Source organism: Periplaneta americana, chromosome 5, assembly GCF_040183065.1.
Source record: "Periplaneta americana isolate PAMFEO1 chromosome 5, P.americana_PAMFEO1_priV1, whole genome shotgun sequence".
In the NCBI taxonomy this organism is placed as follows: Eukaryota; Metazoa; Arthropoda; class Insecta; order Blattodea; family Blattidae; genus Periplaneta; species Periplaneta americana.
The window spans coordinates 184,987,128-185,109,930 of NC_091121.1; the positions used below are offsets into that span (position 1 = coordinate 184,987,128).

At 34.2% G+C, this 122,803-nt stretch overlaps 2 protein-coding genes across 3 annotated transcripts in view; both read right to left on the reverse strand.

Moving 5' to 3' along the window:
* The window catches only part of LOC138700323 (xanthine dehydrogenase-like), a 129,667-nt gene extending 102,796 nt beyond the window's left edge, over positions 1-26,871 (reverse strand). Inside the window, exons 1-3 of the mRNA XM_069826866.1 lie at positions 26,745-26,871; positions 6,276-6,333; positions 1,231-1,327 (exon numbers count right to left, since the gene is read on the reverse strand). Coding sequence (XP_069682967.1) covers positions 1,231-1,327; positions 6,276-6,333; positions 26,745-26,792 — 203 coding nt within the window. The 5' untranslated portion in view covers positions 26,793-26,871. The remainder of the gene's footprint in view (positions 1-1,230; positions 1,328-6,275; positions 6,334-26,744) is intronic.
* Positions 26,872-31,204: 4,333 nt separating this feature from the next.
* Positions 31,205-108,311, reverse strand: LOC138700325 (xanthine dehydrogenase-like). 2 transcript variants are annotated; one of them, XM_069826870.1, is made up of 28 exons: positions 108,151-108,311; positions 82,528-82,585; positions 78,024-78,120; positions 74,983-75,218; positions 72,995-73,272; positions 70,200-70,341; positions 64,022-64,189; positions 63,312-63,388; positions 62,618-62,711; positions 60,338-60,450; positions 59,194-59,378; positions 56,752-56,865; positions 56,479-56,623; positions 55,858-55,933; positions 54,302-54,525; positions 54,086-54,208; positions 51,819-52,043; positions 50,152-50,285; positions 49,749-49,923; positions 49,463-49,654; positions 45,355-45,500; positions 44,437-44,614; positions 42,634-42,762; positions 41,033-41,160; positions 40,264-40,378; positions 39,721-39,975; positions 35,815-35,982; positions 31,205-31,892 (listed from the first exon to the last, which is right to left on the reverse strand). In XM_069826870.1, the coding sequence occupies exons 1-28, from the start codon at positions 108,208-108,210 to the stop codon at positions 31,842-31,844; spliced, it is 4,086 nt and encodes a 1,361-aa protein (XP_069682971.1). In that variant the 5' UTR covers positions 108,211-108,311; the 3' UTR covers positions 31,205-31,841. The 2 variants fall into 2 exon arrangements, with proteins under 2 accessions (XP_069682971.1, XP_069682972.1); XM_069826871.1 differs by lacking the exon at positions 78,024-78,120 and having other exon boundaries at positions 108,151-108,292.
* Positions 108,312-122,803: the final 14,492 nt, after the last annotated feature.

Below are 122,803 nucleotides of genomic sequence, written 5' to 3' on the forward strand. Positions count from 1 at the left end.
CTTTTTTTTTTATTATTCAAAGGGAATATTTTCTCAACTTATTTTATAGATATAAACCTATTTATTTAGTAGCCTTACAGGTACTGAAACAATGGTTTCGTAAATCTAATAGGCCTATACCGTAAATACGTATTACTGAAGATAATGTATTACAAATTTTGAAAATATTCGAATGGAAAATGTTTATAAAAAATTGAAATAACAAACCAACTATTGTTACATCATAAACAAAAGATACGTGCCCATCTGTTGTAAAAATGTCAGCTCTATAGCTTCAGTAGATTTCGAGAAAATAATTTAATATTCTGATGATAGGAAGTTGCTCACAAATATCACCTTAAAAGCATAATGCGATAAGAGTTTTGTTATGCAATATTAGTTACACTTAAAACATACACAGTACCTGGGTAACTTTGCTTTGTACTGTAAAATTGTTTTGATTAGTTCATTGATTACTTTCGTAAGGCTAAAGATACCATCAATATAAATTCCAACTTATATCATACTCAATCTCTTTCTTTGGAATATCACTTTCTTTATGAATGATGTGTTTCATCCACTTAATACAGTATAATATTATACTACTGTTGAATTTAAGTGAATATTCCTTCTTAACTCTCTGTTATGTTATTAAGATTTAAAACACAAGTGCAATATTAAGAAATCAGTGTTAGTACTTTTATTTTACAGACAATACAGATAATATGAAACAGAAAGAAGCCATATGAAAATAATGACATAAAATTTCACGTTCCGTTTGAAGATTGTGCACCACTGTTTTCTTAATCCAACAGGCTGCTCATTTCTCTTTCCATACTTAGCGCTTGATGCCCGCGCACGACGTAAAGGTCAGAAAATGCGCTTGTTTTGACATCACTGCTCTAAACTCCACATTTCTCTGACTAGGGCTGCCAACACAGATTTTCACGTAACTAATTATAAAATATTAGATGGCGTCATAACCTACATGAAGTTACCCTTCATTCACTCTAGTTTCAGATCTTACATGGTTTAGCCCTAACCATTTGTTTTAGTAACCCTGTATTTTATTACTTAAATTGAATACATTTAATTATCTTCATACATGATGTAATACAATATAATAAGACAGAAAAAGTTGTATTTATCATTTGATATTATCTGTAGGTCTCTTTTATAGATATAACTTATTTCATTCTTTTCCATCATGTGTTGAAGTTGTTGACTTCATTAATCGTTTGTAAAGGATACACCGGTTTCTTTTCAAATCTGTCAAAACTGGATATCATGACAGTGCAGGCTCCACATCCTCCAACTCCACAGCCAAGTTTTGTTCCACATAATCGCACTGTGAATTCTGTTAAGGGTAGTAATGTAAGAAAACACTGCAAACAAAAGTATTACTCGACCAAGGCCAGTGGAGTCCTGCAGCCCGGAGCCATCGCGCTACTGCTCCTGCGTTCGTAATACCGCATCGCGATAGTTCACATTACGCCCGCGGCACCACTCGCCTTGGTCGAGTAATACCAGATATATCTGTCCATTCAGCATTGGCTTAGTATCGCTAAATCTTAAGCTTCTTTTGATATGAACACATTGAATGCAAAGAGTTTGTCCTGACTTAATTTACACTTCAGATATTTATTTATTTATTTATTTACTTATTTACTTATTTACATACTCACTCACTTATTTATTTATTTATTTACTTATTTATTTACTCACTCATTTATTTATTTATTTATTTACTTATTTATTTATTTATTTACTCACTCATTTATTTATTTATTTATTTATTTACTCACTCACTTTTTTATTTATTTATTTACTTACTCACTCACTCACTCACGTTTATATATATATATATATTTATTTATTTACTTGTTTATTTATTTATTTACTCACTCACTTATTTATTTATGTATTTATTTATTTACTTATTTACATACTCACTCATTTATTTATTTATTTATTTATTTATTTATTTATTTATTTACTCATTCACTCACTTTTTTATTTATTTATTTACTTACTCACTCACGTTTATATATATATATTTATTTACTTGTTTATTTATTTATTTACTCACTCACTTATTTATTTATGTATTTATTTATTTATTTACTTATTTACTTATTTACATACTCACTTATTTATTTATTTATTTACTTATTTATTTATTTACTCACTCACTCATTTATTTATTTATTTATTTATTTATTTATTTATTTATTTACTCACTCACTTTTTTATTTATTTATTTACTTACTCACGTTTATATATATATATTTATTTATTTACTTGTTTATTTATTTATTTACTCACTCACTTATTTATTTATGTATTTATTTATTTATTTACTTATTTACTTATTTACATACTCACTCACTTATTTATTTATTTATTCACTTATTTATTTATTTATTTACTCACTCACTCACTTTTTTATTTATTTATTTACTTACTCACTCACTCACGTTTATATATATATATATTTATTTATTTACTTGTTTATTTATTTATTTACTCACTCACTTATTTATTTATTTATTTATTTATTTATTTATTTATTTATTTATTTATTTATTTATTTACTTATTTATTTACATACTCACTCTATTTATTTATTTATTTATTTATTTATTTATTTCTATAACAGAGCAAAGCCCCAATTACAATAGACAGTACAGATATTTGTTAAAAAACATAGAATTGCATATAACATGAAGAAAGAGATAAAACAGAAACAAATGCAAGATACAAGTGTAATTACAAATTAAAAATTAAAAATGAAAAAAAAAAACAAACAAATAGATACCACCTAAATAAAAGACACAGATATAGATATAAATGAAAAATACCAAATAAAAATAAATTAAAAAAGAGTTAAGTAGGCCTATAGATATCATAGCCAAAAATGTAAAATGTAGCTATAATTGACAAATTACAGAGTAAATATAACACTATGTTAATAAATTCAATATACAGTAATATATAGTAGGCCTAATAGGCTTAATTTATTTATTTAAGAAATTTACTACTACAGAACACGTATTCCAATTAGTAATATAATTATGTAATATCTTATTCTTATTGGGTTATTTTACGACGCTGTATCAACATCTAGGTTATTTAGCGTCTGAATGATATGAAGGTGATAATGCCGGTGAAATGAATCCGGGGTCCAACACCGAAAGTTACCCAGCATTTGCTCGTATTGGGTTGAGGGAAAACCCCGGAAAAAACCTCAACCAGATAACTTGCCCCGACCGGGATTCGAACCCGGGCCACCTGGTATGTAATATCCAATATGTAATATCAGCAAGTATAAAGTTCCGAGGTGTTTATTAAGCAATGTCTTATAATTCTGAACCCTTTAAAATAAAAAAAAAATTGATGATGGATGTGAGTAAAAATTGTAAATAGAAAAACTGTTAAAATGAGCCCCCTTTTCCCCTGCACCATTTACTCTTAAAATGGATCGCAATGTAAACAAAACAAATTGTATCCCTCCGCCAGAAACCGGACCTGAACACACCAGACCAAAAATAAGTAACAGTAACTAAGTGAATTTAGACTCTGTGAGTACACTGTTTTGCGTTCAGGGTCACGTGGTTAATATGTATGCACATTAGGACCCAAACTAAGAGGGAACAGACTATACAGATCTGTGACGTAAGACCGTGATTCTAGGAAAAGTCGACCCAGTAAGTGAGCTGATGGCTTGTCAATAAGAGGGAAGAGAATCCCTCCTGAGCACATTCTGTAAGCTCTGTGGTGGGAAAATAGATAGCAGGCAGTGGCGGTGCGTCAATAAGAGCACAAGAGCACGTGAACACCTTGTTTCCATTAATGCACGACTAGTTTTATTATTTAATACCGTATTGACGTAGTGGGGATGTATAATATCAGAATCGAGTATTTTAAACTTCCCGCATCTTGCATAAACTTCTTATGTAAACTTGGCAACATGCGTTCACGTACAAGCCGTGCTTTTTTCGAGAAGGTTACAGGAATTTCACGCATGCGCGGGAGAAAATTGTCTTTCGCTGGCCGCTTATGACTCGTCACGAGCACAAAGCATTAAGTGAACAGTGAATATATCCTACAGATGTCAGGTGCATCGATGCCTATCGTTTACGTGCTATATCTCGAGAAAATTTAATAAGTCTGTATTTTAGCCTGCAGGTGTCAGCATCTCACTGTCGGAACGTTTACTTTATGTGGATGCGTGTACAGTGCTGCTACGAGAGTGTAGTTTGTGAATTACTATACTTCAGTGTCGGCATATAGCATAGTTTGGCTTTCAAAGACGTGCTGGCTGAATGTGATGGTGGTATGAATTTAAATATCTGTATGGTGGTGTATACTATTTAAGAATAATATTTACTGGCATGTATTTATAGCAATCAATCTATGCGAATGAGATTACAGTACTGGTATAGGCTATAGTGTATCAGTGTGTTGTGAATAAAAATACAGTATATTACTGAACACACGCTTTTGTAAATTGTTTTATGCATTAATTTTTAACAAACGTAAACAATGAACCCTGTTCAAGTAATTTTGAAGAGTAAAGAACTGGGTAAAATGGCTTTCCAGGAAAATTTTGAAATAAAAAGACTAGGTTTCATCATCATTATTATTATTATTATTATTATCATTATTATTATCATTATTATTATTATTATTATTATTATTATTATTATTATTATTATTATTATTATTATTATTATTATATGTTGTTTTGAATTTATATACGGGTTTTTCGACAGTGAAACATTGGAATCATGACATTTCATATTAGGCTAAAAACGTACGATTTCAAATTCTCTTCGATTTTGGAACACAAAATTGTAAAGACACATATATTTTATCACGAGCCGCCACTGATAGCAGGGATGTAAATTTTCCCCGAGAACTTCGGGCTTATTCTGTCATTCCATTTCACCATTGCTGCTGAATTAGTCTATACCTGTAATTCAGAAAAAACATTAACTAAAAAAAATGGTAATTTCAGTAAGTAATAAACTGCGCATAATTTTTAGTAAGCACATAATGAAACCCAACTCGAAAATACTGGCATCAACGGAAGGATTAAGTAGAGTTGTCATTGGAGATACAGTATTGAAAAACACTCTAAACGGTGATAAAGTTACATGAGTGTAATACAAGTGTGATAAGTTATCGGTACATATTAGCACCAGGATTTGAATTACAACTGATAGCGAATATTTCGTAATGATCAAGAACTACGTGGAGAATACACCACTTGAAATGTGACAGAGATTGTGTCAACTAAAAAAGTGATTAAACAAGAAAGATAAAATAATGTGGAAAACGAAAGAAGAGAAATAAATGGGCGAAGAAGGAAAAGGGAAAGAAAAGGACACGAAAATAAATATTAAACGTGAAATTGAAAGAGGAAAGGAAGGTTAGATGACTGAAATTAGTGATTGATTACAAAAATGAGTAAATAAAACGAATGAATGAGGGAAATCAAGAGAATGGGAGATACATAAGTAAAATAAGAAAAAAAGATACAGATAAAATAACGACATGAAAGAGAAAACAAAGGAAGAAATAAGGAGGGAAGATAAGGAAAGAATGATTACAGATTAAAGAAAGAAAGTAAAGGAAGAAAGCTTTTAAATGGAGAAAGAAAAAGGGAATTAATAAAGGTGGAAAGACAGACAACAAAAAAGAAAAATAGATAAAGAGAAACGCATACTACAAAATGAACGAGTAAATGAAAGTAAAGGAAAGAAAAGAACTATGAATAACAATGAAAGAAAGGGAAATGGAGTGAAAAACGATAAAAAAAATATGCGATCGCTTGTCCTTGTAAGGGAATTTGGAGCTGTGAGAAAGTATATCTATGTGAGCTACAAGCCAGTTGGATACTTGACTCACTCCAATTTTCAACGTTACGTTTGAAGGAATTTAAGAGAATTTTGAAAGGGAAAAGCTGAAAATGGACGTAACATAATAATAATCACAAAAAAAGGAAAATCAAGATAGAATATACAGAACGAACTAATTAAGAACGGAGGAGCATAAAAACAAAACAAAATAAAAATTAAATAATAATAAGACTAATATTTAAAAATAATTAATAATAATTATTATATATACTGAATTAGCCACCATACCCCATTATCTCCTGGCTTAGTTGCCTCATGAGTGGTCCCTTTATTGGTGTCACTTATGAGGTTGAAACCTGTCTTCGGATAAATGGCTAAACAGCAACATATACAGAATTATTCAATGTTTATGGATTGAAAGGCAAAGGATACACTTGTCCCTCAGATAATGCAGCAAGGTCCATTCTGGATCAATACAGGAATCTTCAACCTGTGAGAGAAAGAAGGAAATGTTCAAATCAACATAGGTTGAACTTCTCTCGGAGCCCCCACCTAATAAAGTTTTCGGCTTTCATACTTTATGCTCGTACACACAGACAAATATCCAAGTACAAATATAGAGTGTAACAGAACCTCACGGACAGACTTTGAGGAATAATAGATCACACAGACAGAATCATATTTTGTTAAGGAACATATGCTCGATGTCACGTCCTTCATGAGATACGCGTCTTTTTTAGAAGCACATTTCACATCCAGTATGTTGCATATCAACTGTTACACTTCTTTAGTTTGTTACTGACCTATGTGGTGCGTCTTCAGTCCCTCTTATGATCAAAGAAATCCAACACAGCTCTGCCATACTTGACAGAGTTTGGTGATGAATGCTGATAAAGTGTCAACAATGTAATGAGGTGCTGTACAGGGCGTGTAATTTTAACAGCTGTTGTAAATTGTCAGAACATACATTAAAAATAAAATTGAATTTCTGTAAAAAAAATAATACAGAAGATCTGACTTTTTGAATGAATAGCTTGTGCCATCGAGTATATGTTCCTTAACAAAAATAATCCTCTCTATATGTCCTAGCATTCCTCAAAATTTATCGGTTAGGTCCTGTTACACCCTGTATATTCCCATTAACATATACACACAATTCACCTTGGAAATTAAATATTTATTTTAATTACGTACAATTCTACAACTTTTTTTAATCTGTACATCAACTAACTTCAAAATACCAAATTTTTACAATTTGAACAGCATCAGAATGTTAATGCAACGAATGTTTGTAATTAATATCAGAATGACATGCATATGGATGTAAATTTTCGCGATATATTTTTGTTTCGAAAATTATTGCCGACCGTAGCATGGTCAAGGACAGACGTGCTCACGACGGGCATTTTGCACTTTGGGTGCCCGGTGCACTAGGCGTGCGGGCGATGGAAATCTGTTGCACATGCAGACAGACAGTGTCGCGCGCTCAAACCTAGCGTAACAAAACAGTTTGTAAAATGGATAGGTCTACTGATACGGTACCGGTATTCATTCATTCATTACTCAGATACTTATTTCGTTATCGGACGTATTTCTTTCTTTCTCTCTTTCTTTTTTATTTATTTATTTATTTATTTATTTATTTATTTATTTACCCGTATTTGTTTCTTTCTTTCTTCCTTCTTCCTTTCCTTTCTATCTCTTTCTTTTTTATTTATTTATTTACTTTTTATTTACCGGTATTTGTTCCTTTCTTTCTTTTTTATTTATTTATTTACTTTTTATTTACCGGTATTTGCTCCTTTCTTTCTTTTTTATTTATTTATTTATTTACCGGTACTTGTTTCTTTCTTTCTTCTTCCTTTTCCTTCTATTTCTTTCTTTTTTATTTATTAATTTACTTTTTATTTGCCGGTATTTGTTCCTTCCTTTCTTTCTTTTTTATTTATTTATTTATTTACCGGTACTTGTTTCTTTCTTTCTTCTTCCTTTTCTTTCTATCTCTTTCTTTTTTATTTATTTATTTACCGGTATTTGTTCCTTTCTTTCTTTTTTATTTATTTATTTACTTTTTATTTACCGGTACTTGTTTCTTTCTTTCTTCTTCCTTTTCTTTCTATCTCTTTCTTTTTTATTTATTTATTTACTTTTATTTACCGGTATTTGTTCCTTTCTTTCTTTTTTATTTATTTATTTATTTTTTATTTACCGGTATTTGTTCCTTTCTTTCTTTTTTATTTATTTATTTACCGGTATTTGTTTCTTTCTTTCTTCTTCCTTTTCTTTCTCTTTCTTTTTTATTTATTTATTTACTTTTTATTTACCGGTATTTGTTCCTTTCTTTCTTTTTTATTTATTTATTTACTTTTTATTTACCGGTATTTGTTCCTTTCTTTCTTATTTATTTATTTATTTACCGGTATTTGTTTCTTTCTTTCTTCTTCCTTTTCTATCTCTTTCTTTTTTATTTATTTATTTATTTATTTACTTTTTATTTACCGGTATTTGTTCCTTTCTTTCTTTCTTATTTATTTATTTATTTACCGGTATTTGTTTCTTTCTTTCTTCTTCCTTTTCTTTCTCTCTCTTTCTTTTTTATTTATTTATTTACTTTTTATTTACCGGTATTTGTTCCTTTCTTTCTTTTTTTATTTATTTATTTAATTATTTATTTATTTATTTACCGGTATTTGTTTCTTTCTTACTTTATTTATTTATTTATTTATTTATTTATTTATTTATTTATTTATTTATTTATTTTCTTCTTTACTCATTTATTTACTTATTTCTTCCTTTCTTTCTCTACTTATTTATTATTTAATCTGGTAGAAATAAGGTCATCAGGCCTTCTCTTCCCCTCTACCAGGGATTACAACAGCTTTACAACTTATATGGCTTCATCTGTAAGCGTTTACGTAGCACTTTCCAAATATTCACGAGAGGCTTTCCGCAAAGACTTCCGAGGGCTACATTGAAACACTACCGCACACGCTCAACAATTCATTAGGAACTCCTGGACGCCCGGTCTTTTCTGTGGGCACAAACAACCAGTCGTGACAGATTGATGATGCCACTTCTTCATCACCTGACCGAAAAGAGCGCTGTATTTGCGTAGCACAATATCGAATTGTAAGACGCAATATGATTTTTCTGCACCACTAAACACGCTATTGTTGGATTGCTGCTCACAGCGCTGCTTGTGGTCAACCAGGGAAACTGTAATTAAAACAAGACAAAATCGGATGGACTATTCTTGCACATGTGATCTGATTCATCATAAATTGTCCGCCAGGCTGTGCGCTGTAAATTACTTAAAATGGGATTTACTTCAGAGACACGGTGTATAATGTACAGTATAAGTCACGAATTTTTATTGTCGAAAGCTGACGCTCCGAATCAACGCTAATCGGGCTGTTACTCGCCCATGACACTTTTCAAACGACGCCGTAATAAGCGAAACCTGTTTTCAGGCGTACACCCGTTATTATAGCCTATTGTAGCAGGTTTATAATGTTTCAGGAATTATGTTTTATTACTTGTTTCCACTTCTGTAATCCCCTTCTTTTCATTTCTCTCGTATTATTTCTAGACCATACCATTCCTTACATCTTAGTAATTACGTGTTAATACCTTCTTTTTCTCGTTCTCGCGTATTTTCTCATCTTTTTAATTACAATGAGCATTCCTCTATATAATTATTAATATATTTGCTTTTAATTACAACAAATATCCCGTTAGTCTATGCAGAGTCTCACAAAATCTTTCAAGGAACGAATCTCAGGCTCTTTGTTGAGAAGAGTCCGCTAACTGATTGACTAAAGTTAAAATTGTGTCATTGTTGCGGTGGAAAATGAGGTCAAAGTCCTGAAAGAGATAAGTAAAACCTTACAAGGACATAACAAATGTGCATAATGAAGTGAAACTGGTATAGTCGTAAGTTTCTTAATCAGAGGTATAGATTTACACTGTTGAACATAATGCAACTTAAGATCTGGTCTATCGAGTTTTTCCTTGTCATTTATTTGGATCATGTAACACTCGAAACCGCAAGGCAAACACGTGACCTCGATGTTACGTAAGGTCTTCGTGAAAAAGAAAAAAGTTTGTGTAGGTCTACATTAGCGAGATTGTTTTCAACAAATAAATATAATTCATTATTTACCTTAGTAGGTACATGATATTTTCTCTTTAGGGATATGAATTGTACTGCATTATGACATTAAAATACTGTGAATGGTGCTTTTTTTTGCTTGCTTGCTTTGTTTTGTTTTGCTTGGCTTGGCTTGGCTTGGCTTGGCTTGGCTTGGCTTGGCTTGGCTTGGCTTTTGGCTTGGCTTGGCTTTTGGCTTGGCTTGGCTTGGCTTGGCTTGGCTTGGCTTGGCTTGGCTTGGCTTGCTCCATTCGCTCGCTTTGTTTGCTTTGGCTAGCTTTGCTTGCCTACTTTGCTTTGCTTCGCTTTGTTTTGCTTGCTTGCTTTGCTTACTTTGCTTGTTAGCTTCCTTTTGCTTGTTCGCTTGCTTTGCTTGTTTCTTTTGCTTGCTTTTCTTTGCTTTGCTTGCTTGCTTGCTTTTTAATTAATTAATTAATTTATTTATTTATTTATTTATTTATTTATTTATTTATTTATTTATTTATTTATTTATTTATTTATTATCAGTCTATTTATATTAGCGTTAAGTCTAATTTAAATGAATATAGGACCCGTTCTGAAATCCATTATCTAAAAAGATCAACTCGCCTTTGGTAGCGCAGTTGGTATAGCGCTGGCCTTCTATGCTCGAGGTTGCGGGTTCGATCCCGGCCGAGGTCGATGGCATTTAAGTGTGCTTAAATGCGACAGACTCATTGTCAGTAGATTTACTGTCATGTAAAAGAACTCCTGCGGGACAAAAAATTCTGGCACACCGGCGACGCTGATATAACCTCTGCAGTTGCGAGCGTCGTTAAATAATCCATATTTAATCAACTCACTTTCTTGCTACAAGCAGTTTTAAATTAACCGAAACCAAAAGGTGGTTTAATGTTATAGCTGTTGTCATGTTTAATCAACTTCCACATGAAACGCATACTACAACTTACCTCAAGTTTAAAAGGATATTATTATAGTAAAATTGACATAGGCCTATATTCGTTTTGTTGTAAAAGCGAATTCTTTAATTCCAACAATTATAATTTTAACTTTATCTATATTTTTATACCATCTAAAATTTGTCGTCATTATTTTATATTTATTCTGTTTTCGTGTATCATTAACATCGTATATACTGTCTATAGCATTCTTTTTCTACTGGCTAAATAAATAAATTCAATATTAGGATTTAAGAGCTTGGAGCTTCGGGTCCTGGGATTTATCAGGTAGACACCTGGCTCTCTCAGGGCTCGGGTAGGATGGCCCGCCTGTCAGCACCGGATTCAAGAATGCCATCCAAGCTACCAGCTGGTCAGGAATCATCATCGTACAGTGATTCAGTGTGAGCCTAAGTGAATTAGATCCATTCTGGGTCAAGTCATTAAAAATCTAGCCAGGCAGCTAGTCATCTTTTGAAACTGTACATCACTTCGCCCTTTCGACGTAGGCTATAACATTATACGAGTATCATTAATATTCAAATGACATAATTCAGAAAAAATGGAAATAGCCTATCCTATGAAAAACTTTCCAAACACTGTTGTTGTCATCATCATCATCATCATTATCATCAGTAGGCTTCGTATCCCAGCTACCGAAAGACTGAAGTTAAAGACACATTGGGTATATAGTACGCCGAACACAGGTGATGCAAGGGATAAGGCTATAAACAAACAGGTCGTCGCTGCGTGTTCGTGGAGTACAGTCAACTCCCGACATTCTGAAGCTATACTAATAAACACATGCTTGAGCCGTGATGTTCATTTTCGTCGTGATCTTTGCAGTGAATAATAACGTGCATTCGTAAGTTACGGAACTTGAACATATGCGGATGTCACTTGAAATGATTTTATATTGCAAGAAATTCTTTCAATAGCACATGACGTTATTGGTGCATGATGTAGTACAAGATATTCCTATTGTCTGATTTTTTTTTTTTTTTTTTTTTTTTTGTGTTTCATTAGAATATTGCATATGTCGCTCCTTACTGAAAACCTACTAATTTTCTATGTACTTTTCTAAAAATTCCCTAAAATATAGACTATGTAATTTATTAATTGGGATGTTGGCACTGAACATTATCGTAGGCTACACAAATCCATGCTAAACGTGGAGTTAATATCTTCATAATTTTCAGATTTGTATGGTTCTGGTTCTTTTGGATTAAGTTCAACACGCATTCTGTGCCTTTTGGTATTGCAATGTCCTTCAGTGCACTGTTTTTGTCACTTCTAAGTTTATTTTAAACAATGTAGCCTATATGTAATGTTGTCTATATTTGAAGTGAAAATATTATAGTCCCGTCGCTCTAATTTCCGGCAGCCAATCGCGTTGCAGGTCGGCTACATTTAAACGTGTGCGTCTTGTGATTCGCTGAGGAAGACGTTATTCATTTTTAAGACTCGATAAATACTTAATATAATCGCCCGCCATTTTGGCTCTTTCACTGGCGTTCGCAGAAAGCACACGAGGACGTTATTTGCCGCTCAATTATTTGCTGAATTACATTGCGTTTGATTTATTATCAGAGGAGCTACGACATGATAATGTTTAACGGTGCGGCAAATAGATCCCTCGTCTGGTAGCTCGGCAACGAAAGAACAAAAAAGGCGAACAACAACTACCTACCTAGACTTTATAGAGCCTTCACTTCCTAAGACGTAAGCAAAGAGGAGGAGTCACGCCGGGAATAACAGCGACCCGAATATAGTTCAAATTTTTTTCAACTATGCCCTGCAATATTACATGCTTGAGTGTCTTACCCAAGGCATTTTACCTCTACAACGAACCTTCAATCAGCCACAAAAATGTAGTTATTTAAATAACACGACTAGTAAGAACAGTGATCGATAAGACTACTCACTATGACTGCGTCCCGGCTTTGGCTTATTATAGCGAGAAGCCAGACCGTGCAAAACTATTTTGTATACGAACGTACCTGTACCTGCGCTGTGACGTCACATATACTTCGAATCAGGCAACTTCATTCCAGCTTATAGGTAGCTGAATTACGAAGCCTAATCATCAGCATCATCTTCTTGTTTCCGCAGTGGCACAAGCGATAGCATTTCTAGTTACTCTCCAGCGAACCCAAGTTCGGCTTCCGGGAGGGAAGTGGTGATTTATCTCTCTCATAGTGAGTGGGTGTCAATCTCTTGTTTTGTGTTTGTCCTGTGTTAACTAACCACGTCTGTGGCTCAAGTGATAGAGAGCTGGTTGTGGTGATTTTCTAGTCTGCAGGTTGAATTTTCTTTTGCCAACTTCGTTTCGAATTTCGATACTGACAAATACTACAAATGGTAGTGATTTTGTAACTGTTGTGTTGGCAGCTGAGACAAAAGTTGTCGGTACTTAAGTTCCACGAAATTAAAATTGCACTAGATTCAGTGGCGGCTCGTGTGTATTGAATTCAGGGGGGCTGCATACAAAAATAAACCATGCAACTTATCTTATTTAAAGATTAGTTCCATACCCCTTGTCTTGTAGGTTGCAACCTTTTGAATCATCTTCTTATTAAAATCCGATATGTCGTTTAACATAGTCTTTACAATGGAAAGCATAGCTAATGCGGTCAGTCTCTCTTCTCTCATCGTATTTCTGAGATGGGATTTTACTCTCTTCAAACACGAAAAGCAAAGTTCTGATTCGGAAGTTGTCATTGGTATGGTAATAGCTATGCGTAGTAGTTCCACAACTTCTGAAAATGAGGCCTGCAAGTTCTCAGATAAAAGAAACTGCAAGAGCTTGACTGCGTCACTGATATTTCTGAATTCTTGTCTCTGATACAACACAGTGAGTTCCGTCTTCAGTTTGTCTTTATCGAACATTGGAAAAAGCTTCACACATACATTTAGGTCATTTTCAGGAAATGAGCTTTTGTAGCTTTCAAATTTTTCTTGACACAGAAGAGAAGATATTATCAGATGATCTATGAACTGGAATCGGGTGTTAGCTTATGTGATAATGAGGTCACACACTTCCTTGGCTGCCGCAACCCTTGTCTGAATCCCTTCGACCTTACGACGCTTTTTAGGGTTTTCATTTTCACAGATCTCGCTGCTCAACTGTGCACTGTTCCGTACTGTCTGTATGGCATTAACAAAACTTGATATACAGAGTCGGCCTCGGTAGCATAGTCGGATGCGGGTTCGATCCCGGCCCAGGTCGATGGCATTTAAGTGTGTTTAAATGAGACAGATTCGTGTCAGTGGATTTACTGGCATTAAATGAATCCTGCAGGATAAAATTCCGGCACACCGGCGATGCTGATATAACCCCTGCAGTTGCGAGTGTCGTTAGATAAACCATAATTTAATTTTTATATGCAGATTTGAACCTTAGAAATATCTAACTGGCGATGTTGTAGTTGGTTGTATAATATATATATATATATATATATATATATATATATATATATATATACATGATACATCAATAAATAAAAAAAATAACTGAGCCAGAAATTGAATTCAGGAACTTCAAGAGTATGCACCAGGACGCTTGCCTCATTTATGTTTAAGATTCCATTATGGTTTGAAAACATTCTAGCAATGGCGCCTTCTTCTCATGAACAACATTTACTGTTCTTATTTTAAATCCATCTTGTTGCCCCAGCTGATGGAATTGTCTTTGAAACACATTAATCTAATACAGACTGTGTGGAGATCGAGAGAAGAAAGCAGGGATACTGGATAAATTAGTAAAAAATATGCGAGCCTTTGTAGACTATTTTGTTTAGCGGCTCTTTCCATTATGAGATTCAACTGATGGGCACTTAATTTCACATTTCTCCTGAATTGTTAAGGCACTGAACTGAATAGACTGTAAATATTGTACAGAATTAAACATTGTCGCACTTGTTATACTCACAACATTAAAGAAAATGTATTTAAAACCCCGCGCTACTGACAAACTGCTGCAAATTCTGCAGCGCCTGGAAACTCTGGATCAAGAGGAGTCTCTGTATTCTTGGCGAGGGGCAGCAGGGGGAGGGGTAAAACTAACGCGCAAACCTTCCGAGACGAGACTGGCAGCTCCAGGGGAAGAAGTGGCTTCACCAATCCGTCCTTGTCTTTCGTTTCGCTCTGGCAGCACCAGGGGAGGAAGTGACTTCACAAACGATTGCGTGCATGTCAATGAAAGCGAAATTTAAAACAAATTCGAGCCGCTAAATAAAGACTGTACAATAAATGTATTTCACAACATAAAACGAGACAAGAGCCACAAATGTCTGGGGGTGCTGCAGCTCCGCAGCCCCCCTTCGAAAGCCGCCCCTGACTAGATTTCTGAATCGGTTACTGAAAGCTAGTTAAATTTGAACATGGTAATAATTAATTAATATCAGTATTATATTAATACATAATAGTTATTTTATGTGTTGCGTTGTGGTTACAATTCAAGATTATAGTCAGATAGGCCTAGGTGACATCTGATATTGCCTGACGCACAGCCACTGCGGTCGACGGCTTTGTTTTGTTAGTCTCGCTTACACAAGTCAATCAGCCAGCGTTTTGTGAACTCTGTGGGAGAGTCTCTATGTGAGATCAAACACCGTCCATTCAAGGTCAAAAGCTGTACGCAGTTCTTTATTTCACGACTCTTTTAAAGTACAGTCGAACCTCGATATCTCGAACCTCTATTACTCCAATTTTCGATAACTCGTAGTAATTTATATTTCTCGAACAAACTTCCTGTATACATATATTTTTTTCTCTTTAAGTCGAATTTCTATAACTGTAATATTCGGTATATCGAAGCTTAAATTATATCCTTGGCAATTACATAATTAATAAAGAATTGCATGCACTGTAATTACAGTACTTCTAAGATTTCAAATTAAAAATTATAATTCGCTCTGCACACTTAGCACATCCAACCAACAGCAGTTACTTGCTGCGCTCTAGCGTCGAAACTGGACAACAATGCTCCAAGTAAAACTCAATGCTAAGAAGGAGGAATGAGCAGGCAGATACGCAGCCATAAGATTTGATCCAGCAGGCAGTGAATAAAGGGAATAGAGAAAACTGACAGGCACACATTTTAAGAACGCTCAAATAGGCACCTTAAAATAATACCAAATTACAAACCCAGAGAACATTTGTGTCTGCCATTTGTGAGCTCTATTGAAGTTTTGAAAAGGCCAACAGGTTTAAACTCATAAATTAGATGATACAATATTAAATAAAGAAAGTAATAAATGACAAATTACTTACTTACTTACAAATGGCTTTTAAGGAACCCGAAGGTTCATTGCCGCCCTCACATAAGCCCGCCATCGGTCCCTATCCTGTGCAAGATTAAGCCAGTCTCTATCATCATACCCCACCTCCCTCAAATCCATTTTAATATTATCCTCCCATCTACGTCTCGGCCTCCCTAAAGGTCTTTTTCCCTCCGGTCTCCCAACTAACACTCTATATGCATTTCTGGATTCGCCCATACGTGCTACATGCCCTGCCCATCTCAAACGTCTGGATTTCAAGTTCCTAATTATGTCAGGTGAAGAATACAATGCGTGCAGTTCTGTGTTGTGTAACTTTCTCCATTCTCCTGTAACTTCATCCCGCTTAGCCCCAAATATTTTCCTAAGCACCTTATTCTCAAACACCCTTAACCTATGTTCCTCTCTCAGAGTGAGAGTCCAAGTTTCACAGCCATATAGAAGAACCGGTAATATAACTGTTTTATAAATTCTAACTTTCAGATTTTTGGACAGCAGACTGGATGATAAGAGCTTCTCAACCGAATAATAACACGCATTTCCCATATTTATTCTGCGTTTAATTTCCTCCCGAGTGTCATTTATATTTGTTACTGTTGCTCCAAGATATTTGAATTTTTCCACCTCTTCGAAGGATAAATCTCCAATATTTATATTTCCATTTCGTACAATATTCCCGTCACGAGACATAATCATATACTTTGTCTTTTCGGGATTTACTTCCAAACCGATCGCTTTACTTGCTTCAAGTAAAATTTCCGTGTTTTCCCTAACCGTTTGTGTATTTTCTCCTAACATATTCACGTCATCCGCATAGACAAGAAGCTGATGTAGCCCGTTCAATTCCAAACCCTGCCTGTTATCCTGAACTTTCCTAATGGCATATTCTAAAGCGAAGTTAAAAAGTAAAGGTGATAGTGCATCTCCCTGCTTTAGCCCGCAGTGAATTGGAAAAGGATCAGATAGAAACTGACCTATACGGACTCTGCTGTATGTTTCACTCAGACACATTTTAATTAATCGAACTAGTTTCTTAGGAATACCAAATTCAATAAGAATATCATATAATACTTCCCTCTTAACCGAGTCATATGCCTTTTTGAAATCTATGAATAACTGATGTACTGTACCCTTATACTCCCATTTTTTCTCCATTATCTGCCGAATACAAAAAATCTGATCAATAGTCGATCTATTACGCCGAAAACCACACTGATGATCCCCAATAATTTCATCTACGTACGGAGTTAATCTCCTCAAAAGAATATTGGACAAAATTTTGTACGACGTCAACAAAAGTGATATTCCTCGAAAGTTACCACAGTTGGTTTTGTCCCCCTTTTTAAAAATAGGTACAATTATGGACTCCTTCCATTGATCTGGTAAAATTTCCTTTTCCCAAATAGCAAGTACAAGTTTATAAATTTCGCTATATAATGCACTTCCACCCTCTTGTATTAATTCTGCTGGAATTTGATCGATACCTGGAGACTTGTACTTTTTCAGATTTTCTATCGCAATTTCGACTTCTGAAAGCGTGGGTTCGGGTATAAATGGCTCAGCAGTTTGTATTTCAATATCGTCCCGATCATTTCTATTTGGCCTATGTACATTTAGTAGTTGCGCAAAATAGTTTTTCCCTCTGTTTAGGATTGATGGAGAGTCTGCAAGCAAGTCACCATTCTCATCCTTGATCACGTTTATCCTTGGCTGATATCCGTTCTTAAATTCCTTTATACCCTTATATAAATCTCGAATGTTTTTATTCTTACTATTTGTTTCTACCTCATTCAGTTTTTCCTTCAAGTAACCTCTCTTTTTATTCCTAAGTGTACGACTTGCTTCCCATCTTTCATTGAAATAATTATCTCTCTTCTCCTCAACTGGATCCTGTAAGAATTTCAATTTTGCCTGTTTCCTTCTTTCTACTACCATGCAACAATCTTCATCAAACCACGGTTTCTTTTTCTTAGTTTCATAATAACCTATGCTCTGCTCAGCTGCAATTTTGATACTATCTCTGATATTTTCCCACACGCTATTAACATCTAATTCTTTCTCAACTTCGTCGGAACTTTCTAAAGTGGCAAACCTATTCGAAATTTCGACCTGATAATTTTGCTTAGCTTCCTCGTCCTTTAATTTCAAAATATTGAATTTAGTAATATTAACTTGTTGCTCTACTCGCTTGGCTACTGATAATCTTTCTCTTAATTCTCCAATCACCAAATAATGGTCAGAATTACGACAACAAGCCAGAAGATTATTTTACTGAAGACACGTAACCTCTTACAGTCAGGCCACAACAACAAACGAGAAGGCTGTCAGCCAACGTTTTAAAGACACGTAGCCGCTTACGGATGGACCACAACAGCGAGAAGGCCATCAAATCAGAATAAAATACGTCTGTATTGAATGATAATTGATAACACGTCCAGATAACGTACAACTGCTCGTAAGTGTTCCGTTATGTAAACAAACTACAAAAAAAAAAAAGAAAGTAAACATATGACGAACCTATCCTAAAAAAAACACACACGATACAATATCAGAGACACTCCATAACTACATGTAGCCTAAAGCAAGGAAGAAAAAGCAATTATTGATAAATTTAAAAACCAGTTAGTTTTTAGATATGTTAACTAGAAGATAATATAAACATGTATAGACAGAAATTAAAATTAAAATTGTTTTATTTAACGACGCTCGCAACTGCCGAGGTTATATCAGTGTCGCCGGTGTCCCGGAATTTTGTCCCGCAGGAGTTCTCTTACATGCCAGTAAATCTACTGACATGAGTCTGTCACATTTAAATGCCATCGACCTGGATCGGGATCGAACCAGCAACATCGGGCACAGAAGGCCAGCACTGTACCGATTGCGCCACCCAGGAAGACTGCATAGATAGATTTTATTTAAGTAGGTTATTTTACGACGCTGTATCAACATCTCAGGTTATTTAGCGTCTGAATGAAATGAAGGCGATAATGCCGGTGAAATGACTCCGGGGTCCAGCACCGAAAGTTACCCAGCATTTGCTCAAATTGGGTTGAGGGAAAACCCCAGAAAAAACCTCAACCAGGTAACTTGTCCCGACCGGGATTCGAACCCGGGCCACCTGGTTTCGCGGCTAGACGCGCTGAGCATAGATAGCTATTCCATTAGAAACAGATAAATGTATTCATGTGTTCGATGTTCACGTGTTGACTATGGTGTCGACTTATTACTCTGGAGATTCGAGTTCAAATCCCGGTGAGTCTACGTAGAATTTGTACGAGTAATTCAAGAGACATTGCTTCAACAAATGTTCTCAGGTTACCTGGTTTTCACTACTTCACTTCATTATTATTCTTTCAACTCGTGCAGTATTGGCGGTAAAATACTTCTCAATCGCAACTCTATGGAATACGTTGTACAGTGCAACCAGCGAATAGGGATTATAAAGAATGGACACTGAACGAATTTTCCTGTGTTTTGTTTCTTTGTGTGGCGGCGTTTAGTTCCACTTTCAAGTGCTAGAGGTTAGTGTAATCGAGCATATGCAAAGATAATAATAGAGAATAAAGTTGAGACACAGGATCCAAACATCGCCTACCTTATTGCATAATCCAGTAACGCTTTGCTTCAAATAAATTCAAGTTAACAGCTTTTCCTTATTTCTCAGTGACAAACTAGTTGTAATAATAATTTTTTATATTTCAGATATAATAAATTATAGTATAAAATAATATAATACATTATAAAATTATGTATCAAATTCGATTAATATTTATATATAATATAATATAGGGATATGGTTTTACTTCTCATAAGAGTTTCGTTTTTCCATTTTCAGTGCTATCAAATTATTACATATTTTAATTGTTGTTGGGGTCAACGTCTCAACTCTCATTATAAAGGAACTCTAGAGTCTAGACATTACAATTAATGACGGATTTATTATTTTATGGATCCAATTTATTTTATTTGGGTACATAATGTACCTAGATGTATTAATTATATGTGTTGTATTTTCGCTATGTCGACTGCTAGCTGGTGTGATGTCAGCGCCAACTCTAGGGAGAAAGCAGAATCTCACGCTCTAGCTGGCTTAAAGGTCATTGAAATCAGTCCGGCTACATCAAAGGTACCAACGCGAAGTGTCCATTCTTTATAATCCCTATTCGCTGGTGCAACTAACCATGAAATGCTGTTTCATGGAGAAAACAAGTGTGGGTTTTTTCAATTTTCTTCCTATTCTGGTGTTAGGCCTAAGGAAACTATTGAAGTCAAGCTTCTTTAAGCCGTGTATGAGTCGGACGTGACGAAACAAAATTCTGTGACGGATGTTTTAACCCTGGAATAGTAACATGGAGTCCACCAGACCCCACACACTGATTTCCTGGAATACTTCCTGTGTTATGTTGGCTACACTTTAAATCTTTTCAGTAGCTTTCCATTGTTGTTCCTGCTATCCAAATTATAATTTATACAGTTCAATCGTTGCACTTCTTAGTAGTGAAACGGTTTGTTTAGTGTATGGGGTGTCAATAAACCCCAAGTTACTATTTGTGTTTATATTGTGCTGGTGTATGGTATTTGAATTTTGAATGTTTTATAAGAGGTTTGTACATACAATATAATATTATTCTCTTGTAATTCTTGTGTAGTACATAGCGAATAATACTAGTTTTTTTTTCAAGCTTCTGGATAGTGAGGATAGAAGTTATATTATGTATGCCGCAAATAACTCTGTTTCGAAAATGAAGAGAAACGAGGACTTAGTTCAAACTGGATTACTTCTTGTACATGAGCATACATAGAAAAGGACGGGAATGTGCACACTACCCAAATCAATTCGCCTGCGAACTGCTAAAAGGTACAAAATATACATAGAGGAAATTCAAAGAACACATCATGATGCAGCCCAAAAGTCAAAATGCACCGTGTGTGACAGAAAGAAAGGCATAAAAACAAAAACATTCTGTGATAAATGCATGAAACACATGTACCTGAAGCATATGAAACATGTCTGCAGTAGCTGCTATGAAAACATGATTGTCATTGAAGTAGTTCATAATATTAGCCAGCGTTGCCAGCTCTGCGGCTTGACTGGATCGCATAATTGGTTCCAAATGGTCGTGCTTTTCATTAGAGGATCGTACACTACACTACATGGCCTATTTGGATTACCTTATCTAAATCCCTTCACCATATTTTAATTAAACGATTTTTTTAAATTCTTATAAGGAAATAATTGAGTCCTCTAGAGTCATAACTCACAACTAGTTATTGGTTGTTGTCAGCTTGCCGGTGATGATAAAACATCAATATTATTTTCTTTGTTTACTTTATACTATACTTTATAAAGTATACTCAATTAAAACAATTATATTTTGTGAGGGAGGATAGAAGTTATCCCTGGCAGGGTTGTAAATATGAATTTATGAGAGGGAGATAACTTTCCAACAGAGGGAGAAATCCCCCCCGATCCCCCCCCCCGTTAATTCGCACCCTGATCATAACCATAGCTTCAAAATACGAAACAGAAAAAGCTGCTGTAAATACAATAACATGTTCATTCCATTATCTCGTTTCCCTCGCGAATTCTATTCATTAGGCCTATTATTATTATTATTATTATTATTATTATTATTATTATTATTATTATTATTATAACACAATTGTTAAAAGTATTACCACAGTCTACTATACAGGGTGTATGTAAATTGGTGTCATATTTCGGGGATGTGTTCTTAACATCAAAACAATTAAAAAAGTGAATAAGAACATGGGTCTGAAAACCATTCGTTAGGGAGTTATTAAAGGATTTGTCCCTTCATTGACCGCTGATTGATGGTTTTTTGTTTCTTTGTATTTTGTAAAGCAAAGAAATCAGAAGAAAATGTATTCTGTGAGTGAACAGAGCGAAATGATTTGCATCATTTAATTCATGATGTGATTCTGGACGTCATCCAACGAATGTGTTTTAACACGATGCTGCTCCAGCTCATTTCAGTCTGATAGTTCGTAATTTTTTAATGATCGATTTCCCCAAAGATGTATTGGTCGAAGGGGATTCATTGCATGGCCTGCTCGATCGCCTGATTTGAATCCAATGGATTTCTTCGTCTGGGGACATTTAAAGTCCCTGATTTATGCGACTCCTGTACTTAATGTTGATATTCTGAGAGCGTATCCAAATGGATTTCACGAAATACGAAACACTCCAGGAATTTTCAACAGAGTACGCCAGAGCATGTAATGCAGGTTTAGGGGATACATCGAATCAGGAGGAAGCCACTTCGAGCAATTTTTGTAACATTAAATTTTGTCTTGTAACTCTGAAATAAATTATTTTGAGACCAATGTTCATATGAACTTTTTGTAATGTTTTGGTGTTAGGAACACGTCCCCGAAATATTTGACACCAATTTAGATACACCCTGTATACCGTCACGAAGCTTGAGTTTTGAGGGTGCTAGAAACAATATTTTGCATTGCCTGTAATGAGACTCTGGTAATGAGGCGATATTAGCGATCCTAGTGGTGAGCAACTATCTAATGTATGCATATTTACTACGTATTGAGCTTCGTGACTGTATATAATAGACTGTGGTATTACCACCCTTCATGGAGCAGAAATTTGGCCATTTAAGGAAACAAATAAAGCTAAATTACTGGCAACAGAAATGGATGTTCCGTGTCGAACTGCCAGAACCTCGAGAAGAGAAAAAATTGAAAATGAAGTTATTAGGTATGACATTGCTTACGGTTCAGCCACCCCAATGTAGGCTTATATTGTGTATATAATGATTCAAGGAGATTGTGCAATACTCTAGGATGTAATTTTTGACATTCTGACGAAAAAAGTTCATATATACATGTGTCCTATTTTGAATAGTTTCGGATAAAATCACGTTTCTTTCTTCCGTAACACGCATTCTTCTGAACTTATCTCTCTCTGGACGTCTGGAGCTATGTGTTACAGTACACCTGATAGCATCGACACAAAATCTCGTGACTTCAGGGTCAAGGTTAGAGATAGGGGTAAAGGCTCATTCACAATGAAAATTAAACATAACCGTAACATAAACACAGAAGTTTGCGTCCAGGCTACCAAATGGGATCATTCACAATGGTTCACATAAGCATTGACATAAACATTACCGTAAGATGTTAACATGAAAGTTTGAAAACTCCAAACTTTCATGCTTATGCTTACGTGATTTGCAAACAGAACATAATCGTGGAGCGCTGAAGTATACGACAGAATATGAGGAAATGGCGTCGTTGTTATGTTTCCATGGTTACCAAGTATGTATGCTGTTATGTTTATGTTCCCATCGTGAATGATGGTATGACTTTTTGATTTTACTGTAACGTTAAGTTAACGCTTACGTTATGTTTAATTTTCATTGTGAATATAAGCCTTAACACCGGTACAACGTATACCTAGCATCCGAACAACAGAAGTTGTTGCGGCGCGCGCAGTTCACACTAGGGCGGCTACGTGTATTGCTGCAGAAGGTGGGATCTTTGAAAACAGGATTTAATACAGATTTTTCAGATGCGTAATAACGTGGATGTTCTTTAATGAATTTATAATACACCCAGTACCATTGCTGTAAGTAATTTAAATGTTTAAACCTTCATAATATCTACGTTTATGTTTAACATTCAGGAAGGGCGTAACTCAGTCAATTTGAAAAATATGACATATGTTTGTATGTACTTTTTTCATCAAAATGATGCCAGAAATCACATTCTAGAGTAATGCACAATCTTCGTGAATAATTTTGTATATTATTATTATTATTATTATTATTATTATTATTATTATTATTACCACTATTACTATTATTATTACCACTATTACTATTATTATTATTATTACCACTATTAGTATTATTATTACCACTATTATTATTATTATTATTACCACTATTACTATTATTAGTATTATTACCACTATTAGTATTATTATTACCACTATTACTATTAGTATTATTATTACCACTATTATTATTATTATTATTACCACTATTACTATTATTATTATTATTATTATTATTATTACCACTATTACTATTATTATTATTATTATTATTATTATTATCATTACCACTATTAGTATTATTATTACCACTATTATTATTATTATTACCACTATTACTATTATTATTACCACTATTACTATTATTATTATTATTATTACCACTATTATTATTATTATTACCACTATTACTATTATTATTACCACTATTACTATTATTATTATTATTATTACCACTATTATTATTATTATTATTACCACTATTACTATTATTATTATTACCACTATTACTATTATTATTACCACTATTACTATTATTATTATTATTATTACCACTATTACTATTATTATTACCACTATTACTATTATTATTATTATTATTATTATTACCACTATTACTATTATTATTACCACTATTACTATTATTATTATTATTATTACCACTATTATTATTACTATTATTATTATTATTATTACCACTATTACTATTATTATTATTATTATTATTATTATTATTATTATTATTATTACCACTATTAGTAGGCTATTATTATTACCACTATTAGTATTATTATTACCACTATTACTATTATTATTATTATTATTATTATTACCACTATTACTATTATTATTATTATTATTATTATTATTACCACTATTACTATTATTATTACCACTATTACTATTATTATTATTATTATTACCACTATTATTATTACTATTATTATTATTATTACCACTATTACTATTATTATTACCATTATTACTATTATTATTATTATTATTACTATTATTATTATTATTATTATTATTATTATTATTATTATTATTACCACTATTACTATTATTATTATTATTATTATTATTATTATTATTACCACTATTACTATTATTATTACCACTATTACTATTATTATTACCACTATTACTATTATTATTACCACTATTACTATTATTATTATTATTACCACTATTATTATTACTATTATTATTATTATTACCACTATTACTATTATTATTACCATTATTACTATTATTATTATTACTATTATTATTATTACTATTATTATTATTATTATTATTACCACTATTACTATTATTATTACCACTATTACTATTATTATTATTATTATTATTATTATTATTATTATTATTATTATTATTATTATTATTACTACTAGCCGTACCCGTGCACTCCGCTACACCTGTTAGAAATAAATATAAAATAATTACATAGTTAAAATAGGACGTTTGATCCGGGGAACATTCATGTTTGATAGAAGGATAAATCGTTTAATATGTTACTTAATTTAAATTGTATTTAAATAATTAAAATGCGGTCATTTTGGTCCAGAGAGCAATCATTTGGTGCAATGACATTTCCTTTAACATGTTTCTTAATTGTTATTACATGCAACCATAGTTTAATGAACATTGACATATCATTTAGTTTTAATGTGTATACTTTATATTACTTGCTATATGTTTCAGAAGTTACTGTAATAACATTGTAGAATTATGTCCATCTAGAGAAACTACACTTTCCAATGGTGAAATAATAATTAAACAATTAATTAGCTTCCGATATTACTTCATACAAACACAGAAACATTCTCTTAGGCTATGTTTAATAGCTTTCGATTGTTGTTGTCCAAGGCCCCTTATAGACGAAGTCATTTGTTTTTATTTCAGTACAGCGCCTTAGATGGCGTTGTTATTGTAATTTTAAAACTCATTTATCTCATTAAATATCAGTCCTATCAAAATTTTGTATAGAATAAAACTTATGGGAAATTATTTAAAAAAAAACTTTTGTTATGTAATATTTTTCATGAAAATCAATAATAAGCGAGATATTTCTATGTTTTAAATTCAGGCCTCCTTATAACCCCCCTTTTAAATAAAGTATTTTGAATGCCATGTAGCCTAAAATCTAAGTTACAACGAACTTAATTTATATTCCAATTTTCATATAAATCGGTTCAGCCATTATCGCGTGAAAAGGTAACAAACATACAGACAGATATATACAAATAAAAATTTCAAAAAAGCGATTTTCGGTTTCAGGGTGGTTAATTATACATGTTAACAACAATTATTTTTGGAAAATCGAAAATTACCAGAAAAATTTCGGCTACAGATTTATTATTAGTATAGATTATTATTATTGTTACTACTACTATTATTATTATTATTATTATTATTATTATTATCATTATTATTATTATTATCATTATAAGAAATTGACACCCATTGGCATCTTCAGTTCACAAACTTTGACTTTTTTGTCAGACATCTACTATGAATACACCCCTGTATGTATGACAACACGCAGTACTTTCGGGCAATGCCCTCCGTTGGTGAAAACACGACATGCACTCATCATTTCTGTGATAAAATTTAGCAGCATCAGTTTTACAATTTAAGACATTCAGGTAATGAATTTATATTAAAATTGGGTTAACTTACAACATAACACAGATTCTCAAGTAATATGTAATACATAGCACTACTTACCTTTCTACCGTTGACATAAAACACGAGTGTGTTGTCGGTCCCGCCCATTGGTGTTGACGGCTACACAACAGCTGTTGCAGTGATCGACTGAATGAACTGCCGAGCGCTGCTATCTTGATTTAATACCCAAGGCCGTTTCGCGAACAGTGACGCAACGCAGTAGCGAAGGAGAACTGAATAGAGAAACACGAAGAGAAAGGAATGTCGCGTAAAGAGTTCGAAAGAAAATTAGCGAATCATTAATCAGTAGCGGCTCTTTACTTTAGTGATGTCATAATTGCGACAATAAGGGAATGTTGAAGATTGGAACGACCAAAACTGACATTTTTCACTTTTAATTCAGTTAAATTTGACACTTCTTCCTGAATATATATATAGTTTATTAAAGTTACTATTTCATCATCAACATCATCCTTCACGAATTAGGCCTCTGTAGATCTGTTTCGCAGTGGCGTAGCGTGAATGTAAGCTAAAAAGCTCAGCTTCCCTAGTTAATAACTCCATAATAAACTGCAGTTTATGAACATAAATATTTATTAATTTTAATACAATTTATAAGTACGCCTTAAATGTTGTGTTGCGGCAGTTCAGGATGATTTGTGATGCAGCAGTAAACATGAAGCCTGCACACACCAGCTTCCAATCCCCTCCACAGACTCGTTTCTTTCACACATTCTTCTATGTAACGCACCCCGCAGATTTTCCATCCCTTTCTAACTAAACTACCCTGGTCGCAAGGCTCGCAAGAAGCTAGCTTTAGCATTGGAAAGAATTAGCTTCCGAGTTATCCCTTTCGCGAGTTGTGTTCAGTTGAAGTGTTAGTGTGCACTGTGGCTGATATAATAAATAATGAGTGAAATCACAGTTCCTGACACTAATTTATGTAGTAAAAAATAATCTTCTGATAGATTTTAACGTCGATTTTTTACTTGGTTATTTAACGATGCTGCATCAACTACGAGGTTATTTAGCGTCGATGGGATTGGTGATAGCAAGATGGTATTTGGCGAGATGAGGCCCGAGGATTCGCCATAGATTATCTGACATTTGCCTTACGTTTGGGGAAAACCTCGGAAGAAACCCAACCAGGTAATCAGCCCAAGCGGGAATCGAACCCGCGCCCGAACGCAACTCCGCATCGGCAGGCAAGTGCCTTAGCCGACAGAGCTACGCCGGTGGCTTTTAACGTTGATTGATGTAATTTTACTAACAGTGTATCTATTGACCGTTAATATTGTGTTTTTTCTAAATATGACAGGGAGTGAGCTAGTGTTAAATTATATGTACTGTATGTGTCTATAGAGATATGTGTAAACCATCAAATCATATTTCACTACCATTTGAGGTGATGCCTTATTGGTGTTACTTACGAGGTTCCAACCAATCTTCGGACTGCTCACTTGACATCGACTACTATTTATTTTAAGACGCAATACGTTTCCTCGTACATGAAAGACAACTTGAGTTAGCTTCTCCTTCTCAAACTTTCATGCTATGCCACTGCTGTTTCGGCCCCATCTAGCAGTCTTCTTAAAGGTCTTCCTGGTCAACGATGTCCTCTAGGTTTATACTGCATCATAATTTTTGGGATTCATTCTTGAATTTGCCATTCTTCTTGCATGATCTAGCCAATTGAATTTGTATCTGCTGATTTTTTTTTCTACTGACTCTACTTCTAATTGTTATAAAATTTCTTCATTCCTTTTTCGGTCTAAAAGAGTATATCCTGCTGTCCTCCTCAAAAATTTCATTTCCGTTGCTTTGATTCTGTTCATGTCTTTTTTTCTTTAATGTCCAAATCTCGCTTCCGTATAAAAGGGAGGGTAATGCTAGTGTATTATATATTTTTATTCTTGTAGATTTTTGTACTAATTTAGCTTTTAATGTATTGTTTATTATTCCTAGAATTTGTGTAAATTTCGTAATTTTCTTGTTCACATCTTTTTCATTTTGATAAGATATTTCACAACCCAGAGAGTTGAAATTTTGTACTTGTTCGAGGCATGGTTATTGTGTATTATCTTACTTCTGACTAGGTCTTGTCCTAAAAATGCCATTACTTTTGATTTTTGTGCTGAAATTTCCATCCCAAAACCTTTTAATATTTTATTTAATGTATATAATCCTCTTTGTAAATTATCCTCTGAATTGGAAATTATGACTTGATCATCGGCATAGAGTAAGGTATTTAATGTTAGAACACTGGTTATTTTGATTCCTGATGTGTAGGGTTGGTTCCATTTTAAAATAATTTTCATTTAAGCTTATATAAATATTAAATAAAGTTGGTGATAGTGGAAAACCTTGTCGAACTCCATTATTAACTAATTTTCTTTCGGATATACAGTTATTTATTATTTACGCCCTTTAAATGTTATGTTTTGAAGCAAGTTAAACTACACAGTACCGTATCAATAATAAAATTGATCTTTATCGGCGTTTTTCTCAAAAAGTTTTGCAATTTTCACAAGTCCTTTTTTTTTCTCTCAAAAAATACAAGTCTAATTTGATTAAAATTTTACACACATGCTTATCATACTGCTTTAAACCAAGTAACGAACAATCAATTTGATATGTCTTAAGACTCATTCATACTGCATGTTGAAAGTTAAATATTCTAAAAACGTATTTTGCTTTTTGATTGGAAATGTTGAATATTACAAATATCTTTTTTTTATATGATGACAATGAAGATGTAGAATTTTCTGTTCCTCAGATTGTAACATGTATCTCCTAATAAGTGTGAAAAAATATTCAGACTTCTGCCTGTGATAATTTTCGAGAAAAGATGCATTAAAACCAGTGTTTTGAGTTGCCAAAAAAAACTCAAAGATCCCGTCAATATATCCAGTCAGAATGAAATTCATGTGGAATATGCAAGACACATGTATACAAATTTTTGGAAACTTAGGTAATTATTGGTTTTTGTAGTTTCCAAGATAAAAAAATTATAACTTGTTAGTTTTCGTCAGTTCAGTCTTGAACCTCCCCTTAATAGGCAGAAAATAGGAAAGACTGGAGAATGCTGGGTTTGTAATGAAAGACCTGTCCTTGGGCAGAACACTACGAATGAATACAGAATGTTACTTATGATGTGATTTGGGAACTTCTGAAATAACTTAGAGCAATTTCAATAACTTTTTTTTTTCAATTAAAGCCTGCAGATACACCTGATTAAAACCATCATATTTAATCTGACTGCCCTGTTCTAAAGCGAAAATGTAACGGCATCATAGTGTTTACATAAAAAAAAGCATTTTCTATGACGGTATATTAAACTACAAAGAAATATTACTGTACATACTCGTACATCTTGATTACACAACTTTTAACACTATATGTACTTCATATTTCGAAAAAATTACTGATTTAAGAGTAAGGTATCTAATTACGAAATAATGTTAGGACTAGGGCCTACTATCTACTGGCCGCCATTGGATCTGTAGAGGCATGTATTATTATTAACATTTCTAAAAAGCTTCATAATGATTTTTACTTGTGCATAGTTAAGGCTTTTGACAGTTTTATTACGGAGTAATTTGCATTTAATCTGTTATATATGCTAAAATTTTAGTGTAGCCCTCAGAGATCGCTCAAAAACAGGGCTAGACAAAAAAAAAATGGCAAAGTTACACAATCAGTAATAAATACCGTACTAAGGTAGAAATAAGTCAATTATAACTACCGGTAATAAAACTGTAGGCCTAATTATTATAAAATGCTATAACAATATACAAAACGATTACAATCAGATGAGTTTACAGTTGTAAAATAATTGTACAGAGTAAAATAAAAAATTTATAATGAAAGGGCGAGATTAATACCAGAATTTTTTAATGATAATATAAATTAGCTGAAAGTGTTATTTTAAATTACAACTATAACCGAAAAAGTGTAAAAATGTTCAATTAGCCTATACATCTTGATTACACAACTTTTAACACTGTATCACTTCGGAATATGTATGATATGAACTTTCTTGTGTTAAATTTTAACGTACCTTGTTAACATGTTTCGACCTATTTTGGGTCATGTTCAGAACTGGTCGTTGTTGGTCTTGGCGCCTCTTGAAATATACAGACACACGAAAACACACCCCAACGATATTCTCAACACACAACTCAATTTCAAAACACATACACTCTTTGACTCTACACTACGAACGCACCCACACAGGAAACAAGAGGCGCCAAGACCAACAACGACCAGTTCCGAAGATGACCGAAAGTAGGTCGAAACATGTTAACAAGGTACGTTAAAATTTAACACAAGAAAGTTCATATCATACATATTCCGAAATGTTCAATTAACTAAAAAAAGTCAAGAACTCCTACTTATGAATGTCTAATGTAGGCTATAGGTAGGTTAATACCATTCTGAAATGAATAAAATGGAAGATGATAAAGACTCAGATTTTAGAGGAAAAGGGATTTGATGGTGAAAAAGAAGAACTAAAAAAATGAGCTAAAAATTATATTTTTATGTTACATTTTCATAAAATAGGTATTATTATAAAAATGTAGGTACTTTTACAATTAATAAATTTCGAAATCCTAAATAAGGCAAGAAAATGAATTAGAATATACTCATATTTTTGTAACAAATTATAAAAAAGACATACTGGTACATTTTAATTTGAAAAATTAAAATATGCTACAATAATATGTAAATTCATCATGTTATGCACTTTAATGTTCACTTTAACTTGTTCATAAAATAAATTTATATAACAGTCCTCAAAAATTGTGGATAAAATAATGAATATTGAATGTATTCATACAAAATATGTAATGAAATCAAAATGGAGTCACTTTATTGTAAATATAAATTTATTCTTTCTATTAAGGTATGCAACATGAAATTCCTCATCCTTTTTTGTTTCATAATTACATTTTAAAACATTACTAACCACGTTTCGGTAAAATCATATTTGTTGAAGAAATAAAATACTGAAAATTGATATAAAACTTTTCTTTTTGTTTTATTGATATCAATAGATCGTCTCTTCTCTCTGATTGATGATGTGGCAACACGTCACCTCTATTCATTTCAGACCCCTTATCTGCAACTTCTAATATCTCTGCAATCGACGATCCTTCAAGGTACTATGTTCCACGGTATGTATGTACTTGGGTCTGGCTCAGGGAACTGTAAAAAGTAAATACGGTATGCAAATATCATGTTTCAATGTTCTAAACATAAATATAAAATGACGAATATATGTACAAAAGAGTTCCGTTTTTTAACAACAGAAATTTCTGCAATTTAAAGCAAACACATAATGAAAACCACATTTATTACTTATACCATTATATAGTTAAGTATTTGTGGTAATGAGCTAGCGGATTCCTTAGCAAAAAAAAAGGTACAATGATCCAACAAATTACAAATTCATGTTTATCATTTCAGTCCTCAAAACTAGAATAATTAAGAAAATCATCCAACAAGAAACACATGAAAAAAATTAATATCTGAGGGTCTAAATAAGCAATGGAATATTTTATTAAACAATAAAAATTTAATTCTAGAATGTCCACGAATGAAAGCTGTCACTCTTTTTTGATTATATATGGGGCATGATTGTTTGGCTGCCCATCTATATAAAATAAGTATTTTTCCTAATTGTTTGCTTTATAAGGATATGACACACCTCAAGAACTGTAAAAATTTTACAGCTACAGATCTGTCATTACGATAATGGGAAGTGGAAGAACTTCAATATGCCGTGAAGTATTAAATAAACATTTTGTAGAAGTATGTAGGTCTACTGATACCAAATGAATGTTACTAAGATATGTAGTACAGACCTGACACAGTCAAGAATTTGTACTGTCAGGTAACAAATAATCGTCAGAAATACACTTTTGGATATTCCACCGTGTCCTGGAACTTAACATTTCCAATGTTTTGGAACTATGCATAGTTCCATTATCAGGTATATCACGAGGCTGAGCTGTTGGAAGAGGACAGACACAACGAGAACAACAGAGTATGTGACCCGTCTGATTAGTAGTGTGTGTTTACTTATTAATCATTCAAAGTTCGAGTACATTTTCAATAAATGTTTAATTTTTTATTGAAAATTTTGTTACCGGTATGTAATTTGTTTTAATCCAGGAATTTATCAAAATGGAAGTTTTCAAATTAGCCAAAACGTGTTTTCACTTGAACTATTAACCTATCGGTAATATGTTAATTTTATTACTTTGCATGTTAACATTGCTCGGGATGATCCTTCTGTCATATTGTAGATAAAATTTTGCTTACATTCATTCACTCTGTCTTAATTTCTCAGATTTTTTAGATTACGTATGGTTAATTTAATTTCATGGTTGGCAGATATCTACATCAGATCTGGAGTTTGATTACAGAATCTTGTATAAATGTTCAGAAGCCAAATATTCTGTTGAACAAACCTACCAGCAACAGAAAAAGTCAGATAGGACTTTTAAGTCTCTTAAACAATCCTGTAACACAATTAATGTATTCACAGTCCCATTTTGTTTGTTTTCAACAATGTATCCTCTTTCAACTCTTTTAAATTGAATTTTGGTGATGCCTACGTAGAAAGGCAAAGGGATTCTGTAGGCTGTAGGGGAGTTTGGGAGCAGCCCACAGGGGGGTCTTAGACATGAACACCATAGGTAGTATAATGGGCCCACCCAAGCGGCCTACGTGCGAGGACATTCTGCAGCTCATGCCCTTTCCCTCAAGGGGACCAATAGATAGATAGGACACATCCAATGTTTAATCAGTTTCAATAGATATGAATTCACAAGTATAAATTTCTTTTATAACTTATTAATAGGCCTGTACCACTTGAATTACACTCTGTAATTTCAATTTCAGTATTAATGGAAATTCCTTTAAATCTTGAGGTTGCTTCCAGATTCTTTCTCATGAACTGTTCATCTTGTGCAAGCAGTTTCAGCATTTCCTTTATTTTCTGAATCATTACTGTTGTCATTCCCAAAGCAGGGAAGTTCTAGTTTTCCTTTGAAACGTACTACTCCAATAATAATCTGCCAACAAACCATATAGGCTACTGTGAGGTACAAACTCATTATGCTTTACAGTTAAGAGGCGTGCTGCTTATGATAAGGTGTGCTCAATTCTACATTTGCCTAGAAGATGGAAGTGTTCAATACTCTAGCTTTTCTAAATGTCATGTTTACACACTAATTCCACAGTCGCGAAGCTCAATATGTAGTAAAAATGCAAACATGGGTAGTTGCCCACCACTAGGATCGCTGCTATCGCCTCATCATCGCAGATCTCTCTCCTAGCAGCCGACAAAATATGTTATACTTTCGTTGTCGTGTTCTTTTGGAAAAATTAACACCTTCCTTCCATTATTGAAATATTTAATGCATAAAGTTAATTTATTATTTTAATGAAGTATATTAAATTCCACCATAAACTCGAAGATACTTGCAAGAAATAAGTTAATATAATTTTTGTTTGTGCAAAACGAACTGAAATTTACTATAATAGCTTCACTCATTCAAGATTATAGTGATAATTAACTATGAAACCAATAAATATTAATTTGCATTTCTCTTTACAACAATAATAATGGAAATATGAATTAATGGAGTAACTTACGTGTACCGGTACTTGTAGTGTAGGCTTACGTAGTTAACAAAGTGGGATGAGGTTAAGCAATAATAATCACACCAGAATTGGAAATAAAACGTGATCAATAAATTTTATTGTGACAGTCTTTTTCTACGTCTCTAGTAAAGCAAGAAATAAAAATAACAACAAAATTAACAGCTATAATTAAAAACATATTCTTTGAAGAAAAAAGTAGGCCTAAGCAATAATAATCCCACCAGAATTGAAAATAAAACGTGATCAATAAATTTCATTAGAACAAACTTCATTTTTCTACGTCTTTAGTAAAATAGCACATAAAAATAATAACAAAATTAATAGCTACAATTAAAAATATATCCTCTGAAAAAAAAAAAAAGTAGACCTAACCTTTATTTCTCTGGAAATTTAGCAGCCTAAGTGACAGAACTTTAACCGGTATCTAATGTCCTTTCGGTTAGACTGAAACATTTCATTGTGAAATTTAAGGATATAATGTATTCTAACAGTCACAAAGAACTTCAAAATTAAGAGTTTTGTTTCTGCACAGCATTCTTGTGGAAATCCAGGAACCTTTCTGAATCTTTCGGATATCGGAAAAAGGATAACTCTGCCCTCTTTCTCTTACTGTTGCTACAATTTATGGCACTACAAACGTCTCCTCCTTGTCCCATATTATTATTCCAATTATTATATTTTAGCAATTAACATTCTCATTATAACCAATAACGAACATTTCACAAGCATCAATGTGAAAAACGCAACGAGCTAGCACTCGATAGAAATACGACACAGTCCAAAGTCGACCATGGACAGTCTATTGTTTCTAGTTGCTAACCGCTTGGAGCGCTTTATCACGAGATTTGCAAAAAAACACCTCAAGCTTCGCGACTGTATATAGTAGACTGTGCTAATTCTATAAACATTTTTAAGAAAAAACTTATGCTACTTTTAAGATATTTACTTTCACCGTCATATAAAATGCACATTCATCAATACTTAGACTTTAAACTTCGTTACTTTTGCTGTGACACATGGCTATTACGTAGGGCCTATCTACATACCTTTGCAACTAAACAAACTTTTCATTAGGTTTCCATCTCTCTGTACAGTATCCATATGTATTTGCAGTCGTTTGTCTAATTTAATTTGACAGATCACCAAATCATTACTTTCATCCGTACTAAAGTATTTGTGAAAGAAAAACGAGAGAAAACAAAAGAGTAACCATTTGTTTTCTTCGTAGGTAGTGCAAACTCAAACTGAGTCCAGATTCAAGATGGCCGTAATCTCTTTCTGCTCACTTTTGTCAATATGGTTGTGGCCGTGTAGAAAAGATCATGGCCTAGCTAGCAAGAGCGAGAAAGTAAGAGCCTTGTGTTTGGCAGACTTCGTTACTGGAATGCAAGAGGGTCCGTGATAAAAAAGAGACACCTGTCATTTGCAAATAACGTTTTCATACAAGCTACATTACCTTTTCAGCGATTTCATCAGCACACGCCATTCTGATTCTAGCTGCAGTGGCCGGTGAATCAAGTCTGAATGATCCCTTTATTCCTCTCTCTGCTCTGGCACTTGCGATGGCTTCTTTAATTGCAAAGAATATTGAAGAAGCCAGGAAAAGTGGTGGTTCACCAACAGCCTATGTGAAACAGAATGTATTACACATTTTTTCAGTTAATTAAAACTTAAATGGCAACATGTATTAAAATTTAGACAGATAAAAGGGCTTTAAAGTAAACGGCATGTCAGTTACTACTTTTCCATATAGAATTCACATTTCCATGTACTTAAACACTGTTTATGCTCGACCATGCCGAAATGTACTAATTATACATCTGGTAGCAGTCCTTTAATGCATGTCATTAAAGTACACCTACTCATTAAAGTACAGGTCTTCAGCCAATGATAACTCAGCTTACATGTGTTCAGCCAATGACAAGTCAGCTTTGTACCGTTATAAAACCGCAAGTATCGATTATTCTCGGATATGCAATCGAAAGAAAATTAGCAAAAAGTCACGGAGGCTGGAAATCCAATACTGTCGCAGAAGGTTATGTTCTGTTACTATAATAATCAGCGTTAATTGTAAATAATATTCAAATAAATTCAATTTGTCATCTCGTTTTTCAATGTCGAATTCAATAATCAAGGTTATATCAAGTTTAATGGGACTACGTCAAGGTCAATGACATTGTTCCTCGAAAAAAATCAATACTTTCGCGTCTGCGCACATCTCACAATTCACGACCTAGAACAAGGTCACTTCCGATCTTGTCAGTTACAAATAAAATGTATACATCTGAATACCGGTAATTTCAAGTTAGAAATATGGTCGAGCATAAAAAGTCGTATGAAACTCGCCTATAATGGTAATTAAGAAGCTCGTATGAAAATTATGAAACTCGCTTGTGCTTGTTTCATAAATATCCATACTCGATTCTTAATTACTATCATTATAGGCTCGTTGCATAATGTACTATTACACACCTGGAAAATGAAAACATGACAAGAATTGAATGTGCACAACATTACAAAGTGTACATCTTATAAAGTAGCTGCAGTATATAATATAAACTTTAAATATTGTCACCTTGTAAAATAATCTTATTCATCTCTGTTTTAATTGCAATTCTCTACGGTTCTATTTCCCCTCGCTACTGTAGCTACATCCTGGGAATAGCGCAACATGGAAAAGTATGCATAGGACTGAATGTGTGGAAAAAAGTGGAATTAAAATGTGGCATAGCACACAAACTTATCCACTTCTTTGAACCCATACTATATTTGTATTTGCCTGGAGGTAGGAAAATTGTTTAGACATAAGACCAAAGATGTAGGAGCACTTTTGATACAGACTTTCGAGCTCAGGTTTAAGACTCTAAAGGCAGATCAGAGGGCAGTGGGACATGTCTGCTGTCTGTATCATGCTGAGGCTTGAGCCTGCGATGGCCGACAACAGGAAGCGAAGGCGAAGGAAATTTGAAAAGAAAGGCGTAAGTTGTATTTAGAGGAGAAACTGATGTTGGGAGGAAATGGATTTGAGTACACTCCCAGAAAAGTTCAGGCTCTCCATTGTTTCATCAGAAGACAGAAAGAGTGACGAATCTGGAGAAGTACAGCAGACGATCTCTGACTCATTTGGATCGTGGATTTCCATAATTGGGCTTATGTGTTAAAGGCTATTTATTTGACACTAGTTGGCTCTATTAGGTTGTGAAATACAGATGTTCGCGCTTGTAGAGGCTTCTGGTAGGAATAGGACATTCTTTATCTGTTCTGTTTAGAATATTGTTCACTTCTACTCCAAAATATCTGAGAACTCGCTTTGAATATCTTACAACGTTACGGAATCAACATCAGGCCTTATTATCCATTCCTCGTCACCGCATCTCTTTCTATTCATCCTCTTTCACAGTGTCAGTTTGTCGCCTATGGAACTCCTTACCTCGTCATGTCAGGGATTGCCGAACGGTTAATCAATTTAAATTAAGAATTACATACTTTTACATGAAATTGATTTGTGAGTGTTAGCCGATTTTTATAGGTTATTCTGTGTGTATATAAATTGTCATTTAGGCCTATCATAAAGTAGAATTAGGATATGGATTGTAAATAACTTAATTATGTATCATGTTCAGTTAATATTTCATTATAGCCTGTGTAAGCTTGTTAATGTGCATGAAAATGATTTTTATATTTAAGTAGGACTTTACTGTTTTTGTCAATGTTTCATTACGTATTTCACTTTCACTTCTGGTAATGTGGAAGAGAAGGCCTTATGGCCTTAACTCTACCAGAATAAATAAATAAATAAAAATAAATTTCGACAAGGAATGGAAGAGATGTTTACTATATGTGCTAGAAACAACTGATGAGTTTTTGTAGATAGACAGAGAAAGTCATTATTGTTCTCGAAAGTTTTGATTGCAGAAATTTCGATAAGGAAAGGCAAACTGTTTATAAATATGCAAATCTAGTCTTTCAGGTAAGGTTCCCTGTAAAGCAGATTTGAATAATTTCAAGGGAAAAATTGTTCCGGGGCCGGGTATCGATCCCGGGACCTCTGGTTGAACGTACCAGCGCTCTTTCCAACTGAGCTACCCGGGAATCCACCTGACACCGTCTCAACTTTTCCCTTTATATCCACACAACTCGCGTGGGCTGACGAAACGCCAGAGACCCACATCGAGTGCACACAATCTCTGTGTGACTTGGAATTGTGGTTTTCTGTTAACGTACACAGTGACGTATATATTATGCAAATCTAGTCTTTCAGGTAAGGTTCCCTGTAAAGCAGATTTGAATAATTTCAAGGGAAAAATTGTTCCGGGGCCAGGTATCGATCCCGGCACCTCTGGTTGAACGTACCAGCGCTCTTTCCAACTGAGCTACCTGGGAACTCCACCTGACACCGTCTCAACTTTTCCCTTTATATCCACACAACTCGCGTGGGCTGACGAAACGCCAGAGACCCACATCGAGTGCACACAATCTCTGTGTGACTTGGAATTGTGGTTTTCTGTTAACGTACACAGTGACGTATATATTATGCAAATCTAATCTTCCAGGTGAAGCTCCCTGTAAAGCAGATTTGAATAATTTCAAGGGAAAAATTGTTCCGGGGCCGGGTATCGATCCCGGGACCTCTGGTTGAACGTACCAGCTCTCTACCACTGAGCTACCCGGGAACTCCGCCCGACACCATCTCAACTTTTCCCTTTATATCCACACAACTCGCGTGGGCTGACGAAACGCCAGAGACCCACATCGAGTTCACACAATCTCTGTGTGACTTAGAATTGTGGTTTTCTGTTAACGTACACAGTGACGTATATATTATGCAAATCTAGTCTTTCAGGTAAAGCTCCCTGTAAAGCAGCTTTGAATAATTTCAAGGGAAAAATTGTTCCGGGGCCGGGTAGCTCAGTTGGAAAGAGCGCTGGTACGTTCAACCAGAGGTCCCGGGATCGATACCCGGCCCCGGAACAATTTTTCCCTTGAAATTGTTTATAAATAATTGGGATGAGTCAATTTGCCTCCGACAGACGTGATAACATGAAAATGGCTACTGGTGACTCTTAAACTATTACGATATTTGTGTTTTTCCTGCTTACCTTCTTTCTTTGTGTCTTTGTTTCATTTATTTAATTACATTATTTGTTTTCTTATTTTATTTTTTCGCCTTCTTTCTTCGTTGTTACATTAATTTATTATTTATTTGCTTCTTTTTTATTTGTTGAATTCCATATTTGTTTATTTATCTGCTTGTTCACTTATTTAATATTTCCTTTTCAAACAACTTACCATAATTTTTGTTTCCATAGAAATACTTCAACAATAAAAGCGAACAATTTATTGTTTCGCATTGTGTACCTACCTTTGAAGAATAAACTGCATGCTTATTCGGTGCCTCCTTCAGTAATGAGACATTGAACTCTACGGGAATATCTGCAAATCCTGGAATCTTGTACACACCAGGTCCTCGAGCATAAACAGTGCCTGTGGGGGAGTACACCATCTCTTCTAAAGTGAACAGGCCATATCCTTGCATAAAGCCTCCTTCAACTTGCCCCACATCTATTGCTGGATTCAAACTGTCTCCTAAGTCCATCACGATGTCAGTCCTTAACACCTGAAATTTTTAATTTTTATCTCATGAAAACAGAGTCGCCAGTATGAAAGGATAATTCCAAGCCTTTGGCGAGAGACGAACTCGATAGCTCAGTGGTAGAGCGCCTGACCGGAGAACAGGAAGTCGCAGGTTCAATTCCCGCTCGAGGTTGTGAAATTTTTCTTTCATACCATGGCATGATTGTGACTATAATAGTATTTAAATTCATTCCCCGTAATAGTTAATGTATTGTAAATTAGTCTATTAGCAGAAGAAACATTACAGTCTGTATTAGCAGTGTTACATTACCTGGTGATCCCCTGTAAGGCAGTCTACCTCCACTTCTGAACAAGCGGCTCCAAAAGTGAAGTATTTGAAAGGTATCCCTTCATTTTTTTCTATATCATAGCCAATGCCTGGGGTTCTGAAAATACAATTGAAGAGTGTGATTACAGTCCATTTGGCCATTTTTATTATTTATACGTAATAGTGATTCTTTGTCATGATTTCCAGAACAATTTTAGGGTATACAGGAAAGGTCGTAAAGTTGTTGTTGTTTTCTAATGCCAGGCGTTTGACAATAAAGTCATTTGACCTGTTGCACTCCAATATTTTTCAAAGATATTATCATGGTCAGCCACTGAAGCACAGATTTTGAGGTGTTCCGAATCCATTTCTTGGTTTGAGTTGCACAATGGGCAGTTAGGGGACTGATATATTCCAATTCTATGCAGGTGTTTGGCCAAACAGTCATGGCCTGTTGCCAATCTAAATGCCGCTACAGACGATTTTCGTGGTAAATCGGGAATTAACTGTGGATTATGATTCAGAGAGTTCCATTTTTTCCCTTGAGACTGTGTTATCAAATTTTGTTTGTTGAAGTCTAAGTATGTAGATTTAATAAATCTTTTCACAGAGTAATACGTAGATTTAGTAACAGGTCTGTAAGTAGCAGTGCTGCCCTTCTTTGCTAAAGCAATATAACAATATAAAAATACCGGTAGTTAAAAAGTAAATAACATTATGAATGATATTTGGGATTACGGTATTGCAATGCTCTTCTTATTGTAGTTCTTACTTATAAAATCCTGTTGTAGACAGACTGACACGGTCGCAGTAAGCTGCTCTCACCCATTCCGCCCAAGTCCCCTTTGGGTTGGCTGCTTTGTACGGCTCCAATCTTTTTCGGAGAATTTCACAGGCATCCTAATGCACAGGAAGGAAATGATACTAGTATTTGAAATAAATAAAAAATGTCATTCTTCAATAATATTATAACATTCAGGTTGCTTCAATCATATCATGACTTAGGTAACCTTATGGCATGTTGTGAAACAGCACAAAACAAAGTTTTAAAACACTGAAGTAAAACTCAAAGAAGTTAGAAAAATTGTAATCGTGTTTGTACCGTACTTTATAATGCATATAGTCTTTGTAAAGACATTCTTAAGATCTACGGCAAGATAATATTCAGCAATATCTACAAAGACTTTGCAATCACTAGCGAAATCTTTTTAATGTCTAGGAAGATCCTGTAGTTTAAGTTTTACGTTCTACAGTTCGTACTTCTCACATATGGTAGGAATATTTAAAAGAAGAAAATAAACACTGCCTTCTACAAAACATCTTTCTACGTACAGCTCATGAAAATACTGTCTCATAAGCGCAATTAATTTAGAATCTATAAATAGTAGGCTTATCTATATATATAATTTGAAGTGGTAATAAAATTATCGGAAAAAGGCTGAACGGATTGTAATGAGTGGCCCCTCATTTTGAAGCTTGGCATCTAAAATTTTTCAGAAAAATAGTAGTTTTCAGTGAAATGCTAATTTTCCTACACAATTTTCCTATTTTCCAAAATTCATCTGTCGTCAATTTTGAGAACTAGCTAAACTAGCTAATTGCATTTCAGAATAAAACAAAACACATACTACAGTAAACAATATTACACGAAGGCCATGATCTGCAAGAATGCTGACATATTTAGAGCTCAAATTAAATTGGTTATTCGATTCGATTCTGTGGTGTGTAATTTTATGGGTACAGCTGTGTATTGGATATTAAAAACTACAAAACTTGAGGTAGTTTGATGACATTATTACCATTAGAAATGAAATATTATTGTAGTTAATGCCATGATGTGACTATTTTTCATTAATTATACATATTAATGCTATATTGATGATATGAAAGTGAAACTTTTGGGGTTATGTAAGTAGCTGTAGAGAATATCTTAAATTAGATTTTGATTTCCATATTTTACTGAGTGGCGGCTGTATAGTATATATAGTATATGTTACTGAAAGCTATAAAACTTACGTAAGATAATAATATTATTAAAAATCAAATATTTTTATAGTTATTAATCCAGTGGGGTTGGGTCTTTTTCATATATTTAATGGCAGTGTGGTGTAGATATTTACATGCGTGGTTCTCTTCAGTATTGGCTCAAGAGAGAGTATGTTTCAATATAATGGAAGCAAATAACTTTCAAAATATCTGGTATTCTTCATTGAAAATAAATCTGAAAAATGTTTATTTGAACGTCTAATGAACTTAGTTTACAGCATTTGCTGCATAAGCCACTAGTTTAGACTATAATTAGGGAAACTATTTTAACATAAATTAACAGTCCAAGTAAATTAGATGATAATTTCAAAATATTTCTTTAATTACCATGACAGCCATCCCATTCAAGTCAGAACCGCAACTAGCCGCAGTTGCTGAAGTATTTGGTACCTTATCAGTTGATGTCTCGGCAATATGAATGAGGTCGGCAGATATATCAAGAGCTCTGCTAGCTACCTGCAAAAAAATTACTGTTAGTGATGGAATCTTTCCAAAATTTAAGCTACAGTGAAATGTTAGAAAAGCATTAATTACAGTATTTAAAAAAAAATCAAATCTTACGTTTATACAAATTTATAGGCGAAATTAAAAAGGAATTGGAAAAGTTTTTAGAAAAAATACTTCTGCAGTACCTAATATATATTCTCATTTTAAAATATTAGCATAAAGTGACATGTACGTGTAAGACAATGAAAAATTGTTTATTGTAAGTTAATTTGTTTTAGAAGAAATTTATAATACAGTATAACCTTTTGAAAAATAAAACAAAATTATGTTATGTGGAAGCAAGAAAAATAAACTTTTAAGAAAAAGTAGTGTTTCAAACATACACAAACAAGTGGTGAGCATGATTTCGTTTCACACAACATCGTATATCTTTCAAGAAGTATGCACAAACATTCAGCCATGCGTGTTTTTAGTTCAATAATACACAGTTTTCTATTTCTTACATTGCCTATATAGTAGAGTTTTGTTTACCCTCTAGAAGAGAACAAAAATTGTTGTTGTTTGTTGTTTGTTGTTTTCTAATGCCAGGCGTTTGACAATAAAGTCATTTGACCTCTTGCACTCCAATATTTTTCAAAGATATTATCATGGTCAGCCACTGAAGCACAGATTTTGAGGTGTTTCGAATCCATTTCTTGGTTTGAGTTGCACAATGGGCAGTTAGGGGACTGATATATTCCAATTCTATACAGGTGTTTGGCCAAACAATCATGGCCTGTTGCCAATCTAAATACAGCTACAGACGATTTTCGTGGTAAATCGGGAATTAATTGTGGATTATGATGCAGAGTTTTCCATTTTTTTCATTGTGGTTATGTTATCAAATTTTGTTTGTTGAAGTCTAAGTATGTAGATTTAATAAATCTTTTCACAGAGTAATACGTAGATTTAGTAACAGGTCTGTAAGTAGCAGTGCTGCCCTTCTTTGCTAAAGCATCCGCATTCTCCTTTCCCAGGATTCCACAGTGGGATGGTATCCATTGGAATACAATTCTTTTATTGAGTGATATTAATTGAGAGAGCATTTTAGTTATTTCTGCTGTTTGAGATGAAGCTGTGTGTTTAGAGACTATTGATAGAATAGCTGCTTTGGAGTCTGACAATCTAACTGCATTCTTAAATTTATTGATGTGGCATAGAAGATTCCTGAGACTTTCACTTATTGCAAATATTATCTTCAGCCTTCAGAGTAAAGATGTTACTAGAAGATGACAGTCAACAAATTGCGGGATTTTTAAATACTGGTAAAAGGCATGGGTCAAATCTCCCCTATGGTTAAAACTTTCTAGACTCCCCTACTATAAAGATATACTGGTAGTGAACAGTCACAAATAACAGACATGTTTGGTAATGTGTTCAAAATAGAGGCAAATACAGTACCGGTAACCATAAAACAGCATCTCTCTTGAAGAGTTTCATTTTAACTCTGATAAATATTACAAATGAAGCAGAAATAAATACAAGTAATATTAATATACCGATATTTAACAACCTAAATTGAGTTGCTAGTAAACAACCCATTCTTCTTAGCATCCTTTAGTGAAAGATAGAGAAGAAATCTTGAAACATTTATAATGGACGGAACTAAAGTTTCATGTTACATAATCTGCAACAAATACTCACTTGAATCATCTTAGTGTGAAGTCCCTGTCCCATTTCTGTGCCTCCATGACTAACAAGAACTGATCCATCATCATATATATGCACCAAAGCACCACTTTGGTTAAGAAATAGTAAAGTATAAGATATACCAAATTTGGTTGGCACAACACTTAGTCCTCGCTTCTTCCATCTGTTTTGTCTGTAAATTTAAAAGAATTACTCCCATATAAGGTGTGTTTACACCCAGTGCAGATTTTCTGCAGAGAGCAGAAATATAGGAGATTAAGTGTTTTGTTATTTAATAATGATTCGTGCAGTCCATAATGTTCGTACCTAATTTAACATAATCATATACAAAAAGCATCATCATTCACAATTCAAGTATTAGACTCTAGTCGATCCGCTATAGTCTCCCACCATTTTTTCAAGGTAGTCCCAAATTCCTGAGACTCTGTGGTGCATATAATAGAATCTGTTTAGGTATTCTGGTGAAGGACATTTTTCCAGGTATGATTTTCAATTTTGACGGTATACATGCAACAATATGTACAAATAATAGACATTCTGAGATTATTATAGAATATTTTCAAGCAGAGAAAGTGATACTTTGACAATAAAACATTCACCTACTAAAAATTCTTCTTATGGAAAAAAAAAGTGAACTATTGTAAAGTTGTCAAACATCAAACTTAAGTAAATTAATAATGAAAATGGTTACACATAAACACATACACATTAGTTGAATGTTTGGAAACGTTTGTGACTATACTTCCAGAATTATTAAGGTTCCTTTTTTTTTTAAGTTATAATAGGTCTCCATATAGAGATGTTAAAAGTAAATATCCGTTTACATTTGATATTTGTAAAAGGATTAATACCGGTATACAAATATATTTACTATTAGCACATTCTTGTGCAAATTTATGTACCTGTACTTACCTGTTGAATTCCTCAACTTCCTTCTTTCTACGTAAGTAATCTGCTCTTTCAAGGCATTCATCCCAGCATCTCTTCAATGTGCAGTGTTCTAGAGGCTGATTAAAGTGTGTCGTGTCGCCTTCTTTGTATAAATTCAGTGAGGCGATCTGGAAGTAAAAATAGAAGAAGTTGAACCCAGATTTTCAACCTTAAGAGTGCACTGTGGGCCAGAATCTCAATCTAGCTGGATAAAATTTTATTCTTCAAAGTCACTGAAGTTGGTGTTTCTATCCTGTAAACACAAACCAGACGTCTGCACTTCAGAAATTCGCAATGCAGAAAGGGACTCGGAAAGATTAACAACATTAACTTTGATGATTGATAAACACCGGAGTGGTCAGCACCCAGTTGTGAGTTGGAGTGATGCAAGGAAGGATCGTTCTGTGTTGTGCCTAAACAAAATACTTTTTAAATTCCACTTGGTATGTACTTTTGGTTTATATAAAGTTTAATTAATTTATTCCATATTAATACTGTAAATAATAATGTTCGAATTTACTCAATTGAAAATTAAATTTTCAGCCATGGAGTTCATTTTTATACTAAGATATACAAAAACAAAAATCGGCACTTACTCACACGGAATTTTTTGGCCAAAATACGAAACAACATTTGGGCTTTAAATTCCATATTGCGGTTTAACTGCAAACACGCGCCTTTTTTCCAAAATATGTTTTCTTAAGTGACTCCCAGTAAAAGTGGCCTTCGGTGACTCGTAAAGCATTATTTGAATTAATGCTCGAGATGAGGCACTCTTAAAATCATATATGGATAGGCCTATGTTTTGGCTAGATTATAAATAGGAGAGTGTTCACGAGGGTTTTTTTAAGGAATTAAGAAATCTATTTGTTTTTTTTATGAATGATTTTAAGAAACGATGGATGTTGTGTGGGACGAAAAAAAGAAAGGTTTCTAGTGAAATATTTAGAATGGTTGAAGACTAAAGTAAAGTTTCCTCAATAGAAACCCAATGGTATAGCTAAAAAACCTTGCATCTTGCTAATCAGAGAAATGGAGAAACATTTCAGTCACGAGCGTAAGTTCTTTTTCAGAAAATTTCTTTGTGAGCAAAAGGGTAGTAATTTGTTCGTTTTGAGACCTGTCTCATATAAAATTTTTTGAACTGTCCAACACCGATAACTAATGGCAATGGATCTCGTAATGTTACACCACTGGGTTCCTATTGAAAAAACTTCGCTTCAGGCTTCAACCACTCCGAATATTTCGCCCTGCACAACTTCTACCATTTCTTAAAATCATAACAAATAGATTTCCTAATTGCTTTAAAAACCCTCTGTGAACACTCTATTTATAATCTAGTCAAAACATACCCATATAATGATTCCGAAGAGCTTTCTTCTGGAGCACTAATTCAAACAACTCTTTACATGTCACCAAAGGCTGCTTTTGCTGGCTGTCACTTAAAATAAAATAAAAAATAATTTGAAAAAAATACGCGCGTTTGCAGATAAACAGCAATATGGAATTTAAAGCCAAAATGTTTTGTATTTTGGTCACAAAAATTCCGTGTGAGTAAGTGTCGATTTTTTTAAATCTCGGTATAAAAATGAAATCCATGACCAAAAGTTTAATTTTCAATTCAGTAATTTCGAACATTATTATTACAGTATTAATATGAGATAAATTAATTAAACTTTATACAAACCAAAAGTACATACTTTTGGGCAGACTTTCCACGTCGAATTTTTTAAATATTTCGCTTAAGTACAACACAGAACAATCTTCCCTTGCATCGCTCCAATTCACAACTGGGTAGCCTACTGACCACTCGAGTATTTATCAACCATCAACTTCTGCTATGTATTTACTGTTGTTAATCCTTCCTAATCCCTTTCTGCATTGGGTATTTCTGAAGTGTAGACATCTCGTTTGTGTTTACAGTGTAGAAACACCAACTTCAGTGACTGTGAAGAATAGGTATAATTTTTTTCAGCCAGATTGAGATACACTGTGGAGTATAACAATTCAATTAAGAATAATCATTATAAGAATTGTGACTGCTGCAAAATGTTCTGCAGTACTGACGCACTTTACAGCCTACACACTATAGCAATATAATATAGACCTGTGTTATAATATAAATTACATGGGAGATAAATACATAAGGCCCAGTGGTGGCTCCTGCGTATTTCTTAAGAGGAGGAAAGAAGTTAACAGCACGAAATGACACCTTCTTGAATGAAACATGCTACAAATTAGCCTACATGCATACATGTAAGACTAGGTAGTGTTTCGACAATATTTTGGACTGTTCTGTAGAAGATGAAGATGATGATGTTTGTCATTATCACGATAGTTTGTTTTTCTTATATTTCTTTCCCTGACCAGCCTCATGGTCTAGTGGTCAGAGCTTCTGGCTATAGTTCATGAGGTCTCGGGTTCGATTCCCGGTTAGAGCACAGGAATTTTTCCTTAAAGGGGATTATTCCTGTGTTCGTCCATGGTCTGAAATTTAGGTTAAGTTTAGATTTAAGACCTCTCCTGGCACCACATTATCATAATCATCCTATCACATCATCGGGGTAATGTAACTCCGCCTTCCAGGTGCCCCAACCTCAGAAGTGGGTTACAATTAAGCCACGGCCAGGAGAGAAGCCCAGAAATGTCGAAAAGACAACCTGGTGGGATTGGATAAAAAAAAAAAAGGTAGTGTTGGGGTTGGCCTTCCCTTCTGTATAGCAATAATCTGTTCTTGTAAACTGAGTTTCCTAAATTTTCTAAATATATTATGTTTTCACTTCCATTCATGGTTGAATAATTGCACAAATTAACAATTACAAGGAAATCACAACCTCGCAGCATTTTTCGAGCACAGTACGGCAACACACGTGTTGGAAGAGACTGGCTACTAACACGTAACCGGAACAGTTTTAAGGAAATGGGGAAATAATCTGAGGAAAGCGAGAACACTGCACCCACTCACGTGGTCTGTATTGCCGCATGTACATTTTACAAGTTCAGTATCACATGCTTTTGAAGAATGTCAGTTCTTGTAAAGTCATACTACCATTATTGTTCAAAGCTGCCGGTGGCCGATTATTTTTTATGTTAAAAATGATGTAGTTTGGAGTACTTTCAATTTCAAATATATTTGTACCAAAACTGACAACTTGGCTGTTGCCCTGTCTAGTACACAATGAATGGAAGTGAATGTCAGAGGGCAAAAGATCTGCGATACTAACGTAAAACTACTTCCTCTTTATTTTATATAAACCCGACTTTAACTTTCAAATATCCTTGAAGTTTCAAACCATGAATAGTAGCTTATATAAAGTACAATGAATAATATTCTTGATTTATAATTAAAAAAAAGTTTACATGGTGTCTTTCATAGCTTTGCCTTGAAACTGTTTTTATTGTGCCTCCTCCTAGATGTGTTATAGTCTGGTTGAATGCAACATCGTTAGATGGCACCGGTAGCGAGCTTGCTGCACGACCAGTCGGTTTCTATTTCCTGCCCAATGCACTGATTCAGAGGAGGATCTCCTCCCTATCCGTTCATTTACTTGGTTCAAAACTCTGCTCCTTTCTCTGGCCGCTAGCGCGCTGTTGTCTATGTGTGTTAACTGCGGTAAAGGAGGAAAGGATTGACTTTCCTCCACACAGACAATCTCGCATCTTTCTCACAGTTTTCTACAGCACATGAGTGCGCGTCGTTTAAAACTCGATCAACCGAGGTTTTCTTATAGCTGAGAACTTAAAAATTATCGAATCTTCCTCCAATTTCAAGGCACATATTTTATTTGGTATTTATTTTCAAAAGAAGAAAAATGTGAGGAGGACGTTCCTCCCTTCCCTCCCCTGAGGAACCCCCACTGATAAGGCCTCATATCTTAGACAGCTGTTCCAAAGGAACAGGGATTTCATTGCAGACAAATCCTTTGAGAGGAAATATTTTTTTAAAACTTCAATTCCACCATCGTTCCATTGTCACTGCATCATCTACTCACCATTTCTGAATAGTTTCTTGTTGAAATTGAATGTTATGTGAAGAATGAACCAATTACTGCTTCACATTTAAAACAATATATTTTAATACTATACTTACTTCCAGAGGATCCTTGTTTAAGAATGAAGCAATTTCTCTTATCATATTTTCAGCGAAAAACATTCCCTGTGGTCCACCAAAACCTCTAAACGCAGTATTGGAAGGCAGATTTGTCTTGCACACATAACCTTTGACTCTAGCATTAGGAATGTAATATGCATTTTCATAGTGGAACATTGCCCTCTCTAGAACCTGTAATGAAGTAAAGAAGATACGAAAGGTGTTATTTTTATGCTATATAATTTCAGTAAAGAAATGTAAAAATGAAATGTGCAGCTTAACTCACAGCTCCTGACAGATCCAAGGTGTGACCACCATTGTTGTATATGTCTATATCACAAGCTGTGATTTTTCCTTCCTTTGTAAATGCTACTTTGTATTTGCCAAGGAATGGATGACGTGTTCCTGAAATCATCATATCTTCATCTCTGTCTAACATGCATCGAACTGGTCGGTTCAACCTAGAAATATATTCATTGTTTGTATTATTGATTATTTTGTTACGAATACATAAATTTATAATAAAATACAGTGAAGTTATTTCACAATCGCCATCGATGTTGTTATCGTAGTCGTTTTCACCATCATCATCATCATCATCATCGTCCATTAAATTGGATCTCTTTGTATAGTACTATAAATGACTGTACATATTTCTCCTCCATTCTGAATGGGAAGTAAGAACTTACTTGTATGCTGCCACTGCAACAGGAACAGAAGAGACCAACATTCGTGATTCCTTACCACCAAAACCTCCACCCATTCGTTTCACTCGACATACTACACGATTGCTTTTAATACCAAGAACTTCGGCTGTTACTTTCTGTAAATAAAGAGTTTACCAGACGTTAACATCTTCAAGAAATAAGAATGTTTCTTCTCATAAATGAGGGTTAAATTCCACGAAACTACGCACTGGAATTAAAAACATAATTTTATAACATATAGTAGGGTAATTTATCAAATATTTCCTTTACATAATATTAAAGACAATAATTACTCTTACTGTGCATTTATAGTTGTGAAATAATGTTCCATAAAGTTATACTTAAGGGGTTAGGTACAGCTTACAGCAGTAAAATTTTAGAAATATTCAACATTTTTTTCCTCCATTACTATGTCTTAGTATGAAAATTAGTATGTGTAAAACACTGTCCTTCTGCTATATGAAAAACATATTTTTAGGATTTAAAAAATTATGTACATTTTCTTTTTATATCTTTGAAAAATATTGAAGTGCAAGAGTCAAATGACTTTATTGTCAATTGCCTGGCATTAGAAAACAACAACAACATTTTCTTTTTTTTTCAAAATTCATTTCACTGTGCAGTGATGAAGGGTTTCCCACATAACTCAAAAACTGTACAACATTTTGTGATGAAATTCTTTGTGTGTATTTATGTATATCATATCTACGATGCAAGATCGCTTCTCTACCTTTGATAGATTGTATGATAAAAAATAAGCTTAAATTCATTTTAAAAAATGGTCAAATATCACTATTTTCTTCTAACACAAAATAAAAAGAATATTATTTATTAAGGAATGTAGTTGAAAGAGCATGATATTGTAAACATGAGTTTCAGCAATAAAATAAGACAGACCGAAAATGAAAAAAAGTTAACAAGTTTATGAGTTATGAGGGAAACGCTTCATCACTGCACAGTGAATTGCCACCATTTTGAATTTTAAAAAATAAATATAAATAATTTTTTTTAATCGTAAAAATATTTTTTTTCATATAGGAGAAGGATAGTGTTTTACACATACCAATTTTCATTATTGTACAAGATACAGTAATGGAGGGAAAAAATGTTGAATATTTCAAAAAAATTTACTGCTGTAAGCTGTACCTAACCCCTTAAACCCTTACATTCGGAATATAAACTTTATATTGCTTTCACGTGTTAAATACTATGTTATTATATTACAATATACCGGGTGAGTAAAAAGTATAGAACAATGCTTGTAACTTTCTTATTTCTAATTTTATGAAGAAACTATCTATACAAAAGTTGTACAGTATCAAAGAAGGAATATTTTGAACATGTTTTCAAATACTATGATTTTCATTTATAAAGGGTGTGCCAAGGAGTCTTTTTTTTAATAGCACCATGTACTCATTTCCCCATTTTTGGGCTCTTCAGGTCTCAACACGTACAAAATCTTTTTTTTTTTTTTTTTTTGCCATTTATAAACTATTGTTTTGTAAAAACGACCTCTTTTGATGATAATGTGTATCTTCACATTTAACTTAACCAATATCTTACTTTCCTACCTCCAACTGATAGAACTTTGCAACATACTCACTTCATATCAAATTTACGTACATAAGAGAACTGTTTGGAGTTGATACCTGTGTCTCGGTTGGATTCTGTGTGGAACAAAATAGTTCCATCTCATCATCTTCACCCTTTGGAACAGCAATTGTGCAATGCGTTTCCAAGTAAAAATGTTCCTGTCCACTCATTCGTGCCTCTCCTGATATAATATGGTCGGCATTTTCAAATGCTGCGTCCACATCACCTTTACATATCTGTTTCGGACAGCCGGGAAAAAATGAGTTCTTCTCTATAGCATCCTGAAATTAATAATATCAATTCCACGTCAAGATTATATTTAAGTCAAATACTTAACATTTAACGTACCTACAAGTAAACTGAATATGATTTTAATTGAGAAAGAAGTTTATATAAATATTTTCCTATTCATAATGTCTATAAATAATGATTTTTTTCCCCCAGTAACAATAAACATGAAATACTTCCAATGGTACTTCCACATATGTAGCTTCATTTTCAGTGCCAATTAAGACTTTTATTAATTTGAATTCTCTACAAACTGCGAACTCAAAAAATGTCAAATTTGTGCACACTTGCAATAGAAATACAAAAGAAACTTTATGCGATTTAAAAGCGAAAGTGCACTTCTTTTTCCTTCTTTCATTTTGTTTCACCAATGTCTTTGTGCATGTAAACCTAGATAAGTTTGTTTAAAATACCAGTTTTTCCAACGCAACGTTGTTCACAACTGCCAGAAAAATAAAGATTATTTACAAACTTGTGAGCAATATAATTCTCAGAACTTTTCCATGCAACCTTGGTTTATATTAATTTAGGCTCTATCAAATGGTAGATGTTCAACGAATGTTAGGTATCGTACCAGTGAATAGGCCTATTATTTAAATATAAAAGATAGAATAACAAGACTGGTGAAAATAACCTGAAATATTGATCTACACTCTCATTTAACAATGCACAGTGAGATCTCCTGGCTAATTTCTCAATTTAAATTTTTTTTTTAATGTAGATAATCCTACTGATACCTATTAATACTTACTTACTTACTTACTTATTGGCTTTTAAGGAACCCGGAGGTTCATTGCCGCCCTCACATAAGCCCGCCATTGATCCCTATCCTGAGCAAGATTAATCCAGTCTCTACCATCATATCCCACCTCCCTCAAATCCATTTTAATATTATCCTCCCATCTACGTATCGGCCGCCCTAAAGGTCTTTTTCCCTCCGGCCTCCCAACTAACACTCTATATGCATTTCTGGATTCGCCCATACGTGCTACATGCCCTGCCCATCTCAAACGTCTGGATTTAATGTTCCTAATTATGTCAGGTGAAGAATACAATGCGTGCAGTTCTGTGTTGTGTAGCTTTCTCCATTCTTCTCCTGTAACTTCATCCCTCTTAGCCCCAAATATTTTCCTAAGCACCTTATTCTCAAACACTCTTAACCTACGTTCCTCTCTCAAAGTGAGAGTCCAAGTTTCACAACCATACAGAACAACCGGTAATATAACTGTTTTATAAATTCTAACTTTCTGATTTTTTGACAGCAGACTGGATGATAAAAGCTTCTCAACCGAATAATAACAGGCATTTCCCATATTTATTCTGTGTTTAATTTTCTCCCGAGTATCATTTATATTTGTTACTGTTGCTCCCAGATATTTGAACTTCTCCACCTCTTCAAAAGATAAATTTCCAATTTTTATATTTCCATTTCGTACAATATTCTGGTCACGAGACATAATCATATACTTTGTCTTTTCGGGATTTACTTCCAAACCTATCTCTTTACTTGCTTCCAGTAAAATTCCCGTGTTTTCCCTAATCGTTTATGGATTTTCTCCTAACATATTCACGTCATCCGCATAGACAAGCAGCTGATGTAACCTGTTCAATTCCAAACCCTCTCTGTCCTACCTTTAATTACCGGTACTGATACAAATTGAGATTTTAGACAGTTATCTGCATTGACCAAAAAAAAAAAATATATGTTTCCATTAAAAATTCTCCAAAATGCTAAAAGAAAATTTATGAGTGCTTTAAATGCAAACTTAGTAAATTTGGAGTAGGTCTATTAAAGTACTAAAAATCAACAACTGTGTAACTACATTTCATGATTGCAAGTTATTAAGGCATTTTGCTGCAGAATACAAGACATCTTCTGATCATTGTGCAAAGTGAGTGCTTAATACAATGCAAGAAGGGACACACAATCAGTCTTTAGAATAGCGAACTACTTATAAACCATTTAATCAAGACAGACTTTGGACAAATAGCAACTAATTTACTGACAGTTTAAATGCTAAAATGTACCCTTTACCTCAATTGTGATTATAATAGGCTCCAAGTCCTTGTACTGTACTTGGACTAGTTTGGCTGCTCTTTGGGCAATTATCTGGTTGTCAGCTACAACAGCTCCAATCACCTGACCTTGAGTTGTGACCTATAATGTTGATAAGAATAATAATAAAACCAAACGTCAGTGAATCGAAATACCGGTATTTTATATCACATTTAAAGATGAGTTTTGACTAACTTTGTCTGCAGCAAAGACTTGGTCATCGTGTATGATGCCATGGAAATTTCGGAACTGTGGCGCTGGTAAATCTTTGGCTGAGAAGAATGCGTGGACACCCTCCATGGCTAGAGCCCCACTAGCATCAATGGATGTAATTTCAGCATGGGCTTTCGTACTCAACACCAGAGCCAGATAGAGCTCGTTCTCGAAGTGAGGCATGTCGTCACAGTACACAGCTTCTCCTAGAGAACAAATAAATTGATTAGCAGTTGTAACTTGACCATTGAAACCATAAGCACTGACTCTATTGCGCAGAGGGACCTGGACTCCGAAAAGTATAAAAGCTAGATCACTCCAAGTGTTTACTATATTGTTAATTTGTTATTATTGCTATTATTATTATTATTAATATTATTATTAATATTATTATTATTAATATTAATATTATTATCATTAATATTATTATTATTAATATTATTATTAATATTAATATTATTATTATTACTATTATTATTATTATTATTATTATTATTATTATTATTATTATTATTATTATTATTATAAATAGGTCAGTTTCTGTCAGATGCATTTCCAATTCACTGCTGGCTAAAGCAAGGAGATGCACTATCACCTTTACTTTTTAACTTTGCTCTAGAGTATGCCATTAGGAAAGTCCAGGATAACAGAGAGGGTTTGGAATTGAACGGGTTACATCAGCTGCTTGTCTATGCGGATGACGTGAATATGTTAGGAGAAAATCCACAAACGATTAGGCAAAACACGGAAATTCTACTTGGAGCAAGTGAAGAGATAGGTTTGGAAGTAAATCCCGAAAAGACAAAATATATGATTATGTCTCGTGACGAGAATATTGTACGAAATGGAAATATAAAAATTGGAAATTTATCTTTTGAAGAGGTGGAGAAGTTCAAATATCTGAGAGCAACAGTAACAAATATAAATGATACTCGGGAGGAAATTAAACACAGAATAAATATGGGAAATGAGTGTTATTATTCAGTTGAGAAACTTTTATCATCCAGTCTGCTGTCGAAAAATATGAAAGTTAGAATTTATAAAACAATTAAATTACCAGTTGTTCTTTATGGTTGTGAAACTTGGACTCTCACTTTGAGAGAGGAACAGAGATTAAGGGTGTTTGAGAATAAGGTGCTTAGGAAAATATTTGGGACTAAGAGGGATGGAGTTACAGGAGAATGGAGAAAGTTACACAACGCAGAACTGCAGGGCATGTAGCACGTATGGGCGAATCCAGAAATGCATATAGAGTGTTAGTTGGGAGGCCGGGCCGGAAGGAAAAAGACCTTTAAGGAGGCCGAGACGTAGATGGGAAGATAATATTAAAATGGATTTGAGGGAGGTGGGATATAATGATAGAGAATGGATTAATCTTGCTCAGGATAGGGACCGATGGCGGGCTTATGTGAGGGCGGCAATGAACCTGCGGGCTCCTTGAAAGCCAGTAAGTAAGTATTATTATTATTATTATTATTATTATTATTATTATTATTATTATTATTATTATTATTATTATTTGTAGGTAAATATCATACCTGTTGCTTGCTTAAATGCTGATTTATGTACAATTGGTCTTCCGACAAGATCTGTTTGCTTCTGATCAGGAGAAACCTGAAAGTTCAGACACAAATCTTCAAAAAGTTGGGTAAAAAGACTTTTAAACTAATCTTACATGTAATTATAATTACACTGAAATGCGTATATTCACTTAAATGATCTTCTCACTCAGTAGTTTTAATTATTATAAAAATAGAATGCGTTCATGTTCAGTGGTAATGGACGCTCGTATGTTACTGTGAACCTTAAAGCATTACTGGATCGCTACTATCGCCTCATTACAGACAATGCGAAATAGTACTGGCACAGTCAATTGTTCCTAGTACCCTCACAACTCAAGCTTCGTGACTGTATATACTAGACTGTGATGATATGTTGTCACACTTGCCCATTCTGTAGCCTAACATTAAGTAGATGGCGTGCGTTGTTAAATTCGCAACAGTGAAAGACTTTCTGGAATTGTAACAAAAATTAAGCAATTGCTCTCGTTCAAAGGCAAGTTGCCCCACTTAATATAAAACAACTGATAAAGGCCTTAATGTAACATTACAAGATTTGTGTAATATAACTCAGGCAGAAGAATTTAAGTTAATCTTTACCACTTGGAAATACTGTGAGCTCTTTGGTAGCTTTGCGTGGAATCCACTTGGTGCACTCTGATAGGTGTCCGGAAGTTTCTCTACTCCAGATACCATCTTCTGCTCCAGTTGATTGGTAATAGCAAGGTATGTCTTGAAAAATAAACTGGAAAAAACAAAGCAAAATTCATAATTCGCTTAATGTTAAGTATAAATTTCATTCTTAAATGCTTAACATTTCTACTTAATCTTAATTTGTTATTGAAACTACCGTCATCATTGTCAACATCATACCTTAACGTGAGAGATCTTCTATATTGGATCATGCCTCCAGGAGCACTTGGGTTTAAAGGCAGATCTTCGATTAGACATGAATATGCTTCTTCAAGAGTTTCTTTGCTCCACGGTCTGAAAATAAAAATGATGAAAAGTAAATGACAAAAGTGTTCCCCATTCTTCTTATTTCAAAAACTTTAAATAAAAATGATGACGAGTAAATATCAAAAGCGTTTTCCAGTCTCCTTCTTCCACCGTCTGAATGTAAAAGTGATGAAAAGCAGATGTCAAAAGCTTCTTCTAATCTCTTTGTCCTACGATCTGAAAATAAGAATGCTGAATATCAGTTCTCAAATGTTTTTTACACCCTCTTTATTTCACACTCTGAAAATTAAAATGTTAAAAATTAGGTGTTGAATGTTTTTTCCGTTTTCCTTGTTTCCGAGGTTTTCCCCAACCAAAAGGCAAATGCCTGGTAATCTTTTGGTGAATCCTCGGACCTCACCTCATCTCACTACATCTCGCCAAAATATTGTAAAAAAAATTGCAGAAAATTGTAAAAAAATTTGTAGAAAATTACTAAATTGTAAAACTGTAAAAATTGTAAAATATTGTAAAAATTGGTAAAAATTGTAATTGTAATATTGTAAAATTTTGACTTGTTCCACATCTTAAAGCTTTATTGCTCATGTAAGATCTATGGAATATAATAAATGAATGAATGGTTTGAAAATAAAAATGATACAAATTACATACTAATATCATTTATCATTATCATCATCGTCATATCAACCATAGGCCTTATAATTAATTAGAGATGAACAAAACTAACTGTCGCTCTCGCTCGCTGTGTTCGTAGCATTTGTCTTTCGAGTCTCGTCTCGTAACTCTGTGTGCTTCGAGTCTCGCTCATCATTCTCGAAATAGCATTTGGTCGGCGTGGAAAGATTTCGTAACTTTGAATAACATACATCATTGAAATAAATAACATTATGAATGTTTGAATGAGACAAAAGACAAACCAGACCAGTATCTTAGTTACCAGTCAATATATCTGGTTCCATTATATATTACTTATAGTTATTTAAATAGAAAACAATTCTCAAATAAATTTGCATTTCTAAGAAACATAAAACATAACGTTAATATCTTTTTACTTGAGATTGCACACTTGATCTCAAACATATGAAAAGAAAATTCCTAGCCTTTTAATAAGGGCCTAGTAATTAAATAAAAGATTGGGGAACGAATTATTATACACTGAAAGGTAGAGATGACGTTTCAAATAGGCTACTTGATTGTTTATACAACAGTTGCCAAAGTAGATAAAAGTTCAGTCAGGTATGAAAAACTATGGCGATTCAAGGCTGCTTGACGTTCGGGACTTCGGGAGTGATCAATCTCGATGTCTCGAAACACTCACAAGCAGTCTTTACGTCAACGACGTGACGTATACAACATTGTCGTGCGGGTTTTCGGCTTTGCGGGCGCTGTTAGTCTTGCTTTCTCGATCGTTGTTCATCTCCAATAATAATTGTAACATAACCTGATGATTTACATGTCAATTCCAAGTCAGGAATTCGAACGGTTAGTTCCTCCATCGAACGTTGACTTAGGAATATCGTAAATTTACTATAGAGTAAGTGAAATGCAATACAGTAGTCCTAGTGCTTTCTGAAGTGATAAGAATAATTACTGCATATTATGAACGGGAATATCACAAAAACTAATCTCAACATCGTATTCTATTTCGATCTCTGGGATTTGAATTCGAACCTTCGGCTGAAAGTACGTCGTTATCAAAATGACACGATTATTAAAGAACAGTTTTTATGAATTAATAATTACATATAATAATAAATTTTCAGTCAAATACACTTTTCAATTTGTGAGGTCAGATAATCTGTTACATCACAATATTTAGTACGAAGTCACTAATATTTTCGACTTTAAAAAGTCATCTTCAGGTGCATGAGATGCAAACAATATTTAAAAATAGGTGATAAGTTGATCTAGCAATTAATAACATGGTAAGTATTGCACGTTCTGGCATTTACAATTGTATGAATTTTGTGCCTCTTGAGGTAAACTGTACATGGTAAAGCTGAACACTGATGCTAGATTTTCGTATGTATATAAGACAAGGAGAAGGCACAGCATGATATTAACCTTATACAATTAATAATTATATATAATAATAAATTTTCAGTCAAAAAAAAAAAGTTTTTATGAAGTTTTGTGTTACAAGAGTTAAGTGACGTACTTTCAGCCAATACCTATTGAGGCTATTTGTGTGTATCGAAGATTTTTTATAACTTTACCAGGGTTTACTTAGGACCGATTTTTGGGGCTCTTCGAACTGACATTAGACGTCACATATTCTATGACGCTTTACAGCTATGTACACTGTGGTCAGCTTCAATATTGCATACATTTCAGATAAGAAAAACTCGTACTTACTTTCCACTTAGTTTTGCCTTCGTTTTCATAGCTAGCACAGTTGTAGGTGCCATTCCTCCAAATGCCAGACTTACGTCCTTTATCGTGTTAGTGCCTGGGTTGAATTCCACGTTGGCAGCCAAGTTGACAATGGCAATATCATCATCTCTTCTTTTGGCTTGTTTGTAGGCATAAAAGTACTGGTCCTTCAAACCGAAACAAAGCAATAAAATTACACCAATATTAGTTGAATAATGTTAGTGGTATTCATATGTTTCTTTGAAAATATCATTAATAATATCCCCTCTTTATTCACTGAGTAATTTTGGCACCCTCTTCTACTCATTCTGTTCCAACAGAACTAAACCTCGAATATATTACCTTAGTTTTAATCCATCCGCAAACTCACGGTGTTTCGCCGAATTAAAGCTTACGTAGTTATTTATGGATTTCAAAAAGGCTTATGACTCGGTTAGGAGAGAAGTATTATATGATATTCTTATTGAATTTGGTATTCCCAAGAAACTAGTTCGATTAATTAAAATGTGTCTCAGTGAAACATACAGCAGAGTCCGTATAGGTCAGTTTCTGTCAGATGCGTTTCCAATTCACTGCGGGCTAAAGCAAGGAGATGCACTATCACCTTTACTTTTTAACTTTGCTCTAGAGTATGCGATTAGGAAAGTCCAGGATAACAGAGAGGGTTTGGAATTGAACGGGTTACATCAGCTGCTTGTCTATGCGGATGACGTGAATATGTTAGGAGAAAATCCACAAACGATTAGGGAAAACACGGGAATTTTACTGGAAGCAAGTAAAGAGATAGGTTTGGAAGTAAATCCCGAAAGGACAAAGTATATGATTATGTCTCGTGACAAGACTATTGTACGAAATGGAAATATAAAAATTGGAAATTTATCTTTTGAAGAGGTGGAGAAGTTCAAATATCTTGGAGCAACAGTAACAAATATAAATGACACTCGGGAGGAAATTAAACACAGAATAAATATGGGAAATGCCTGTTATTATTCGGTTGAGAAGCTTTTATCATCTAGTCTGCTGTCAAAAAATCTGAAAGTTAGAATTTATAAAACAGTTATATTACCGGTTGTTCTGTATGGTCAAGTCATAGGTTGAAATGTAGTGTAGTAGGCCTACTTCATACCTCTTTAGTATAAGGAATAGTAATTGCAACCAAGACTTCATCAGGTTTTACAACTGTTCTCCGATATCCAGTGAAAAAGTTGTGATCCATTTTGACGCATCTTTTGCCATTATCTGCAAAATAAAAATATTAGGTAGTTAATTTTTAACATTACCGTATTAAAATGTTTAAGACAAATGTTTATATATAGGCCTATATTTTCATATATGAGGCTTCGCCGTTTTTGTGGGTTATTTTACGATGCCGTATCAACATCTCAGGTCATTTAGCGTCTGAATGAAATGAAAGTTATAATGCTGGTGAAATGAGTCCGGGGTCCAGCATCGATAATTACCCAACATTTGCTCGTATTGGGTTAAGAAGTAAGTTATACTCCATGTTGAATCTTTCGTACATTACTTTTAACACTTGAATATAAATAATTGATTAAATGGCGATCTTACTCGTGTTAATTGTGTAAGCACACATACTTACACAACACATCTAACCACCCCATACAACACAAACATGCTGCATTCAGGACAATGGTACACAGATTACTCAACATACCCATGAGCCAACAACACTACAATGAAGAAGTGAACACAATCAAATACATAGCACAAGAAAACGGATACAATCCAAACATAATAGACAACATCATAAGGAAGACAAAACAAAAACTCAAGAAACACAAAAACACGCAAAACACAACACAAACACAAGAACACAAGAAATACATCACACTAACATACGAAAACAAAAACACTCACAAGATCGCATCCTCATTCAGAAAACAGAAATAGGCCTACAACATAGCATACAGAACAGAAAACACACTACAAAGACATCTCAACACAAACAAATAAATACAACCACACAGGCGTATACAAACTCACATGCAATAGTTGCGACAGTTTCTACATTGGACAGACAGGCAGATCATTCCAAACTCGATACAAAGAACACATTAAAGCAATAACCAGAGGACACAATACATCTACATATGCCGAACACATAACTAATGCTAACCACACATACAATAACATAACTACAGACATGGAAATCGTACACATACAACCCAAAAACCAAAAACTCAACACACTAGAACAATATGAAATATACAGACACACACGAAAACACACCCTGATCAAATTCTCAACACACAGATCAATTTCAGAACACACACACTATTTGACACAACATTTCAACACTTTTCAACAATCGAACGCACCCACACAACAGGCAAGGAAGTTCGAGATCTAGTAGGTTCTGAGGATGGTGTGAAGGAGCACCGAAACAGCTGTAAGCCGCACATGCTTAACACGAGTAAGATCGCCATTTAATCAATTATTTAAGTTATACTGTATATTGTACTTTCTGACTTTCTAAATCTGTAACATTAAATTAATCGGGTTTTATACTTGTTTTTTTGAAAGATGGGACATGACAGGAGCGTTGCGATCGGAAAACAACTGAATATCACATAGCGTGGTAGGCCTGTTGCTATGGTAACAAAGGTTGAGTTGCCAAACTTGCAGTTTCCACGTGGCGAGTGCTTAATAGCTCTCTTGGCGACATTTATTGTGCACACAATGTTAGCATTGGTAAGTTTCGTCTTTGATTCTCTGTCGATTTTTGTATTGTTTTCTTACCTTCGTGTCAATTGTCAATGAATGTTTTAACGTCAGCCATCTTAACGAAAATTGCTAGCTATCATCGGCTGGCAGCGTGGTAGTTCATATTGGCAACATGGCACTGTAGTTCCGAGCTCGGCCGCTTAACTGTCATGTCCCATCTTTAAAAAAAAAAACAAGTAGGGGCCTATAGTTGAAATGTCATTCACTATACGTACGTACGTCAACAGCATAGACTTACTAAATAACCGCGTCAACAGCGTCGATTTTCAAAGCGTACTGCGCGACTCAACTGTTATCTGGCGTTGAACTGAATCCTAGCAAGCTGTGTGCGCGATGGGAGTTACAGTCTGTGCTTAAATCCGTGCATACAGAAGCGTTTCCCAAGAAAACAATACTTTTCCCATTAGACATTTAGAAAAAAAGAGTATTGGTTCCTATTTTCTTTATGCATATTTGATGTGGTTTATTATGCCCTGGTCTTCGAAGACGGCATTTAGTAGTCACTCTGTGTACGTGCGTGCGTATTAACATTTTTTTTGTGGGTAGAGTTTAGAAGTCTATTCTTTCATAACTATGAAATAAAGATTATCGGCGATATTATTCAAAATGTCACTCCTTACTTCTATGTACTCCTGCTGTTGGAAGGAAGTATTTACCCTACCTTTGCTATGCAGTTCTAGCCGACAGCCAGCAGCGTTGAAGATTGGGTTCAGGTCAGAGATTGGACTCGCTGTCATGATGTTCCCACCTACGGCCTGTAAATTATATAAGACGCAAAATGAGATAGCAGCTTTAGACTATAATAATAATAATAATAATAATAATAATAATAATAATAATAATAATAATAATAATAGTAATAATAATAATAATAATAATAATAATCAGATGCATTAAAGGGGCCTCCCATCACACATTATACTCAAAAAAAGATCAGCGGAAATAATGGTTCGATTAGCGTTTTTGATATTCGATAGGCATTAAATGCTACCAAATTAAAAATTTAAATAAAAAATTTAAACAATTTGTTACTAGTGATGTGATTTTAATCAGTTTGTATTATATTTTTGGTCCAGGGAAAAATATATTTTACTATCACTGCCGTTATTTCCATTTTGAAGTAGGCTACAAGTCAACAATATAAAACTGACTGTTAATAATTTAGAAGTTGGCAACATATTTTATATCGATTATAACAACAATACATATCGATAGTAGCATTCATACTATTCAACCAATAAGGAGATTGGCCCCTATAATGCATCTGTGCCAATAATAATAATAATAATAATAATAATAATAATAATAATAATAATAATAATAATAATAATAATACGTATAAAAATCCTACTTACGCCAACATTTCTAATTTGTTTGCCAGCAAACCAGTGTAACATGCTTACAATGGCTGTAAAAATTCTGGTCTTGTACTCTGAAATAAAAATATGCAATATGAGTATATAATTTTCATTACATAACCAGGATGTAAATCATGTAAGATGACCAAGACATTGCTATTTCTTATAGGGAGGAGTAATTCTGATCTCATTGTTTATTTATTGTGCTATATTCCAGCTAGACGCATTGCCAATTCACTACATAAGCTTCGCTGAGTAACCAGATTTCGAGCCGGCAATCCCGCTTCTCCCTAGACCAGCCTCCTTCCCGCGATCAGAGAATGCCATGAAATGATGATAAATGGAGATCGTACGGAATGCTGTTGATGCCTAAAGGCTGGGCCACAATAAACCAGGAACGGAAACGACAACGAGAACGGAAAAATGGTTAACGAGAAGCTTGCCAGAGCCCGCGAACGGGAACGTGAGAGTTGGCGAAGTTTTAACTTTGCATATAGCTGTTTTTCTGACAAAATAATCTCTAAATACTTTCTTCCCGTCAGTCTCTGTCCCTAATTGTTAATGTGATGACATGTAAGTGACACTTTTACAAATACATTACAATGTTACAGAACGTTTTCTGGGTAGACTAATCCAGAGAAACGGTCACCAGATTTCAATGTACAGATCAAGAGACAATATTACTATAACCGCGGATATATTTATACCTGGTTGTGATTCTATTTCCTTCCTTAAAGCTTGTTGCAAGTCATCCAACGTGACTGCTGCTCCAACCCGCAGACCCTCTGTCTCTGCATACACAGAGTTTAGTTCAGGAATTTGGTTTGGCTGGATGAGAACTGGATAAACCATATTTTTAAATTTCACTTCCACACCTGAAAGTATAGAGGACATAGTATCATCGACATGCAGTAATACAGAGTGTTTCACGACTATTTACCGTCCTTTACGGAGCTTATTTCCGAAGAGATTCTGAGCAAAAAATGTCATATAAACATTTGTCCTAATCTCAGTATTTTCAGTCACACTAATTTGAAGTTGTTAGTAAAATACCTTTTTTACTTACTTTTAATGGTAAAAGAATATTACAAATAGAGAATGAACTATTCAGAAGTATCATTGCTTTAATTGGCTACTGTTCTGTATGTATTTATTAACACTAAAATTGGGTATATAATTGGAAATATAAAAATTGGAAATTTATCTTTTGAAGAGGTGGAGAAGTTCATATATCTTGGAGCAACAGTAACAAATATAAATGACACTCGGGAGGAAATTAAACGCAGAATACATATGGGAAATGCCTATTATTATTCGGTTGAGAAGCTTTTGCCATCCAGTCTGCTGTCAAAAAATCTGAAAGTAAGAATTTATAAAACAGTTATATTACCGGTTGTTCTGTATGGTTGTGAAACTTGGACTCTCACTTTGAGAGCGGAACATAGGTTAAGGGTATTTGAGAATAAGGTGCTTAGGAAAATATTTGGGGCTAAGAGGGATGAAGTTACAGGAGAATGGAGAAAGTTACACAACACAGAACTGCACGCATTGTATTCTTCACCTGACATAATTAGGAACATAAAATCCAGACGTTTGATATGGGCAGGGCATGTAGCACGTATGGGCGAATCCAGAAATGCATATAGAATGTTAGTTGGGAGACCGGAGGGAGAAAGACCTTTGGGGAGGCCGAGACGTAGATGGGAGGATAATATTAAAATGGATTTGAGGGAGGTGGGATATGATAGAGAATGGATTAATCTTGCTCAGGATAGGGACCAATGGCGGGCTTATGTGAGGGCGGCAATGAACCTCCGGGTTCCTTAAAAGCCAGTAAGTAAGTACAATTGGGTATCCACCCGGTGGCAGTGATATATAATATATAATAATACCATTACAATAATACAATAATTACAGCAATAAAAAAATAAAATAAGCTTACTTCTAACTATAAATAAATAGATGCAATAAACCTAGGACTATAAATAGAAACTATTCTATAATAACGCCTACAATACGCAAAAGTAAACCTAACTTATAAGTACTTCTATTTCACCCAACTATTACCAATTTAAGTAATTACATATCAACTTACTTATATATTATCTTAATTAATTACATGACACAACTTAGTTAAACTGAAGCTAAAACTGTGTTGTTAATTGATTTTTACAGATTTTGTTTCTTAATTTTTAATTAAAAATGACATCATTCTTACGCACTTATCATAACAATTGTTATAAATCATACGACTTCAGGAACTTGAGTCTTTACAGTTTAATTATGCATCCTAATGTACAGTCTTGAAGAATTTACAAGAGTGGCGTGATTTGTAACAATTGTGAAATAAATGCGTAAGAAAAATGTAATTTTGTAGTTGAAAATTGAAAAAAAAAAAAAAAAAAAAAAAAAAAATCTGTACGAAGGAACTGTGTAACTCTCAACACATTTTTAGCTTCACAATATTAGCTAATTAAAGAAATGATACTCCTAAATAGTTCACTCTTTATCTGTAATATTCTTTTACTCTTAAAACTAAAGAATAATGGTATTTTACAAACAAATTCAAATTAGTGTAATTCTGAAAATACTGAGATTGACATTTTTTGCTCAGAATGTCTTCGGAAAAAAGCTCCGTAAGTGACGGTAAGTCCTCGTGAATCACCCTGTATATAAAGTAATCCAACAAACCTGTTGGATGTATTTGCCTTCAAAACCATGCAGAATTCAACAAAATTACTTTTAATCATACCACAATATAAAAAAAATATGAATGCTGAAATAGATGAGGTAACGTTGACGATTAAACATAGGAAATTGGAAGTCAGTCATTTTACTTTTTTTTTAATGTAAAGGTAATTTTGTTCTTAATTGCTTGTAATAAAACAAAAAGCTTTGTGTAACATAATAGAAAATCAAATATATCCAGTACAACAAAAATTAAAATTAATTTATTTTCAGGAAAAATGTTTCCCACAAAATATATTGCTCATTCTCTAATCTTAATGTTTTCCATGCACACACAGTGAAACTAAATGTTAATTAAACATTTCGCATTAGAAACTAATTTTCTTATAACGTGTATCTCAGTTTAACGTTGTCCGCCCGCGTGGCAACTTTCGTGTGCATAGCAACAGTAAACATATCGGCCACGCGCCGTATTGCGTTTACGCTGGTAATAATATGTTAATGTATAGTGCATACATTTTATCTTTCCACGCTCGCGGATGCGGCAGCGCACAGCGCATGTGCACACGCGCGAGCGCGGAAAAATAAAATGTATATTACATATAAACTTATTCAATTTAAACACGAACATGCTAAAACTGCCCACCTTCCTTTTCTAAACGTTTTTGGCACGTTTTCCGTCACTTATTCATGTTTTCTTCGGGAAATAGAGGCAATTTCCTCACTAGAGTGCGCGATTTTGTACTGCACACTTTATTTTTAATGAACCGCAAAAACTAAAATCATAGCGGCTAAGGTATAGGGACCCAGGGGACCACAGATTGCCACTAATGACTTTGTTCTTGATCACTTCATCAATCTCTTGTAGGAAAACGTTCGCTTCAAGAGCGTTGCTGGAATTTTGTTTTAAAAAATAGGTAATTTCGTTCTGTTTCAGTCAACTTTTGAAAAAATGTTTTTTTTTTTTTTTTGTAGGTTACTTTACAACGCTTTATCAACAGCTTAGGTTATTTAGCGTCTGAATGAGATGAAGATAATAATGCCGGTGAAATGAGTCCGGGGTCCAGCACCGAAAGTTACCCAGCATTTGCTCATATTGAGTTGACGGAAAACCCTGGAAAAAACCTCAATCAGGTAACTTGCCCCGACCGGGAATCGAACCCGGGCCACCTGGTTTTGCGGCCAGACGCGCTAACCGTTACTCCACAGGTGTGGACTTGAAAAATGGGGGTAAAATGAAGTTCAGATATCTATTTGCCTTAATTTTGTCTTGAGAAAATGACCTGAGAGTGCTTTCCCTGTTCTCAAACCATACCTCAGCTCGAACCCGGACCACCTGCGTGACAGGCTGAAGGTCTGATCACTCAGCCGCCATACGGATCATAGGCTACTACCACAGTCTAGTATATACAGTCACGAAGCTCAATACGTAGTAAATATGCATCCATAGATAGTTGCTAACCACTAGGATCGCTAATATCGTCTCATTACAGACAATGCGAAGTGGTACCTGCACAGTCTATTATTCCTAGCACCCTCACAACTCAAGCTTCGTGACTGTATATACTAGACTGTGCACTACTATGCTATTACAGGTCTGGATGGAAGCGGTAAGTGGAGTAAACTCTTCTTCGTCACTGAAGAAATTCTCTAGAGGCTTAGAAAACTTTTATTCATACGAAATCGGAGACAAAGCAAAATACTTTTATTTATGAAAATTGCCTCCGGAAATATTTATCATTTTTATTCGCACTGCACATTTTAAACAATTCTTAGAAATTAGACATCATGAAAGAAGATATCCTAAAAACTATGGGGAAAATGGCAAGATCAACAATGGACGCACAAAGCATTGTAACACTTTCATACAGCCGGAAAAATATTGCTAGGCGTGTTTATTTTTCACAGAATTCAACAAGGAAAGTATGTAATTTCACGCGAAGTAGGCCTAATTGTGACTTTTAACTGTTAATGTATTTTATCTTGTCTCAGTGTTTACTTTAAGAATCAGCACTTTCAGATTACGATAATAAAATAAATCGTCAAAAATCCGTATCTCTGTAGCATGTAAGTATTATCACATCTAATTCGTTTACAAGTCGCACTTACCACATACAAGGAATTTACACTGCTCTGCTTTATTACGTACGATAAATGAAGTCTGTGATTATAATACTGGGCTAATTCGTAGGACAGGTTTGTTTCCTCGCTCTCAACATTCTACACCTCAGTTCATTTTTTTCGAGGGTTTCCATACGTATTCTAGCAAGATTAATTGTAGATTCATATTTGAGTTCTACGAGTATATGATACGATACTAGACAGCCATTCCAGGCAAACTGGAAATTCCAATGAAAAAGTTTTTAGAAATATATGTGTATTGTTAGTGTAAGACATAGATAAGGCTGTAAATTTAAATACTCCAATGTTTTATTTTCAAAAGGAAAATATTTTACAAGTTTTATGGGCATTAAATAGGTAATAGGTACTTTTTGTTTCCCTAAAGTTTGCAGTACTTACTCATAGACAGATCAGCTGTATGTTTTTCAAGAAGCTATTGTTGGAGAAATATTTTGACAGTGTGCACAGCGAATAGGGATTATAAAGAATGGACACAGAGCGAATTTTCCTGAGTTTTGTTTTCTGTGTGCCGGCCTTTAGTTCCACTTTCAAGCGCTAGAGGTTGGTGTAATCGAGCACACGCTAAGATAATAGTTGAGTATAGAGTTGAAACACAGGATCCAAACATCGCCTACCTTATTGCATAATCCAGTAACGCTTTGCTTCAAATAAATTCAAGTTAACAGCTTTTCCTTATTTCTCAGTGACAAACTAGTTGTAATAATAATATTTTATATTTTAGATATAATAAATTATATTATAAAATAATATAATACATTATAAAATTAAGTATCACATTCGTTTAATATTTGTATATAATATAATATAGGTATATGGTTTTACTTCTCATAAGAGTTTTGTTTTTCCATTTTCAGCGCTATCAAAACATTACATATTTTAATTGTTGTTGGGGTCAACGTCTCAACTCTCATTATAAAGGAACTCTAGAGTCTAGACATTACAGTTAATGACGGATTTATTATTTTATGGATCCAATTTATTTTATTTGAGTACATAATGTACCTAGATGTATTAATTATGTGTGTTATATTTCCGCTGTGTCGACTGCTAGCTGGTGTGATGTCAGCGCCAACTCTAGGGAGAAAGCAGAATCTCACGCTTTAGCTGGCTTGAAGGTCATTGAAATCAGTCCGGCTACATCAAAGGTACCGACGCGAAGTGTCCATTCTTAATTACCTATACGCTGGCCTGCACTGTTAATTCCAGAGCTCCAGGATCAAGGAACTTTTTACTCTGTACTATATTCTTTCTGCCATTTATTTTCAGTAATTGAGTTAACAACAATTAGCAATCTTACAGTTCAACTGAATATTTTGACTTACAAATATCAGAGTTGTTTTGAAACTGGAGAAATGAAGACATTAACTCATCTCTAACATCTTTGACATGGAAGAAACAGCTATAAAATATTTACCGATTATGTTTTTGTGAACTAATTGAATGCCATGAGATTTGCATAGCTTTCACACGGACACTATGAGAATGAATCTCTTTTTTTCTTGCGGCAGAGACCTGAGTTTTACACCCACTTTTTTAATAAGGTGTGAAGTGAGTTCACAAATCTTGTAACATCCGTGACGGAACCTTTTCTTTATTTTCTGCAATAACAGTAAATTTTATTTAAACAATTTTTTCTGTAAATTGATACTGTTCTTCTAAATTGATTTTAATAATAAAAGTTGACAAAAGTAATTTCATTTCCAATATACGAGTTTGAAAACGGTAGTAAACATGTAACATCCGCGACAACTGGAATGGCTGTAGAGTGACACATCAAGGAAGTCTGGTAATGGGTGGTCAGCACGACTACGGACCTTTACTTGAGAAAACGCAATACAAAGCTTTGATAAAATGTATTACCTATGCAGGATTTTAATTCAGCGACGGTTACTTACCCTCAACGTCAAAGCTACCCTTAACTATGGCGTAGAAGCGCATACCGAACATCGTTACACTAACCTAAATTTAAAACTGTAGGCTAGCAAATAATTTAAATCGCCTCTATTGGCGATGAATTTGTACCTAGTAAAAATAAATATAATAACAGAAACTCACCAACTTCAGTGTTTCCAACAACAATTCGGGCATTATTATATTTCGATTTCAGATACAGCAAATCATCCAAATTGGTTGGTCGATACCATGTCGCCCTCTTTCCTCTGATGACTAGGAACTGGGAGTCATAATTGGAAGACATCTGTAAATCAAAATACAGGGTGTTAAAATAACTTTTACAACGTTTCAGGAATGATAGAGGAGGTAAAAACAAACATCTCTTTTAAGTGACAGAACTTTAGCAGATGCGCCGTTTTGCCGCTAGATGGCCTGAAGGAGTAGATGACTTCACTTCCGTCACAACACACACTGGTTAGTTCTGTTTGTGCACGACCATCTTGTAGGGCCTTGTCTGTTGCCTAACAATCTCCATGGTGATAATTATTTTGTTTTTCTACGCGACGTCCTACCAGAACTTTTAGAAAATATCTCATTGAACATCAGAGAACGAATATGGTTTCAGCATGACGGTGCCCCTCCACAATTTGATCGTCGTATCAGGAACCACCTAAATGCTACTTTCCCCGATCGCTGGATTGCCAGGGTTGGGCCGGTACCGTGGCCACCTCGATCACCGGACCTAACCCCACTGGATTTATTTTTGTAGGGAGACGGTTCATGTTCGCCGAGTCTCTGTACAACCTAAGTTTGCGTTACGTTTTTTCAATCGGTTCCCTTCATTTTCGGTGCCTTTCTCCTTTCCTATGCCTTTATGCTTTAGCTGCATAAAGATTCAGGCATATATGTATATTGTGAAGTTACGCATAGTAATCAGTACGGGTAATTTTTGTCGTTATTAATATGACTAAACATTCACAAAAATATACGTGTAAGTAAGTCAAACAAAATATCTTAAAAAAAACTCATATGTTCAAAGTACAGACTAGTATTGTGCGATGTTCAATATGAGAGAGGAAACCAAGACATTACAAACATCGTGTCATTTCATATGAAAAATTAGTCGCAAGATATGTGCTCAGATCCTTAAGCGGTCTAAAACATGAAGGGATGGGGAGAATTAATAATAATAATAATAATAATAATAATAATAATAATAATAATAATAACAATAATAATAATAATAATGCTTTATTTTTTCTGACAGAGTTAAGGCCGTAAGGCCTTCTCTTCCACTGAATCAGAGGTACAGCAAATAGCCCTATTTTCATAACATGATCGAAAAAACAAGACAGGTATCCTCATGTAGGACGAATGTCGGCAAATATCGAACTTCGCCATACTCGACAAAATGAACCGAACATATGAAAATTATACTATTGTTTTATGGAATTGTGGAATTTATTTTATATTATGCTGTTCATGTTATTCTACTTTCATCATCCGTATAGTCACACATCTATTGCTGCTGAGCAACTTTCATTTATTTGAATATTATGTGAATAATGTGATTTTATTATACCTTTCGTCTGTAATTGGTGTAGTAAATACTGCCATGCATTTTAAAAATATACTGTGATTTACTAATATGTATATTCCTGTTGATGTTTAAATAATTTTGTGCGAGATCGTGCGTATTTGCTTGCTTTCCGCACAAAACCAATACGCGGTAAGTGTGAAATACCACATTCAGTATTCCCAACGTAACACACATAACAATTTTCCTCTTCTTACCGCTTAAGCGTCATATTCATTTTACTGCTTTAGGTTTTTAACATATTATTTTTAAAGACGTTTAACATAGTAATAATTATAAATTGGAAACTTACCACTACAATTTCACCCAAATTGCACTGTTAATTATTGTTTTTAAATATTTGCAAAAATTAAGTAAACTCTACAACTCCACTAAAGTTACTGCATTTCGTGATGCATATAACATTAAGGAAGCCGTTTGTTTTAAGTTCGCATTTATAGACTGAGGGAAAAAAAAGACAGACGTATATTACGGCCTGCTGGAGTATAGTAAACACAGAAAACATTTTATAGGAACAATGTTGAAGATAGATATATTGTTTTCCAAAGTTGCCGTCATTGAACAGAAACCAAGATGGAGATTTCATTGCAAATAATTAGAAATTCGTCTTTCAGGTATGTAATAAACGATCTTCGCACAAAATAATGTACGATACACGAGCGGTATGTTTGTTTTCATGTTCTCGGAAATTAAAAAAGCTCAACTACGTTTCGCTTTTTCAATCTTTTCTTCGAAAATTAAAACGTCAACATACCACTCTTGTAACGTATATTACTATTGTAATACAAATTATCTGTAGGCCTACGTATAACTGTATAAAATTTCGCAATATTTATTCTAAATTCTTACGTAGTTCAAGGCATGAAGGGAGGGGAGAAAAAGAGAGGTCAACGAACTTGAAGGGGCAGGTTCGAACGAACATGACATATCTGTACCGCGAAGCGAGCCCGGTTCTACAGAGATTCTGAAAACTTGAACCGAATATAGCGCCTGTAATGCAAGACGCTAATAGGAAGACCCAGAATAAGATGGAAGACTGCTTTAAATTTCCTTATGTCGTAACAGGCCATAGACAGACAGATAATTTAATGTCATTCAGCACAAATGCAGCCCATAGACAACGTCAAAATATATAAATATATAATACATGGCCCCCTATAATACGAGTAGAATAGATCTAAACCTGTGTTGATGGTGGTGGTGGTGACGATGATGAAAATGATATTGTTGGTGGTACATTTTTCTCTTACAAAAGTTCAGTCTCAGATATTTCTAGACATACGTTCATGGACTCAAGAACAAAGTAAACAAATACGTATATAAAATTGAAATATCTCATATTATACAACATTAAACATACCCTGAGTTCTGAAGGAAAAATAGGTTCTTGTGTTGGATCGTATGGCGTATATTCAGTCTTGTTGAATAGTACTTCTTCGTCTGTACTGGAACAACCATTAGCAACTGTACCATTGGCCTTGTTCTTGCAACACTTGTCACCCATTGCACATCCATTGCCGTTGCTCAGGCCGTTGTTCAGATGGTTGTTATATAGAGCTTGGTTTTGTTCCCAGTCTTCTGTAAAACTCCGGAAGCCTTCAATAATCGGACGATAACCAGTACATCTGCAGAGGTTGCCTGCAATGATAATTCAAGTTCATTTACACGCAATAATGTAGTTTCCCTTTACAAGTAATACATTAAAGTAAATTTTGCAATATCTGGTCAACTTGTACTGTAATAAGCGGTTGACTTTCATTGTTGCTTGATATGCCAGGATCTGCTATCTGGTATTCGATTTCCCGCAGTTTTTGTGACGGTATACAGTAGCGTGCAAATTAATCCGAACAACGTAATTACTTATGCAAAAACACTCAAACGGGATTAAAAAAAAGGATCTAAGACATACCTCAGTAATCTATGTGGCCTCCCTTGTTCCTAATAACAGCTCTGAGACGATTTGGCATGGATTCCACTAATTTCCCACAAATATTCTTCATTTCTTCATCGCGAAACCATACACCAATGAGGGCAGAAATCATCTTCTTTGTAGAACAATCCATTTCTTGTATTCTTCTTTTGCAAATTGACCACAAGTTCTCAATGGGGTTGATGTCGGGTGAGTTGCCTGGCCAGGGGAGTACCTGAATATTCTTCTTGTTGAAGAATTCTGTAGTTTTTCGAGACGTATGGCATGGTGCCAGGTCTTGTTGGAACACACCTCTCCCATCCGGAAATGATTTTTGCAGCTGGGGTACGATTCTGGTTTCCAATAAGTGAATATATTTGTCAGAATTCATCATTCCCTTCATAGGTATTAATGCTTCAGGCCCATCATGTGTAAAACAACCCAAAAACAATACTTTAGGGGGGTATTTGGGTGCTTGTTGGAGATGAGCTGCTGTTACTTTTTCGGATCCTTTCCGTACGCAAGAAACACGGTGGCCGTGGACCTCGAAATGAGACTCATCGGAAAAAGTACATTCTTCCAGTCATTCACTGTCCAGTGTTGATGTAATTTTAACCACATTAAGCGTTTTTTGCACATAACAGAGGTTAGCAGTTGCTTCTTAATAGGCTTACGAGCCCTTCGTCCAGCTTCCAAAAGCCTACGCCGCACTTTTGTGACATGAATATTCGCCCCAGTGGTAGCCATTAACTCGCGGGTTAAGTCGACAGCAGTTAGTCTAGGATTTAATTTACTTTTCCTGACAATTAAACAATCATCTGCAGGTGAAGTCTTCCTTTTCCGGCCACAGTTTCCTTTTTTCTGGGGTGTGATGGATCCAGTCTCCCTGTATCGTTTTATGATCGAATTAACAGTAGCCAAACCGATGTGATATTCTGCAGCAATTTGCCTCTGTGTCATAGAAGAATGCTCTGCTAATGTTATAATTTTAGACCGTTTTCGTGGAGTTGTATCCATTTGTGAAGACGACAGAATGTACACAGGATTGCAGTATTAAGTCTTCAACAAAACTGGAATGCTTATAAGTACAAAATGACAGCAAAATGTCACATATTATAAAAAATAATAATAACGACAGACCTTCAATAATGGAATTACACGTACTACAGATATCAATTAAAGCGGTATGAGCAGCTGTGAGGCCAACAATGACGGAAATGTAAAAATATGTCGTGTTCGGATTAATTTGCACGCTACTGTAATAAACAGGTAAATTTTGTACAAATCGGTTACTTCGATTTTCAGCGATATTTTGACTATAATTGCCTTAGCATTATGTCATCGTATTTTACTAGTCGTACCAGTTTAAAATATATTTTGTTAGGCAAAGAATATTAATTTCCCTACTGAAGCCAGAGAGAAACAGAAACATAACTCACCTTGGAAAGCCACTTCCATGTCGTTCATTGTCGGTTTAGGTAAGTTTCTGAGTAGGGTGTACATGGACATCACGATTCCTGGCGTGCAGAATCCACACTGGGATCCATGAGCCTCCGCTATCCTCTTCTGAACAGGATGGACATGTGTTTTGGTACTGCCAATTCCTTCTACTGTTGTAACAGCTAGCCCGTGCATGGAAGCAATGGGCGCCAAGCAAGCGTTTACCGCCAGGTGACTTATTGTTAAGTTAACATGATCAGCAGTAGAGTCATTCCCAAGCAGTACTTACAGGTTCGTAAAACTTTCCAGCAAAATTAAGATAGTTTGCAAAATTAAATTTTATTTTCAATTCTTACATTTTACAATTGTGAGAATGTTTATTTAATATACAGTACTCAAGTGTTGTCATTATTATTATTATTATTATTATTATTATTATTATTATTATTATTATTATTACGGATGTGACGATGATACTAAGGATGATGATGATGATGATGACGACTGTCGAGAACAATACTGATAACAATGACGGTGATGATGGGAAAGAGGACGACGTCAATGATGATACAAACGATGAGATCCATAATAATTGTAATATGGTTTATATTCAGTCATTGTGTATTTGATTATATTTTAAAAAATAATTCCACACTTTTTATAAGTATCCTTCACCACGTAGGGTAAAAGTGATTCTTGAATACGCAAATCAAGATTTCAGGTATAACTTCCTGTAAAGATGTTTTGAATAATTTCGAGGGAAAAATTGTTCGGGGCCGGGCATCGAACCCCGGACCTTTGGTTTAACGTACCAACGCTCTGCCAAATTTACAGGGAGTTATACCTGAAATCTTGATTTGCATAATACACGTCACTGTTCGTTAACAGAAAACCACAATTTAAGTCACACGGAGTTAGTATGCACTCGAAGTTGGTTGCTTGACGGTTGTCAGCCCACTTTGAGGTCTGTGGATATAGAGAGAAAAATTGGGTCGGTGTCGGGTAGAGTTTCCGGGTAGCTCACTTGGTAGAGCGTTGGTACGTTAAACCAAAGGTCCCGGGTTCGATGCCCGGCCCCGGAATAATTTTTCCCTCGAAATTATTCATGATTCTTGAATATATTGTTTTAACCTCCATTTTTTTATTTATAAAACGTGGTAAACTTTTTACTTTCATTACTTTTTTCCGGTGTGACCCAGTTACAATTTTATTTATACAACAATTTGTAATATCTATTTGAATATGAGATTGGTAAGCAATTTTGAATTTTGAAGAATATTCTTATACGAGTAGTACAATAGTAGCCTATTGTAAAATTTTTGTTAATGTAGGCTACGTAATCTTTGTAATCTTTGCTTGCAATAACAAACAATCGTAGGCCTATTATAGTAATATTCTTTACAAGAGCGGTATGTTGACGTTTTCATGGTCGAGGAAAAGATTGAAAAAGCGAAACGTAGTTGAGCTTTTTTAATTTCCGAGAACATGAAAACAAACATACCGCTCGTGTATCAAACAATATTTTGTGCGAAGATCGTTTATTACATACCTGAAAGACGAATTTCTAATTAGTTGCAATGAAATCTCCATGTTGGTTTCTGTTTAATGACGGCAACTTCAGAACACCAAAATATCTTTCTTCAACATTGTTGCTATAAAATGTTTTCTGTGTTTACTATACTCCAGCAGGCCGTGATATACGTCTGTCTTTTTTTTTCCCCCCAGTCTATAAATGCGAACTTAAAATAAACGGTAACGTTATGTAATGACTTATTTTTCATTTTAATATTTTAACAATATTATTTATATAACATATTGCAGTAATAACATCCGCATCTGGAATCTTGTTATTTTTTCACGGCTTCCTTAATGTTACTTGTATCAGGAATGCAATAAGTTTCGTGGAGTAGTAGACTTTACTTAATTTTTGCGAATATTTAAAAACAATAATTAACATTGCAATTTAGGTGAAATTGCAGTGGTAAGTTTCCAATTTATAATTATCACTATGTTAAACGTGTCTAAAAATAATATGTTAAAAGCCTAAAGCAGTAAAATGAATGTCGCGCTTAAGCGGTAAGAAGAGGGAAATTATGTGTGTTACGTTGGGAATACTGAATGTGGTATTTCACACTTACCGCGTATTGGTTCTGTGCGGAAAACAAGCAAATACGCACGATCTCGCACAAAGAAAATTTCGTGCTATGTGGAATTATAATATTTTACATACTCTTGTAAGTTATTTTGTGCGGGATCTTGCGTATTTGCTTGTTTTCCGCACAGAACCAATACGCGGTAAGTGTGAAATACCACATTCAGTATTCCCAACGTAACACACATAACAATTTCCCTCTTCTTACCGCTTAAGCGCGACATTCATTTTACTGCTTTAGGCTTTTAACATATTATTTTTATAGACGTTTAACATAGTAATAATTATAAATTGGAAACTTATCACTGCAATTTCACCTAAATTGCACTGTTAATAATTGTTTTCAAATATTTGCAAAAATTAAGTAAAGTCTACTACTCCACGAAAGCTATTGTATTCCTGATACAAGTAACATTAAGGAAGCCGTGAAAAAATCAACAGGACTCCAGATGCCGATGTTATTACTGCAATATGTTATATAAATAATATTGTTAAAATATTAAAATGAAAAATAAATCATTACATAATCTTACCGTTTGTTTTAAGTTCGCATTTATAGACTGGGGGGAAAAAAAAGACAGACGTATATCACGGCCTGCTGGAGTATAGATATTTTTGTTTTCTAAAGTTGCCGTCATTAAACAGAAACCAAGATGGAGATTTCATTGCAAATAATTAGAAATTCGTCTTTCAGGTATGTAATAAACGATCTTCGCACAAAATAATGTACGATACACGAGCGGTATGTTTGTTTTCATGTTCTCGGAAATTAAAAGAGCTCAACTACGTTTCGCTTTTTCAGACTTTTCCTCGAACATGAAAACGTCAACATACCGCTCTTGTAACGCATATTACTATTACTTATCTAATAGCAATATTAAAGGATACATGACCTTTCCTTGGATGCGGTCATATTTGGACACCATAACTGTGCAGGCTCCACAGCCCCCTTCTCCACAGCCCAGCTTTGTGCCACAGAGGCGCACTAAATCCAGTTAAGGAAAACTTATTAGTTACTAAAAATTCTTACTTATTTCACCATACGCAACCTAATACTGAAAAACGAACATCTTTAATCCAAGATATTCAATCTTACAAACTCTAAACTTCTGGAATAATAATAGTTGTTTCAGTTTCAGCTGTATCAGTAGTTACGACATCAAACGACCGAGTCCATGAGTAGGCCTAGTATCAGAAGCGAAATAAAAAATCTTCACAGATAATTATATAACATACAAAATACATCATTCGGTAAATTGATTGGACATTTTAAGTAAAAGGCAAAGGAAAAAAAGAAGTTAGATTACTTTAGATATCGACACTTATTATCTTTGTGTATTTTAGATGGTTATTTAACGACGGTTATCAACAACTAGGTAATTTAGTGTCGATGAAATTGGTGATAGCAAGATGGTATTTAGCGAGATGAGGCCGAGGATTCGCCATAGATTATGTGACATTCGTCTTACGTTTGGGGAAAACCTCGGTAAAATCCAACCAGATAATCGCTCCAAGCAAGAATCGAACCCACCCACGAGCACAGCTTTGAACCGGCCTGCAAACGCTCTACCGCCTGAGCTACACCGGTGGCCTTTCACATGTTCAGCAGATTCATGTATGAAGATAATGTTGCACATGTAGGCCTAATACTGATAACTCGCAAATTATTCATAGCATGGATTAACAGTGGTCTACATACTTTGAAGTCAGTATTATGGCAGACTGCTGATAAAGGTTTAATGATTAGTGTGTTTTGTATTGATAGATTGCAAGTATTAAAAATCCTCGCTGGTATTCTTAGATATGCAATATAACACAGTGTGCAGCGTTCGTCTGCGAGCCTCTGTTATCAACTGTCATTCCCATCCTATCTCGTAGGTGTAAGTTTCGTTCAGACGTGGTCATTTAGTGCTGTTCTATAGAATCGTTGAAAACAACGCATTAATGACAGTTTAGAGCGCCGATTCAAACAGAAACTACGACAATAAATTACGGAAGACTATTATTATCCTGTGGGCGAACCCCTAGCGATAGTGAACCACTACGCTACTCCTAGCCAGGCGCATTCTTATCGTGTAGGCCTATGCCCACTGCTTATCTAGGCTTCATGCAAATTCGTACGTATGTGTATGTCTGTATCCATGTCACGTATGCAAGTATGAATGTATGTAATGTATGCATGTTATGTATGTATAAAAATTATGGGTTATTTAACGACGCTCGCAACTGCCGAGCTTATATCAGCGTCGCCGGCGTGCCGGAATTTTGTCCCGGAGGAGTTCTTTTACATGCCAGTAAATCTACTGACATGAGCCTGTCGCATTTAGCATTTAAGCACACTTAAATGTCATCGACCTGGGCCGGGATCGAACCCGCGACCTCGAGCACAGAAGACCAGTGCTATACCAACTGCGCTACCGAGGACGACCGATGTATGTATGTATGTATTATGTACGCATTTGTGTGCATGTAATGTATGCACCTATGTATCTATGTATGTATGCATGCATGTAATGCATGCATTTATGCACGTTTGCATATAATGTATGCATGTAATGTATGCAGGTATTATATGAAAGTATGAATGTAATGTATGCAGATAATATATGAAAGTATGAATGTAATGTATGCAGGTAATATATGAAAGTATGAATGTAATGTATGCAGGTAATATATGAAAGTATGAATGTAATGTATGCAGATAATATATGAAAGTATGAATGTAATGTATGCAGGTAATATATGAAAGTATGAATGTAATGTATGCAGGTAATATATGAAAGTATGAATGTAATGTATGCAGGTAATATATGAAAGTATGAATGTGATGTATGCAGTTAATGTATACAAGTATGAATGTAATGTATGCAGGTAATATATGAAAGTATGAATGTAATGTATGCAGTTAATGTATACAAGTATGAATGTAATGTATGCAGGTAATGTATACAAGTATGAATGTAATGTATGCAGTTAATGTATACAAGTATGAATGTAATGTATGCAGGTAATATATGAAAGTATGAATATAATGTATGCAGGTAATGTATACAAGTATGAATGTAATGCATGCAGTTAATGTATACAAATATGAATGTAATGTATGCAGGTAGTATATGAAAGTATGAATGTAATGTATGCAGGTAATGTATACAAGTATGAATGTAATGTATGCAGGTAATATATGAAAGTATGAATGTAATGTATGCAGGTAATGTATACAAGTATGAATGTAATGTATGCAGGTAATATATGAAAGTATTAATGTAATGTATGCAGGTAATGTATACAAGTATGAATGTAATGTATGCAGGTAATGTATACAAGTATGAATGTAATGTATGCAGGTAATGTATACAAGTATGAATGTAATGTATGCAGTTAATGTATACAAGTATGAATGTAATGTATGCAGGTAATATATGAAAGTATGAATGTAATGTATGCAGGTAATATATGAAAGTATGAATGTAATGTATGCAGGTAATATATGAAAGTATGAATGTAATGTATGCAGGTAATGTATACAAGTATGAATGTAATGTATGCAGGTAATATATGAAAGTATGAATGTAATGTATGCAGGTAATGTATACAAGTATGAATGTAATGTATGCAGTTAATGTATACAAGTATGAATGTAATGTATGCAGGTACTGTATACAATTATGAATGTAATGTATGCAGGTAATATATGAAAGTATGAATGTAATGTATGCAGGTAATGTATACAAGTATGAATGTAATGTATGCAGGTACTGTATACAATTATGAATGTAATGTATGCAGGTAATATATGAAAGTATGAATGTAATGTATGCAGGTAATGTATACAAGTATGAATGTAATGTATGCAGGTAATATATGAAAGTATGAATGTAATGTATGCAGGTAATGTATACAAGTATGAATGTAATGTATGCAGGTAATATATGAAAGTATGAATGTAATGTATGCAGGTAATATATGAAAGTATGAATGTAATGTATGCAGATAATATATGAAAGTATGAATGTAATGTATGCAGGTAATGTATACAAGTATGAATGTAATGTATGCAGTTAATGTATACAAGTATGAATGTAATGTATGCAGGTAATATATGAAAGTATGAATGTAATGTATGCAGGTAATTTATACAAGTATGAATGTAATGTATGCAGGTAATGTATACAAGTATGAATGTAATGTATGCAGGTAATATATGAAAGTATGAATGTAATGTATGCAGGTAATGTATACAAGTATGAATGTAATGTATGCAGTTAATGTATACAAGTATGAATGTAATGTATGCAGGTACTGTATACAATTATGAATGTAATGTATGCAGGTAATATATGAAAGTATGAATGTAATGTATGCAGGTAATGTATACAAGTATGAATGTAATGTATGCAGGTAATATATGAAAGTATGAATGTAATGTATGCAGGTAATGTATACAAGTATGAATGTAATGTATGCAGGTAATATATGAAAGTATGAATGTAATGTATGCAGGTAATATATGAAAGTATGAATGTAATGTATGCAGATAATATATGAAAGTATGAATGTAATGTATGCAGGTAATGTATACAAGTATGAATGTAATGTATGCAGTTAATGTATACAAGTATGAATGTAATGTATGCAGGTAATATATGAAAGTATGAATGTAATGTATGCAGGTAATGTATACAAGTATGAATGTAATGTATGCAGTTAATGTATACAAGTATGAATGTAATGTATGCAGGTACTGTATACAATTATGAATGTAATGTATGCAGGTAATATATGAAAGTATGAATGTAATGTATGCAGGTAATGTATACAAGTATGAATGTAATGTATGCAGGTAATATATGAAAGTATGAATGTAATGTATGCAGGTAATGTATACAAGTATGAATGTAATGTATGCAGGTAATATATGAAAGTATGAATGTAATGTATGCAGGTAATGTATACAAGTATGAATGTAATGTATGCAGGTAATGTATACAAGTATGAATGTAATGTATGCAGGTAATGTATACAAGTATGAATGTAATGTATGAAAGTATGAATATAATGTACGCATGTAATATATGTAGGCCTATGTATGCAAGTATGAATGTAATATATGCATGTAATGTAATGTATGTATGCATGCAATGCATACAAGTACAATATGTATGTATATATGTATGTATGTATGCACATATGTATGTATGCATGTATGCACATATGTATGTATGTATGTATGTATGCACGTATGTACGTATGTATATATGTATGTATGTATGTATGTATGTATGTATGCACGTATGTACGTATGTATGTATGTGTGAAAAATAAAAAGCTCCTCTGCCATACATGTTAGGTAATAACAAGAGTGTATATCTCTCTGCTCCATAAAGGATACACTTGTTCCTCAAGTAGTACAGTAGTGTCCATTCTGGATCCACGCTGTTGTCAACCACCTGCAACATTAAAAATTCAAGTCTGTAGAAAGCATGAAAATCACTCTTTCGATTAACCAATATAAATTTCTGTAAGTCATATCATAAGAATTCTAATTTTAACCCTCTTCTCGCAAATAAAATCTCATGAATCTTTGTTACATTTTATTCGATCTTGGTGTTAGGTTTACCTCGAAGGCGATGGAGTATCGAGTGATCCTTTTTAACATGGCTTCCTTTAGGAAGGGTTGTAAGCAGCAGCAGCAGTAGCAATGAGGAGCTAGGGCGGGTTAGAGAGACCCTTCAGCACATCGACTCGACAGTGGCCTATTGTGCACCCCGAATTATGGAATGAATGAGAATGATGTGTACCAGCCCACCGGCCACATAATACCCCTCGCCCGCTCACTCAATGGGCTCTCTATACCACCCGCCTTAAGTTCAAAGGACGTAAAGTCAGAAGTCTCGCGTTGTAGATTTATGGTAGTACAGATATTTCTCCCTGAATACGAAAACTCCAGGCAAAATATATCGACTGTTTCCGTTTATGTCCAAATATTATCTCTTAGGTTACAAGTTTCGCCTTATAAGTATCCAAACCTCGGAATGGAATTTCACCAATACCAAACTCTCAAAATCTAAGAAAGTACGAGTATCTGCATCTCGTGGAATAGCGGTAGAGTGCTCGCCTAATGATTCGAAAGTTGTGAGTTCGAGCCTTGTTCAAGTTATTTTATTTTGTCATCATTTTTAGTAGCGATATAAATAGTATTCAGGTTATGATTTGTATTCTGCTATCGTTCTTTAGCGATATAAATAATATTCAAGTTATCATTTATATTCTATTATCGTTTTTAGCGTTATAAATATTATTCAAGTTACCATTTCTGTTCTGTCATCGTTCTTTAGTGATATAAATAATATTCAAGTTATCATTTGTATTTTTAATCTCGTTCTTTAGCGGTATAAACAATATTCAAGTTATCATTTATATTCTGTTATCGTTCTTTAGGTATATAAATAATATTCAAGTTATCACTTATATTCTGTTATCGTTATTTAGCGAAACAAGTAATATTCAAGTTAGCATTTATATTCTGTTATCGTTTTTAGCTATATAAATAATATTCAAGTTATCACTTATATTCTGTTATCGTTCTTTAGCTATATAAATAATATTCAAGTTAACACTTATATTCTGTTATCGTTCTTTAGCTATATAAATAATATTCAAGTAATCATTTATATTCTGTTATCGTTCTTTAGCTATATAAATAATATTCAAGTTATCACTTATATTCTGTTATCGTTCTTTAGCTATATAAATAATATTCAAGTTATCATTTATATTCTGTTATCGTCCTTTAGCTATATAAATAATATTCAAGTTATCATTTATATTCTGTTATCGTTCTTTAGCTATATAAATAATATTCAAGTTATCACTTATATTCTGTTATCGTTCTTCAGCTATATAAATAATATTCAAGTTATCACTTATATTCTGTTATCGTCCTTTAGCTATATAAATAATATTCAAGTTATCACTTATATTCTGTTATCGTTCTTTAGCTATATAAATAATATTCAACTTATCACTTATATTCCGTTATCGTTTTAGCTATATAAATAATATTCAAGTTATCTCTTATATTCTGTTATCGTTCATTAGCTATATAAATAATATTCAACTTATCACTTATATTCTGTTATCGTTTTAGCTATATAAATAATATTCAAGTTATCACTTATATTCTGTTATCGTTCTTTAGCTATATAAATAATATTCAAGTTATCACTCATGTTCTGTTATCGTCCTTTAGCTATATAAATAATATTCAAGTTATCACTTATATTCTGTTATCGTTCTTTAGCTATATAAATAATATTCAAGTTATCATTTATATTCTGTTATCGTCCTTTAGCTATATAAATAATATTAAACTTATCACTTATATTCTGTTATCGTTTTAGCTATATAAATAATATTCAAGTTATCACTTATATTCTGTTATCGTTCATTAGCTATATAAATAATATTCAAGTTATCACTCATGTTCTGTTATCGTCCTTTAGCTATATAAATAATATTCAAGTTATCACTTATATTCTGTTATCGTTCTTTAGCTATATAAATAATATTCAACTTATCACTTATATTCCGTTATCGTTTTAGCTATATAAATAATATTCAAGTTATCTCTTATATTCTGTTATCGTTCATTAGCTATATAAATAATATTCAACTTATCACTTATATTCTGTTATCGTTTTAGCTATATAAATAATATTCAAGTTATCACTTATATTCTGTTATCGTTCTTTAGCTATATAAATAATATTCAAGTTATCACTCATGTTCTGTTATCGTCCTTTAGCTATATAAATAATATTCAAGTTATCACTTATATTCTGTTATCGTTCTTTAGCTATATAAATAATATTCAAGTTATCATTTATATTCTGTTATCGTCCTTTAGCTATATAAATAATATTCAAGTTATCACTTATATTCTGTTATCGTTCTTCAGCTATATAAATAATATTCAAGTTATCACTTATATTCTGTTATCGTTCTTTAGCTACATAAATAATATTCAAGTTATTTATTTTCTGTTATCGTGCTTTAGCTATGTAAATAATATTCAAGTTATCATTTATATTCTGTTATCGTTCTTTAGCTATATAAATAATATTCAAGTTACCACTTATATTCTGTTATCGTTCTTTAGCTATATAAATAATATATTGAAGTTATCATTTATATTCTGTTATCGTTCTTTAGCTATATAAATAATATTCAAGTTATCATTTATATTTTGTTATCGTTCTTTAGCTATATAAATAATATTCAAGTTATCATTTATATTCTGTTATCGTTCTTTAGCTATATAAATAATATTCAAGTTATCATTTATATTCTGTTATCGTTCTTTAGCTATATAAATAATATTCAAGTTATCATTTATATTCTGCTATCGTCCTTTAGCTATATAAATAACATTCAAGTTAGCATTTATATTCTGTTATCGTTCTTTAGCTATATAAATAATATTCAAGTTAGCATTTATATTCTGTTATCGTTCTTTAGCTATATAAATAATATTCAAGTTATCATTTATATTCTGTTATCGTTCATTAGCTATATAAATAATATTCAAGTTGTCATTTATATTCTGTTATCGTTCTTTAGCTATATAAATAATATTCAAGTTATCATTTATATTCTGTTATCGTTCTTTAGCTATATAAATATTATTCAAGTTATCATTTATATTCTGTTATCGTTCTTTAGCTATATAAATAATATTCAAGTTATCATTTATATTCTGCTATCGTCCTTTAGCTATATAAATAACATTCAAGTTAGCATTTATATTCTGTTATCGTTCTTTAGCTATATAAATAATATTCAAGTTATCATTTATATTCTGTTATCGTTCTTTAGCTATATAAATAATATTCAAGTTATCATTTATATTCTGTTATCGTTCATTAGCTATATAAATAATATTCAAGTTATCATTTATATTCTGTTATCGTTCTTTAACTATATAAATAATATTCAAGTTAGTTTTTATATTCTGTTATCTTCCTTTAGCGATATAAATAACATAATATCATTTGTGTTTCATTATCTTCTTGATAGTCAGTGTTAGATTTGTCAAGTTTACAGATATGGAGAATGATTTATCTGCCTCTTTCTCTCTACCATAAATTTAATACACCCACATCGAAGAGTAGAACATTTATATGTAGAAATAGTTGTTAGGAATGCCGGTTGTAATCATGCCATAACTCGTTCAGTTAGCAGATTCTTTTTATTCTCCTGCGGGGAGTACGAACCCATTACATGCAACCATTCCACAGAGCAACTGTCTATTTTCCTAACTTCCTTAGCTAAGCTCTTTGTCACTCACACCAGCTGACTACACCAAGGTCCGCTGCGCACCTAGATCACTTTGAAAGCGAACCCTCACACCCCTAGACTAGTCCCCACCATGCTTGAATCGGTCAATTGGAGGACTGTACTGGAGTTGGTTCCCAACTGTAAAAGCTGGTTCACAATAAACCGAGAACGGAAACGAAAACGAGAACGGAAATATTGTTAAAATATATTTAAATGTGAGTATTCACAATTAACGAGAAACTTACCGGAGCCCGGAAACGGGACCGTGAAACAATATTTCTATTCTCGTTCTCGTTTTCGTTTATTGTCAACCAGCCTTTAGTCGGTTCACGATCATTTTCGAGGGGTCACTCGAGTTGGTTTCCATGCTGTTTAAGGATCAATACACGAACTGGTTTCCAAGTAAACTACATTTTTCTTTCCATTTTTTGCAGAAAAAGGACTGTCTACTACTACAGCATCCCTTTGCATCCTAATATTAAAAATCAGAATCTCAAACTGCTGAAGCTATATTTATGAAAGTACCCTCTCTCTGTAGGGAATTTCACATGCTTCCTATTGGCACCACTGAAACATAGCGTCATACTTCCGTTGGCTTGAGTTCGTAAATGTGTGCCTTCTTTTCTTCAAGTTTCTTCAGAATATCATAGCTATGGCCGTTCGGAAAAATGTTTCAACGTCACGAATAGTGCCCAAGTAAGAAACTGTAATTTAAATGTGTATGCGTGTGACCGTTTTAGAAAAAACTACCGTCAAACCGTCTAGAGTCGACCGCGTTTTTTCGTATTTTTAACGCTACTTCACAGACAATGCGATCTACTATTTCACTGAAAATGTTATGTTATAGCGCACAACTCAGGGATTGTTTTGTGTTATTTTCACTTTATAAACTTCCACGGTCACTGAGGAAAACAAATTTTAAACGCCGGTCGACTCAACCCTGTACATGGTGTTAAGTCGACCACCACATTAAAAATACATGTAAATGAACGTTTGCTCTCATTCCGGTCGATATCGACCTCCTTTTGGATGCTTTTATTATTATTTACTTTATTATATTTTATTTTTTATTTATTTGGAATAGAAAAATGCGAACTTTAATACAGTTATTTTAATGTGCATATATTAAATAGGTTAAGGCTCATAAATTTAATAGGAAATATTTAATTAATTAGCAGACATAAAATTACGTCAAACTACACACAACATTATCACATTATTAATGTACTAATTAATAAAATAGCCCTGAAAAAATACAGAAAATACAATTTCCATCTCCTAATTAATACCATAACCCTTAAAATCAACACCAAATTTTACGAATTCCTTTTCCTCCATAGGAACAGAAGCACTTAGTTTTCTTTCTGCCTGAACATAGTCAATAAGACTCACATCCGCCACCTCCGGATATTTGAACTGGAATCCATCACAATTTCTAACAAAACGAAGTTCAGGTCCTTCTCCTGGAACCAGTTCCTCAATGCAACCGACATAAAATTTAATTGTCTTTTTAGTTGGGAACTTCACTAAAAGCTGAACCCCTGATTTAGGGTCATCGAAATTGTCATTATCATTGTTATCTTCCTCTTCAACCCACTCATCTGACGAATCTTCAGTGGAATGTCGTCCGTCTTCATCACTATCACTGGACTCCTGGTATCCTCTCTGTTTTCTTTTCTTGGTGGTTTTCTTGGCTTCTCTTTTTCTGGTCTCCTCAGTTGAGACAGGATGAGAGATTTCTTCATTTGACTGAGATCTTCCGCCTCCAGTAGGCCTACTAGTACAATATTTTTTCCTGGTTTAATTTCAGTTTTCCTTTTCCTTTTCTTGGCAGCTAATTATTTTTCATATCTCGTGCCCTGGAGCACTTTGATGACCCCTTCTCCCACCAGTGCCGGTGTGGACTGAGATTCTAGAGACTCTGTTAAACCAGATTATTAAGGACTCTTTGTGGTTGGAATGGATTAATTCCACAGGCCTGCATGGTCGACTCTGTACTGGAATGCAACTTCAACTTCTGACATCTCTCAATAATATGGAAAAGTATTTTTTGTTGTAATATGTTGTTAAGCTTAAAATTCTGATTACAGAAATATAGTTATTTTGTATTGCATTAGAGTTACACAAGGATAAATTGTTAAAAGTTAGAGTACTTTTTTGTTACTATTTTTGCTATTGGCAACAATGAATTTTACATAAGGACGCAAAATACGTTTGACACTACCTTGCGAGATTGAAAGGGGAAGTGTTATCAGTCAGCTGGAACTATATTTCATCTGCAAACTTTCCGGATAAATTGTCTCGTAGACATTGGGTACGGAAAATCCATCTAGTTGTTTTCTGAGAAAGGTTAATACAGAAGGGAACGAATAGATGGCACGCCAAGAGCTATTTATCTTTTTCCGTAGGCATTTTTATAAAAGCACGAAATTTAGATTTTTCAACATAATTTTCTCTATGTTTCGTATAATTAGCAAATAAAAAGGAGCAAACAACGCTCAAATGACTGTATCCAGTTGTACTTGTTTAAACAGAATAATCAGCGTGTTAAACCATAAACAACTTCTGGAACTGATGAAAGAGGTCAAAGATCAGATATCTTTTGAACAATGTAAATTGCGTCAGTACGTCGTTCAGTACTGGTGACATCTGGTGGCCAGCCTCCAATTTTCATGTTCAATTATTGACAGATGGCTTACCACTTGTGTTTTGGCTGAAGGTGTCAAGGATAAACTCTTCCTTTCTGTTGAAGGATGAAGAAGTGTACAACAGATAAGATAAAAGGATATTATGAAGTTTATGAAAAGTTGTTACGAAAAACATGGAATGTAGACTTAAAATTGAGCTGCGAGAGAATAGCTGTATTATTTTTCTCCGATGTTGTCAACTCTGTACGGAACTACGAAAGCCTACTTTATAATTACCTTAGAATGTTGCATGATTAAACATGATGATGATGATGATGATGATGATGATGATGATGATGATGATTTTCACCAAATCGAATCCTGGTTTTATGAAGTATGTAAATGTTAACCTCGCTTTCACCCTCGATACTTACCTGGGGTATTTTTCACCCCTAACCATATTTTATTGTTAATATCTACAACCACATACTCCGCAACATTCCAGTGAGGTAGATATCCTATCCTTGGTTATCTCAGTTTCCTTTACAATTAAAATTATTATTATTTCGTAATTACATAGTCGTGGACGGTCCCAGCTATAGAACACGTCTTTATTTTGTAATTTTTTTTGCAACAACCAAATTTCTTGGCTTAAAAATCGATAATGTGTTAAATTGGAAACATCATATTAAAGAAATTACCCCCAAACTAAATTCAGCTTGTTTTGCTATTAGATCTATGCAAAAGATAGTAAATATCAATACCTTAAAAACAATATACTTTGCATACTTCCACTCGGTAATGAGTTTTGGAATAATATTCTGGGGAAATTCCACAGATAGTAAGAGTGTATTCCTACTACAAAAAAGAATAATTAGAATAATAGTAGGTGCCAAATCTAGAGAATCGTGTAGGACTATTTTCAAAAAACTACAAATAATGCCCATGGCTTGTCAGTATATTTTTTCATTAATAATCTTCCTCGTATGTAATCGTGAAAACTTTGTAACTAATTCAACAGTTCATAGCATAAGTACACGTCAAAAATGACTTTCATACTGCATGGGCAAGTCTATCGTGCTATCTGAATGAGGCTTTTACCGGGTTTTCCTCAACCCGTTAAGAGCAAATGCTGGACCCTAACTCATCTCGCTAGCATTATCACCTTCATCTCACTCAGACGCTAGATAACCATAGCAGTTGATAAGCGTCGTAAAATAACCAACTACAGATGACAATAAATTCATGGAAATATTTCTTATGTCATTAATACATATTTCTGTGTATTGACGTCAACAACTAATGTGTTACAAAAGCATTACCATACGTCAATAATTTGAAAATTAGTTTTTTTTCCCCCTCTTCTCTTACAATGAGGCCGGTGCTCTATGCATACAGAAACTGTGTTGCATGAATATGTAAGAAGGTTATCAAAGGGAAATGCCAGTTTTAAGTTGTTTCTTGTTACTAGTTAACCTTACGACCTTCTGTAAATTTCAACATACTTAAGAGAAGTGATTAATTTCTAGCAACAAATTACATTCTGGATAGATCTCTCTCGCAGTCTTTGGGTATTTTTTGCCTGTTTCGTTATTTAAAAGACATTTCGGGCTACGACAGTGATGTCAACTGATGCCCATAGGAGCAAGCGCGCGCTTTAGAGCCCAGGAGAGCCTGAGCGCTTTACAGCGGAAAGGAAAGAGACAGACGAAAGAGGTGGTATATGCCTCTTAGTCGAGCTATATTCAGGGATGGCCAGCACTGATTCAATGGATAAAGGGAAGAGAACTTATTAAAACTGTATCCATGTTAATTTTTAGATTTGTCTGAGAAGTATAAGTGCATTATAAGAATGTAAGTTTTAATTTTAATGTTCATTTTTCACAAGTTTGTTTTTTTATTCAAAAGGAATATTTTCTCAACTTTTTTATAGAAACTTTAAATTTTCATATATGTTTCTTTAGTAGCCTTACAGGTACTAAAACAATGTTTTCGCAAATCTAATATATCGTAAATGCGTATTATTGGAGATAGTGTATTAAAATGTTTGAAAATATTCGTATAGAAAATGTTTGTAAGAAAATTAATTAACAAAGCAAATACTGTTACATCACAAACAAAACATATACCGGGTTTGAACCCCTTTTTGAACTTAAAAAAATACATATTTAGAATTGAATATTTTTTATTCATAATCATTTTCCCTTCTCTAATTCTTCACTGTCAGAGTAACAAAATCTACATCGACATAAGGCATAGCTCTCCTACCCCTCCTTCAATATAATCCCTATGCTTGATGCAGTGGCACGTTGGAATTATAACAATGCTATCCTTATTATAGAGAAATCTACCGCCTAGTACCGACCTTGTAATAAAATGAAGCTGACACAATATGAAATTTAACTTGTTCTGGAACATATTGAAAAGGCTGTTTTGACAGTTCTGCAGTGCAGATGTTATGTAAATATTGTGCATTGTCGATTTTAAATCCATTTTAAGAGCGATATTCACCCGTTCGTTGGTTTGAGTTCTGACTTTATTGTGAAACGTTCGTTTAACGTCTTATGCATTTGATAATTCATATTTTAATAATAATAATAATAATAATAATAATAATACACAACATTTTAAATACCGGTAATATAAATTCTAAATAATTATAATAATGAACCCCTCTTGACAAAATTCTCCGTAAGCCACTGTTAGTGGATATTGCAATGATTTAGTAGTTGCAGTACTTTATTCAATTACCCTTTCAACTGTAGAGGTTATTCACCGTTGAAATTCAACGTAGGCTTGAAATGGACGACAAATTTTACCTGAAGCTCTGTATCAGGGCTTTGTACATGCCGCACTTTACGTTAAGAGACTTTCGGCTTTACTTCCTTCCCAGAGGAAGACACGCTAAGGGTTTTATAAAACCAGCGTCTTCGATCGGGTTTGAACTCGCGAACCTCGGATCCGACCGCCAATGTGATAACAGCAAGACCACTTATGACGACATATTGTAATGATCCCCTGCTTCTTTAGTTGTATTATCGCGAAATAATTGTGAAAATTTGATACTTTATTCTAAACATAAAAGCTATTTTTCTAGGAATACTAGTGGCTTGTGCTGCAAACTAAGTTCATTAGACGTTCAAATAAAAATTTTCCAGATTTATTTTCAATGAAGAATGCCAGACATTTTGAAAGTTACTTGTTTCCATTATAATGAAACATACTCCCTCTGAATGGTTTTTTTTTTTATGCCAAATACTTTTTCTTGAACCTATCCACCTTCAGTTTTTGAGTTTCAACGCGAAAACTCAAGTAACAATGTCAGAACAATCAGTGGGTTTTTCATGTGGGTCTAAATAATAGCTAATTCAGGTCTTTGTGAATTGTATGCGAAAGTTAAAAAAAAGTCAGGTTTGCTATGCTTTCGAAAAATAGACATAGCATCTTGGTATAGCTGCTGCATGTAGAGCTTGAAATGTAGAGGGTGAAATCATTTTATCGAACTAAGAGATCTTGCTGAAATAATCGAGGGACTACAAAATTTTGTAGGCCTCTTATTTTATCAGTAAGTAATACCGTTTGGTCTTTCCTTAGGAACTGTAATTTTTGCGCTCTCTCGAGCCAATACTGAAGAGAATGACGCATATAAATATCTACACCACACCGCCATTATGTATATGAAAAAGACCCAACCTCACTTGATTAATAACTATAAAAATATTTCATTTTTAATAACAATATTATCTTACGTAAATTTCGTAGTTATATATTACATAGCCGTCACTCAGTAAAATATAGAAATGAAGATCTAATTTCATATATTCTCTACATCTACTTATATAACCCCAAAAGTTTCATTTTCCTATCATCAATATAGCATTAATATGTATAATTAATGAAAAATAGTCACATCATGACATTAACTATAACAATATTTAATTTCTAATGGTAATAATGTCATCAAACCACCTCAAGTTTTGCAGATTTTAATATCCAATACACAGCTGTACTCAGAAAATTACACACCACAGAATCAGACCTGTAAATTATTTTTTGTAAGCCTTGAAGTTTTTAATAACCAATTGATTTTTTTTTTTCGTTGTTGATAACTCTATAGCATCTACTAGATGCTTTATGGTTGTGCTAACAGATGGAGTTACTTGTCAACAATGTGACGCTGAAACGTGTGTTCAGGTTACTACCCAGCGACAGTCCTGATGTATTTTTATATTTGTGATGATTGGTTAATTAATATTAACCGGCACACTCACATTCATACAAAAACCAATTGAATTTGAACTCTAAATATGTCAGCAATCCTGCAGATCATGGCCTTCGTGTATTATTGTTTATTGTAGTGTGTTTGTGTTTTGTTTTATTTTGAAAAGCCATTATTTCTTAAAACTGACGACAGATGGATTTTGGAAAATAGGAAAATGATGTAGGAAAATAGATATTTCACTGAAAACTACTATTTTTCTGAAAAACTTTGGGTTCTAAGCTTCAAAATGAGGGGTCATTTATTAAAATCCGTTCAGCCGTTTTCCCGTAATTTCCATTACCAGTTCAAATTATATATATATACACACGAGATTATTTAGCATCGATGGGATTGGTGATAGCGAGATGATATTTGGCGATATGAAGCCGAGGATTCGCCATAGATTACCTGACATTTGCCTTATGGTTGGGAAACCTCGGAAAAAACCCAACCAGGTAATCAGCCCAAGCGGGAATCGCACCCGCGCCCGAACGCAACTCCGGATCAGAAGGCAGGCACCTTAGCCGACTGAGCTGGTGGCTAACAGCATAAAACATTGACAGATGCATAGCTTAGCTATGCTACGTATCTTTATGTAGAACTACGTGTGGGTAGCGGGAGAAATGAAAGAAGGAGAATACAAGAACAGGAGGACAAGGAAAACAAGGGGATACCTCAGTCTAATATATACAGTCACGAAGCTCAATACTTACTAAATATGCAAACGTAGATAGCTGCTCACCACCAGGATCGCTACTATCGCCTCATCACAGACTCTTTCCCTAGCAGACGATAAAATGTATTGTAGTTTTGATATCGTGTTCTTTTGAAAAAATTAACACCTTCCTTCCACTATTGAAATATGAATTACATAAAGTTTATATATTATTTTCATAAAATATATATTATATTCTATAAACTCACCTTCCTGGATCTTTCGGAATAAGGATAACTCTAACCTATTTTTCTTAGAATTTATAGTACTACAAACGCCTCCTTGTCCCATATTATTACTCAAATTATTGTATTTTAGCCATTCACAGTTATTACAACCGATAACGAACATTTCACAGTTTACACAACTTTTAACAGCAAAGCGAAATACGGCACAGTCAATGCGTTTTCGATCTAGACCAGGCCGTAATGTTTGTTCGTGTTTTCTATTTCAATGTATGTAGCTCAGTGAAATATATTATAACTTTATTGCGTATCATTGCTAAGCTTTATTTAGTGTAATGTGTCCATAAGTTCCGTTTACTTCTTGTTGCATAATATGTTGCAGAAATAATTACAAAACTGTGTTATTTTAATGTGAAGAGAATTTTACATGTTAACATAATCTGTTCGCGTCAACATTTCAAGTTTAGAATGGAAGCTATTTTGAGGTTTAATAAAAAAGAATTTATATTGTGATTTCAATTTAGCACATCTACCTTCCTTAATTTTAGACAAAACATTTACCATACTATTCCTATGAAATTAGTGTACGTACAATTGTGTTACTTCGTCTCTTAGGTAGTAGATAAATACAATAATTCAGTACTCAATTGTAATATTAAAATACAGACAAATTGAATGTGCGGAGTATCATACATGATATTATGCTTAATTATAATGTATAAATGCGAATTTAGGAATATAAGTTAAATAAAGTAAACATAACCTATAATTTTCATATTAATGGCAAGGCATTTGATATCACTAAAATTAGACAGAAAGGGGCAGCTGGTTCAGTAAACATAACCTATAATTTCAACATATCTAAATATTTGTGCGGTGCAACTGAAAATTATTGAATCGTGCATAAATGAAAGTACAAGAATTTCGCAATATTTAATCGCAATAAAGGCAGGTATTACACATACGAAGAACGTAATTTTCACACCAAAAATAATATTACACCTTAACTCGTAAGGAATTATGACTGAAGTGTCCCCTAATCATTGTTTTAAATTTTATTAACGGAATTACACCACATTTTAGAGAAATATATGTTACTCTTTATGCATTCCAACTAATTTATATGGTTGAAACGCCACCCTTCGTGATCGGGTTAAGCGAGTTACATGGTCTGCCTTACGGCCTGTATTAGATCACGATGGCAGTGACACCAGCGAATAGGGATTATAAAGAATGGACACTGAGCGAATTTTCCTGTGTTTTGTTTTTCTGTGCGCCAGCGGATGGTTCCACTTTCAAGCGCTAGAGGTAGTGTAATCGAGCATACGCTAACATAATAATTGAGAATAGAGTTGAGACACAGGATCCAAACATCGCCTACCTTATTGCATAATCCAGTAACGCTTTGCTTCAAATAAATTCAAGTTAACAGCTTTTCCTTATTTCTCAGTGACAAACTAGTTGTAATAATAATATTTTATATTTCAGATATAATAAATTATATTATAAAATAATATAATACATTATAAAATTAATCATCAAATTCGTTTAATATTTTTATAATATAATATAATATAATATAGGTATATGGTTTTACTTCTCGTGAGAGTTTTGTTTTTCCATTTTCAGCGCTATCAAATCATTACATATTTTAATTGTTGTTGGGGTCAACGTCTGAACTCTCATTATAAAGGAACTCTAGAGTCTTGACATTACAGTTAATGAAGGATTTATTATTTTATGGATCCAATTTATTTTATTTGAGTACATAATGTACCTAGATGTATTCATTATGTGTTATATTTCCGCTGTGTCGACTGCTAGCTGGTGTGATGTCAGCGCCAACTCTAGAGAGAAAGCAGAATCTGACGCTCTAGCTGGCTTGAAGGCCATTGAAATCGGTCCGGCTACATCAAAGGTACCGACGCGAAGTGTTCATTCTTTATAATCCCTATTCGCTGGTGACACAGTCTATTGTTCCCAGTACTCACAGCGCTCCAAGTGGCTAGCAACTATCGCGAGAAATGTAACTCGTTGGCAAAAAATCATCCCAAGCTTCGTGACTGTATATAGTAAACTGTGGGGATACCTCCCCCATACCTAGTGAAGAGAAATAAGTGATTTTACAAGTAAAACATGACTCTGTCTGTATGTTCTATAACTCTTCTCTTCTTATATTGCAACATTTTCGTTTTCTGCTCCGCATCCTCCATTCTTGCGAATATATTATAATTTAGTTTGTTATTCGCATGAAGTAATCGCTGAAGCAATTATTGCCTCATAAGTGATACGTCTTATCAGCAGGAAAAGTATTTAAATATTTAAGTCGTGATATGATAATGTAATGTTGTAAGGACTAGGTTACAGTTACGTCGAAGTTTATCAGTTTACCAGGTTTGTTTCTTGGTGGTTACGACTAAGTTCTAATTATTCTTATCGGAGTTTTATTTTTACATTTTTTCAACATAGCACTAGAAGGACACATTATAGTAATTAACGTGATGTGTAATGATCACACAGCGGATTTTCGGTCCCTTTACAGTGACAAGACTTCAGGTCACTTGGCATACGGGGGGAACGTAGTAATGAGTTCAATGACCTTCCTGCAACTCACGTACAGCACCGGGACCGAAAATCCGCTGTCTGCTGATAACCCTTAACCAGCGAATAGGGATTATAAAGAATGGACACTGAGCAAATTTTCCTGTTTTGTTTCTCTGTGCGCCGGCGTTTAGTTCCACTTTCAAGCGCTAGAGGTTAGTGTAATCGAGCATACGCTGAGATAATAGTTGAGTATAGAGTTGAGGCACAGGATCCAAACATCGCCTACCTTATTGCATAATCCAGTAACGCTTTGCTTCAAATAAATTCAAGTTAACAGCTTTTCTTTATTTCTCAGTGGCAAACTAGTTGTAATAATATTTTTTTTATATTTCAGATATAATAAATTATATTATAAAATAATATAATACATTATAAAATTAAGTATCGAATTCGTTTAATATTTGTATATAATATAATATAATATAGGGATATGGTTTTACTTCTCATAAGAGTTTTGTTTTTCCATTTTCAGTGCTATCAAATCATTACATATTTTAATTGTTGTTGGGGTCAACGTCTCAACTCTCATTACAAAGGAACTCTAGAGTCTAGACATTACAGTTAATGACGGATTTATTATTTTATGGATCCAATTTATTTTATTTGAGTACATAATGCACCTAGATGTATTAATTATGTGTTATATTTCTGCTATGTCGACTGTTAGCTAGTATGATGTCAGCGCCAACTCTAGGGAGAAAGCAGAATCTCACGCTCTAGCTGGCTTGAAGGTCATTGAAATCAGTCCGGCTACATCAAAGGTACCGACGCGAAGTGTCCATACTTTAATTACCTATACGCTGCCTTAACTTGGCAAAGCTTCATTTCTCACACTAGTTTATCAAACCTTGTCGGACCGTAAAGAAAACAACTACCGCAATGTCCATATTTTATATATTTTTAGAACATTATAGTATTGTGAAATTTTAATTTTCTTACCATTTTTTCTATTGTTCTATTAAAATTAAAGCATACTAGTAGCTTGTGCAGAAATGCTGCAAACTAAGTTCATTAGACGTTCAAATAAACATTTTTCAGATTTATTTTCAATGAAGAATACCAGACATTCTGAAAGTTATTTGCTTCCATAATAATGAAAGTTACTCTCTCTCGAGCCAATACTGAAGAGAACCACGCACATAAATATCTACACCACACCGCCATTAAATACATGAAAAAGACCCAACCCCACTTGATTAATAAGTATAAAAATATTTAATTTTTAATAATATTATTATCTTACGTAAGTTTTATAGCTTTCAGTAACATATAATATATAGCCGCCACTCAGTAAAATATAGAAATCAAAATCTAATTTAAGATATTCTCTACATCTACTTAAATAACGTTCACTTTCATATCACATATATTGTTAAAGGAGTCCGATCTATTGTAATCAATCTATTCTTTAACAAACTCCATGCACCTTCTACCCTCAACATTGTATAATATGTTTTGTACATTTTATTATCCTTGAGTCTTATTGCGTAAAACTGGGACAGCAAATTATTTAAATCCAAAATAGTATGTTCAATATTGTCAAGTGAGATGTATATAGCATTAATATGTATAATTAATGAAAAATAGTCACATCATGGCATTACCTACAATAATATTTCATTTCTAATGGTAATAATGTCATCAAACCACCTCAAGTTTTGTAGTTTTTAATATCCAATACACAGCTGTACCCAGAAAATTACACACCACAGAAACTTACCTGTAAATTATTTTTAGTAAGTTAAGTTTTTAATAACCAATTTAATTTGAGCTCTAAATATGTCAGCATTCTTGCAGATCATGGCCTTCGTGTAATATTGTTTACTGTAGTGTGTGTTTTGTTTATTCTGAAATGCAACACGGCCGACTTGATGCTCGCTTCGCTTCTCCTCAAAGAGTTTGCTTCTCCTTTACAAAAAAGCGAAGATATATCAAGTCGGCCGTGAATGCTATTAGCTAGTTCTCAAAACTGACGACAGATGAATTTTGGAAAATAGGAAAATTATGTTTAAAAATTGACATTTCACTGAAAACTACTACTTTTCCGAAAAACGTTGAGTTCCAAGCTTCAAAATGAGGGGTCATTTATTAAAATCCGTCCAGCCGTTTTCCCGTAATTTCCATTACCAGTTCAAATTATATATATATAGATAGCCTATTAACCTGTTGTATCCTATAGGATACTTTGTCAATTTAAGGGTTAATAACGCAAGATGATTATAAGAACATAACAGGCACATTTCACCCTATAAAAATAGTTTACACTTCCCAACGTGAAAAAGAAGATGAACATTATACAAGGCTTTATAGCATGATATAATATTATAATGGACAAACATTCTAACACTGTGGATGGAATATATACAGTGTTCCAATGAAATGTGTACACACGTCATGACCATGTATCTTAACAGGTAAAGGGGACAAACGTTAACTCATTCTTCTGTTGGTTGACTTAAAGTTCCAGATATTCAAAATCACCGTCATCATCGCCACCAATGCATATTGACCGCCACTAGCTTCAGCAAAGCGACAAACGCGCTTTATTTTTTGTGGCGTAATAACAACAAAGGCAACTTCAAATAAAATTCGTGTCTCGGGTAACTTTTCCTTTTTAGTTGGTTATTGAACGACGCTATGTTCACTACTAGATTATTTAGCGTCGATGGAATTGGTGACAGCGAGATGAGGCCGAGGATTCGCCATAGATTACCTGACATTTAGTATTTATTTATTTAACCTGGTATAAATAAGGCCGTCAGGCCTTCTCTGCCCCTCTGCCAGGAGATTCCAATTTATAATATGAAGAATAAAAACATTCGCCTCGGAACCTCGGAAAAACCCAACCAGTAATCATATCAAGCGCAGCTCCGGATCAGAAGGCAATTGCCTCTTCCAACTGAGCTATGCCGATGGTTCAGGTTCCTCAGTGTTGGTTTCGTGACACAATATTTTATTTTAGAGTCCTCCACAACTAAAAATCCATTAGCGTCAATTAGGAGATCGAAGAGGATACTCCACCCAGAGGTCTGCATCGGACGTTTTCTCTCGAGCGCCAAGTAGTTCACAGCATAATCCGATAGGTAGCACACATGTATGATGGGTAAAATTGTCGCGAGCGATAAATCCTCGAACGGTATAAGCCGAGCGTTAGACATTCGTTCTTGTTACAGTGATGAATTGTGTAGTAACGTCATAGATGTTTATCATTTCAAAACTTTGCAGTGTTTAACTAACCTCTCCATAGTACGACTACAAAACTTGCTTTAAAATGTAATATAAATGTTGTAGGTAAATGTTTCCCCCCCCCACACACACACACACACACAGGAGTGATTTTGTTTTTGCCACATCTGATAGATGTTATTGGATGTAAATGTAATTATTATAAACGGAGAACACAATCACGATAATGCAAGAACCGTATCAAGTTTTCTAGTAACTTAATAATAATAATAATAACCTCTAATAATTAGTGTATTTTTATTGGGTTATTTTACGACGCTGTACCAACATCTAGGTTATTTAGCGTCTGAATGAAATGATGGTGATAATGCCGGTGAAATGAGTCCGGGGTCCAGCACCGAAAGTTACCCAGCATTTGCTCGTATTGGGTTGAGGGAAAACCCCGGAAAAAACCTCAACCAGGTAACTTGCCCCGACCGGGATTCGAACCCGGGCCACCTGGTTTCACCGCCAGACGCGCTGACCATTACTCCACAGGTGTGGACTAATTAGTGTATCAATCTTTTCGTCTGTAACAGTTGTGCAGCATGATTATCCGTTTTATTATATTTTCTGTGACGTTATCTCTGTACTAATATTGTTATTAATCTACTGCTATATCAATAATATTTTGTAAAACGTTTCTACATTGTCGCAGTATATAGGCGGAACACTATGTATGGACCTATCATATTATATATGTGGTAAATCAAATATTGAATAATTATTAATTAGCAATAATAACTGTATATCGAAGTTTTTCATACTATTTTATTTATAACTTCATGTTACTGTTTTGGTACGTTCCATTAAACGTTTGTCATAAACGCAGAAAATAAAGCCTTATTTTTACCGTATGAGCAAAACATATGTGTAGCTTATCTGTCGCCTTCCATACAAGATAAGACATGTTGTACTGTGCTTCTATTTATTACGAGCGTATCACTACCGATCTTATCTCACTCGAGCGTGCGACATTCGACCGAGTTCAAGCGAGCGATTTAACTCCAATGCAGCACTCTGCTCCACACTTTCTCTTCGTCCTATCCATCTTTCAGGAAAATTTGCATGTATAGTATTGTGGTAGCGCATCATCTTGCTGAAATAAAGGCCCATTCACAATTAAAATTAAACATAACCGTAACATAAACATAGAAGTTTGCGCCCAGGCTACCAAATGGGATCATTCACAATGATTCATATAAGCATTGACATAAACATTACCGTAAGACGTTAACATGAAAGTTTGCAAACTCCAAACTTTCATGCTTATGGTTACGTGATTTGCAAACAGAACACAATCGAGGAGCGCTGAAGTGTACGACAGAATATGAGGAAATGGCGTCGCTGTTATGTTTCCATGGTTACCAAGTATGTTTGCGGTTATGTTTATGTTCCCATCGTGAATGATGGTATGACTTCTTGATTTTACCGTAACGTTTACATTCTTAAGTTAACGCTTACTTTATGTTTAATTTTCATTGTGAATGAGACTTAATACCCTTCATCCAGACACAGATAATGTAAAGTATGACGTTATCCTGGAACTCTGTTAAGTATTTGGCACTTGTGACGGTCGCCCCAAAGAAAAATGGCCTTATCGTTGCTCTGGAAGACAGACCTCACAACATTGTTATCTCTGGTTATCTTATTCTTCCATTACATGTGGACTTTAGTTGACCCAGTACACATATAATATCGATTAAGAATACCATTAAATTTAAAAGGGGTTTAATTTTCGAAACAAAGTTTGAAACGCTTCCTTAACACATGTCCGACATCCACTAAAATTTGCAGTCACCTATCCTTATCATCCTCATTCACTGCATGAACCAGTCTAAAGGCTCATTCACAATGAAAATTAAACATAACGTAAGCGTTAACTTAAGAATATAAACGTTACGGTAAAATAAAGAGGTCATACCATCATTCACGATGGGAACATAAACATAACAGCAAGCATACTTGGTAACCATGGAAATATAACAACGACGCCATTTCCTCATATTCTGTCGTATACTTCAGCGCTCCACGATTGTGTTCTGTTTGCAAATCACGTAAGCATAAGCATGAAAGTTTGGAGTTTGCAAACGTTCACGTTAACGTCTTACGGTAATGTTTATGTCAATGCTTATGTGAATCATTGTGAATGATCCCATTTGGTAGCCAGGGCGCAAACTTCTGTGTTTATGTTACGGTTATGCTTAATTTTAATTGTGAATGAGCCTTAAGAATATAGTAAATGCGAGTACATGGTTTTCGCTTCTCACTCCGCAAAATGTATTGACACTGGCTCTGCAGACACCGGTCTCAAGAGAACATTGCCTTCCAGACTACTTCGGAAATTATGTGAATTCTGTTAACACTTTGGCAACACTTTCATTGCCGTTGGTATTCTTAAACTTTTCCTTCCTTTCTTGTCCACACTTTGCACTGTTCCGTAGATCCAAATTTATCGCACAATCTTGCAGTTCTGATCCTTGTAAATTCCGTTCTATGAGTTTGAATCTCACTCACATTCTTCGTTCTCCAGTAACATTTAAGAATCCACTCAAGTTGCTCAAATGATAGACTATAGTCGCGACGCTGTTATTTCCGGCGTGATTCCTCCTCTTTGCTTACGCCTTAGGAAGTGAAGGCTCTATAAAGTTCGGTAGATAGTATCGTTCGCCATTTTTGTTCTTTCGTTGCCGAGCTACCAGACGAGGAATCTATTTGCCACACCGTTAATCATTATCGTGTCATAGCTCCTATGATAATAAATCAAACGCACTGTAATTCAGCAAATAATTGAGCGGCAAATAACGTCTTCGTGTGCTTTCTGCGAACGCCAACGAAAGAGCCAAAATGGCGGACGATTATAATAAGTATTTATCGAGCCTTAGGAATTGCATAACGTTATCAGCAGCGAATCACAAGACGCACACGTTTAAATGTAGCCGATCTGCAACGTGACTGGCTTCCGGAAATAAGAGCGACGGGACTATGGGAGTTACGCAATAATAGACCAAGCGCCAAAAACCTGTTTCGAGATATTGGCCATTGAAATATCATAAATCTGTTTATGCTCAACCATGCCGAAATGTAGTAATTATACACCTGGTAGCAGACATTTAATGCATGTCATTAAAGTACACCTACTCATTAAAGGTCAGGTCTTTCAGCCAATGACGACTCAGGTTACAACTGTTCAGCCAATGACAGGTCAGCTTTCTACCGTTATAAAACCGCAAGTATCGATTTTTCTCGAATATGCAATCGAAAGAGAATTAGCGAAAAGTCACGGAGGCTGGAAATCCAATACTGTCGCAGAAGGTTATGTTCTGTTACTATAATAATTAGCGTTAATTGTAAATAATATTCAAATAAATTCAATTTGTCATCTCGTTTTTCAATGTCTAATTTAATTTTAATGTTATCTCTGTAGGTTCTTATGGCCTAGCAAGGTCAATGTGAACATCTGTTCTTCGGAAAAAATCAATACTTTCGCGTCTGCGCACATCTCACAACATACGGGACATTGGTCAAGGTCAGATACAAAGAAAATTAATAATATCAAGTTAGAAATATGGTCGAGCATAAAAAGTCGTATGAAACTCGCCTATAATGGTAATTAAGAAGCTCGTATGAAAATTATGAAACTTGCTTGCGCTCGTTTCATAAATATCCATACTCGCTTCTTAATTATCTTCATTATAGGCTCGTTGCATAATGTACTATTTTTTTAATAAAACATTTTATTCAAGAAATATTATAACATTCATACTGTTACAAGAAATAGCACAAATAACACCAAAAAAGGTTAACCGATTTTTAATAAGAGACTAACAGTTGAATTAATATTTCAAAACAAAGTAAATAAATGAATTTTATGCAATAAACGAAGTTTTGCTTATAAATAGTAGCAAAATTCAGATATCACATTCTTGATTTTTTTTTCCGAGTTAAATTAGCCTGTCTTGAACAGATTTGTGCAATATCTCATTTTTTTTCAAATTGTCGGTTGGTCTGTTATTGCGAAACTCTGTCCAATGTAACTCTACCATTTTTCATTTACATAGTTGTTATTAACTTCTAGTGAAGGGGAGGCCTGCCGCTACTAAACGACATATAACTTACAATATAGGTACCGCACTGCCATCTATATAGCATTCTAGCAATATTTCTAACACACTGTCTTTATTTTATGTGACATTAATATTCATAGTGCGTATATATTTTATTGCAACATGCTGTATTTGTATTTCCCTATCTGGGGATTGAATCTTGGACCTCAGATTATTAACCTACCGAACTACTAGTGTATCACAATGGTGAAAATTCTGTACTTATAATTTTCTAACTAATGTATAATAAAACATTTTTTTCTCGCTGTTATTTTTACCACAGTCTAGTTTATACAGTCACGAAGCTTGAGTTGTGAGGGTGCTAGGAACAATACAGTAGACTGTGCCGGTACTATTTCGCATTGTCTGTAATGAGGCGATATTAGCGATCCTAGTGGTTAGCAACTAATCTATGGATGCATATTTACTACGTATTGAGCTTCGTGACTGTATATAGTAGACTGTGATTTATACTTGCTTTAACATCTTTGGTTATATCGCGAGTTAATCTTTTTGGTTGAAATCCGAAGGCCTGTGTACTATTGTTGAGACTGGTTCTATTGTTGTGAACTAGATGGCGACTGTATATATGTATTACTGATTTGTTATGAATATGATTTCGGTGATGAATGACGCCGGTGATATTCAGGGGTGTTGTGGCCCAAATTTCCTGGCATTTGCCTTAAGATTGAGGGAAAACTCTGAAAAACCTCAACCAGGAAATTCAACCCGACCGGAATCGAACCCGGGCACTCTGCTGACCCCTACACCACAAAGGTGGTCAATAAAACAATTTAAAATTGCTTTCTTAATATTAATTGTATTTTTCGCACATACTTGTAATAAAAATTTTCACTGAAAACTGTTCTTCTTAGTAACTACATATTAATTGGCTGCGTGTAATCCATGGGAAATTTTGCTCTCAATTAGTAGGCCTAATAATCTCGTCATTATTTCGACTTCTCTAAAAACAAATTAATATATTTTACGCTTTCGTATTACATAACATGCAGTGGAAAGATAGGAGACTAAGCTGTCACTTTTGATTGTTTATCTTCATACTCATTTACGATAAAAGTTCTTGCGGCAAGAGATAGGGCAATATCACGACCTATATAATTTCATTCTCTTTTATTTATTTAACGATTTCTTTGGAGATTGAGTATTGCGGTCTTTGCTCCTAACAATCTCTGATTAAATTAGTATGAAATATAACACTTTCCGCGAGTTGTGGAATGTTTCAGCGTTATCCGGCACATAATGTTATCTTTAAGAATTATTGAACTCGTCTTCAAAACTCCATTAGCGAATTCTGAGGCGCTTAATTTATGACAAAACAGAGAAGAGTACTATACTTCTGCGAGGACAACATTTGCATTACAAGATAATATATAATATCAACTGAGACGTTAACAACTTAACATATTATGTTTTATCGCCTTTCCGTTTCCAGCATATATAACGAATCCTTAATAACACATCTCCCTCCTGACGAAATAATTATTTCCCTCCAAGAAACACAGCGCTCTCTAGGAAAATTTGAATGTCGTTTTGCGCAATGCTATATACGAGATTTAAATGCTTTCCAAATTGAAGATTTTTTGTTACGTTCTTGTTCCAGAGAACGCTTCAATTAATAGAACTACAAATACTTCAGTGTTATTTCAAGTGAAACATGAATTATTAAAGCAAAATATATTTTTTAACTTTAAGGTGATACATACAAATTTTAAGGATATATATTATTTTAATGTACCGAATTACATATGATATTTCCATGCATGAATAAAAATGGTTAAAATAAAGACGATAATGTATGAGAGATTTTATAAATATTCGCTTACAACCGAAAATAAAAGGCTGTGCCTACAAGACCATATGCATATAAGCCACTAAAAAAGATGAAGGGTGGAAAAATACAGAAACGATTTCTCTAATATAGGTCTATATATTATTTCATTATTCGTATCACAGTTAGACAAATGCACCTTGGCCTTTTACGTCCTTACACAAATGAAGAATGTGCTTGTATAGTAATTTCTGCTCAATATTGCTGTTTTTTTTAAAATAACGAGACAATATAAGATAAGAGAGCAGTCAGTCTTTGCATAAGGGTAATATGCTCTTATTTCTCTTCTCTCAAATCGAATCAAACTAGTGTCCTGGATTCATAGCTTCCTGAGCCCTGACACGTCTGTTGCTTTACTTTTAAACCCAAGCTAAACCAACCTAACTGAAGATGGCTCTGGTTTGAACAGACCCAAAGTTTTTTCAAAGGTTGGCGCCAATGGCATTGTTGTCTCGAGACTAGCCTCATGGAATGAGGAAGAAATTTTAAGTATTGAACAACAAATAATTAATATAACGTAATCTATAACAATTATGCAATGACGAGAAGGCTGAACCTTGCTAAATTTAAAAACGGGAAGTACAAGACATATAAAATACTTGTAAATATCAAAATTGCATTTCAAATACGGTACCGAATATCATTCCCAACCATGCTCACAATAACAATCACGAATACCATAAACATTTCATGCAATTATAGCAAATACCTTACTATAATAATACCGGACAGCTAGCAGTTTCACGTGCGAACGACGATGGTGCTGCTACCTACCTGCCGGGATGGAGATACTCGCGAAACAAGCTGTAATCAACTGCAATATATATTGTTGCTGTGCTAGTTAATTTGTTAATATTTTTATGAATTAGTACTAGTGTTAAAATGTCAGGGTGTATATGTGCTGTTTATAATTGTGACAATTGCAGCATTACAAATTGCTCCAAATCGTACTTTCGATTTCCGACAGTTCATAAAACGTAAGTCAACAACATTCTTTAGTAGACCTAATTCCTTTGTCTTTGTGTTGATAGAAAAATACAAATTAGTTTTTTTTATTTAGACCTAATACATAAATATAAGTTGAAATGTATTGGATTTTAAGGTTTTATCAAATTAAGTTTTATTGTTGTCCACATGCCTTTACTAATTATTACAAGCATCAGATTACTATCAATTTTATCTTTGAAGTTGTCAGCAATGCGTACCTATATAAAACATTACTGTAAATTCATTCCTAATATCAGATGGATTTTGTCTCGGTAAACCAAAGAAAAAATATGTAACAATTAATTACGGAAAGTAATATGAAGTATGCAATATTTCTCATAATATGCAGCTTTGATATAAGATAATAATTTTACATTAAATATTATTCAACATTTCTTAAGTGTTACATATATAATTCCACATTAGTAACTCACGTTTTAAACAATAGTCTGAATCTCGCTATGTTAATATTTGTGTATGTGGACGTAATTCCATCCCTCTGCGCTAGATGTCAGGTCCGCGATTTTTCGCACTCACGCCAATGCTGCTAGTATACAGCTGTCCGGTATTATTATAGTAAGGTATTTGATTATAGGATTTCGATGAAATCTCACTTTTGTTTAGGTACTGTTTCATCTTTCCCACTGAACAAACAACGTCCCTAAAAATTTAGCGCTGGAACCCGAGTCAGGTTGACATACATATATTTGTTATTTTTTAATACTGTCTTCCAATACAGAGATATGACAGAATTACTGATATGGCTATGTTATGAAGAATAAGTTAAAATGTGATTACCGGTACCTAATTTCGTAATTTTCTGGGAGTATTAAGAAAAACAACGAACTCCAATCAGAGTAAGTATGTTTGAATTACTTATTCTGAAACATAAATACACCGCTTTACACATAATATGTATTTTTTTATTATTATTTACGCGAAGTAATGTGTTGCGAAACACCACGAATTTCCCGCTGTCCATGAAAGTTTAGGCCTGGCGAGTTGACATGTCCGACCTACATTAACAGTGTTAGGTCGGAAACAACAAATTGGAAGATAGCACATGCAAACTATAGTGTGAAAACAAATCCGAGATAAAAGAAAAATATTACATTACCTTTTTCCCATTCACATAGAAGACCAGAGTTGATTCCGTTTCAAATACAGGTTCTCCCATTTTGTTGTGATGTTTCGTCTGCTACCTCACACTTATTTGTTGGAAGCAGAAGTGAGTAACGTCTGAGCTCTAGATTGTTATCACGAAGACTAACTTATGCTGGCGCTGGGGCCAGTCTAATCCATATGCAGCTTCAGACTGGTCAGGTTTCACTCAAGGTCAAATTATACATCCTTCAGCTGTTATTTGCGATGTATTGCGTGTTGCAATCGAAAATCTTGTTTGTGGTCAGTGTCTACTGACCCTAGACGCTTTGCCTTCGGAACTATCTGGATTAAAAGACGAGGCTGATCCTGGTATTTATGATATTTAATTCAAGTATCTTAAAAATTAAATTATATGAAAATCACGTTATTTCAAGTCCAAGGAAAGCTGTCACGAGGACTGGCAAGGTAATTTACTCGTTATTTTTTTAATTAAATTACATGTAATTTACTTACGTAAAAATACTTCTATATTGGACAGACTGGAAGATCATTTCAAATAAAATACATTACAAGGAACGTAATCACAGCCATAACCAAACTACACAACAATTCAACTTAAGCAGAACACATCACAAACTCCAACCACAACTACAGCAACATAGACACTGACATTAAAATACTACACATCCAGCCAAAAAACCAGTGGTTGCCAAACACCACGAAATTGTGACGTAATAGAAATGCAACCCGCACACCTCTATCTAAGGGAGAAGGGTGGAGTGGGTATATCCTCAGGTAATGCAGTGAATAACAATGCAGAGACGGACAGTGACCAAAAACCGAAAACAATATAATATTCTTCTACTTATTAAATATACATACTTTTTTCATGTTAATTTTTTATCCTCCTATTAATTATTTTTGTATTATTAATGGAATGAAATAAATTTATTTTCTTATTTATTATAGAAAGCGCGTGTATTTTACATCAGCAGATATTTGAAATTAGAAAAACGTACCAGACTGGTCACGAAGTTGTAAATTACACTACATACTTCAAAAAAACGTTGAAGTATTTTACTCCGATTAAGACATAGAAGCCGAGATTTTTTATTGTTTATTCATTAATGAAATATTCAAATTACACTCATACGTAGAAAAAAACGTGAAAGTATTTTACACCGATTAAAACACAGAAGCCAATACTTTTTATTGTTTATTTATTAATGGAATATTCAAATTACATTACGTACGTCGAAAAAAAACGTCGATGTATTTTACCCCGATTAAGACATAGAAGCCGTTACTTTTTATTGTTCGTTTATTATTCAACTTACAGGTAAGGGCGTGGTAGTCTTCATAACAAGAAGAATAATGACAACGTACATTGTTCCTTTATACTTCATTTAAAATTTTACAACAAATTAAGTATCTCATATTTTTGCCACCTGCACAAAATAAATACTTTTCCTTCCATCCTCCTTAAAATTAAGTTTTTACTTACTATCTGTTTTGGAAAAGACATCGAAACATATTATCCTACACACTTGTAACATTACATGCGTACGTCCGCTGCTGATAAATGTCTTTACTTATATCGAAGTGATAGCTGTAAACAGAGGGTGGGGGTATGCTGCCATGGTTACGATTGAGAGGAGGCAGGGGCATGTGTCGCGACACATCTTTTGGCGATCACTGCCCTAGAACAATATGAAATGCACAGACATATAAAAACATACCCACAGCACATCCTGAACACTCAACTGAATTTCAAAACACACACCCTTTTCGACACAATCATGAACACATCCCACCACAACAGGAAACCACAGGCTTCAGACAATGAGAGACACCACCTCGAAATTAATCAGGTATTTTTATAATATTAACACAGTAAAGAAGTTATTGTTAATTAGTAAAAAATAATTTATTTTGTGTATTAATAAAAAAAGAACTACTTTAATTATATTACATTTTGAGCTTTAATTTTCTTATATATTTCAGCACGAAATCGTTATTTTCTAAAGATTATAATATATACTACTTACTTGCTTACTGGCTTTTAAGGAACCGCGAGGTTCATTGCCGCCCTCACATAAGCCCGCCATTGGTCCCTATCCTGAGCAAGATTAATCCAGTCTCTATCATCATATCCCACCTCCCTCAAATCCATTTTAATATTGTATTCCCATCTACGTCTCGGCCTTTCTAAAGGTCATTTTCTCTCCGGCCTCCCAACTAACACTCTATATGCATTTCTGGATTCGCCCATACGTTCTACATGCCCTCTAAAGATTATATATACAGCCAAATATTAACGGATTAAAAAATTATAGCTATTCTTTCAAGTTTTTAATTGAGAAAATTTGTGATATTTACTTCTGCACTAGTACTTATATAATGAATAGTACATTATGCAACGAGCCTATAATGATAGTAATTAAGACGCGAGGATGTTTATGAAACGAGCGCAAGCGAGTTTCATAATTTTCATACGAGCGTCTTAATTACCATTATAGGCAAGTTTCATACGACTTTTTATGCTCGACCATATTTCTAACTTGAAATTATTCATAAGTATTCATGTTATTTTTATGTGACTGGGGAGCGAACTGACCTCGTGCAATATCTCGTAAATTGTGAGATGTGCGCAGACGCTAAAGTATTGATTTTTTTCCGGGCAACGAATGTCGACGACCTTGATATATAATCTAGAAAGTAAGATAAACGTTAAACTTCATATAACCTTGAAATTAAATTCGACATTGAAAAACGAGATGACAAATTGAATTTAACCCTGGCTATCGCTAATATTTCTGTGCAGTACGTAAGCAAAAACATAAAAAATATTTTTTCTCCAAATTGCATCACATACGCGGAATTTATATTATACTCATTTTTTTTTACATATAAATTACAAAGTTCTAATATTCTCTCTCATTTTGTGCTGTAGTTAGACTGTTAACTTCAAAGATTCGGTTCAAGCTCAGACTGAGATGCGACTCTTATTTTAGTCATAATTTTCAAAACGGGTGAGGTGTCCACTCAACCTCCTATAAAAACGAGTTCTGAATCATAACCTGCGGTTAAAGACGACTTTATGGTCTAATCACAGTCTAGTATATACAGTCACGAAGCTCGAGTTGTGAGGGTGCTAGGAACAATAGACTGTGCCGGTACTAATTTGCATTGTCTGTAATGGGGCGATAGTAGCGATCCTAGTGGTGAGCAACTATCTATGGGTGCATATTTACTACGTATTGAGCTTCGCGACTGTATATACTAGACTGTGGTCTAATGTTGAGTGCTACAAGGAATGCAACGTCTATCTCCTTGATGAATTTAAACACTATAATAGTCACAATCATGCCATGGTATGAAAGAAAAATTTCTCAACCTCGAGCGGGAATCGAACCTGCGACTTCCTTGTCTCTTGCACGCCTTAATGTGGTGTGTGCATAGACACTTCTGAATGTTTCCTGATTGCGTAAGTTGGGACCATAGGCCTATAAAATATGGCCGTAAACGAAGTGAAAGTTTTGTGAAAAACGAATTACAGTAGTCTGTAAGGATTGCCTTTCTTCCAGAATTTCAGAAATTTAAAATTGTCATGACAAGGCATAAAGAATGGTACCATATCTAAATATTTCAAAATAAGAATTTTACAATGCAAAACTCTTTATACTTTCTCATTATACAAAATATAAAGAGAAAGAAGAGTTATAGTGCTACAAAAATGGATTAAATATTTTTATGAAAATTCATATTCAGTATCTGCAAGTAAATTCAACCGGTAATGGTCATCCATAAAGTAAAGTATTTATTTAATTAAAAGATAATGAGCAGAATAAAGGAACGACATAAATTTGTCTCCAAAAATGTATATTTGAAAGGTAATAATCATTAGCTACAGCCAGTGACGTACGCAGAATTTTGTCAAAGGAGGTCATTTTTTAAATTGTTTACAGCTTGCAATATCGGCATTAAAATTTTTGTGTATTATTATTATTATTATTATTATTATTATCATCATCATCATCAGCTGAGTTATCACAGGGGATGTGAAACTATGAACGTTCCCGACAACATCGTCACGCTACGGCTGCGAAGAAACATTTGCCAATGTGAAATTTTCACTAACCTCGCGAGAATCACTACTAATTTTTTGCTAAAAAAAATTTTAAAATTGAGTTTTGTGGTCGTTTAGACGTATCAAAGAACCCGGAACGATAATGTGAAGCTGGTATTAAAAATATGAACTGTCAAATCCACAAAATATTAAACGAACGTTTCACAATAAAGTCAGAACTCAAACTAACGAACGGGTGGATACCTCTCTTACAATGAGTTTAAAATCGACAATGCACAATATTTAACATCTGCATTGCAGAACTGTCAAAACCACTTTTTCAATATGTTTCACAACAAGTTAAATTTCATATTGTGTCAGCTTCATTTTATTACAAGGTCGGTACTAGGCGGTAGATCTCTCTATAATAAAGATAGCATTGAGCTACTCAGTTTGTAGAGCGTTGGTACGTTTAACCAAAGGTTCCGAGTTCAATACCCTGCGCCGGAACAATTTTCTCCTTGAAATTATTCAAGTCAACTTTACAGGGAGTTATACCTGAAAGCTTGATTTGCAAAGATAGCATTGTTATAATCTGAACGTGCTACAGCATCAAGCACAGGGATTATATTGAAGGAGGGGTAGGAGTACTATGTCTTATGTCGATGTAGATTTTGTTGGTCTGACAGTGAAACATTAGAGAAGGAAAAACGATTATGGATAAAAAGATACACAAATCTAAATATGTCATTTTTTGTTTAAATAAAAGTTCAAGGGGAGTTGAAACCCGGTAACTTCCCCCTCCCCCTTGCGTACGCCCCTGGTTACAGCGTTATATTTCCTATCGGAAACGTTGTCGGACAAACATTTTAAGCCTTAAAGAGCTCAAAATGATACTTTTAAAAACAATTTTATACATCTTTGCTAGGATAAATTAAGAAATTGGGTTTGTTGTCGTAAAATATGTGCTAAAATAAAAAGTGAGCCTAAATATTCATCGTTATCGAAAACCTCAACAAATATGTTAAGGTACAAACAAAGAGATATACTCGAATTTTGGTCCGTGAATATAAAATGTTCCACGATATAGAACAGGAACAAGAACAAAATCTACCGAGCGAGTTGGCTCAGACGGTAACGTTTGAGACTCGTAGGCCTATTCGGGAAGTTCCGGGTTTAACCCCATGGCCGGCCAATTTGATTGGGGTTTTTCATGGTTTCCCTCAGTCACAAAAGTAAATAAAGGACTGTAAATTTACATACCATGATTCATCATTGCCTCAATAACCAATATCATGGACATTGATAAAGATCTGAAATCAGTTACATGAACACAAGCCATCTACAACACGCAATAGAAAACAGTAACTCAACAATAATAACAACGGCCTACTGGTATACCCACAGATTCTAACACGCGATATGACCTCAGATGTTAAAGCGTGTATAAATAAACTTAACAAAAAAAAATGTGAAACTCATTTCGTACCAGAGTCCGTGCCGTACATGCATCGCACACACTCTAGCGGGCTCAGTAGAAATTAACTGAACGAACGGAAAATTCTACTATTTTTCACTACAAGGACACAGGACTAATGGCATAATAAATTATGTATATGAAAAAAAAAAAAAAGTTAGTGTTATTCCTGTGATATTAAGATTACACTTTTTTTTATTATACGTTGTACCCGTTCTGCAAAATTTAGTTCTGAATCATGTTGTAAATGATATTTCCTGTTGCAGCTTATTTTCCTGAACTGTCATTTACGACACATAGCTACAGAATGAAATCATAGGCCTATTCTCTGGATATAAATAAGAAAATCATCCTTTAACTTTGCACACTGCTGCACACGAAAACTTTCTTTGTAACCTAAAGAGTAGGATTTTTTATTTCAGTTGTAAATTGTAATATTTAAATAGAATAACATGTAGCCACAGTCTACTATATACAGTCGCGAAGCTTGAGGTGTTTTTTTTTGCAAATCTCGTGATAAAGCGCTCCAAGCGATTAGCAACTAGAAACAATAGACTGTCCATAGTCGACTTTGGACTGTGTCGTATTTCTATCGAGTGCTAGCTCGTTGCGTATTTCACATTGATGCTTGTGAAATGTTCGCATTGGTTATAATGAAAATGTTAATGGCTAAAATATAATAATTGGAATAATAATATGGGACAAGGAGGAGACGTTTGTAGTGCTATAAATTGTAGCAACGGTAAGAGAAAGAGGCCAGAGTTATCCTTTTTCCGATATCTGAAAGATTCAGAAAGGTTCCTGGATTTCCACAAGAATGCTGTGCAGAAACAAAACTGTTAATTTGAAGTTCTTTGTGACTGTTAGAATACATTATATCCTTAAATTTCACAATGAAATGTTTCAATCTAACCGAAAGGACATTAGATACCGGTTAAAGTTCTGTCACTTAGGCTGCTAAATTTCCAGAGAAATAAAGGTTAGGTCTACTTTTTTTTTTTCAAAGGATATGTTTTTAATTGTAGCTATTAATTTTGTTATTATTTTTATGTGTTATTTTACTAAAGACGTAGAAAAATTAAGTTTGTTTTAATGACATTTATTGATCACGTTTTACTTTCAATTCTGGTGAGATTATTATTGCTTAGGCCTACTTTTTTTTTTCAAAGGATATGTTTTTAATTATAGCTGTTAATTTTGTTATTTATTTGTTGCTTTACTAGAGACGTAGAAAAAGTCTGTTACAATAAAATTTATTGATCACGTTTTATTTCCAATTCTGGTGTGATTATTATTGCTTAACCTCATCCCACTTTGTTAACTACGTAAACATACACTACAAGTAGTCTACCGGTACACTAAGTAACTCCATTAATTCATATTTCCATTATTATTGTCGTAAAGAGAAATGCAAATTAATATTTATTGGTTTCATAGTTAATTATCGCTATAATCTTGAATGAGTGAAGCTATTACAGTAAATTTCAGTTAGTTTTGCACAAACAAAAATTATATTACTAATTTCTTGCAGGTATCTTCGAGTTTATGGTGGAATTTAATATACTTCATTAAAATAATAAATTAACTTTATGCATTTAATATTTCAATAATGGAAGGAAGGTGTTAATTTTTATAAAAGAACAAGACAACGAAAGTGTAACATATTTTGTCGGCTGCTAGGAGAGAGATCTGCGATGATGAGGCGATAGTAGCGATCCTAGTGGTGGGCAACTACCCATGTTTGCATTTTTACTACATATTGAGCTTCGCGACTGTATATAGTAGACTGTGATGTAGCCTAATTAATTCTTCATAAATCCTCAACTCTTATTTTATACGGTATTCGCTGCTTCTCACGTCACTTTGCTACGCACGGTATTTACAGAAATCAATCACTACTTACAATTGATAGCCATATGGAAAGATAAGTCGTTACAATAAGATTCTGACTGTTATTTATTACGGAGTCAGCCATTAAAGGAAAGCGTTCAAGTGAAAATAATTTATAGACTGTCTTTCTCAATATAAAAGTGATGCTTAACAACTTACTGTACTGTATGATGCAGATAATCGTTTATTACAAAGAGAGCCTTCTAGCCGATTGATCTCTCCTGATATTTTTATTTATGGTGAGAAATAAACTCTTATGTACATTTTTACGTTTTAACGTCATGACGTACTACTTTCCCCCGATTTTTAAAGTCCAAAGTTTCTTTTTGTGGCAAATAAATCTCCATTCTTTCTCCTTTTTTTCTTCCCTACCTAAGGCCTGTGGTTATGTTAATTCAGCAAAAACATTCGTGTAGGTATTTTTAATCTCTACCTAATTATATTTTTGTTTAAAGAAGTTTTCAATTGGACGTAGTAAATTATAATTAATTTCTCATTAAAATTATTTTTTGGAAGTATACTGTCTATATGCCATGTATTACTCTAGTGAAAAAAATAGGGCAGTTTTTCAGTAAATCGCCAAAGTTTTAAAATGAGTATCTGTTAATGTTTTAATCCAAACGCTATTAACAATTCACTTCGCTTCACTGCGTTTTTACTTAACGACGCTACTGCTAACCTGTCCGGTCCTGCCTCTGCGTCGTAGCGTGACGTCGAAAAAGTTCGTTTTCACGTAGTAATCTTGTCGAAACGTTGCATGTATTTTCGTGTTTTACATTCGTTTTCGTAATTAAATTACTTCAAATTCAGAACTATTGTGTTCGTAGTACCGAAGTACCGCACCCTAAGGTGACTAACAAGTTAATAACTTAGGTGAATAATGGATGATGCTGGATGATGATGAACACGTCTGCACTTCACGGGAACAGACGGATGGATGCTATTAACAATTGAAATACCTGCGTGGGAAGTCAATGGCATGCACTACTACCTTAGGAGTTACGCAGGAGGAAAATTGGCAATGTTGCCAACTTCATTTCGAATAAACAGCGCACCAGTATTTTTTACTTATATATTTCTGGGGGGGGAAAAAAAAGTGTGCGGTGTATTCGAGAAAATAGGGTATTATAAAGGTAGACGTTGTTCGTAATAATTCAGTTGCTACAAACGCAATACAGAGCTATTAAAAAAAAAAGAGCAGATTTCACATATACGTTTTTAAGTAGGTTATTTTACGACGCTGTATCAACATCTCAGGTTATTTAGCATCTGAATGAAGTGTGATAATGCTGGTGACATGAGTCCCGGGGTCCAGCACCAAGTTACCTAGCATTTGCTCATATTGGATTGAGGGAAAACCCCGCAAAAAAACTAACCAGGTAACTTGTCCCGACCGGGATACGAACCTGGGCCACCTGGTTTCCCGGCTAGACGCGCTAACCGTTACTCCACAGGTGTGGACCACATATTTACTTTAAACGAACAGTAAAACCATTTGCCGCGCACTATTGGATAGAGGAAGATTCAAAGTTTTTTTTAAATGTTTTATTACACGCGACGTTCAGTCCAGGGTCTTAAACACAGCGGAAACAACAACAGCCTGTCTGCCGCAGTTACTCGGCAGTTCGAATTTGGGGGACTGACAATCCTTGTGTAGTCGTTGAACAAGCAATAGACTCACCGAACGTGAATGTTCTTTTGCTTCATTTCTGTAAAGAAAGTGTATGGAACTAATTTTTTGTGTCGGATGACTTCATCTTCATTCAAGACGGTGCCCCACTTCATTTTTACCATGCGGTTCGGCATTATCTGGACAACACCATTCCGGGTCATTGGATTGGAAGAGGTGGACAAGGAGATCGTGTTCATCGTCTGTGGCCTCCCCGAACCCCGAACGTTCAGTATTTTTGAACGTCAGAGTATTATTGGCAACACTGACTGACATCTTCGCCATCTATTCATAGAAGTAGTAATTAAAGAAGCCACACTTACACGAACAAATTATCGATCACTAATCGATTAGTAGGGATCAGGTATCTTTGAACGTCAGTGTACACCAGGGCTGGGCACATTACGTGATTCTGAGAATTGAGCGCTGTTGCTTTAAAGAGCGGGTCTCGCGAGCGCTGTGACGTATGCGTACTGTACGAAATTCAGTGTCGGTGCAGTGGTGACTCTGCTGTATGATGGCGAACTTTGAAGACGGAGCTTCCGCTCATACACTAAAGCGGCCCGCTATTCCCAATGCTTTTAATGTATCATGGGAGGAGGAGTTCTTTTTGGTAGAGAGCAGTGGATTAACAAAGTGTTTAATTTGGCATAAAACACTCCAACTGATTAAGAAGTTCAATATCCAACGACATTATTCTTTACAACATGCTACTGAATATGACAATATGTTGGTAATGAACGCCATAAATTAATACAACTTAAAGAAAATGTTTCTCAGGTACATTATATCAGAGTATCTATTTGATATTTACATTGCATTATAAGGTATTATACATTTAGTAATATATAATTTTAAATAATACAAGTATTATGATATATAATATATCATATCATATATTATAAATGTACTATAATAACTTATAATGCAATATAAATATCGAATAGATACTCTAATATAATGTACCTGAGAAACATTTTCTTTAAGTTGTATTAATTTATGGTCATATCATATATCATATCATATCATATCATATCATATCATATCATATCATATCATATCATATCATATATCATATATCATATCATATCATATCATATCATATCATATATCATATCATATCATATCATATCATATCATATCATATCATATCATATCATATCATATCATATCATATATCATATCATATCTCATATCACCTCATATCACATATCATATCATATATCGCATCGCATCATTTTATATTATATTATATTATATTATATCATATATTAACAGGATGACAATAATGCACTTAGTGAATCGGCTACGAGAATTAGCTACAAAATTTGCCACGAAATTGCACAGAAATTGAAAACATTCAACGAAGGTGAATTCATCAAGCAATGTTTAATTATATTGGCAGATGAACTCTGTCCACAGCAAGTAGGGGAAGTGGAAGCCATACGCCTGTCTCGTAGAACCGTGGTGAGGAGATTGCAGTATGTGCGTATGGGTTATGTAAATAAGCCTAATGATTTGTGTGTCTGCATAGAGCGAAGTTTATTTCATTAAATTAATAAGAGTGTTATAAATTCTGTGCTGTACAATGGATTGATGTAATATCCTTATAAACTATTATGTACTGACAGACTGAATGACTAGAACAACCATGGCTCTTGTTATATTAATGCAGGGAAGGTAGCTGTAATGCGAGTCCGCCACTGCGTGAGCGTTCTGCTCTGGCTTGGAATTGAAGTGCCTTGCGGAGCGAGAGCAGCTCTGGCCGACTAAATGGAGCCGCTCTCATGCCCGGCCCTGGTGTACACCTTCCACTACGAATTAAATCCGATTGAGATGATATGGAGTCAGGTAAAGGGATACTCTGCGCGTTATAACAATCACTTAAAGAAGTGAAGAGTTTAACAAACATTGCTTTCGACGCATTTAGTCCGCAGGATTGGACCCATAGTTATCGACATGTTAGCAAAGTCGAGAGTCTGTGTGGAGATCAGACGAATTGCAGTATAACATGGAACAATTGACTGTTAACAAGCAGCAGTTCAGGTAGCGATGATGGAGCAAGTAACAATGGCGAAGGCAGCAAGGAAGATTTTTTCAAGCACAGAGGCGAGTAAGTGTGCATTTGTAAAAGCATATTAAAGATAAATAATTGGTTAAATGGCGATCTTACTCGTGTTAATTATGTAAGCATGTGCGGCTTGCATAAGAAAACAAAAACACACACAAGATCGCATCCTCATTCAAAAAAACAGAAATACAACATAGCATACAGGACAGAAAACACACTACAAAGACATCTCAACACACAAACAAATAAATACAACCACACAGGCGTATACAAACTCACATGTAATAGTTGCGACAGTTTCTACATTGGACAGACAGACAGATCATTCCAAACTCGATACAAAGAACACATTAAAGCAATAACCAGAGGACACAATACATCTACATATGCCGAACACATAACTAATGCCAACCACACATACAATAACATAAATACAGACGTGGAAATCCTACACATACAACCCAAAAACCAAAAACTCAACACACTAGAACAATATGAAATATTCAGACACACTAAAACACACCCTGATCAAATTCTCAACACACAGATCAATTTCAGAACACACACTCTATTTGACACCACATTTCAACACTTTTCAACAATCGAACGCACCCACACAACAGGCAGCGAAGTTCGAGATGACGCCGAGATCTAGTAGGCTCTGAGGATGGTGTGAAGAAGCACCGAAACAGCTGTAAGCCACACATGCTTACACAATTACACGAGTAAGATCGCCATTTAATCAATTATTTATATTAAAGTGTTAAAAGTAGTGTACGAAAGATTCAACATGGCATATTAAGATTATCTAACTCGAAAGTAAATAGGCGAAATATGAGCTTTGTTTCTTATTTCTTTTATATCTTATGTTTACTTCCGTAATATCTGACTTCCGGAATTGATACTTAGTAGTTAAGAATGTTTTTCACTTTGTGAACATTATTTGATTGCGATGTTTTATTTTTTTTTTCGAGATACAGTAATCATTCTGTCACTACTTCATCGACATTATCACCTTTTCACACTATGGTGGTGATGATGATGATGATGATGATGATGCTAATGACGATGATGGGAAGAAGAAGAAGAAGAAATAATGCTGTCTCACTAAAAAACAAGTATCACTACCACACTATGATATTTACTCTTTAAAAGCAGGAGCTTTCCTATTTTCTTACTGCGTTTTCCACATTGCAATGGTTCACTGTCGTATTCACTGGACACAACTTTGCCAAGGGCATTACTCCGTTGGATAGATGGCAGACCTATCGCAGAGAGATGATGGGATGATAGCTTAAGAAATGATTATGAGAGATAGAACTTAAACTTAGGGGATTCAATCTGGCATCGGGACTGGAATCCGGTGTGGCTTAGTGGATAAAGCATCAGCACATAGAGCTGAAAACCCGGGTTCGAGTTCCGGTGCCCGAGAGAATTTTTCTCTGTTCTATCCATCCTTCATCATACAGATAAGTCGGCCTCAAAGCGTAGTCGGTATAGTGCTGGCCTTCTGTGCTCGAGGTTGCAGGTTCGATCCCGGCCCAGGTCGATGGCATTAAAGTGTGTTTAAATGCGACAGGCTCATGTCAGTAGGTTTACTGGCATGTAAAAGAACTCCTGCGGAACAAAATTCCGGCACATCCAGCGACGCTGATATAACCTTGGCAGTTGCGAGCATCATTAAATAAAACATAATTTAAAAATAATACGGATGACTAAGCTCATGTCATGTTGTGAATAACAGAGTGAAGAGAAACGACTAGAAGCATTTAAAAGGTGGGTATGGAGAAGCATGGATAGACAAAATAAGAAAAGAAGCTGTGCTAAGATGAGTGGGTGAAAAAAGAATAATGCTAAAACTGATCAGGAAGAGGAAAAGAAATTGGCCAGGTCACTGGCTGAGAAGAAACTGCCTACTGAAGGGTGCGCTGTAAAAAAAAATCATACCATCATTCACGATGGGAACATAAACATAACAGCAAACATACTTGGTAACTATGGAAACATAACAACGACGCCATTTCCTCGTATTCTGTCGTATACTTCAGCGCTCCACGATTGTGTTCTGTTTGCAAATCACGTAAGCATAAGCATGAAAGTTTGGAGTTTGCAAACTTTCATGTTAACGTCTTACGATAATGTTTATGTCAATGCTTATGTGAATCATTGTGAATGATCCCATTTGGTAGCCTGGGCGCAAACTTCTGTGTTTATGTTACGGTTATGTTTAATTTTCATTGTGAATGGACCTTAAGGAATGGTGAACGGGAGAAGAGTTCAGTGCAGGAGAAGATATCAGATGATAGACGACATTAAGATATATGGATCATATGCGGAGATGAAGAGGAAGCCAGAAAAGAGGGAAAATTGGAGAATGCTGGGTTTGCAGTGAAGGACTTGGGCAGAAAACTATGAAGCTCTTGAAAATCCATAGCTCTCGGCTGTGAACCTGTGAACCTAGGACCTGGTGGTAACCACCAGACCACGGCCATTATGATGACTGAGGCTAACTTAGAATTCAAGAGCTGTTGTTTACTATGAATGTGCAGGCAGGGACTGATTTGTATTCTGTAGAGGTTATTGTTTCTTCTGGTATACAGGGTTAGTTAAAAGTCCCGCACCACCTAAATAACTTTCGAAGCATGTGGTTCAGTAATATGAAACTTGGTATGTGGGGATAACCATATGCTAAGAACTCAATAATGGTATTACCGAGTTTTTTCTACTTCCGGTTTAACTGAAAATAACTCCAACTCTCTTATTTTAAATGGAACACCCAATATATGTTTCTATCCTTGACTAGTGCTCATTACGAGCTTTTCAGAAAGTACTCACAGTAGATACTTCTGTACAAATTCAGTGTTGCTAAGTCAAGAAAACAGAAAAGTGTATCGAATATTAAAATAATAAAATACTCCTTCCTTAACAAAAACAAAACAAAGCTAGCTCACCTTCTAAATTATGTGTTCAAGTATAAAGTATATACATGGTTTCATGTGTTAATTAACTAGTCACTTTGTTAACTAGTTTTGGGTGGTGGGCCATCATCAGAACTGGGTGGTTTTCACGCCTTCTGATTGCGTTTCTGTGGGGGCGCGTTTGTGTAATGTAATGTGGAGTCAAAAAGTGTGTGTGTTCTGAAATTGAGTTGTGTGTTGAAGATTTGATGTGGGTGTGTTTTTGTGCACCTGTATATTTCATATTGTTCTAGTGTGTTTAGTTTCTAGTTTTTCGGTTGGAGATGTGGAATTTCCATGTCTGTGCCAACCACATCTACAGCAACATAGGCGCAGATATGGAAATTCTACATCTCCAACCGAAAAACCAGTAACTAAACTCACTAGAACAATACGAAATATACAGGCACACAAAAACACACCCGCATCAAATCAACACACACACACTTTTTGACGCCACATTACACCACACAAACACACCCCAACAGGAATCACAATCAGAAGGCACGAAGACCACTCAGTTCTGATGATGG

Excerpts from the sequence above, each read along its gene's own strand:
- LOC138700325 (XM_069826870.1), bottom strand. The coding sequence starts at position 108,210 with ATGGGAGAACCTGTATTTGAAACGGAATCAACTCTGGTCTTCTATGTG. Across the intron at positions 56,624-56,751 it reads AGAAGATCTCTCACGTTAAG|TTTATTTTTCAAGACATACC; the intron begins GTATGATGTTGA and ends TGTTTTTTCCAG. Across the intron at positions 49,655-49,748 it reads CCTTGGATCTGTCAGGAGCT|GTTCTAGAGAGGGCAATGTT; the intron begins GTGAGTTAAGCT and ends ACTTCATTACAG.